This window comes from Cyprinodon tularosa, unplaced genomic scaffold, assembly GCF_016077235.1.
Source record: "Cyprinodon tularosa strain WSP-4 unplaced genomic scaffold, ASM1607723v1 ctg26, whole genome shotgun sequence".
Classification (NCBI taxonomy): domain Eukaryota; kingdom Metazoa; phylum Chordata; class Actinopteri; order Cyprinodontiformes; family Cyprinodontidae; genus Cyprinodon; species Cyprinodon tularosa.
This window is the reverse complement of record NW_024038961.1, coordinates 3886543-4030721: the sequence shown is the minus strand read 5'-3', so window position 1 is coordinate 4030721 and position 144179 is coordinate 3886543. Positions and strand designations below refer to the sequence as shown.

At 38.2% G+C, this 144179-nt stretch overlaps 1 protein-coding gene across 2 annotated transcripts; it reads left to right on the top strand.

The window, feature by feature from the left end:
• The first annotated feature begins 45897 nt into the window (after nucleotides 1-45897).
• runx1t1 (RUNX1 partner transcriptional co-repressor 1) lies at nucleotides 45898-124585 on the top strand. Of its 2 annotated transcripts, none has more exons than XM_038288709.1 (11): nucleotides 45898-46392; nucleotides 95464-95601; nucleotides 98236-98477; nucleotides 101769-101858; nucleotides 105502-105683; nucleotides 111261-111523; nucleotides 113055-113143; nucleotides 114407-114602; nucleotides 115271-115339; nucleotides 120199-120389; nucleotides 122262-124585. In XM_038288709.1, exons 1-11 carry the CDS (start codon nucleotides 46365-46367, stop codon nucleotides 122586-122588), a joined length of 1815 nt encoding a protein of 604 aa, XP_038144637.1. In that variant the 5' UTR covers nucleotides 45898-46364; the 3' UTR covers nucleotides 122589-124585. The 2 variants fall into 2 exon arrangements, with proteins under 2 accessions (XP_038144637.1, XP_038144636.1); XM_038288708.1 differs by having other exon boundaries at nucleotides 113055-113152.
• Nucleotides 124586-144179: the final 19594 nt, after the last annotated feature.

Genomic DNA, 144179 nt, shown 5'->3' with positions numbered 1-144179 from the left:
ATTGGAATATGTATTCTTTGAAGTGCATGATTCATATATTCATGATTCGTGATTTTTTTTTTTTTTACTGTTAAGACTCAATGAAAGCAATATCTGTTGTTTTGGGGGAACAACAGATGAAAGAATAGAAACCACATTTTTATATACTTGTCAAACCTATACCTATCAGTCATTCTAAACTGATAGGGCACCTAAGGACAGGTTTATCCAAGTGCTTCCATGGTCATGTTTATACAGCTTTGCTGCCAAGCCTATGTGAACTAAAACACATCATATATATACTGTTCAGTCCCACTCAGCCAGCTGGCCCATCACCTCTTCAGTAAATCATAAAGTAACTTCTATTACACTACATCCTCATTGTATGTAGAAAAGAAATGTCGAAAAATGGAAGCTTTTCCCATTATAGCAATGTGCTTCTCATCAATGCATATGGAACAGTTTCATGTTCTGCTTTTCATTTTACTTCAGGTCCAGGTTTAAGCTCAGAAAAAGAAGATATGTATAAATAATATTTAAATAAAAGAGAATGTAGAATTCACTTTCTCAGTCTGAACTAATTTGAAACTTACTCTCCCTCGTGACAGCTCTCCACAAAGAAGTCATGGTGGAACATTGAGGGGGTATTCTTGATTATTTATTTGTGTTTGAACAGGGGAAACCGAAGCTCCGTCTCTGCAATGACGCTATGAGTCATAAAAGCCTGTTTATTTTGAAACCTAAACTCTGAGCTCGATACAGCTGGTGGCAATTATAACACTTGGCTCTCTATTCCAAATGCTGAATTAGAGTCATATGTGAGAACCTCTGGTACTGTATGAATGCATGTGTTCCACAGACCTTATTGCATGCTGGATTCATTTGTTTATAGTGAAAGATCAAATCATGAAGTTTGCAAGAATGTTTGAATAAAAAACTAAAATTCTCTGTCTGGCTCTAAGAGATGAGATGAAACCCCAGTAAGGTTTATTTGACAGAGAATGTCAGAGTTCATTTCTTTGGTCATTTGTGTGTCATTCAGCGTTAAAAACTGGATTTCATTTAAATGCCAAATGCTGTATTGTGTCTTCTTTTCTTCTTAGTTTCAGTTGCTGCTCTGCAGAATAAGAGTTTAGTCCTTTGAAGGTAAGACATCTTGATTCATTTTAGACACTATCGTTGAAGAACTTGGAACACTTGCTGTTTCGTCCCTCCAGCTGTCCCTCTTTCTGCCCTCTGTCTTGACCCCCCTTTTCCTCACCTCAGGTTCTGTCAAACCACTCACAGAGAAAGAAAATTGAAGGTTGGAACCATGTAGTGCATTTTTTTGTATTTAAAATGGACGTCCTCATGTTATTTTTTTTTCTATGCATGAATACACCGCTTGGTCCTTTTAAGCATATTTAGCCATGCATGTGCTCTAGCTCAGATTTGACTCAGTGTGTTCTCTGTTTAAGGCCACTGACTCTCAGACCTTACAAGACTCCCCTGTGGATAATTGCTGACCTTTTGCTTTCTTGCAATTGCATTTGACAGTTATGAATTGGTGAGTGCCATGCAGACATCCTGATTAATGGAAACCTCAGTTGGTACCTGGTAATTGCAAAGGATGAGAAGCCAAGCCCTGTAGAGAGGAGCCAGAACAATGTTATATTACAGTCTTTAAACACAGAGAGGAGTATTCTGGGCTACAGAGCTGCAGATCACAATTTAAGGTACTTCCTTCACACCTTAGGAGTGCCACAGGGGGATCACCTCCAAACCTCAGAGCATCAAGGCAGTGATTTATGTAAAGGTAAATCTGAAAAGTGGTTTGGGGAAATCAGAAAATTTTGTCACTGGATTTATTTAACATATTCTATATAATATACCAAATTATCACCAACATTTTCACAATTTTTTTTGGTTTCATTTAACTTTCTATCAATATGCATGTAAACATGTAAACAGCCTACTTAAGTGATCTTTGGTGTCTTACCCTCAATGTACAGGGTGGTACATGCGGCCTGTTTGGATAACTGTCAAAATCATTGGTCTTCACCATGGTTGTTTGGACCATAACCAGTTAAAACATATTTTATATGTATTATTTTCCCTCCATCCATTTTCCGTCAAAACTTATCCCAGATGGGGGGTGCTGGTGTCTATCTCCAGCGAGAGGCAGGGTAAAATCTGGACAGGTCGCCAGTATATCGCAGTGCAACACAGATAATAACTTATCACTTATACTTTAGATAATATTCTAATCTACTATATGTCAGTCAAGCATTTTCAAGTTTTCAAATTTTTCTAACTAAAATATTTCGTAATTTGTTTTTTAATGATCATTATGGGGTGAGGAGTATTTAAGGATGAATGTGGGCTATATCAGTAATGTATGTTATTTACCCCACATCTGGTTATATAGAGTTCAGAAAAAGAAGAGGAGAGATATATAAGCACACAGAGAACACGTTTCAGTAGATTTGCACACCGCTAATTAACCCGGTGCTCCTCACAGCTGCCGACCTCTACTTTGCTCCTGCCAAGATGGGCGTGGGTGGCTCGTCGACCTGAATCAATCTGTACAAATTGCTGGTCTCACCTCCCCTGCGTCTTTACCTTGCTGGTTGTCAGTACCCTTTCTACCTGTCTGATTTGACAAGTGTTTCCCATATTTTTGAGAATGGCAATGGCTTAGGGAACTTGAAAGGTCACTGTGTCTGATTTTGCCACTGTGTCAAGGCAATGTGCAGCAGAACTCTCTGCACACTTATGAAAGATTCCTTGCTACCATGTATCTGAACTAGGAAAGAAAAGTAAAAAAAAAATCCTGCCTTGTTCATATTGTGACAGCTTTGTTTAAAGATAACTTTCACTTTATATATAAAGTTTTTTTTTTTTCGAACAGCTCTTTTTCTAAGCTTTACTTATTCCTTTTGCAGACATAATCAATTTGTCTTCTTCAATCCACCCCTTTGCAGGCCAGAAATGTTCTTGTCACCATCAAACATGTTGCCAGGATCCCAGGCTGAGAACGGAACCAAGAATGGAATGAATTTATACTTACCCACATCTCTCATAGCCACCAGAACCTTAAAAGGAAATATAAGGAGAAGGTAACTGCTCTGTGTCATTTCCTCAAAAGCAGTCATCTGTCTTGTTTTGGCTTTGCTCCCCCCAGACCGACAGAGGTCATGAGTTTATGCTGTGCATAGTATGAGGTTAACAGTGAATGAGAGTCAAAGGTATTATATGAATGTGACAAAAAAGGATAAATAGCATATGGCAAATAATGGAAGAACACCATAGAAGGTGAATCATTCTATACAATAAAATCTTAAACTGACAGATGCTTGATTTAGATACAGCTTTGATCTGAAGTTTATGATCATCATCAGCTTTGATGCTAGATTAATTTGTAATTTTTTTCTTGGAACAGATTGGGGGTTTTTCAAGGTGGAAAACTAAATGCCACCTTTTACGATTTCTCTGTCAAGCTTAATTATCGGCAGACTAGTTGTGTGTTAAATAACCTTGCTAATTAATGCTGATGATTTGGTCATTGTGCCTCTCCTTAGTGGTGGTCCACAGCAGCTACTTAGACTTTGCTCTAGCTATTTTCTCCATCGCAACATTTTGTTTACTCCTAAATAGACTATTTTTGTGACTGCTACAGCTAAGGAGGATCAGAAGTTTTTCGATCTTCTTTATTTAAAAAACCAAGTTAGATATGAGTATTGGGAAAATACATCTAAAGAGGTAATATTTGTAAGTAGCAAAAAACAGCGAGCTGTTGTAAATTGCACATGCCTTTTAACTATGTCGGCTGATAAATACACTATATTGCCAAAAGTATTTGCTCACCTGCCTTGACTCACATATGAGCTTAAGTGACATCCCGTTCCTAATCCATAGGGTTCAATATGACGTCGGTCCACCCTTTGCAGCTAGAACAGCTTCAACTCTTCTGGGAAGGCTGTCCACAAGGTTTAGGAGTGTGTTTATGGGAATTTTTGACCATTCTTCCAGAAGCGCATTTGTGAGGTCGCACACTGATGTTGGACGAGAAGGCCTGGCTCTCAGTCTCCGCTCTAATTCATCCCAAAGGTGTTCTATCGGGTTGAGGTCAGGACTCTGTGCAGGCCAGTCAAGTTCATCCACACCAGACTCTGTCATCCATGTCTTTATGGACCTTGCTTTGTGCACTGGTGCACAGTCATGTTGGAAGAGGAAGGGGCCAGCTCCAAACTGTTCCCACAAAGTTGGGAGCATGGAATTGTCCAAAATGTCTTGGTATGCTGAAGCATTCAGAGTTCCTTTCACTGGAACTAAGGGGCCAAGCCCAGCTCCTGAAAAACAACCCCACACCATAATCCCCCCTCCACCAAACTTTACACTTGGCACAATGCAGTCAGACAAGTACCGTTCTCCTGGCAACCGCCAAACCCAGACCCGTCCATCAGTTTGCCAGATGGAGAAGCGCGATTCGTCACTCCAGAGAACGCGTCTCCACTGCTCTAGAGTCCAGTGGCGGCGTGCTTTACACCACCGCATCCGACGCTTTGCATTGCACTTGGTGATGTATGGCTTGGATGCAGCTGCTCGACCATGGAAACCCATTCCATGAAGCTCTCTGCGCACTGTTCTTGAGCTAATCTGAAGGCCACATGAAGTTTGGAGGTCTGTAGTGATTGACTCTGCAGAAAGTTGGCGACCTCTTCGCACTATGCGCGTCAGCATCCGCTGACCCCGCTCCGTCAGTTTACGTGGCCTACCACTTCGTGGCTGAGTTGCTGTCGTTCCCAAACACTTCCATTTTCTTATAATACAGCTGACAGTTGACTGTGGAATATTTAGGAGCGAGGAAATTTCACGACTGGATTTGTTGCACAGGTGGCATCCTATCACAGTTCCACGCTGGAATTCACTGAGCTCCTGAGAGCGACCCATTCTTTCACAAATGTTTGTAAAAACAGTCTGCATGCCTAGGTGCTTGAATTTATACACCTGTGGCCATGGAAGTGATTGGAACACCTGATTCCAATAATTTGGATGGGTGAGCAAATACTTTTGGCAATATAGTGTATGTAAAGATTATGGTTTCTCAAACTTTTTGTCCTTTTTTTTAAAAAACTTCCTTTTGTAATTAGAGTCAAACAATAGTAATAAAATATACAGGTGAATTTCAAGTAACCTTGTCTGCAAGTTGCATTCTCACTGTATTTGTGCTTTCACAAATACATGTAAGACCAATCACAGGCCAAACTTCTTGGAGTATTACAGTTTAAGGTAGAACATATAGCTATGATGAAAATCAGAGCTGACGAGCCCACTGCCAAACCAAACTAAACTGAAGACTGCAGGAAGGTGTACCCGTAGCTGCTGCTATCGTTTCTATTTTTATCAGACTTCATGATTTAATCTTCAACAGAGGAACAGCTCGGGAGTACAATGTCATGATGTTGGTGCTGATGACTGGCTTGATTGTTCATTCCATTCATCTGCCTTGCTCAGCCCAGTTTCTTATCACCATTTTTGTGTATGTCACCTGCTCCAGTCTCTATTTAACCTGCCTGCTTCCAATCATCAGTGCCAGAATACTTGAGCTTTTGGTGAGAGTTCTTTAGCATACCTACTTGTGTTCTGATTGACCGATCCTGACCCATTCTGCCTTTGGACCTCTGAGCCTGCCCGTTCCGGTTCTGATCTGTTTGCCTGACCTGTCTTCGGAATCCTTTCCTTGGGTACCTGTTGGGATCGCTGATCTTCTGGACTCATGTTAACCTCTTCAAAGTTGGCTTTAGCTTCGTCCTTTGGATTGTCCTGCCTTCCTTCGCCTGTTTGGATCTAATCTCCTGCCAGTTCTGCAGTTTTCAAGACTTAATTATCTGTTCTCTGCATGGTTGCAGCAACCAATCGGTTGGAATCCACCTCCTCCTCTGGTCACGCTGGACTTTATGACCAAGTTAATGACTCACACGTTTGCAATCATCCTCCGTATGAATAATGTGGTCACTGACCTGTTTCCCTCCTTCAGAGGTTCCTGGCTTAGATGCCTTGGCTGCCATCACCAATCCGTTGTTTTTAAATAAACATGTTTTTTTAGTAATCTTACTGTCTTGCCTTGAATACTGAGTCCTCTGTTCTGAGCCTTGACATATAAGCATCTGCTCCTTCTTTGTTACCTAATGGGCTGTAACCAAACTTTGGTAGATGGGCTAGATCTTATCCTGTTTTACACATAACAAAAGTATTTTTTTTTTAGCGTCAAAGTCATTTTGAAACATCCTTGAACCATCTAGGTGTTAATTGATGTTAAAGTTGGAGTATTTTATTGTAATTCTCTGTTTTCATCATTCCAGCAACTCCATGAACAAAACAAACTCATTATGATGCTGCTACTAACATGTCAGGCATCTGGTTTAGTCTTATCAGTTTTAATAGCTTCACCTTGACTTAAAATACTTTGTGTCCTTCATCTTGAAATCTTTATCTAGGCTTTCCCTTCATTTTTTTCTCAAGGCATCTGGCTGCATAAATGGGCAGCTGCAATTTTCAGTTATGTTCAAGGTTTCATTTTGAAAAAGGTGCTTCTTTCTTGATCAGCACGCTTTCAGTACAGGGCGATGTGAAAGTGTCTTCAAAGTAGACAGCTTCCTGGTGTTATAGCAGTAGTGTCTGAATACTATAATCCATTTTCTTCCATCTGTGGGTAACAGTTTGGTTCAGGTTAATAGAAATTTAAAACAACTAGATGCAACTTGAAAACCGTCATATACGGGTTTGAAATGAATATAACAGAAATGAACCACAAACCTACAGAAACTTTTTCGAGCAAACATTAGAGGGGGTTTGTTTATATATTTGCACCTTTATGCACACTTTTGACTGCATTTGGAGTAGTTTTTTAACATATTAAACCTGGATCTTATAAAAGATTTCAGCCTAAAAAAGACCAATATAAAAATGATTCCCATGCCAGTAATGAATGTGTTTAAATTATTATTATTATTGGAAAGTAACAATTTAACTGTTTCTTGGTTAATGGCCTATTAGTACAGGCTTTAAGTATAGACATCTGGTGTGAGAAAGAATGATGATTTAAATGTGTTCAACAAAGGATGTCATTAATGTGGCCCTGTCTGACATGCAGTTGAACAGCTGGTAGAGGGCCACAATGGGAACTGTCCCTTTTCCCATCCATCCATCCATCCATCCATCCATCCATCCATCCATCCATCCATCCATCCATCCATCCATCCTCTCTTCTACAGCAACAATTTGTGCACAAAAAAATCACTCTGTAAAATTTTATCCCAAGTTTTCAAGCTATAACAATGCAGGAAATTATCTGAGATCCAGAGTGAATTAAAATTCAGTTGCATTCTGCATTTAAGTGCAAGCATGGTGGGATGAAAACAAAATCAATAATTGAGAAACAGGCTAAGACATATCTGAAAAATCTTATGATGATCACCATTCATGCAATAGATGGAGGCAGGAGAGAAACTGTGAGAAAGTGAAAGAAGATGTGTGGGGGACCGCTTAGAAGAAGGCCTGGGAGTTTTTACAGTTCATATAGTCGAATCAAAATGAACAAAATCATGTGGTGATGAGCTGAATTATAATACTGAAAGATACAGCATACTCTTCATACTTCATATGTTTAAAGTTAAAATTAAATTTAAAAAAAATTATTGTATAAATACATTATTTTAGCAACATATGTAGTGAAGCAAATCAAAATGCCTAAGATTTAGCTGTTAAAAACATACAGTTTAGCATTAATCATTAAGTTTATTCCATTTCAAACAACTTCACACCCTCTTGAAATTGACCAGACATTTCTAAGAACCAGGCAGACATACACACTAACAATACCTGATTATTATGATTATATTAGAGGAGCCCACACTGAAAGAAACAACTCATAAAATTTACTTAAAAATATATTGTAAGTATTTGCACACAAATGATTTAAGTCAAATTTAATGCTGCAATATCAAGTAACGCTCACTTGCTGGTATCTAGTGAATGTTACTTTCCATAAGACATAACAGTTGTGGGGGGTATGCCAAGTTCAGGGAAGATATGAGTCCCATGAGCAGCGAGCAGGCTCTTGCAGTGCTGTTGCACCCTGCCAAAATGACTGTTCTCCAACTACCTCTTGCTCTGTGTGTGCTCCTGTAACGTCTGGACTCGGAGCACAATCAAGCTGTGATCTACAGTGCGCATGCGCAGTGCATAAAATCTAGACCTACCTCAAACACCATCACAGACTTCACACAGGAGTAGGACAAAAAATACTATGTCTATTGCAATGAATATTGCAAAATTTGAGTCTGATGAGATTAAACTGAGAATAGAAAACTCACAGTTTGCCCTCTCTTGGTTAACGCTAAGATGCTCCATCACAGCAAACGTTAGGATTTAGAATTTTCTTACCTCAGAAGACATGGTGCCTCAAAGTTAAAGGCCTGTACATCCACAAAGGTTGACTGCAATGACTTTCTCTTTTCCCATGTGCATAAACAACACTGGTATTGCTCTTTGTTTTGAGGTGGCAAACATCTGCAAAAACTATGGAACATGAGCTTTACTCCTCTTTAACACGAAACGGTGGCACAGGTTGTAGCACTGTAGTAGGTTGCTGGTTCAATTCCCAGCTCAGGGATCTTTCTGCATGCAGTTTGCATATTTCTCCCCTTGAATGTGTGGAGTTCTCTTCAGGTACTCTGGCTTCCTCCCACTGTCCAAAAACATGACTATTAGGTGAAATGGCATCTCCAAAGTGTCCTTTGTTGTGTGTTTTGATGGTTGGATGCAGTGGCGGCCGGCCCATAGGGGGCGCTGGGGCACCGCCCTCCTTGATAAGAAGAGAGAAACGTAAAACATATTTTTAGAAATTAACTCATAAATGTCAGTTTTACTCTCTAAAGTGTGTGACTATAAGCAAAACAAATTATATAAACTACATTTCCCTACCTACTGTCATTCATTTGTGGATTTCCACAGACAGACTCCACTGTCTTGGGGCTGTGATCAGACTGCGCCACATTTGCAGAGAATCTGCCAATCATGTACTATTGCTAGGTGAATTTAATAATTTAATGGCCAATCAGCGTCTCAAAAATTTATGGTCTTGGGGCTCTGAAAATACTGCACTTTAACAGGCTTCTGCACCCAATGCGCAGTGTTACAGCTGGTGATAATTTGTGTGCAAATGTAAGTGTGCAGGTGCCAGTTGCTGATTGGTTCCAGGATGATGACATCATGACATCCCATTGGTGGCTTCCTGGAAGTGACAACTATAAAAAGGCTGCTGATGTGGACTTCCTGGTTCCGTCCTCCACTCTTCCCAACTGGCCACACTGTTAACACCTGAACATTCTGGAGCTTGTAAGAGTGAGCTGCCATTTCTGTTGCTTAAGTTTTCTCCTGTTTTTCTTAGTTAGGGAGGTAAGGTGACTGTCATTTGTTTACTTATACTGCAGTAGGTAAGTTGGTTCATTTCTTTGTTTTAGACAGTTGCCTTTTGTTTGTTATTTTTGGCATATAGCTCTCTCTGAAGTCATTTGCTCCACTTATGTTGTAACTTTTAGAATTATTTTCCTTTTTGTAAATAAATCACTTTCTAAAGATGTGCAACTTTGTATGTGTGAGCTACTTGGGATGGGAAGAGGATGGATCCACTCTTTGATATGTTATGGTCTGGCAACCCTAGACGGGTCGTAACAGCAGGTGCAGACAATTAGAGGGACAATGGCGATTCTAACGAACGAGATGCAGCTTCCACCAAATTCGGTGAGATCCTTATTTATCTACCCGTTTGCCAGAAGAACATCCCTGTTGTAGGATATGAAAATTTCCTGTCATGGTTATTGTGACTGTGACGAATCCACCTCGTCACTTAAAATAACCTCTTACTTTGCGTGCCACACACACATTCCTGTTATACTGTGTTTGTGAGGACCAATACGCTCGCGCTGAGCCCAGTAGCTCCATTAACTTAAAACACACAAGCTGTTCCTGGTTACCTGCTGGCGTATTGAGGGTGCACACTTAATATTTCAGTGGGGTTAGCCGTGTGTGTGTATGTGTGTGTGTGTGTGTCTGTATGTGTTTATGCTACGGGGACTTGTCATCTTCAGTCTGGCGGCGTCTTTGCTGGGTTCAAACCCAGTTTGGTGTAATTGAATAAGTCAATGAACCTGTGTAAAGGAATTAAGTTGTAAAAATTATTTGTTTTTGTATATCAATTGTTTGTGGAGGTAATATATGGACAAAACTGATTAATGAGAAGAAATCAGAAATAAGAGAGCCTGTAGGGGCTTAAACTATTTAATGAGGGCTGCGGGAAGAAGAGCGGCAATTTCTGTTTTCTATTTCTTTGTTACATTGCTGGTAACTGGAGGGAGGCTGAGGCCCAGAGTAGCTTGTATATGTTTAGTTTCTTTTGCACCCTGTTTTGAGTTTTTGAGCACAATAAATCACCAACACCGGTAACCCGACTGAGCCTGGATTCTTGGAGGCCAAAGAACCCCGTCACAGTGACCAAAATCATCACTGTTACTGTTATTATATAGTAAATTAAATCATTACTGTTAAATTGTATTTCATTTCCAATTGTTTATTTGAATTCTTATTCTGGATTAGTTGGAGACATACACTAGGCTATATCAGCCCCACCAAAAATATTTTTCACCAGCCGCCACTGGTTGGATGTCTTTGTGTGTCTCTGTGTTGCAACCTGTCCAGGGTGTACCCCGTCTTTCACTCATAGACTGCTGTAGATAGGAACCGACCCCACCGCGTCCTTGATCGAGCGGGAGAGGATGGATGGATGAATAGTTTAATGTTAAAATTTCAATATGAATTTGTTTGTATGAAACTGTTTTATGAATAGCTTACTGAAGGGCCTTGTGGCACTTTAACATTTGCTAGCAAAAAATAGCTGCTTACAAAAATATAGATATTTATATATACGTAGATGCCAGTTAAGTCTAGTTATTGTCAGACAATTCAAGTCAGTTAGTACAAACACCAGGTCTTGTTTATATATATATATATATCTTTAAATTATTTTTTTTTGTTCCATTCATTCATTCTTTTCTTTTTGTCTGTACTTGTACTCTCACTGTATTGCTCAAATAGAACCGTTTTTCTACTTCACCAATTTGAGGTAATTTAAAGAAAGTGATGACATTGTCCTGGCTGTTAAGAGGTTAGGTCTAAGGTGGGAAATGAGTTATTAAAAAGTCGTCATAAAGATAATAAATCATGGATGGGTTTGTGTCTAGTGTTATTACCAGTGTTTTACCAGACAGACATAATTGAGGGCTGAGTATTCTACTCTGACCTGTTAAAAAAGTTAAGGACCCACAAAAACTAAATTGTAGGAGTTTGCTTTTTTATGTGTTTATTACAATTTCGGTATGGGAGCAGTCAAAACGATTTGCAACTTGCTTCCTTCCCGGTCAACAATTATTAGATGAGGCTAAGCCTCAGGTAATAGTTTGAAGTCAAATAAATTTAGCCCCAGTTTGATTGTAAAACAAGCTGCATGATAAATGCTAGAAAAGAAGAGTTAAAGGGTAGAAAGAGGTCATAAAAAAAGACATGTCATTTCTCTGCTTCAGTGCAGCTTACTGCTTTTTTGCCCCCTCACTTATTTCCTCTCCAGTGCACTCATATTTTCAGAGGAAGAAAACGTGGGATCCAGATGTTGGACTCTTGCTGCAGATGTGCACGCATACAGGCCAAGAAATCCTAGCCAGCTAGCCATGGACATGATTTCACACACAAGAGCATAAAACCGAGCCTGCACCATTTACATGAACTCACAACTTAGAAATAAAGCACATTTACAGACATAAGGCCAAATCTAGGTTTGTAAATACTCCTTTAACAGACTACTGAGACAACCAGACAATGAGACCTGAAAGCACTGTGTTACTGGTACATTACTGGGTTTTTTTGTACATTTACTCCCCTCTTAACAGGCACTACCTGCAGACTTATTTCAAGCAGGAATAAAACAGGCACAAAAACAGGAGCTCTCTAATGGTTCACAAAATGGCTTAAAATATTAATGTTTCCTCCGCAAACCACTTGTATGGCCTTAAAGCTAATTATTTTGAAAACAAGTTACATTGGAGTGACCTTGGCTGGCTCAAATGAAACATTTAATGTTTATCAAATAAGTGGCACAGAGTTAAAAAACACCAAGCACTTAGAATGTACTTACTGGAATATGAATGTAACAAATAAAGCACTCAGTTTTGCTCTGGTTTGCTTTTTTTTTTTTTTTATTGATATATAAATTGATTATGGAGAATTGACGAAATAATAATGACTCTATGACAACGGAACTGTACTTGCACTGCCATTCATTCAAAATTTGAGCTGTTGCTCTGACAAGCAGAATGTACAAGCACTTTTTTCTAGCACTACTAATCACCAATTAAGATGTGTCCATGCCTGAAAGCACAAATGGTTAGTTTGTGGTTTAAAGAAAGATCTCAAAATAAAATCTTAAGAAATTATTTATGTCTATGTTTTTGTTCAGTATTAAAATTTGAGAATGCACGGTCTGATTATCGTGTTCATTTTGGGTTTGAAATGCTGCATGTTGGCTCGTATCAGCCAGGTTCTGTTTGTTTTCTTGACGGGAGTAGATGAGTCACCTGACTGGCAATCAGTAAGACAACACTGCAGAACCTGCGCTGAGGTTTGCTCTTCAATTATTAAATGAAACAGAGAAAAAAGCTCAGAACTGTGTCTGCGTTTACAGGCTAAGAGAAAACACCTAATAATAACAAGAAAAAAATATATACTTCTTTCTTTTAAAGGTGAAAACATTTTCCGATGCCTTCATCTTGCAGCTCACCGCTGTCATCCACCTCATTATGAAGACACAGAGCACAAGAAAACAGTCTTGTCACCAAATCTACACACTTACACACAAATACACATTCAAAACACGCCAGCCATATGGGTCAGATTTAATCGCTGTAATTTCATTTCCCCCTCATCAGCTCCCAGCCAGATAGACTAAGTCCCATTTGTAACCACTGCAGCGCTACTGGAAGGAAATATGACAGATAAGGGGACTCTTCTAATAAGCTGGCTGTGTAGATCAGATAAATAAAGAGAGCTTTTTTTGCAAGTTAGCAAGAGAAATGTTTTATAGAAGTGTGGAAACCTCGAATCTCCCAGCATAAACTTTCATAAAAAAAATATAAAACTAATTGGAGAAACAAATTAACTTTGTTGATTGTTTGCAAGATTTAGGAAGCTCCCAGGAAATGACTCAAAGACGCCTGGGAAATCTTGTCAGGATAAGATTGCATTGTGATGTCAAATAAAAAAAAAACACAGCACCATATAAATAATTTCCAGATTAAGTTTTTCACCTTATCATCAGCTGATTGTCATCTTAATTGTGGTATGAACATTATTTATTTATTTATTTATTTATTCATGCAAACTTTTTTTTTTAGCAGAGGAATACTCACTGCAGGATGTTTTAAACACAAATTAAAGCCACACCATTAAATATGCTTTGTCATCCATACATATGAACAGCATAAAAACATGTACCTACATTCAAATTGATATGACTACACGTCCTTAAACAATGGTATTAAAGCTATACACCTTTTGTAACAACCAACTATTTCCCGATACAGTTCCAAATGCATGATTGACCATTCTTCCAATCAGCAATGTTTGAGCTCATCGTAAATATATTGGATTCCTTGGACAAATCTGGTCCATATGTTTGTTATTAGGTGTGATGCATTATACTGTCAGAGGGCTTAGTGTATTCAATTTTATTCATCTGAACCAACCACAACTCTAAGATGGGATACATTTTGTCAGGCTGTACAAGCCTAAGCGTCATGCTAAGAGGCTGCTTCACTCTCAATGTTCCTAAAGGTATACATGTGAAATAACGAAGGCAGAGAACAATCACCAAATCACTAATCTAGGCCCAGACTATTGGAACTTAGTCTTCCAACTGGATAGCAAAACATAATAAACAATGTTGTTTTATATAGCTAATCTATCTGAAACGAAGTGAACCCAAGCCTATTGAAACCTTATGGGTTAAAAAGTAGGTCTGTCCCAAGCACTCAAACCTTTAGCATTTAAAACCATAATGGTCAAATATTCTGTGACAAGTTACACCAGAAGCTTATTAATGGCTGCAAAAATGTTTTGTTTATATCCAAGGTCGCTAGGAGACATTTATCCAGATGTAAGCAAGTATTTTTTTTTATATGTTTCAGCCTAAAATTATAATTTAAAAACTTGTTTATTAGGGTTAAAAACACTCAGGACTTTTTCATAGTTTCATAAAATGTGTATTCTGCATTATTATATCATTATTTTTTTAACTATAAAAAAGAAAATTTCAAATAAACCATTAAACAGAAAATAATTCTGACATCTATGCAGTTAAGTGGATCTAAACCAGAATTGTAAATGTTTAAAAATGAAGAAATCCTTGCATAATTTTCTTAAGTAGATTTCACTTTTATCTTTTTAGACCATTCATGCGTGGCAGGGTTTGGAAATAATGATAAAAATCTATCATAAACAGAACCAAGGATTATTCTGTTTATTTAAAGTTTCTAAATTTAGTTGTTACAGTGGCAGGTCAGTCTTTGAAAGACTGTTATTTGTCACTGCCAGAGTCAAGATCATGTTTTACATACTTAAGTGCTTCTGAAAATATGCACAAAACAATTAACATTGAATTTTAACAGTTTAATGTTAATTTTAACACACTAATGATGCACCTCATGAAGAAGAGTTTATGGATGTTTACAAAAGATTGTGTGTAAGGGTATGTAGGTCTTAATAATAGTCAGGGATGGTTTCTTGATTAAATATTTCTCTGCCTCAAAGGATACAAACATCTTATACTGGAAATAGTCATCTTTTCTATCAGTCTGTTATTGACCTACAGTATAAGCCTGTGGGACAGTTCACCATACTACAATCATTACGCCCAGTCATCACTTCATATACTCATTGCTAATTGGTTGACTTAATGGCTAGTTTATTAGCCACACCTAACTAGTATTAGACACCTTTTGATTTTAGAGTGGCAGATATTTCACTGCAGATCTATGGTGAGAAGCTCTAGTTTTACCAAATCATAAAAGGGCTCTACAAAATCCCTTAATTATGGGGTCAGCATCCATCAGAAAAAGGCTACACTGTCATAAAATTATTGACATAGTTAGCAAATATACTAAGGTAGGCTGAATTGTTTAAATAGTCCACAATTTGTTCTAATGAGGCAAAGTGTACCAAGATAACAACCCAGGTAATAATAAACAGCCTGTCCATTGCTATGGGTAGAATGAAGAAATGCTTTCTTGTTTTCATCAAGTTTGAAAAACGAACATTTGATTCTTGCCGCTGAAATCAAGGTTAATCCAAGCAGGCAATTTTTTCCTGATCAGTTGTAGTGTAACCTTTACTTTTCTGTTCTCAGCAGAAAGTAATCATATCTGAATCTTTCCTTAAAACATAGATGAGCTATTCTTTTATGACACGAACAACCCTTGCACATAAATGCCTCATGCTTAATTTATTTTTTACCTGTCTGGCTATTGTAGTGAACCTGTGGTCAATCTGTGTTCACTACAAGCACATTTTCACATTGGAACTTCAGTGACAGCAAAAAATGAGCAACTTGGTGGGATCCTGAGGCCATAAGACAAGTTCAGCGACTCAAAGCAAAAAACAGTTTGCTGTGTCTATGATATAAGAAATTAAGGTTTAAAAAATATTAATTAGAACTGTAATGTATTAGATTAAAAAATATGATAAATTACTTTAAAATGAATCATCCATAGTAAGTAAAGAAAATAAAAATATAATTCATTATACTAGCTGCAGTATCCGGTGGACATGTTCTACGTACTACAAATCATCTATAACATCTATATAACCATCTATATCATTTAAAGCACTTAACCTCGTTGTGTGGTAAAGCAAAACATGTTAGTCTTGTTTGAGACCCTCCTGCACAGAACAACTATAGACACCAAACAGAATAGCTTGTTGACGCAAGTATAGAGTTGATGGTTCAGGGTTTACTGAGTAAGGGAAAGTTTTTAAGGAAGAAAAGTGGGACCAAATAAACGAGGATGGCAGCCAGAAAAGCTGCGAGGAGATTCATAGAGGATCTCTTTAGGTGATTTCTCAATGGAACACTGAGGCACCTCATCTAAGCATGAACCTGTTCCAGAGCCCTTTTCTTTGAGAGAAGACAATAAACGATAAACAGAGAACTTCTAAAAAGTAGCTAAGAAGTTGCAGGCCTGATTACATCTCACAGAGCAAAACAATCTGGCATCTATCTGACAGAATCAGTACCTATTTAAGCTCATCCTGGTTCTAGCTTGACATGCTCCAGCTGTGAGGACACTCTTACAAGCCACACCCTGTAGTCATATATAGGTAGAAACACACAAACCAACCTTCATGCAACCCTGTGTACCTAACAAAAGAGACTGTTTCTGTCTTTTTTTCTGTTCTTCTGAAAGAAAATTAGTGTTCTTGTGAGGCCACTGAATTGGTATAATTACATGGGTTTAAATGCAAATTTACAATGTGCCTATTAATTCTATTCTGTTCATTTCAAATGACTGACTGCACTTAATTAAATCAGATTGATTAGACCTTTTCAAGACTTTCCCTTTACAGCCACATAATTATGACAAATAGAGCCACTTGACACCAAATGTAGAGGACTAGGCTCTCTTTTTCTCTGCCAGTCAGGGTCTTTCAAGTCCTTGCACAGGGCGGGCAAGCAGGATGTCAAAATGGGACACCACATTATTCTCGAGGCAAGATGTTTATTTATACAGTCAGTTAAGGCTTCTGACCTGTTGTTCTAATTTTTACCAAACCTTTCATAAAAACATTACATTAGCAGCCATTACATCTACCCACACTGGGGCTTCATTCAAAACCCTAGGCCTCCAGTTTTAAGTCTCGGTGCAGATTATACTTGTTTCTTTGTTATTATGATGATCCTTGTCATTGCACCCACATGCTCTGCAGAAATGGGTGACCATCTCAGCTAATTAATGCCAGCAGCAAAAATTTGATTAAGCATTTGCCTTAACAAGCAGAAACCAAGAGACGAGAAATGTGAATCATTATAGTCTTTACTTGTCAACATCTTCTAGTCTTTGTGCACCAATTTTATCTTAAAGTCATATTTTGTGCATATAATTTATTTCTATTCAGATATAGTTGCAACTATAGGATTATTTTAACATGTTTTACAATTATCTGTTATATTGGTTGATAGATCTGGTGGGAAAAGTCTAAAAAAAAAAGCTGAAAACTGATAAGGTGTATTTTCTGGACCTGGATAAGTAGGGAAATATATAATACCTCCACAGAGCAATATCAAGTTGTATTAATCTATCAAACCATCTTTCGAGCCATCCTTGGATAAACCCATCCATCTGTGTTACACCAACTATCTTCAGAAACAGCAATAATAAAACAGAAAAGGTTTAGAATTTATAATCAATAATGAATTAATTTTTGATATTTGTAGTGCAAAAAAGAATGAAAAAAAATAAAAGTTTAGTTCTGAAAATGTAAAAGACCATGACATGAAAAATGTATAGGCACCATACAGGGAAAAGATTTTTTAAAAATTGTAAATATATGTCTAAAGAATAAAATAGCGTTTTTATTGATCAAGCTGCCCAGATTTAAAATTACTAAATCCTAAAACAAAGTTGCTTTAAGGCAAAAAAATTTTTATAGTTAAGAGAGTAACAAATAACTTAAAAGCAGCAAGTGCCTAACATAGAATTTAGAAAGGCAGTTCCCCAGGACCTGGCGAGTTAATGGCTAACAGGGCTCCTGCTCCTCAAGTGTTTTTCTGAGCTTTGATTGCAATTTGGAGGGAGAATTATCTCATCGGGGTGTGTGGGTGGAGGGAGGTCGTGTCTGGCTGTGAAGTGCTTGTCATTACCAAGATTTTTCCCTTTCTATTTTCTCTTTTGTCTTTTCCCTTCTTCCTTTTGTTAAAGGTAAAACCAAAATGTCTCGAGAAACAAGTAGCTTTTACAGATGGCACAATGCATGTATAGAATCTGCATAATATCAGAAGAATGTCAGAATCTTCCCTGGCTGCTTAGTGGTCTCTCTAAACAAGGTCTTTAGAAGTAGTTTTTGTGCTTGAATGTTTTACTGGAATTCTCACAAAAATCAGACTGGATAAAAACCTTAACAGATTTTTAACTATAACCTCTTTGTGGATTAAACATGATGTGATTTCACTTCTTAATTTTTAGTAAAAAAGGCACTTAAAAAAATAATAATAAAGTTTCACACTTACAACTCAAGGTGATCTATTGGAACTGTGGCAAATTACTATATCTCATGTAGCAACTTTCAAACTCCTCAAGGTAATCCAAAATGCTTGAAAGGACATCAAAGGAAAAATAGAAATTACCAAATTAACAGCTTTCTCATTGATAGATATCTACCTTTAAAAACAAAAACACACATCAAAAGTGATTCTATCTAAGTTTTGAATATTTTTTTACAGCACAATAAAGAAACTTGTAAATAAGTAGGTATGAAGTCATAATTCTGCCAAAAGGTGTAATAAATATTCCTATGATATTTTTGATTTAAAACACACATATGTAAACTCCTCTCCATGTGCATTTTGAATGTTTTAATTCTGTGTGCTCATGTACATATGTGTCACTTTGACCAGCTACTTTTCATTAAATTCTGCTTATGAATTTACTCCCTAGTTGCGGCAAACGAAGCATTTTTAGGCTAATAGCTGTTTTCTTAAAGCGGCATACACTTTACGATATTTTCAATGATTGTTTCAGTTGCAGCTGAAACTGTGCTACCAAATCACAAGGTTTAAAAGTTCACAGCTCACAAAATTCTGACCTCATATTCCACAGCCATCTCAGCCATCAGCTCACAATCTTGTAAAGGCATCGTTGCAGACACCAAAAAAGCTTAACAGTAGCTGCTAACTGATTAGAAATCTAAATGTTTGTGGTTTGGTATAAACAAGAATTTATTAAAACTTCACTTTCATGAACAGTGAAGCCAATGTTAGGCTAAATCATACACCAAATTGAACATTAATCAGTTTAGAGCATATTGCAATAAGAACACACTAATGTGTTAAACTAAGGAACCTAATGAAGACTTCACTCAACAAATGTTCAGTTCTTTAGCAGAACAGAGATTAGTCTAAAGATGCTTTGCTAATGTCACTAGCTGCAACTAGGAAGAAAACAGTGCAGTTAGATTTTCCTGAAGGAGTAGCCAATCTCAGACAGTTTACTTTAGATTGGTTCCATGATCATAGTTCATCAAAGTTCACATGAGCACAAAGAGCCAGGTCCACATGCACATAGGAGAGGGGCTATAACCATATAAAAAGCAAGCCACATGCACAGAAAAAGAGGCATGCACTCATATATATGATATATTTAAGGGTTAATGATTTTATCTGTATGCATAAAATGTTCAAAAACTGTGTGGAGAGTAGTTTATATGTGTTTGTTTTAAATAAAACTGCGCGTATGCGAGTATGGGTGTGCACTTCAGGCAGAAATCTGAATTCATAAGTTGGATTTACTAAAAGCATTGCAAATAGGAGCTCTGGTATACCGAAACGAAAACAGATAATCTGGTGCCAAATGAAAGCACCACTGGCCTTGCCATAATGGGACTAATCAGTTAAAAGTGGAATACACTTGCAGCCTTACAGGTAATTATCTGCACAGAAGAACAGAAAAGACATTAAAAGAACAGAACATAGAACTTACAATCACCACAGAATTATTAGTATACATAAAGTATGGCTTGAGACTTTTGCACTGAAACACATAATGTGTCCATTTCTCACTGTTCTCCATTCAACAGACCTACTCCCTTTTTTCCCCTTCCAAAAGCCACTGTCATTTATTGATTTCTTTCTCTGAAATGACTCTTTCTTGTTAAATGCCGTTGGACTCAGGTCATGATATTTCCTGTTAATTACTGTACCACATTTTCAGCATAAAGTACCACTGTCACTATTCTAATTATGTGGTTCCGATTGTCCTGACATATAATTTTAGCCGCTGATATACATTACAAGCTTATTTGTGCCAAAGAAACAAAAAGAAGCAATTGTTTTTTTAACTGAACAACAGATTTTGACATTTTACTAACAGTTTTTTTTTTTTTTTTTTTTGTAAGACCACTGACATTTAATGTAGGAGCTAAGTTTCCTCTTTAGCATTTAAGCTGAACATAAAAAAAGATATTTCCCAAAAAAACAAGAGAACACACTAAAAGCTGGGAAACCAATTGGTGAATATTTCTCCCAGCTTTAGTTATTATTTTCCATGAAGCTTTTCGATATTTCATGTCCCATATATAGCTCTCTGCTTCAGCTGTCAGCAGCAACAGCATCTCTTACTGGTAAAAGACATTTGACACATGAGTCTACTGATATATATCGTGAAAAAAATAAAAATAAAAAAAATAAACACAGTAGATTAATGCTGAAAATGTACTGCTGAGGAGACAAAAAGCATTTTAATGTTCCTGACTGTTTTATCATAGCATGGAGAATGACGGGGTACAATTTAGCATTGTAGTAACTTTTGGTTTTTATTATGTTGTTTCTTTGCTATTATTAAACAGACCTCTTAGATCTTCAGAAATTAGACGGATTAAATGTTGATTTTATTTGATAATTAATGCATTTCGAGAAGAATTTGATTTCTATGCGATTCAATTTATCAGAGCAAAGGTGGCTAAAAAAATTAATGTATGTTAAATTGTTTATATTTCTGTTTGAAAATGTTTTCAGCTTCCTCACCAATATTGAATTATCTATGTTTGTCCGTTACTCTGAGTCTTAATAAATAGAAAAGTAACAACTAGAACAATTTTGCGTCTTTTTTATTACTTATGAAATGTAATTCAAAATCCATTGTTGTTATTGTAAGAATACATTTACAACTGTTCATTCTCATGAAATCTTCAGTTTTTTTCTGGAAAGCCAGAGAAGAAAATAAAAGATTGTTATTTACTTCAGTGGTTTTAAAAACATTATGGCGTCCAGAGCACTGCATGAAAAGTGGGATTTTCGTCAATATACGGCACTGTAGATTGTCGTGGAACTTCAGGTTAGCGGCAGTTTACGGCAATTTGCAGGCTTCGTCAAAAACTCCCGTAAATTGTCAGAAATTGACGTGGAATTTCTTAGGCAGTGTTCCCCCCATGCCTCCCCCCCATGGAATTCTAGGGGAGGCTTTAACATGTAAATGAACATGCTGTGAGCTATACAAATGCAAACCAGGGTTGCAGGGGGGGTTTTACCCCAAGTGACATCTTTCTGAGGAAGAAAATCTCTGATACAAAGAGATCAGGCTTAGTATAGCCTCTCAAATTTTAGCTTGAATTGATTTATTTAATTAAAGTATAGAGACCAAAACAGATCTTTAGCCGACAGAGCAATACATTTAGAGCAGTAATTATTTTTAAAAAAATTTGCATTTAAGATAAAAAATAAAATGTTGTCTGTCAATATGCTCAATTCACAATTACTTAAGTGGAAAAGTTTCAAGAAATGAGTCTGAGATGATTCACTTTATAACATGGCGCATTATCCTGTTGGAAGTAGCCATCAGAAGATTGGTACACTGTGGTCATAAGGTCCGGCCAGGTCAAGATCCGCAATTGCAATCGCACCAAACAGGAAAAAGAACATCGACAAATTCCGGTTCGTCAAATTAAAATATAGCAGCAACAGATCGGTGTCTAGAAATTATAGCACAATTCTTATATATATATATATATAAAAAAAAAAAACTAACACCGTTTATTTAAATGATTGGATCCAAACTATTGGTTATTCACCAACGAGGAAGCAGATTTCTCATCTCCATCAAAATATTTATTTTATACCGAGGGACTTAAACTTTAATGAAATCCATTCAAAAGAAACTTCTTATTACAGGAATGAAAACAGATGCTGAGTTTGGAAGTAGTGAACAAGTTCATAAAAAAAAAAAGCAGTTTTGAATTATCCTTATCCCCGTTACAAAAATCTACAAAAATATATATATATATTTGGGCAGAAACTGAACATATGCTGGATGATGGTGGGATTTTTTTAATATGTCATATTAAATTAAGCGCTCACAGGGTTCATACAGGAATGAGTGACTCTAATTTAATGCTATTTAAATGCTATTAGAAATGATTTTAATGCCATCAACAAGAATCATATACACAAGTTATTAGTGTACATGAAATATGAAGGAGCTGTAAGCAGAGCTCCATGACTCCTGCATGTATGTAAACACACACACACACATATATACGTATATATATATCCTCTAGCTTTTTCTCCGCCTGGAGCGATATAATATATCTGACGAAATTGTTTTTATAAGCATTTTTTATTAAAGAATTATAAATACTTCGATAAACATATTTAAATAATTTTAGTGCCAATTAAGGCCTTGATTTAAAAAAAAAAAAAAAAAAAGAATGATTTTTTAATTATTTTTATTGATCCGCGGAAACTCTGGTTCATCTCGCGCATGCTCTGTACGATCTCCAAGAAACTTAGAGCAGCGGGGTCTGGATCCACAGTGGAGGATGCTGCTTTGCTATGTGCAGGCGGTTTGGAGCGTCTGGATTTCGGGGTAAAACTCCTCTTGGACGCGATGGCGACTCTGCATCGAACAAGACGAACTCAAAGAAGAGATGCTAGCGGTAAATATATGTTCGATTACTGCCTGCTAAGCTAAAAGCAGCCTAGCCTAAGCTACCGGCTAATAGCAGCCTAGCTATTAGCCTATCTAGCCTAGCCTTGCAAGAACAACCTTTATTAAAGTGTATTTTTTGTGATTACAGTAAGCAGTATGCCGTCTTAACAACTCGGAGACTAATTGCAGGCGCTATGAACCGGAGCAAGGGTAAGATTTAAAGAATATTCTTTCATTCTGCGGTAAAAGGCAATGGATACGGATAGATACCGATCATAGCTTTTACATTTTGTTTTCACAGACCTCCTATTTGCTTGGAGCCATAATCAGCAAGTCCAGATTTGCACGATGTTGATAAAGACGACATTGTGTGTAAGTGACTTGTTTTAATGTTTTCTCCTTCCTTGTTACTGTGACTTGTGTTTGATTTTTTATTCATACAACTCTCATTTAATTGTTTTCCAGCTGCCTGTAAGACGTATTTTCAGACGGTACGCAGGAGCTTTAGATATAGGCTGCCAGCCAACATGCTGCGTGCAGAGGCTATCTGCTCGGAGTCGGGCTAGAAGAAAGAGGGTAAGACTTTATTTGGTGACTATTTTTCAGGTGCATTAATAGATGTGTTGTGTCCATACGCAGTGCGCTGATTCATTGTTTTTTTTTTCAGCTGCTGAAAGCGAGGCAGAGTGTGCTAGCAGATGAGGAAGTGGAACTCTGGAAGTCCGCCGTCGTCGCGGTGTCTCTGGATGGATTGTACGGTCGCCGCCATTTCGTAGGCCGGATCTCACTGAACTCTGTGTTAAGCTGCAGTCCCGGTTAGAAGCGATGCCGAAGTACAGGGCCACGCACAGTAGGCGTCTGCACATCGGACCTGCCTCGGAAGGAATGCTGCCAGTTACCTCCAACCCCGAGGAAGCAAACGGACCGTTCACGGAGTTTTAATTTTTAGAAACGCATGTGTTTGGATACGCGTTGTATATAGTTGTGTGTGTTTCAATAAAGCTCTTTCTTTGCATAAACAGCTTCCTGCAAATGTTCATTTCCTGTATAAATTCATTCATGTCCTTGATGGTAGCCTAATAATTGTGTAGTAGTGTAGGATAACATAAATACACACCATATGAATGAATAAATATATGAATGAATAAATATATATATATATGAATAAATATATATATGTAAATATATATATATGCCAACCAATCACGAGCGACTTTACTTGTCTAAAAAGAAGTGGTTCCGTCCAATACTCAGTAAGAAAATTAAAGCCTGGCGTGGCCACGTGTGGTTTTGCTGCCAATCACGAGCGATTTCATTTGTTTGAGAATAGTGGTTTCAGCCAATACTGAGTAGGTTATTCAAGCCAGACCTGGAAAGCCGTGCGGGTTTGCTGCATTCATATGCTAATTAGGGCCATTAGTACAGCTGATCGCTCTCCACATACGTCACGGTACGTTTTCGACAATTTGTGGCACGACAAACGCGGACAAGCACGGGTTGCAAATTGTCGGAAATTGACGAAAATCAGGCAGATCTGCGGGAGTTTACGGGGGTTTACGGGGACGAAAATCTCACTTTTCATGCAGTGGAGATGGCAAAAGTACTCACTTTCCGTACTTGAGTAAAAGTACAGATACTTGTGCTAAAAAATACTCTGGTAAAAGTGGAAGTACTGATTAAACTTCTTTACTCAAGTAAAAGTAACAAAGTACAGGCTTGTAAATTTACTTAAAGTATAAAAGTAAAAGTAGAAACCACTTTTTTCATGCCGTTGCCTACATTTTTAATGGATGTCTGCCAATAGGACTAGATCTCCGTTGTGTTCATTTTCAATCATCTCGTCGTCCATGCTACTATGCTAACGCCACCGCCACCAAGCTGCAATGATTTGCCGCCAATGAATACCGCCGAATCTGTCGATTCATCTTGTAGTGGTGCGTCAAATGCAACGTAGATTCCCATCCAATTAGATTGAATTTGGTATTGATGACGTGAAAAATAATAACGGTAACTCCATTGAAATGATTCAAAACTGAAGTTACGAGCCAATTTTTTAAAATGTAAGGAGTAGAAAGTACAGATATTTGTGTAAAAATGTAAGGAGTAGAAGTAAAAAGTCGCCATAAAAATAAGTAGTAAAGTAAAGTAATAATATCAGAAAAATCTACTTGAGTACAGTAACAAAGTATTATGTACTTCGTTACTTCCCATCTCTGATGGCGTCATAGTTGGTTCACTTAGTAATGTGTCTTGACACAGCATTTCACTGTAGGCTTTATCAAAAACCCTTTTATACAATGGGTACAGATCTCATAATTCATAATTTCTTGTGGTGGAATAAGAGTAATAGACTCGTGAGACCATCCTGATCTCGCAGGCTTTCAAGATTTCACTTGCTAATCAGTCTGGAGACTCTCCGTTGAAGAAAATTTGGAGCCGTTCACCAAACGAACGTCCAATCAGCGTTGGCTTTGAGGCGGGTTGAGGTGTGACGCAACGAGAAGCGCGACAGTTCAGTCTAAAGAACATGGCGGCTTGAGCCGATGAAACTAGCGTTAGCGTGGCTATCGAGCAAGTTTTATCAGAATTAGAGAGTATTTCTTCACTGAAAGAAGAGCAAAACACTGCTCTGGAGGCTTTTCTCAGAGGAAAGGGTGTTTTTGCTCTTCTCCCGACTGGTTTCGGCAAGAGTTTGATCTATTAATTGGCTCCTCTTCGTCGTTGCTCTGTTACGTCATATGCTTCGTTGATCTGATTGGTTTTTTTTGGCCCGTCTATCACCAACATAGGCCAATCAGCTAACCAGTATTTTCGCCCCTTCCCAAAATTACTTCTACAGAAGGTTTCCAGATGGATATGCGGAGCAAATCCATCTGGCGGAGTCAGGTTATAAGAGTAATACTCGAATAGAAAATTAGAAATTTAATTCAATGAGTGAAAGCCATAACTTGAGTCCCTCTCTGCTGTAGATGAACCATAAAACTTTGGAGAAATAAGTGTCCAACAGTCAACCTTAGCTGTCCGTTGGACACCTTAGCTTCTCACCCAGTTTGCGAGGCCTTTCCTGTTATCCTTCTTACTGTTTAACCAAGTTCAGTTTGGTTTATGGTTTCATACAAAGAACAGAAGGGTGCTTCTGGGTGTTCCCATTTAGAACAGCCCAACTCCCATCAGCAGCTCATTTTTCTTGTCACTGTGTTCACAAACCATTACAGAGTCCTTTTTCACTTATGTCAGAGTGGGATGGGGTAAGGGGACAGGAAGGCCACATTTACACCATGTTGGTTCTTTGCAGAATGGTGATTGCTCCCTTATATACCCAGTAAAGACGCTGAAGTGGAGATGCTGTTGGACATTTTTCTTTTCTAGCATGAATGCTCTTTCAAACTTTGTATGCTTCCAGCGGGTGTCCTCCATCCTTCCATCCATCCATTGTCTTCTGCATATTTTGTCAGGGTCGCTTTGGAGTTTTTGCCCACCTCTGGCAGTCTATGAGCAAGAGGCAGGGTACACTCTGGACAGGTCACCAGTCTTTCACAGGGTGGGTGTCCTGTTACCTGATATATCAACCCTTTGCATTTTGTTAGGGTCTGTACTGAAGCAATACTGGAGAGCAAACTGTGGTTGATTTACAGTATTATTTTTTTTTATAGCGCAGAGAAATCACAGGAAAACAATTAGAAATGGGACATTGCTTATAATTAGACAAAGTATATCATATAATTTGATGCTCACAATTCAAGTGAATGTGTAAAGCTCTATAACCAAGAAAAAAGAGAAATTAAAATAGAATTTCAGTTTGTTTTCCTGCACGGGAACGTGCAAATAGAGGGTTAGTGCTTAGGATTAGTGTTTAGGGGCGCTCAGCCCTCATGACTAGCTTTAAGTTTTTGATATGTCAGCTAACAAAATAATAAAAGTTATTCTTCCTGCCTCCTGTGGACTTTCCCATTTTGTGATATAGGCCTAAATAAAATCAAATTACTGCCACAATAACATGGTTTTACACTGTATGCAAGAGAGACCAAATGGATACTGAAAGGTAGTAGATTTTCCCATCTACAGTTACAATTCTCTGGTCTTTTTTGTAAGTTGCTGTATTTTGCTTTTATTTTATATAAATATAATATATATAAAAAAACAACTCAGATTAAACCACCTCTTCTTTGACACCCACTGCTCTAACCTACTGTCAATGAAAAAGGTTGACTAAAATAGTTGTATAGTTGTTTAACATAGCCAATACCAGAAGTAACATATGAGCTTGGCTTGTACAGTATCATACATCTAGTTTATGCCATGTTTAATTAAAATGACTTGTCTGCTTTGGGTTATGTGCTCCAGGGTTTACAATTCATCTAAATATGGAGGCAGCCCTGTTTGCTTTGGCAACTATTTATGACGTGGGATAATCAGATTTCAGATTATTTTTGCATGGGTCTATTTTTCTTACTAATGATTTTTTTTTCTCACCGAGCTGACATAAATAATGACTTTGAAATAATGCAATACAGACAAAATGAAGTGTCCACTTTGTTGTCATGTGAGCTCCATCAGAGAATGGGAAAGATTTATTTCCAAATATTTGTGCGTTAAAAGGGTAATGAGAGAATTGATTTTCATTACATTCTCGTTTGAGTAAAGATGTTTCAAAGTGCCATAATATTAACAGAAATATTTAACACTAAGATGTTTAACATTATATAATCACTAATCAATCTAATGTTGCCAAAATAGTAAATTGCAAAGTTAAAATACAAAACAGATTAAAGGAAAGTGAGTTTTTGTCATAGTGTGTGCTGATAGCTATGCCCTTTAAAATCAGTCATCTGTGTTATTTGAAGTGATTTATCCAAACTTCTTTCAAAAAACATATTTTTAAAACTAAGTATTAATACTTAGATCAAGAGATAAAATCTTAAGACAGATTAACCCTAGTAAATTGACTTTTTATTTTTGCCACAAGTGGTAAACAGTTAAAGCTAAATAAATAGCCACCAAATTTAGTAACAGTTTTTATTGCATTTGCATATGGAGCTAAATATGTAAAATCTTTGACAGATTAATGATTCTGCTGTATAAGGTAAAATATAATGGAAAACACTGACATTTTTTTTCATCCTACAGTCAGCAGCTGACTGTAGGATCTGCCCAGTTAGATCCTGCAATCAGTCAGCTTTTTAATAGACATTTCACCCAATGCTTCTTATTTGTACTTATAATCTATTGTTGCTTTAATCTGAGTGATGCCTTTTTTTCCAAACAGCATTTTAGTATACAGCCATGTGCATGTATGTCCAGTTCTTTATAAACTTGCAGTAAAACCCCCACTTAAAAACTCTAACAGTTATCAGCAGTAAAAACAGAGAAACATGCATATTTATCATGAATCATATAGTTAGATTCTGTGACTGTGCTGTAAGTAACATATACAGTAAAAATAAATGCATTATGTTTAATGAAAAAGCTCCATACCAAGGTTGCCATCTTGACACAATTACAGTGACATAAACATGGACTCTTTGTTTTCATAGCAGCAGTAAAATCAAATTACATTCTGTGGTTTGAAAACATTTTAAAAGGCATTTTCAGTGTGATGACATTCAAGCACTGAGATTAATATGCCAGCAACTGTAGTGTACTGAGCTTTACAGTAAACCATGATTACTTTCTAAAGCCATATCCTTTTGTACAGAAACCTTCCATTCATAATTCACCACTTATTATGATACCGTCCTGTTGCCTTCACTGGTGTGGAGATGAGATGACATATATTAAAGGGATGAGAAATAGTGAGATGTGGCTTGAGGTGGCAGTGTATCATACTGTGTGTTTACACCACTTTTTGTAGATATGTGTGCAGAAAAATATGCATATAATGCTCATTTAAAGCAGTAATAGGAAATAAAACAGAGATGTGTGTAGGTGGTAGTGTGTGTTGCTACACTTGTGAGTTTGATATGGGTGTGTGTCGTATACAGCCTTTGATGACCTATTCATGTTGCTGCTGTGAGTAGAATGACCCGACTGTACTCATTAAAACCAATGGGACGGATCATTCTCCACTAATTGTTTTCCACTGACAAATGGCTCCTCCAACTCCCAAAGACTGCTGCAGGGGCCCCCGCGTAGCTTGAACACGCCAACTTCACTAATGAGAACTGGCGATAAGTAAGTGCGTGTCTTTCTCTGTGTGTGCTGTAGTTTAACTGCATGTCTCTATGTACGCACAAGCACACGCATGTGTGTATCTGTGCTGCCTGTTTCTTTCACTGTGCAGCGGAATGAGAAGTCGGAAGCACCGCTACATTAGGCTCAGCGTAAGCTATTAAGGCATTTTTCTGTTGTCAATCACCAGATGCCAAGATTTTGTTAATAATTAAAGTATTGTATAGAACTGCTTAATAAATTAACATTAATATTTCAACCTTTTTTTTTTACAGAAGTGTGGATGGCAATCATCTTGGTAAAATAAAAACTGTTGTTTTATAGCGCTTGCACAGCTACTATTTAAAACTATTTATACACTTAGAATTTTTTCACAGCACACATTTAATGAAGTCAAACTTTAAAGTTGGAGAAAATGAACAATGTTTCAATGTGAAAATCTGAAAAGGGTACCTTTCATTGAAATTAAAACTGTATGTTTTTAGGATAGCAACTGTGTGTCTAGAGGCATGTCTGACACTTGAATCTACTTCAAATCTTCAAATCACCCGTGACTAAATTGTGAATCCTTCTACAGCCCTGAGTGCAGTGCTTATGAGATTTTTTGTTCTGTTTTTTTAGAATTGCCATATGCTAAATGTCCTCCATTCCCCTGTTATTTTTGATCAGCTTCTTTGTCATGACAAAAGAAAATGTGATTTCCAAATGCCAATCCAGCCACCACAGTGCAAGGCCAAGAGAATTATGTCTGATGCTTTGAACTTCCTCACAGCTTTATCCAATCTGCTAACGTCATTGGTCTTCATGCTGTTTATTCATTGATGTTCTTAAACAAAACTCTGAGACTTTCACAGAAGCAGCTGTATTTACACAGGTCTTTTCTTGATAAATATATGACTTCTTCCCCACTTTGAATTATTGGTTAGCTTTACGGGTATCAGAGTAAAGGGGATGGATATTAAGGAGACGATATACTTATGATCTTCATTAAAAGGATTCAGACAATTCATATATCCCTTTCTTTTTACATAAGAAAATCATTCAATCCAGGTTTCAAGGTGTTCTTTGTAATGTGACAGCATTTGACAAAATTTGAGGAGTGAAGACTCCTTGGAAAGATACCTGACATCTACACTTTTCTATAAAGTCATCCTGCAGAATTAGGCTCAGTTACAAAATGTAAAGAGATAAGTTACTATCTTGTTTGGCTAAAAATAATAAACGACACATGCACACCTCTTTCTTTGCCGAGTCCTTCTCTGTGATTCCACCTGTTCCATGGTCCACCGAGTAACTGAAAATCCTATTAGGGGACACCCCTCTGCACCCTCACACCCCCTCCACATCCGCTCGACCTGGCACTAATCCATCAGAGGGGCAGTCAGGCTTTGCACCGTCCTGCCATCACCCATCCCTGATACCCACCAGTGCCCAGTGCTTCAGCAGGGGCCCCAGCTGGGGTACCGCCACAGCTTGGTCATTATCAGATGACAGATAGCTTCATATCAGGTGTGTAACGCGAGCGAACATTGGTGAGGGCCATCTGGCTGATGACTTTGTGGAAGTCGGAAGTAAAGCCTGCAAGTGAGGTATAGCAAGCTGGGTGAAGATGATGGATGGGAGCAGCAGCATGGCTGCCAATCATAGTAATGTTTGGCAGTGACTGTATATACAGTGTAAGTTACTGAAAGCAAGAATTTTGTCGTTTGGCTTTACTGTACACTTGATGTTGGGTATATACCACAGTTGTTGATTTTTTTTTTACCTAAGTACCCAACACTGGTTTTAAAGATAAATCCGAGTTCATTACCTCTATGCCATATAATGATTTGTCAGTTTTTCTCCCACTACTCCTATTCTGTCAGCCATACAACCTAGTTTTGTTTGGATGTCCAGTCGTATATATATTTCATAAGAGTCCACAGCACAGGTGTGTAAGAGCTTAGGCACCTTATTTCTCAAATATGCAGATATATTGTGGAATATTTTTGAGAAAAAATAAGAATTACTACTGACACCTGAGAATTTTACCCCAGGTTGGGCTTCAGCCTTTCGTTGTGGCCTCCCTTGTTATTGTTGACTTGTTCAAGCACCTTTTTAATGTTAAGTACAAACCTGTAGTGTAAAAAATTATACACAGTAGCTGTAAACTGTTGACGTGATTCTGAGCTGTAACATCTGGAAATCTTCTCAGGCTCATGCATTCTGTTCCCTATGGATGGTGCATTAGCAACAGAAAGCCTTTTCCTTCGGTTCATGTCTGCACATAGGATAATGCATTCGATATACTATAAAGAGAAAACCATTTTTAAACGAGTAAACGATTAAGACCTGAGGACCAGAAATCTGGTAAAGTTGAAAAAAAGAGTGTGGGGATAAAATGCACACAGCCACATGATTCTCAGTGAAAATTTGCTTGACTTTAATGGGTTTTTTTTAACAATTTTTGTATATTTTAAACAGTGGAAATAAGCAAATGAAGTCTTTGCATCTGAAGTCAGTAGGCAGAGCTGTCTGTTCTGTGAATATCTTTCTTCTTCATTTGAAAACCTTCAGACCTCAACTAAATTATAGGATTGATTTAGATAGACTTAGAAAACCTTTATTGTAATTTTGTATACACCTAGTGTAAACAAAATGAAATTTTTTTTTGTACAGCTTTCAGAAACTAAATGAACAGCAGCTTAGCAGTAAATGAACATTTCCGTTTCCATAAAGTGCAGCAGTGATCCAATGTAAACAGTGTGGGGGAAAGAAAAAACAGGGTGCAAAACGCAACGATATGGAAATTCAGAGCATTTCAAGACAAATATATATGGTGCAAATATGCAGTATTTTGTTTTGGTGTTATCAGTGCGATGCAGAGTGTGTGACTTGATTTAGAAACTATTTTTTTTGACAGTTCAGCAGTCTGATGGCAGTGGGGAAGAAGCTGTTGCAGAACCTGCTGGTCCTGCAGCAGATGCTGCCAAGCCTCTTCCCAGAGGGCAGCAGGGAGAACAGTCCATGGTGGGGGTGTAAGGGGTCACTGATGTTCTTCCAGTCTGAGGTGCAAAAATGATGCAGACCTCATTATTTTGTTTTTAGACTTAAGGTACCATATGTGCTTATCTTTGTTACTCTTGCTACTCTGACTCTAGGGAGGTCAATTTTTAGTGTGCCACTATAAAAGATGGAGCTTAAATAGCCTTAAAACCTTATGTTTACTCTAGAAGCAGACTCACACGAAACTGACTGGTATAAAAGTAACAATTTTCAGTGAAAAGCCTGTACAGAGGTTTAGATTATATATTAGATAGTGTACAATACTACCCAACTCTTCAGTTATTTCATTTTTTTTATGGGTTGTCCAGCTACTTTTAGAGTGAAAGTGCACTGTAGCTACGGAGACGAGAGGGCAGTCAGTGTTTACTTCAGTGCTATTTTCAAAAGGTCCAGTGGGTGAGTGACACTTGAAAATTTCTTAGTGCTTCTATAAAGGTGCATTGCAAAAGTTTATTTGTTTTTCTTTACTATACATACTTACTATACATACCTTTACAATGTAAATCTACATGTAAAATGAGCGCTTTCCTCTACTTACCACAGTTGCCTCTATCAGCTCCATTTCTCACCTTACCAGAAAGTCATTCAGGCCAATTCTCTGGGTGTGTGAGTAGCTGGGACAAGTCTCTGGTGCACAATGGTGACCATTTCTGAAGATGAAGCCTAAAACATCAGCAACAAGTGCACCTGAAACCCCATCACAGACTTCACACAAGATTAAGAAAATCAAACATTTGAGCATGATTGGCGAAGGATTAAAAAGAGGCGTTCAGACCTGCCCTGGAAATGGTCCGCTTTTGGCTAAAAGGGTAAGATGCTCCTTTTTAAATAACTTCCATATTTATAACTTTTTAACTTAGATAACATTACGCCTCTACACAAAAGACCCATACAGTTGCAGCACCAGACTATGCTGTATTCATTTCAATCTGAAAAACTCACACAAAGATAAAAGACAATTAGGAGAAATTTATTGATACAATTAGCTTGTCTTTGGCGCTTAGACCTCGGCAGGAAACCTAGCACTTAATTTAGATAGATATGCATGAAAAGGAGCAAAGAATAGGGCTGTTTCCCCCCAAGGCCTGAAACTGGTGGTGGAGTGGAGATAGAGGAAGTTGGTCAGTCTGTTGGGATCTGGAAGCTTGTCTACCTTTCTCCACCTGTTTACCATCTCCTCATCTGGAGGCCTACTTAAGGAGGAGGAGGCTGACACTTCCCTGCCAGAGTGTTTGCCAGTAATGGTACCAGCAAACCTGAGCCAGCTAACTCTGATCTGTTTCTCTGAGTTTTTGAGAACCTGTCTGACCCTGTGTTCTTCTGCCTCTCAGATCCTGACTATCTGGTTATCAGTCAAACCCTGGAGAGATCTATCGCTGCCTGGAACCTGCCTGTCTGCCCTCCGCCTCAGCCTCCGTCTCTGCCTCTGCCCTCAGCCCTCAGCCTGCCGATCAGCCTCTGGACCCTCAAGGTTCCCACCTGCCGTTCAGAATACCCTCTGAGCAGGTATTAACTCAAACCAAGTTTCCTGGATCCACTCTAACTAATCTATCCTCCTCTAGTTGCTTCCCTTCCATGACCAGCCTGACGAGCCAAGACCCCGTTCACATTTCACTGTAAACATTGTCAATAAACCTTTTAACCTTTTCCCTGTCTCCTGAGAGTGTTTCTGCATGTGGGTTAGAAGATTAGAGCCCAACATGACACAGTCTGTAGACTGCTGGTTAGCAAGACGGTATGCTGAGCTTTATGGGGAGATCCAGTGAATTGCGTGAGCTGATACTAGAGCTTCACTAAGGGACCTGGAAGATGGAAGTCCAGTTGGATACGACAGGTTGAGAGAACCTGTCCATGATGATCAAGCATGAAGCTACAGTGGAGAGGAAAAACTCCCTGTTGGGAAGAAACCTCTGACAGAACCAGGCTCAACATGGCGGTCTTCTGCTGGACCGGTTGAGATGAGACAGGGAACACAGTAAGAGTCGGGGAGGAATGACACTGTGATGAAGCTTTAGCTACGATGGTGAAGGAGGGGATGGAGGTGGGTTGAAACAGTGTCATCTGAATGAAGTCACAAAGCGCATCTGCCACCTGTGCACAGGAGTACACAAGAAGATCAAAGGCATTTTAAGATGAACTTTGGATGCCAATTGGTTTCATGGAGGCGTGGTTCAAAGCTGATTGGCTGTGTTGATCGGCTGTGGTGGATGTAGGAGATCAATGAGTTTCTTCAGTTGAACTACCGCCTAGGCTCCATTTGTTGCCAGAGGGAGCTAATGTCTGCAAAGACTTTGAAGTTGGCACTATCTTCCTGTAACTAAGCAAAGATGACCAGGCTGCTTTAGTTTGAGATTTAAACCCAAAGTTAAAACTGCAACCTCCTTTGTTTGTGTGTTTGTATGTCGGTCCGTCACGGTGCTGGTGATGATGGTGGCCTACTATCATCGGGTTTTGGGTATTAACTAAGTAAAAACTATTTGCCATTGTTAATTTAGGTTATGATACACACTCACTGGTTTCATCAAGCCATACCCTAATAGGCCTAGTGCAATTCATTGGTAATAATTGATTGGTAAATTTCCAGTAAATCATTCTGCTTGTCTTGTGTCCCATTGTGCCATAATGTATACTTAGATCTTACTTTAAACATTTACTGCAATTAACCACATCCTGCCACAATCGTCCCTGCCTCCATGACCCTTCCCCTGCACAGATCATTTCATGACTGCTGGAAAATTCAAGCTCCAGAGCTAAATGTAAAATGTAGTCATTTGCAGAGGTATCAAGTAACGAAGTACAAATACTTTGTTACTGTACCTAAGTACACTTTTTAGGTATCTATACTTTACGTTACTGGTTAGTAATTTTAAGAAATTACATTTTTGGACATTTTTATCTTTGTAACTGTTTTTACTGTATGTTTTTAATGTGGACCCCAGGAAGACTAGCTGTTTGCCATGGCAACATCTAATGGGGATCCTTAATAAAATTACAAATTACAATTACAAATTACTCCATTACTTATTTTTCTTCCTACTTCTGACTGCTATTCATTACATTTTCACACAAGTATCTGTACTTTCAATTCCTTACATTTGTAAAACAAACGTTACTGGTTACTTTTGGCTTCGGTTTAATGCAGAGGTCATGGATTAGCGGACCGCAGTCCGGTATTATGCTGAAAAGTGCATGCCTGCCCAGCAGAAAATCAAACAAGCATCTACACAGACCACTGTGATGCATTCGCAAGTGTCAGATAGTTATGGTGCATTCAGGAGCATGGGACATTTCATACTTACAAGGAAAGAGACATAAACAGAACAGAACTTATTCTGTTATTTCTGTTATTTTTTCATTATGCACATCTGCTAGCTTTTTATTCTAAAAAATCTATAATATTATCAAAAATTTTCAAAAGCCTGTTTAAAAGCTCCAAATGAGGCTTCAGATCTTACAGCGAAGATTGTGCTGTCATTGTTTTACAGGAAGAATTAGCATTTACTAACCCTTTTTCACTTTTACTTGAGTAAAGAGGTCAAGTTGATACTTAAACTTTTACCAGAGTGTTTTTAAACTGCAGTATCTATACCTCTACTTAAGTAACAAATGTGTGTACTTTTGACACCCCTGGTATTTGTACTAAAACCTTTTTCAACCTTACTTTTTGGTTCCAAGTATTTTCATGCATTTGGGATAGAAGCAAACACTCCATTGACACAAAGACGCTATTTATTTAACTTCCCATTGTGATAAGATCTTTTTTATTTTCATTCAAGACATCATATAACTAATACAAATTCCTTCAAAACGATAAAGAGTGAGACAAACGTATATTTATTATTTACTTACTTAAACTTTGCCCTGCTGAGGCCTACAAATGCAATGGCAGGGATGTTCATTAGGTATATTTAATTCATGTAGTATGTGTTTTCAGCACTTAAGGACAGGAAAAAATACTTTGCATGTGAAAACAAAAATGTTAAGACAAAAAATGATGTAACAATGAGGACTGACTGCCCAGAATCTGTTATCTAAGAGATGTCTGTTTTTTACCAATAGAAGTATAAAGAAAAAAGAGAAATGAAAAACAAATGCATGTATTGGCAGATAATTTTATAGTCTGCATCCAGTCTTTCAAATTTCTTTCACACACAATCAGCTATGTAAGTCTGGCTGATAGAAAGAATCTGTTTGACTTTCTTCCATCAACACTTTTCTTTGTTAGTCCTGCAACCTAGAAGGAGCAGAACTTATAAAATGCAAAACAACAACACAAATATAAAAAATGCCATGATTTCACTTTAATCAAAGTGAAAATGCAGTATGTTCCAGAACGTACATGAAGTTGCTGTACTCGACATTGTGAGGCATTATTTTCTGCATTGCTATCTTTAAGTTACCCCATGCTGTCAAAATGCTTGCAATGCAGTCTGTGCTAGTTCGAAACTCATTTTTATTCTCCTGGAATAAGGTGAGGCTGTCAGTTTTCGCCCACTTACCTCTCCTTTGCAACAAGCCACAGTGTGGGCTGAATTCTGTAATACCTCAGTGAATAAGATATCTCTCCAAACTCTGTACCGGTATATGATGCTGCACTGCAGCTGCTTTCTTATTATGCATGCCAGAATTTTTTTCACTTTCTCTCCTCTATCTAGAAATAATCTGTAAGAGAAAGATTTAAATGACTCAGATATTCAATTTTAATGATAAAATAATATGTGAGATTTTATTCTTTTTATAGAAATCTTTAGTTTTACATATATATATATATATTTTAAATACATATAAATAAAAACGCAACCACATTTTGTTCAAAATTAAATTGCTTCCAGGAAGGGTCAAACTTCAAATCTAAAATGACTCTAAACCAGATGTTGTGGGAGTTAACACATATCTGACCAGTCCAATGAAGCTAACTCTGTGAAGGCATTCAATTTAAAGAGTTTTTTTGTTTCCTTGACAGAACGACTCTTTTTATCATGTGCAATGTCGCATTTTTTCCTTTTTAATTCCATATGAATCACAGTCTTATTCTCTGGACGAGTTAGAAAATCTCAGAAAGCAAAAGTCCTCTTGAACATTACGTTAAAAACTAATCTGCTCATTGGAAAAATCTCATTTTTTTTAATTAGTTTTTTATTTTTCTTACCAGTTCATTGGGTTAAGAAATGTAGCCATCTAAGAGTGTTTTCAAATAAAATGTTTTAACCCCAAAGATCTGATTTTCAAGGTGTTTTTGTTAGATAGAGTAGAACTGCTGGATTATTTTTCTGTAAATCATGATATTTTTCAACATTCCTTTAAACCTTTTTCTGCCATAATCCTAACATCTATTCTTAAATGGTGTTGACCATTTATTTAAGGTCATAGCTTAGAAGATCAACGGCTATTCTTATAATAATATACATTGATACATTCAACACTACTTTTATAGCTAACTGTATAAATCGATAAGGAACATTCATGTAAAATAGTGAGGCAGGAGTAAAAAAATAAAAAATCAGCAGGGTCCGAATAAAGAAAATAAACAACCAGTAAAGGTCCAGAGACATTTTTAATTATAATCTTTTACTTTAAACAGAATTTAGCACAGAAAAAAATTTTGTTGTTTATGCTTCCATGTTATATATTGACTTTTTGAATAAAAAAATATTTTTAAAAAGTAGAACAACACAAAGTGATTTTTAAGTAGAGAACAACAATCGTTCAGTTGGTATATAGACAATTTCCTGATTCTCATATTTTATAAAACACCTGAACTGACAAATTCTTTTGTATGGCTAATGAGAGCAGTGGGCTTTAGGCTGCCCTGCAAGTCTTTAAACCTGGGATTGATAGGCAACAAACCATTCTCAAGCACATATCAAGGTGCTCATTCGTGAGCCTGGATTGATATTTATTTTTGATTATGGTCATGGTTGAGAATCCTGTTTTACAGCAGTAGGTAGAGCCAAACATACTCAAAATGGAGCCTAGGTGGAAGTTCAACTGACGAAACTGATTGCTCGCCTACATCCACCAACGACACAGCCAATCAGCTTTGAACCACACTTCCACAAAAGCCAATTGGCATCCAAAGTTCATCTTAAAAGGCCTCCGATACGCATCTTGTCTGCCACCTAGTGCGCAGGCAGTGGTTGTGCTGTGTGACTTCATTCAGATTACCCCATTTCAACCCTCCTCCAGCCCCTCCTCCAGCATCGTAGCTAAAGCTTCATCAGAGCGCCTTTCCTCCTGAACTCTTACTGCGTTCCCTGTCTCATCTCAACCGGTCCTGCAGAACACCGCCATGTTGAGCCTGGTTCTGCCAGAGGTTTCTTCCCAACGGGGTGTTTTTCCTCTCCGCTGTTGCTTCATGCTTGCTCATCATGGACAGGTTCTCTCAACCTGTGTTATCCAACTGGACTTTCATCTTCCAGGTCGATGAGTGAAGCTCTAGTATCAGCACATGAAATCCACTGGGTCTCCCCATAAAGCTCAGCAAACTGTCTTGCTACCCAGCAGTCTACAGACTAACCAACTTCATCTATCGCTACTCCACCACCAGTTTCAGGCCTGGGGGGAAACAGCCCTGTTCTTTACTCCTGTTCATGCATATCTATCAAAATTCAGCGCTATGTTTCCTGCTGGGGTCTCAGCACCAAAGACAAAGTAATTGTATCAATAATTTCTTCCAATCGTCTTTTCTCTTCGAATGAGTTTTTCATATAAAAATGTGCAGGGACTCCATTAAGCACACCATTTCCCTTTTCTGTCACCAGTTCACCGCAGTTCTTACAGCAGTCTACATTTTCTCTGCTCTCTTTTTCTCATTGTCTCCTTCTTTCCCACCGCCCAGATTGCCACAGGTTTACCTGCCGTGTCTAAAAAAGTGCTGTCTAATAAATATATTAATCAGCAGTTTTCTGTGGTTTTGCATGCCTCTTAAGAAGCAAAGCACTGTATGCTTTACTTTATTACTTCGGAATCTTTTGGAGACTATTACAGCACACACTATTTTGCTCTGTGGGAACATTTTGAATGGTCAGCTGTCTGCACAAGCAATAAGAAAATAACTTGGGACAGTAATTCAGGCCCGTGTTCCACACTGAAAGTGCAGAGACACTCAACACCACCAGGTAAGGTTTGGTTTAATTGTTTCTTTTCCTTTTAACCTTTAGCTTTTGTCGGCATCAGTGTTGATGATGTTGATGGTGGGCTGCTAAGCCTCTAGCAATGCTGACTAAATGACAGATAATTACAGGGATTTGAGTGGCACTTGTTTACTGTCAACTCACAACTTATATTTGTCTTGTGTGTGTTTGCACATGTGTCCATGAATGTGTTACAGGTGGCCGCCCAGTAGGTGGGAAAATGCAGGAAGTCTGCTTGTCTGGTTCTACATGTATCAAACACAGCATGTTTTTCCCTTTCAGAGGCGAGGTATCCTGTATGTGCGTGTGAGTGTGTTTGTGTGTGCGTTTCAGAGCCGCCGATCGCACTGGGCGTCTGACTTCCAGGAACCCCTGTAGCAAAAACAGGCACTGTGTGTTTCCTGCTCTCACACACCATTATCACAGGACATACACACACACATACACAGATCATTGCCCTATTCTTTTTTCCCCTCGCAGGTTTCCTCAACGCCTATCCTTGTGCCTCCGGCTGTCAAGATGTTTCGCAGCGATTGTCATGAGACCTGCTCCCTGGGAGCAAAGCAGAGGACACAAATAGGTGGGGAGTGACGGCATCCTCACAACCACATTGCTTTCTCTGACCACATTAGGTTGCTCGCTTTAAGGGGGCCACATTGTTTCTCTACCCTTTTCAACCTCTCTTGTTTTTAGAAGTGGAATATTCTTCACACATCCAATCACAGCATTTCTTCCTGTGTTGTTTCATTTACTTTCCCTGTCTTGTCATTGAATATTCCCTCTGATTCTACTTCTTTTCAATGACATGAATGAATTCTATCATCCTGTTGCTCTTTTTTTTTAATGCAACCTTTAATGTAATACATCAATATTTTGTGAATCATCAACACAATTTAATGGATTATAGTGAAGTGGAAGTAAAGTGGTATTTGCCTTTATACAGTTTATACATATTTAAGCCCCTTTTATTTTTTTCTTACAGCAAAATAAAATTAAATATAACTATTACCTCTACGGATGTACATAAGATCACTGTATATACCACCTTATGTAAGACAGCTTACTGTATTTTTTTCACCCATTCACTGTATATATATATATATATATATATATATATATATATATATATATATATATATATATATATATATATATATATATATACACTATATTGCCAAAAGTATTTGCTCACCTGCCTTGACTCACATATGAGCTTAAGTGACATCCCGTTCCTAATCCATAGGGTTCAATATGACGTCGGTCCACCCTTTGCAGCTAGAACAGCTTCAACTCTTCTGGGAAGGCTGTCCACAAGGTTTAGGAGTGTGTTTATGGGAATTTTTGACCATTCTTCCAGAAGCGCATTTGTGAGGTCGCACACTGATGTTGGACGAGAAGGCCTGGCTCTCAGTCTCCGCTCTAATTCATCCCAAAGGTGTTCTATCGGGTTGAGGTCAGGACTCTGTGCAGGCCAGTCAAGTTCATCCACACCAGACTCTGTCATCCATGTCTTTATGGACCTTGCTTTGTGCACTGGTGCACAGTCATGTTGGAAGAGGAAGGGGCCAGCTCCAAACTGTTCCCACAAAGTTGGGAGCATGGAATTGTCCAAAATGTCTTGGTATGCTGAAGCATTCAGAGTTCCTTTCACTGGAACTAAGGGGCCAAGCCCAGCTCCTGAAAAACAACCCCACACCATAATCCCCCCTCCACCAAACTTTACACTTGGCACAATGCAGTCAGACAAGTACCGTTCTCCTGGCAACCGCCAAACCCAGACCCGTCCATCAGATTGCCAGATGGAGAAGCGCGATTCGTCACTCCAGAGAACGCGTCTCCACTGCTCTAGAGTCCAGTGGCGGCGTGCTTTACACCACCGCATCCGACGCTTTGCATTGCACTTGGTGATGTATGGCTTGGATGCAGCTGCTCGACCATGGAAACCCATTCCATGAAGCTCTCTGCGCACTGTTCTTGAGCTAATCTGAAGGCCACATGAAGTTTGGAGGTCTGTAGTGATTGACTCTGCAGAAAGTTGGCGACCTCTTCGCACTATGCGCGTCAGCATCCGCTGACCCCGCTCCGTCAGTTTACGTGGCCTACCACTTCGTGGCTGAGTTGCTGTCGTTCCCAAACACTTCCATTTTCTTATAATACAGCTGACAGTTGACTGTGGAATATTTAGGAGCGAGGAAATTTCACGACTGGATTTGTTGCACAGGTGGCATCCTATCACAGTTCCACGCTGGAATTCACTGAGCTCCTGAGAGCGACCCATTCTTTCACAAATGTTTGTAAAAACAGTCTGCATGCCTAGGTGCTTGAATTTATACACCTGTGGCCATGGAAGTTATTGGAACACCTGATTCCAATAATTTGGATGGGTGAGCAAATACTTTTGGCAATATAGTGTATATATATATATATATATATATATATATATATATATATATATATATATATATATATATATATATATATATATATATATATATATATATATATATATATATATATATATATATATATATAAATCTGGCCACAGTGGAAGAGTGGAAACACTGTTACATTTAGTTTCAATTGGAAAATTATGTATTATTCCCAAAGGGAAATTAAATGTTGCAGTCACTCATGAGCAGTGTTTGAACAAGATGTTGTTGGTGTTGCTGTTGGTAGGACACTCTGGGGGTAAGTCATCCAACGTGGAGTTTTTTCTTGCTTTCTCATGGTTGGCTTATACAGGGGAGCTTTGTGATTGGTAGCAAACCATTGTCTGTTTAAGAAAATGCATTTGTGTTTTGAGGCATGTCAGGGGAGTCTCAAAAATCCACACACAAATGCAATGAAGTTTAAAGACCACAGGTGCTTTTTTACTTAATTTATAACTGTTCATGGACCAGAAATACTTTGTTGAATCTTGTTCTGTGCATGTGTGGATCTTGTTCTGTGTGTGTGTGGATCTTGTGTGCTTGCAGGAATCTTTCTATGCATGTGTGGATCTTGTCCTGTTTCTGTGTGGATTTTTTTGTGCTTGAGGGAATCATTCTGTGCATGTGTGGATCTTGTTCTTTTGCGTGGGGATCTTGTGTGCTTGCAGGAATCATTCTATGCATGTGTGGATCTTGTGTGCTTGCAGGAATCATTCTGTGCATGTGTGGATCTTGTTCTGTGTCTGTGTGGATTTTTTGTGTTTGAGGGAATCATTCTGTGCATGTGTGGATCTTGTTCTGAGTCTGTGTGGATTTTTTGTGCTTGCAAGAATCGTTTTATGCATGTGTGGATATTGTTCTGTGTCTTTGTGGATTTTTTGTGCTTGAGGGAATCAATCTGTCCATGTGTGGATCTTGTCCTGTGCGTGTATATATACACGTATGTGTATTTGTGAAAACTGAGACCGATCTAGCTCCATACAAAGGTGCTCAACATGCAGCCTGAATTACGGTAGAATTTAAGATTCAAGTTGACTATTTTCATGTACATAGCAAGCTGAACGATTGCTATAGTACGCAATGAAATTCTAACAATATTTTTACTCGCCTTCTTAAAATGATATAAAAGAGAATTATGCAAAGAAAATTAACAAATAAAAAGAATCACACAACAAATATGCATTTTTTTAATTGTGAACACTGCACGAATAAATGAAAATATTTGTGCCAACAATAAATACCTCGATGAATAAGTTGTTGCATCTTTCATTGATGGTTCTAATCATATGCTGGAATGACCTTAGCTAGATTTCAACTCAAAATATCTAGCACACCTACACCCACTACTTTCCTTCAGAGCTGACCAGGCATAAGCTTTTATAAAAAGAGTCTATTTAAAAGCAACTTGGTGGAGATTTATTCAATATGACCTGCAACTGTAATTGCATTGAAGCTATTAAGTCATGGGAATGACTGTTGCGCATGCCAAAAACACTTAAATTCGAGTCTCATTTTCCTATTGTTTCAGAAGTTTGCACTACTTTATAATAATCAGTTCTATAAAATCCACAGAAAACTCCTTAAAGTTTGTAGCTGTTATGGAACTAAATGAAGAAAAAGCTGAAAGGGGATTAATAATAACACTTTTGCAAGGCAGGGAAAAGCACTGCCTTTGTTAGGAGTTGAAAAAAGGAGCTCGACATGAAAATGAAGTTACAGGTGGAGATTTAGAGACGATATCAATCAAAGCTGCCTTGTAATGTAACCTACCAGTTAAGCTCTTAAAGAATGACAAAGGAGGGATGAAGAAAAGAGAAACTTGAAATAGGAAAGGAAATGTACTATGACACAATTGCAAACAATTACCATTAATGGCATCATCTATCCCCTACAGAGAGAGTGCTGAGTAGACAGTGTGCTCCACATCAGTGAGCTGAAAACAGGTTTTTAAATATTGTACACAAGGAAAAAGATATTTTTATATGGCCTTATAATCCAAAAAAAAACAACTTTGTTCATTACTTAATATATTTTTCTTATGGTTCTATCTTTAGCCTAGAAGATGAGGTATATACTGCAATGTAATGGTCAAATAAAACAAGTACACTGAAAGGTTTGATGACATGTTGTGAACAGACAGTGGTGCATGACTTGTTCAGCCATGCAGTTCAAGAGAAGCGGTTGTTGTCACTGAGTTGTAAACGTAGCTTCTGCTCTGCGCTTTCACGGGCTCTGCAGGCGAGATGACTTCCAGATGGTCTAGGGAAAGTGTTTGCGATGGGTTACAGCAGGCCAGCCTGCCTGGGAGTTTTTCTGCACAGGCAAAGATGTGTGATGGTGTGTGTGTGTGTGTTGGGGGGCGTTCTGGGGTAATCCAGACATGCATCATGCAGTCCAATATTTAATTTTTTTCTCCAAACACTCACACGGCGAGCCCAGACATTCGGCTTTAAGGTTTTGGTCTATAACACCAGTGTTGTGCTTGCAAGTAGCCTACTTCTGAGGAGGATCCAAGGATCACTGAGGGTTCAAATGAGTGGAGAGAGAGAGAGAGAGAGAGAGAGAGAGAGAGAGAGAGAGAGAGAGAGAGAGAGAGAGAGAGAAACACCTTTGAATAATGTCTGGAGTGAAATACAACTTTTACCACTTGTGATAATTTATTCCAAGAAATTAACATTTTAAATATAAGTCAAGAAAAAAGCTAAGTCTGTTTTTTGTCATGATTAACATGGATTATAATTCCATGGCAAGCTAAACTGATGCTTTGTTACAATTACGAAATTACTAAAAAGATCCTGTATTATGAACAATCCACATTTTTTATGTGTCCTGAAGCCTCTGTATGAGGTTCACAATTGAGAAAATACCTTTGCCTGCCTCCACCTCTTAGCTAATGTGTGCTCAAAATGCTCTGTTTGAAAAGCGTGCCCTTTATGATGTCATAAGGGGAAGTAAGCTATCCAGAGGGATCTGTAGCAGGCATCGGTCAAGCTACAGCCTTCATCTACTGTATTATTACACGCTCCTATGCTATCTACGAACTCTGACTGGTTATCATGGTTGTGGGGACTCAGCCTTTGGAGGACAGGGGCATGAAAAACCAAAATAGCTCGTCCTTAAGAGTCCTCTATAGAGGCTTAATAAGGACATTTTTGGAAGAGGCTATCTAATCTAATTTTCCAGCACAAATGGCAAAAACATGCATGGGGTTAATATTTTCATTTATTATATTTTCATTTTAAAATGTAGCATAATATGGAATACTTTCTTATTGGTAATTTTTGAGCATTTATCAGAAAAGCAGCCAAGATGTCTTATGTAAGTATTGGGGAGCTGGAGAGATGTACAGCTCAGGTAGAACATCTGGTGAGAGAAATTATTAGTCATTCTTTCCACATATCTGTACTTTATTGAAGAGTTGCTAGAACCACAAGAAAGTGATTGTTGAAATAACACCATAAGAAGTTGTGTTTGCATTTTTACACACAAAAAACAAACAAACAACACAAGATACCAAAATTAAATTCTGTTAGTTACATACAAAAGTTTGGAGAAAACAAACAATGACCAGTGTGCCTAAAAGCCAAAAGATACAACTGTAAATAATGATGGTGGCAGCAACATGCTGTGGAAATATTCTTCAGAATAGAGACAGGGCAGTTGATCATAATTTATGTGAAAATGGAGGGGACTTTTTTTTGGTAAACAAAAACTCAAGAATTCCCATGGAGAATCAGGAAAAAAGTCTCAGTCTTGTGAAAAGCTGTCAGTGGCATATCTGACAGTGACTTTTATTATGTTGTTCTCACCTAAATGTATTGGATGAGGCATCAAAATAGCTTAATGGTTTCAAAATATATCAGAAAAATGTGTATTGAGTGTACAACTATATTATCACCCTGCAAAAATGATCTAAAAATGAGCCAACATTTCTTACATTAAGCGTATGTACCCTTAATTTGAGCAGGTAAATAAGATTATTTCCCAACGGAATTAGTATTTTCTCTCTTAAAATGTTGAAATAAGACAGTGCAATTGTATTTTTTCCCCCTTATTTTAGATTTAAATTGTCTTGTTCCATTGGCAAAGTGTCTCACCTTCTCAATTCAAGAGAAAAATGCACTTATTTTAACAAAAATTGACCTTTTATTTTTATTTTTTACAATGCTGGACACATTGCCTTGAATCAACTCAAAATGATATCCCTTAGATTAGAAAAGAGCTTCAGGTTTAATTCACATGACAAACACCTTGACTTGCTGTGACCCAGCTTTTTTCCCCAACCTGTTTTAGGACAAACAGAAGCAGGCTGCTGTCTTCTCTCCTCCTCCTTCTCCTCCTCAGCAGCTCCTCAGTCCCACCCCTCTCCACCTGGCTCTGCTGCGCACCGCCGACTGGAGGCAGAGCGCCGCTACTCCTCTCCCCTACGCTGAGGTAGACGCAGTTTCCAACAAACCCGAGTTCATCTCTCATCCGCAAAGCATCTAGACCTACTTTTGGTTGAATTCCAGAATATAGAAGCTTATTGGAATTTGAAAGAAAGTGGGAAGAAAACAGAACAGAGAAAGAAAGCAGCCTTCAGCATCCTCCCCTCGCATCTCGGCTCCTTCATTCCTCCCCGGTGTTTGTCTCCTAGAATCCAGGAGCGCTTCTTTATTTTCTGCCTTTTTTCTGGGACTTTCAATCCCTTTTCTTAGCCGCTGGAAGGAACCCGAGGAAGATCCCGAGAGCTGGCCGGACGTTTCAGTTTTCATCTTCCCGATACAGGCGGCGGATCCCCGCACGATAAAGACTGGAAATTATTAATCCCGCACACACCGCAGTACCGCATGGTGGGAATTTCTGTCTCCTTTCAGTGTAAGTAAGCGCTCCTTTTAGGATGTTGACAGAACAACTGCAAATAAACACAAACTATGCAGGGAAATATTTAGTTAATTCTTTTCTATTTCTGGTGCATTTATTGAGCTTTCTGATCCTGATTAATGAAAACAAATAGGTGTTTTGCTGTGTAGCTGACACATGCATGCGAACAAAGAGTTTCTGCTCACTTGATACATTTTATTTTGTCTCCATAAAATTGATTTCGGCCAGAAGGCTGCAGCGATTAAGCATAACTCTATATTACAGATTATTTAAATTGTGCCCTCTGCTTTCATATGTTTTTTTTTTGCAGCAGGCATGTTCGACATTCAACTGAGGCGTTATCATTTGTATATAATGTTTTTAAACACCATCTAGTTTTGTGGATGTTTTGGTAGAAAAGAAGAAAACGGATGATATATTTTTACTGGTTTCTTTATGATTAATATCTAGAAACTTATTTCTTTCCTTGTTTTTCTTGGAGCGCATCTTCTCCAATAAACCCTTGTGAAGTTTTCCTTCTCACCTTCATAAAGCTTTGTCATTCATAACAGGAATTATTTTTATTCACGTCTCTTTCTCTACCTTCCCTTTAACCAAATTGTCAAGTCTTGAAATTAAAGGCTGGGCTTTATTTATTTTTCCTCCAGTCGGAATCTTTTTTTGCTTCGGCTGGGAAAAGCGCAGAAATGCGGGTTTACAGGGCGTGAAGCTGCTCTGGCTCAACCTGCTGCAGATACAGCAGACTGTTCTCACGGCTCAGACTAGAGAGGGAGGAAATATCTGCTAAGGAACCACACCACTGGTTTTTTTTTTTTTTTCCTAAATATGGGACCAGAAGCCTCCAATAGCATTTAAACGCATCTTTATTGTCCAATGGAGTTACACATATTTTTATTTTTACTGACCTAAATTAAACAAATGATATTCTGCTGCTTACATTCAGCACACTTGATACTCAGGTTTTTATAAGATGCTTCCTGATGCACTTTAGAAAAGTATCGAATTTTATTTAAACATTTTTCTATGTCTGGACAAGAAAAAATATATATGGAGAAAGATACCTATCCATCCATCCATCCATCCATCCATCCATCCATCCATCCATCCATCCATCCATCCATCCATCCATCCATCCATCCATCCATCCATCCATCCATCCATCCATCCATTTTGTCTACACTCAATAACCTTGAGGAGCAAGCTGTCGTTTATTGTGTGTTGGGTACTTATAGACATGTTGCCAGCCCCCTCTGGGCATCACAATGACCCCTCATGCCTAGGGTTAATTTTGAGTAACTTAAAAGCCTTATGGTTATGGGTTTTTTATGAGAGGGATCCATATAAAATGTGTTCATACATTGAGAGAACATGCAAACTCCTGTTTTAGAATAATCAAAATGAGTATTTGTAGAAATTCTGGACCACAATTGGCTGTGACATGAGAGAAGGGGCTGGTGCCTATATTGCGCAGTTGTGTTTGCTTACAGATAGGGAAAAAGAGAGCAAAACATCAGAGAAATAAGCTGCGAATGAAAGGCAAACAGAGATGATGTGGAGAATAAATGAGAAGTGCTGTGATCGCACGTGTGAAAGCGAGTGTGTTTACACCCGGAAGGCTTGCATTAAAGCCATGCTGCTCTGTGGTCCATCCTCTGCAGCATCTTCTAGGGGCCATCTGCCCAGCCACCAGCCTGCCTCACACCTGTTCTCCCCCCCCCCACACACACACACTTTTTCCTCCCTCCTCCTCCAACTCCGAGGCTACAGGGTCAAACGCATCAGACCACTGCTCACACACAAGAAAAAAAAAAAGAAAGAGCGATGGAGGCCATTTTATTCTCGCCTTCGCACACACAGCCAGAGAGCCACACTCATATGCAGAAAAAGACTGTGGCGTCGCCTGCACTCTCACTCAATCTGCTGTGCAGATGACTCCCCAACCCCCGACATCCCCCCCACCCCTTGATAATTCACGTTCCCTCCTCCTTCCTTTATTTGTTTGCCGCTTTCTGATGTTAACCACAGCTAATAGATTTCTAGTGGTTTGTGTTGAATCCAAACAAAGCTTTCAGATCACACCAGCAGACATGAATTACTATTATTCCAAAATGGAAATAAAATGCACACATATTTCCCCCTCCAGCACTGAAGTCGCACTGAAGCTCCAGCTCTGTAATGTAATTACAAAGCGCCTCTTTTAAGTGTGACACACAGACGCTTGGACGTGGTCCAGGTTTGCTGCATGGTGAATAAGGGATGTTGACTCAGTCGATCCTCAAGCTTGTGAGCTTTTCTCCATCAGCTGGGATTGCATCACACGTTCTCCTTCTGGTTGTGCGATTGTCTTTTGTTTTAGGATTTGTTTCTATATTCGAGGATGCAGACTCACAAAGTCCTTCCTTTGTTAAAATACTCGTAAGTGCAACAGCAAATTAGTGTCCTTTAATCCGGTTGCTTGTTTGTCTTCTGCTTCACTATTTCTGGAATTGGTATGCCTGTCTTGCAGGTTAGCATAGGCATATCTTAAAAACCTCAAAATTGTATTTTGAATTTTAGAATCAAACTAACCTAAAGTATTAAAGCAGACAAAGCTTCAACGACTTGAGTTATAGAAGTGCTGTCAGTGGGCCATATGTCACCTGCTGAACTGGCCACTAAAACCACTGTTATCTGCACTCCTTCAAGATGTATAGATCTGTTATTATTCAGAGCCGTCTGTTACCAAGTCCCAGAGTGAATTATAGATGTAATCACAGCGCACGCTCCCATACACACCCCTTCCCATTGTAGATCAATAAGCCGATTGATGGTTATCAGCGAGAGGGCAGTTCTCCTCTCTGCTTATTGAATTTCATCAGCCGTGAAAGCAGTGGTATAAAAAAGGAGTTGCAGGTAAGAATGCGTATATGTGTGTCTGAAAGCAGCATTTGTGAAGTGTGTGAGAGAACGTTGAAGTCTTTGTTCCATTGTAGGTGGCCATTTACTGTGGGTTTTTTTTGCGTTCAGTATGAACAGCAAGCACTACCAACTTGTGTTATTGACCTCATTCAGGTTTTAACTCCAGATTATGTTGGACTTTTATGGCAAAGAAGCTATAAGACAGAGGAGGCAGCGACTGAAGATATCAAAGAACTATTGTTTTCTGTCGTTTTATTGTTTTTAGCTGCAGATAGCCATATTTGTCAAACCTGATTTCTCTTTTTCAATTAAAATATAAGGTATGGGGGCAAAGATCTTAATATTTCTTCAAAGGTAAATCAATAATTTATATAAGGAGTAGGGGTGAAATCACATTGGGTAAGAGAGATGATTGAAAAGAGAAAATGTTTTTTTATGATTTTAAACCTAAATAAAAGACAAGTTGTCATTCATGTCTTATATTTGCATTTAGTGGAGTTATTAACACTGTTAAAACAGCAGTCTCCTTCTATTTTTCCTAAATAGTGTAAACCTTAACCGTGAGATTTCCAAAATACGGTCAGCTTCTCAAGATTGAAGGGTCGAAAGGCGGAGAGTTTCTTAGCCTTCCTGTTATCATTTGATATTTGGGAGGTGTAGTTTTCTGGACAGAGCTCGTGATTGATTACGATCAAGTTTAAACTTATTAAAATGTTTTTCTTGTTTTTGATAGAAATATTTCAACTTATAAAGCTAATACAGTTTTTAATTTAAAAGTCACACATATAGTCGCTAGAATTTCCCCAAAATAATCGTTTACGGGGTGTGAGGTTGTCTTTATTTCTTTATTGTAGGTGGAGTAAAGAGTGTAGACATGTGGGGCGTAAAACAGCTGAGGTTTTTAAAGGATAGGTTAAACATATTGTTTTAAACATAAAGTTGCACAGGATTTCATGAAAGCCAAAAAGGAAAACAAAAAAGGCAAGTTTCCTGAAATGTGTCCATCTCCATCTGTTTTAAATTTTACTCTTTTTCACTGTCTTGCAGGCAGAGAAAACAAACTTATACCTCGTTTTACTTAACTTTCAGTGTCGGTGCGATTATTTGTTCAAAAATATTGACATTTCTATGTAACCTCAATAGGGGCACTAGTGCTCTATTTAAGGCATGGTTTATGACTGCACATTCGGCACATCCTGACTTTTGGCACCATGATTTTAGGAAAATTTGTCATGTTCAAGTGACACCTTTTACTTGTGATTGTTGGCAAAATATAAGCATCTACTGACATCTTATGATTTGGCCCATAAATATCACTATGATTAACTGATTTTGAAAATCTGGAAAGAAATGATTGTGACTACTTCTACATATTGTGTCGTGTTTCAAGCTTGCAGTCTTGTGCTGTACACACTCCTCTAGAGCCGGCCAATAAAATAGGTACGGGGGAAAAAGCTGCATGAGTATAAAAGCTGTAGAGTTGTCCACTTTCACATGGAATGTGTGAGCGTCAAACATAACTGAGCCATAAACCCCTGTTGGTCTGAAGGCCCTATAACAACTGCTTAGTTTGCTAATAATTTAGGCCGGCCACCTCTTTTATTTTAAGCTCCGAAACTACCTGTATATAGGTAGAGGATATAAGCATGAATATAATCTCACATTTACTCTACAGTCTGGCCACTGAATGTTGACTGGAGTTGAGGTGCTAATTAACTTTACTTTCTCCCACTGTATCCCCCCCCAACCCCCCCCCCCCATACACACACACACACACACACACACACACACACACACACACACATATCCTGAATCTCTCTCTTAGCCTCCTTCGCACAATGTCTGTCCCTTAGCTCACTTGCACTCTCAACCACTGTTTATTTTCTTGCCTCCATCTGGAATTGGCTGATATTGTAATCGCCCTAATGCACATTGCCTTTCACACTAACACACATTCACACACATACACTCGCCCATACAATGTGCCATCCTGACAAGCCCCTTTTCTCTTTCCAGGAGATAAGCCACTGAATGTGATTGTGTTTGTGTGTGATTTAAGTACACACTTAGGTGTGTATGCAATATGTCTCTGGAATACAAAGGGACACATAGACACACGAGTGTGTCCCTCCCCACACTCTGCCAAAGGTGATGATATTGAATTGGAGCTTCATAGCGATGTGAAGCAGTGATAATGTGGCCAAGTGAAGATGTTACCCGTTATCTCTAGGCTGCTCAATATTCCCCTGTCATATGATTTACGTTTAAAGATTAGCCATGGGTAAATGGTAGGGGATCCAGGGGTGGTAGCGCAGGGGAAAACTGTCTTTTTGCATTATTTGAAAGAGATTTGTTTGAAAAGAAAAAGATGTTAGAACTTAGGGAAGTAAATTGCCCTACTGCATTCTGTAATGGCTTTTGTTTTCTGATTCAGCAGACGTTTAAGAGCCCAGACAGAGGGTGAAGGCTCACACAAATGCCAACGATGCACAGATAGCTGTGATTGATGGGAAGCCTGAGTGAGCTGTGAAACTGGGCGATTAAGAACCCTTTTTTATTTAAGTTGTTCATAGGGGAACAATTGTTATACAATGGACAGGGTTGCCTTGATATCACTCCATAAAACACGACTTCATAAGATCTCTTTGTTCTCTCCGTTTGTGAGCTTGTGTGAGAATTGGAAGAGTGGTTACTGTCAGGGAGCTGTTGAACAAAGGGAGAGAAAAACACTGAAAAGGAAGAAAGGGAGATTAGAAAGGTTTGAACACACTAATTTAGGCTCATTTTACTATAATAGAGATTTTCAAACAAGGTTTGTGGTTATTAAAATTGGCTGATTTTCAGCTTAATCAACCCTTAATGCCAAATGTCTGAAACTCAGTACAAGAGATGCATCGATCCAATTCTCAGATCGGATATTGACTAATTACCTGTATTGGGAGTCGGATGAACAATGCTGATCAACCATTCCAATCCAGTCATTTCTGTTTTTATTGATATCATGCACAGCGATACATTTACAGTGATCTAATGACTCAAATTTCATGATTGCAACGCCAGTTACGTCATTGCTCAGAGCACACATGGCAGTTAGTGATTATTTATACCTATGTTCATTTGTTACCTTTTTTAACAATGTTTATATCATGCATGATGCCTTCATTCACATGGCAAGGTTAACTTATTCATCAGTAGGACCTGATTGGTATCAGAAACCAGTATGCTGTGTCCATGTATTGGTATCAGATAGGATTGGGAAGAAAAAGTGGATTGATGCATCTCTACTCAGAATGCCAATATTTTGTTGCAACGGTCAATACATCATTCTAAGTGAAACCTGTTTGGACTAACACTCTTCAGAATGGAAGATGCTATCAAGAAAAGAAAAAATATTTATTTTCACTTTTAAGTTGTGTTGAAACACTGTCTACACTTCACTAAGTATGCAAAGGTCTAGGAGAGAGCAAAAGTGTTAGAGGATAACAGGAAGGTTGTACATATTAAGACTGAAATTAGCATTTTTTAGTCTTAAGCTCTCAACCACTGTTTGTTATGAAACATTCCCAATGCCGAATTGTTGAAAGGTTTTTTGAAATCTCAAAATTAAGCTACATTACTTAAAGAGTCACTGCTGTTTTACTAATGTTAGCTATGCTAACCACACTGAACTCTATTATGGCATTATTAAGATGTCAACTCTTGCTCTTAATCTCAAGAAAGCTTAATCTGGAACGAATGACTGATCCCTGCATCTCTACAGCTGACAGTCTATCCATTTAGCTGCTCATACGCATAATATTCACATTATCATTCCCTTTTTGTCTTTGATCAAATATGTCGTACAGTTGCTACCCACTATTTGCTGTTTGTTTTGCAGCTCAGATTTCTCTTATTAATTTTGACATACACGCACAGATAAATGGTAAGCTTTATGAAAAGGGCAGCTTTCCTAGCCAGCCTGGTAAAAAGAAGTGTAATTAAGACCAGAAGACAGGGAGAGAGAGAAAGAGAGAAGTGTGGATCAATAGATGCAGACAGTGGAGGCTCTGTTTTTATCCCTCCAAGTATTGACATGTTCAGTCAATTATGTCGAGAGAGAAGAAGAAGGATGTGAGTGGCTTTGCATTCACAAATCTGTGCCTGCATCTGCAGCAAGTAGTGTAGTTTACATTTTTCAGCTTTAACAAACACATTCGAATCCAGATCAGACTGCTAAACCTTTCATCCAACCTCAGCAGACACAATTAAATCCTTGTTTCCTCTTCTTGCCGGTTAAAATCACACCACTATAGCCACTATAATGCAGCCCCGTTTTGTGCCTGCATTTGACTTGCATGATGGGTGTTGTCGCAAGAGAGAGGGCTTCCAGCTGTTGTCACTTAGTGTCACAGACAAACCAGGGGCTGGGACAATGGAACGATGGTCACCAGCTCCATCTGATTGTCTTGTTGTCAAACCGACAGCAGGTGCCTTGAACGATAAACGGCGAGCGTCAATTATGTCAAGGAAGAGCCATTTTGGAAATTGGCTCTAAGATAAAGAGGGAGCACGGGAAAAGAGGACAGTGGGGGTGAAATAAAGATATGAAAAGAGCTGCTCCATTTTCTCAAAATGGGGCCAAGTAACAGCCCCATTTTGGTTAACTTATAGCGTGTGCTGTCCTCTCACAGACCCTGCTATTCCTATCCACCCTTCACCAGTCTGAATCATTACCATCCACCCTACTAAGTATTTGTTCGCTGGCACTCAGTGTAGTCTGAAAATGCTGCAAAATTACAGTCCATTTTACTCACAACAAAATTGATGTTTAAAGGCATTTTCACTGTGGAAACAACAACAGTCTATGCTATTGGTTTATTTATTTATTTTTTCCTGCTTTTTACCTCATAGTATGTAAAAAGACCAAAATTGTTTTATTAAGAATTCAAAAGATGTTGAAATTCAACTTGACAAGAGATAAGGTGGTAAGCTGTTGTTTTGTATTGATGAATCAATACATGTCTTAAGAGCTGCCTCTGAGCCGATGTGTGGATGTGTGCATGTGAAAAAGACACCCAGGCCATCTATTTACTGGTCTCTCTGTCAGTCTGCAATATACACTCACCGGCCACTTTATTAGGTACACCTGTCCAACTGCTCGTTAACACTTAATTTCTAAGCAGCCAATTACATGGCGGCAACTCAGTGCATTTAGGCATGTAGACATGGTCAAGACAATCTCCTGCAGTTCAAAACGAGCATCAGTATGGGGAAGAAAGGTGATTTGAGTGACTTTGAACGTGGCATGATTGTTGGTGCCAGAAGGGCTGGTCTGAGTATTTCAGAAACTGCTGATCTACTGGGATTTTCACACACAACCATCTCTAGGGTTTACAGAGAATGGTCCGAAAAAGAAAAAACATCCAGTGAGCGGCAGTTCTGTGGGCGGAAATGCCTTGTTGATGCCAGAGGTCAGAGTAGAATGGCCAGACTGGTTTGAGCTGATAGAAGGACAACAGTGACTCAAATAACCACCCGCTACAACCAAGGTGGGCAGAAGAGCATCTCTGAACGCACAGTACGTCGAACTTTGAGGCAGATGGGCTACAGCAGCAGAAGACCACACCGGGTGCCACTCCTTTCAGCTAAGAACAGGAAACTGAGGCTACAATTTGCACAAGCTCATCGAAATTGGACAATAGAAGATTGGAAAAACGTTGCCTGGTCTGATGAGTGTCGATTTCTGCTGCGACATTCGGATGGTAGGGTCAGAATTTGGCGTCTACAACATGAAAGCATGGATCCATCCTGCCTTGTATCAACGGTTCAGGCTGGTGGTGGTGGTGTCATGGTGTGGGGAATATTTTCTTGGCACTCTTTGGGGCCCTTGGTACCAATTGAGCATCGCTGCAACACCACAGCCTACCTGAGTATTGTTGCTGACCATGTCCATCCCTTTATGACCACAATGTACCCAACTTCTGATGGCTACTTTCAGCAGGATAATGCGCCATGTCATAAAGCTGGAATCATCTCAGACTGGTTTCTTGAACATGACATCGAGTTCACTGTACTCAAATGGTCTCCACAGTCACCAGATCTCAATCCAATAGAGCATCTTTGGGATGTGGTGGAACGGGAGATTCGCATCATGGATGTGCAGCCGACAAATCTGCGGCAACTGTGTGATGCCATCATGTCAATATGGACCAAACTCCCTGAGGAATGCTTCCAGCACCTTGTTGAATCTATGCCACGAAGAATTGAGGCAGTTCTGAAGGCAAAAGGGGGTCCAACCCGTTACTAGCATGGGGTACCTAATAAAGTGGCCGGTGAGTGTATCTGCATATAGCTTTATATATTGATATGTAGAAAAATATATGATATATAACCTAACGTATACTTTGGTAGGGTAGAATCTGTAGCATTATCTGATATATCTTCATAACCCCAGCTGCTCTTATAGGCACCCTTTAATCAAAGCATCTGTTCCTTCTCTCAGTGGAATTTTAAACATATGGACATGTCTTTCACAGTAGATCCACTTTCATAGGAAGCATGTAGGTATTTGTTAACGTACAGTGCCTTGCAAATACACCTAGTATTGGTTCTGGTACATAGCTTATGTTTAAGCTGCAAACTTGTATCTATATGATAGATAAATATAAATGATGGAATGGAAAGTATTACCCACCCCATCAGTGTCTGGTATCCGTACCATAACTTGAGGACCTGAGGATGGGTAAAAAGTTCAGTTTTGGTTTAGTCTGACTAAATCTGACCTACGTGCCTTGTCACATACAAACTTTATCAGGACATCTTATAGTTTTAGTGTAAACATGTTTTTGTTTTGTTTTTTCATACAGTTTTTTAAATGCAAATTAAAGTTTGTTCTGTCAACAGATTATCCCACTTGGTTTTTATGAAACTGTTTGTTGCGCTGCGAGGTGAAGTGTGAAATGAAAAATTCAGCAAAGTTGGTTGGAGCAAAAACAAAAGGTGATTTATTAGGTCTCCTTCATCTTCATTCTAGTTATACTTAGATCCAAATGGCAGCTTTCACATCAGATCCCTTACTACAGCCAGCAGTCCACATATATACTGTTATCCCCGCCTTCTCAATTTACCCTCAGCCAATCAAAGTTCAGCCATCATGGCTCCCTCTATTTAGAGAGCTGGGTTTGAGGCGGGCCTCCTCCTTGGCAAGGTTCCAAGATGGCTTCTAAAAAGGAAACACCCAAAAAGTTAACAAATAATTCAAAAACAAAAGGATCATATACACACACATTCTAGAACCCGAACATTACAGAAAATTGTATTGCTTCTTAAAACTGTTGTTTACTGATGTTCCCAAATTATCTGTAATAACTAATGAGGTGTCTTCTGAAAGGAATTAGCAGCTCTAGTTTATTTGGAGTGGCAGAATAAAGGGGAGCTAAACAAGTACACTGATTTTCCTGAAGTATCACTTTTTTAAGGTTTTAATTGAGGTGTGTCTAAAAAGGAACAAGAGGCATAAATCATATTGCAAGGCACTGTAGCTGTTTACTTCTATATTAACTGTGTTTTATTCTGACTTCATTGGCACTATAAGGATTTGTATTGAGTCGATCGAGCAATTGTCTGATGTTTCCCGACTCCTACAGTTCACAGCCATGTTTGGTCTTGTCTGCTGCAATGAAGCCATTTGTGGAAGAATCCGTCTTTTTTCCAAGAGCTAAACAGCTCCAGATTTTAACATAGGTTTCTGAGGCTTGTTAACACAGAGAGCAAGAACGGCAAATATGACTAAAAGGACTTTCATGGATCAGTAAAAGTTTATGCCAAAAAAACAAACAAAAAAAACAAAACAGAGAACATAAATCCATCTTCCCCGGCAAGGTTCTGGATTCCTTGGCAGATGTTTTAAGATGTTTGGCTCAGGAGATAATAATTTTTTGTCCATCTGTCCTCTCTTCTCCTCGTGTCTCTTTATCAACATCTGGTTTTCGGTGTGACAAGGAAACAAGTATCCTTTTATAAGCCGCGGGTTCCCAGTTTCTCCTCTGCTTGTGTTATTAGCTTAACCTCAACTACTGCACTCTCTCTGTGTGCACATACTCACATATGCTAACCATTAGAAAGTCATACCATTCAGAAAATGTAATAACTTTCAGTTCGAAAGAGATAAAGTATTTTGGCCTTTTTTCATCCTTCGCTTTTTCCAAAACTGCTAAGAGTTTAGAGTTCTGCTTTTTATGCCTCCCCTGTGAGAGAACAAATTACTGCCTAGATGTTAGTTTGAGGATTGTTCTGGGAAAGGAAAAAAACCCACCCTCAAAGCATTTTTTTGTATTGCTCATTTTTTCTGCTGCAAATTCAGTAAAAGAGTTAGAAAATCAGATTTCAATACAGCAATAAAATTATTAACAGTTTTCTTTAAGAAATGGATGCATTGAACATTATATTGCTTGTCTGACATCATCACTGGACGTTGCTCAGAGCAGCCCACCAAAAGGCGACTATGACATGTTTATCTGTATTTTAGTTGTGTCACTCTTTAGATTAATGATTTTTACCATATTGTTCTGACTGCTTTAAAGTACTAAATTAGAAGAATTAAGCTATTTAAGAGGAGAGAACCAGGTCAGTTATCTGCATTTGGTCCATGGAAAGATTTGAATTGATATTTTATTTTGAGTTTTGTAAAAAGTATTTTTTCACAATCTTGGTTTATAAACCCCATGCTAACTGGACAACACTGGTCAAATGCCCTTCAAACTTTTCTTGGGCAAAATATTTTATTTCTAAAATACAGTTCTGCCATTCTGAAATAAACAAGGAGACTAACTAGCTAGTTAAAAAAAACAAGCTTCTTTACCGCTGACCTCCGCAGTCAGAAAAGCAGGTACACACCATAAGCCAAATGCATTTCTAAAATGAATTCATATTTTTTTTCTTACTTTCCTGAAACATAAAAAGTAATTGGGGTGCTTGGTGCAAATCTCATGCTGTTCACCTTTATGTCAATGTACAGTAGCCCTAAAGTGCGCAGTAGAGTCAACAAATGTTTGCATGCATTTTAACTAAAAGGTTCTATGACATCTTAACAGTGTTTCAAGAATCTCTGTTTAATGTAGAGCAATTGACTTTTAGGTTTGACCGGTTTAAGAAGTCTGGATTAAAGCAAGAGATTGTCTGGAATCAGTCTAGAATTAGTGAACAAGCCCACCAGTGAGTTTATTTCTTTTCAGTGTTTACAGATTCTAAAATACTCAAGGGTTTTTCTCCTCATTGACTTGAAATACACCAAAGCAGCAGACATGTCCTTTAGAAAGAAACTGTTTTGTTGTTGTTTGATCTAAGGCTAATTGCAACAAGGCTCTGTTGCCCTCAGCAGAGAGCCTTTTGCTTATTTTATAAACCAACCCTGCTGTCAAAAAAACTGATGTTACAGCTCCCGGAAAGCCACCAAATTAGTAATAATGTAGACCAAATCAGCATATTGATGAAGGTCATGTAATAGTGATGAAATGCAGTGTTTTAGGCATTTTATTTTAGTGAACAACGCGATTCGTTAGATTTGGCTTGCACTATAATATGTTTAAAATTGTATCCATATAAACTTTTGTGCAACTTCATCACCGAGCTGATGTCTATTTCATAACATGATTCCTAGCTGTTGTGCCTCCGCAACTTGATTTCTCATTCATACCGATTTATAGCTCATGTTCACACACATACACACACACTATAGATGCAGAGACTCACAAACTGGCCTCTCGCATGCTCACAAACAGGAGTTGGATATGCAAACAAAGCTTAGCAGCCCAGCGCCATATGGCAGAGCTGTCAATCAAGAATGAAGGCATGCCGCGTGTGCTTTGAGTGCTGCCGTGAAGGTGGTGTACAATGCTGTGTTTGATGGGGTGAACAATATTATCAGAATTGCTTGGAATGTCATATTAACAGACAGGGTGTACCCACACGCGTGTGGAAACACACATGCTCACTCTCACTGGCATGAGTCACCAGCTGCATTTGCTGCTGTGTCTTGTATGCATGAATGTACACTCCTACTCCACCACATACCCATATCCTTCTTTTTTTGTAATTTGGTTGCTTAACAAAAGCATGCTGAGCTGGTTGCTGCTGCCAATTATGTTCTGTTAAATCAGTGTTGTTCCTGTAACAGAACACAGTCCTTCACAACAGTCAAATGCATTTTAACAACAATAAAATGCAATATTTTTAAACAGGTGTCATAGGATTAGCAACACTTTAGCAACACCATACGCAAACAGATTTAGATCAGACAGTACTAAAATAAAGGATTCCAGTTTATAAAAAGCTGTTTTATATTCAGCTGCATCCAATGAGAAACTGCACCAAAGCCTCTGTGTCTGGGATAGAGCCTTGTGTGTTTGGCTGAAATAAAAGTCTTTGTTTTTGCCTCTTTGCCCAAGGCTACGAGATGCACTCACACAAAAACATGTACCGAGTCATGACAGATGCCTCTAATTGCAAAAGAGGCTAATGCATTAGTCGTGCACCGCCCTGAGCATTTGCCTTGTAGGACAACAACTAAACCGAGTCATCAGCTGATTGAGGTTGGAAGACACATACATTTACAACCAGTTACATGCCTTTTTTTTATCCTAATCCCACGTTTGTTTGTCATTATCCTGCAAGAAGGATTAAATCTATATTTAGCCATGTTCTGTTGAGAATACCCCCTCCCAAATATTACCTGCTACCTTCCTGCTCTGGTGTATTTCCTGTTTGAATACACAACTCATTTAGGTGGTTTAAGTTGAAGCGAATGAGCAGAGGTTTGCTACTTATCTGATCCAGCCACTTAGATGATTATCCCTGCATGGTGTTTTTGATGTTTTGCAGACCTCTGTTTGCTTGAATGGGTGTGTATGTGTATGTTGTTGATGTTGTTGTTGAAAGCGGGTGGTATCTTCATGGGGAACTGATTGCAGAGGATTAGATCGTGATTACACCGGGGGTGGGAGCAGAAGTAGAGATTGAAGAGTGGGGAAAAAAGTGACAAAGTGTCGAAAGGGGAATTGGGAAGAGGAGATCGGGAAATAAGATTACTGTAGCATACCCTCCGAAAGATTGTAGACTCGACTGATGGTTTTCAGTATTTATTTCCAGGCTCCATTAAAGTAACTTGTTGAAACCAACGTGAGAACTGACAGACAGAAAATGCATTTAATTACAATGATGTTCTTCATCTCTGTATGCGACACAGCACAGCTTTATCAAACATGTAAGAAACATTTAGCATAGCATTAGCTTTCTAAACAAATCTCTGAGGTGAGTACAGCCGTAATTTCTGCACATTACTACTAACCTTGTGCCTCCTCGGGGGGTTACTCTTTATCTTGCAGATGTCTATTATTCATACTGTTACTTATCTCCCTTTTGTTTTCCTTAAACGTCTTACATTTACCAGTAGCTTGTTCCGTTTTTCCCTCCGTTTTTCCACAGTGTAATACTGACAGGAAGTAGTTAGCGGTTTTTCAAAATAAAGCTCATTATAACCAAAAACTCAAAACCTAGCAATTTGCATATCAGAACATTTCTTATGGTAAAAACAAATCATGAACTGTATTTTATACACTTAAATCATGAAAATAAATGCATTAAAAAATAGCTCCACTATATGGTAAAGGAATATTTTAATATTTTTAATAACCAAACAGGTGGTTTGCTACACTCCCACCAAAATTATTTGAGTCCCACACTAAATGCTCTGAGTGTGAACAAGAATAATTTTCTCAATAATGTCATTGTCCTTGTGTAGTCACAGCTTAAGAAGCTTCAAATAGCAGAACCAACTTCTGCACTGGGCGTTCTAATATTGAAGGTTTGCCAAGACGGACACCCTGCTTGCTCAGATTCTTATCTCCGACTGAGATTTTCACTCTCCTTACAAGTCCATCTTTGCTGCTGACAGTCTCAACGACTCTTGCGAGTCTCCACTCACCTCTAGGTAACAGTTCATCTTTGTCCATCACTACATCACCCACCCTTAGATTTCTCTTTGGTGTGTGCCAACGCTGCCTTGTGGTAATATTGTGTAGATATTCTCGTTTCCATCTGCTCCAAAATTGTTCCAATAAAAACTGTACACGACGCCATCTCTTTGCGCCATACAGATCCTCTCTGGAGAATGTGCCTGGTGGAGGGAGAGCTGTACTGGACTTCATGTTCAGGAGATGATTGGGGGTGAGTGGTTCAAGGCTGTCAGGGCTGTTCAAGTTTTCAACAGTAAGAGGCCGACTGTTGACTATGGCCATAGCTTCATACAGTACAGTTCTGAGTGAAGCATCGTTGATTCTGGCTTGAGAAAGAGACAGAGTAGAGCTCAGAACACTTTTTACAGTCTTTATCTGGCGTTCCCACACGCCCCCTGCGTGACTGGAGTGAGGTGCGTTCATGATGAAATCACACTGTTTTTGTGACAGGAATGTACTCAGTCTCTGGGTGTCAAGTTCTTGTAGAGCTGTTTTGAATTCATTTTTGGCACCAACAAAATTGGTGCCCTGGTCACACTGAATTTGACGGACTGCACCACGGACTGCAATGAAACATCGCAGGGAGTTGATGAAGGAGTCGGTGGACATGTCCTCTAGCATCTCGATGTGAATGGCTCGTGAGCAATAGCAGGTAAAGAGCAGGCCGTATCGTTTATATTGTTTTCTTCCGTGTGTAGTTGTGAAAGGGCCAAAACAATCCATGCCACAGTAGGTGAACGGAGGAGAGGGCTCAACGCGCTCTACAGGTAAGTCACTCATTCTTTGACCCTCTACAGCTCCCCTGAGTTTACGACATATGACACACTGATGAATGAATGATGTTAGTGCCCTGCTCATTCCTGGAATCCAATATCCACTGGCTCTGATTTCATTTATCGTGAATCCTTTTCCTTGATGTTTTGTCTTTTCATGGCTGTGAGCTATTATTAACTTTGTCACATGGTGCTCTTTTGGAATGACAGTTGGATGTTTAAAGCATTCCGAGAGTGATGAGTGGCGGAGTCGTCCTCCCACCTTGAGGAGACCGTCTGTGTCGAGGAAAGCATCAAGGTGTTGTAGTTTGTTGCAACGCTGCAGTAGACTACCTTTGCTTAATAATTTGATTTCCTCGCCATATGCTTGTCTTTGCAGATCCCGAATGATGACACGCTCGGCACTTTCTCTTTCGCTCACTGTTGAAAGAGCGTGGGATTTGATCCTTTTAGCTCGTCGAAGCAGACGGGCTACAGCTCTGATAGCACGGGACCATGACGAAAACTTGGACAGGCGGTCGACAAGACTGATTATTTCTGTGGTTTTCGTTTGCAGGACTTGTGCCTTTTTGACTTCCGGATCCCCTATGGACAGGTCTGGCACTGCATAATTTTCCATGGGTAACTCCCTTTTCCAGAGAAATGAGGGGCCGGTGAACCAGTCAGAGGTAAGTAGTTCATTTACAGTTTTACCTCGAGACGCTCCATCTGCTGGATTCTCATTCGTAGGTACAAAGTGCCATTGCTGTGGGTTTGTACAGTTGCGTATTTTCTGGACCCGATTGGCTACAAAGGTGTGAAATCTCCTTGCATCATTGTTTATGTAGCCTAACACCACCTTTGAATCAGTCCAAAAATATTCTTTACCATTAACAACTCTCAATTCTTCTCTGAGCATGTTACTGATGGAGACTGAAACCACTGCTGCAGTTAATTCGAGTCGTGGTATCGTTGTCAGTTTTGTTGGAGAAACACGGGCCTTTCCTATCACCAGTGAGCAGTGAATCGCTCCCTTCTTGTTCTTGACTCTGAGATAAGAGCATTGCCCATATCCACACGTGCTCGCATCTGAGAAGTGGTGTAATTCAGTCTCCACAACTTCTCCAAAATCAGCAGGTAAGTAACAGCGTGTGACGGTTATTTTCTGTAGGTTGCCGATATCACGTTGCCAACTCTCCCACCGTGGTTTTAGCCTCTCTGGCAGGGGTTCATCCCATCCAATGCCCTGATTGCACATCTCTTGGAGGATTCTCTTTCCATTGAGGACGTATGGCGCTAGAAAGCCGAGAGGGTCATATATGGAAGCGACTGTAGATAGTATGCCTCTACGTGTGGCAGGTTGGTCTTTTACAGTGCTGTTGAATTTAAAGCTGTCCTCTTTTACACTCCATTGAATTCCTAAAGCTCGTTCCAGTGTGTCTTTGAATGGTAAGTCCTTTGTTTTTGTCTCTGTTGCACACTCTGATGGGGGAAGGCTCTGTAACACAGCATGGTTATTTGACACAAATTTGTGGAGACGGAGGCCACCTTTGTGCATATCTCCCTTGCTTCCTGTGCCAACTGAATGGCTCCTTCTACACTGTCTGCACTCGTAACCCCATCGTCTACATAAAAGTCCATTGCAATAAATTGTGCTCCTACAGGGTGTGAGAAACTGTGTTCTTTGGCCAAATATTTGAGTCCGTAGTTTGCACACCCCGGTGATGACACAGCACCAAAAAGGTGTACTTTCATGCGGTATTCTTGAGGTTGTGTGGTTGTGTCTCCGTCCTTCCACCAGAGGAACCGGAGATAGTTGCGGTCTTCCTCTTGGACATGAAACTGGTGGAACATTTTCTCTATGTCACATAAAACAGCAATGGGATGCCTTCTGAACCTTATGAGAATACCTGTTAGATTGTTTATCATGTCTGGCCCTGGGAGCAGGTGCTCATTTAAGCTTGTGCCACAGTATTTTGCCGAGCAGTCAAATACGATGCGTAGTTTGCCAGGTTTTAGAGGGTGATAAATGCCATGATGTGGAATGTACCATCGCTCACCTTTAATTCCATCTGTAGGCGCCTCTTCCACATCTCTCTCTATGATTTCCTTCATGTATGTAGTGTAGTCCCTTTTGTAGTTTTCATCCTTGCTGAGCTTCCTTTGAAGATGACTGAGCCTGATTTCAGCAAGCCTTTTGTTGTCAGGCAGGGTGGGCCTTTTTCGGAATGGCAGAGGCATCTCGTAGTGTCCTTGGTTATTTTTCTTTATACCATCCTTGAGCATGCTCAAGAACATAAGGTCCTCTTGTGAGACGGTTTTGTCGTCAGCCTTTGTGTCTTTAAAGTCGGACTCCAAGGCGCTTATTACATCCATGGGCGTTACTGGCGGAAGTTCCTTTACCGTGATTCTGTGACACATGCTGAGTTGTCTTTCATTTTGGCCAGGTGCAGAGCAGCCCACAATGCTCCATCCCAAGTCTGTGAGGACGGCGTAGGGGTCATTGTCTGCTCCCTCAATCAGTTGTCTGGGTTTTATGGCTCTCGGACAGTTGTACCCAATGAGGAGTCCCACGTCACAGTTCAGGAGAGGTGGTATATGATCTGTGATCGCTGCAAGGTGAGGCCATTGTTTTGCTGTTTGATAGGTAGGTATGTTATCACGGTTCATGGGGATGCAGTCTTTTGTGTAAGTAGGAGGTAGATCAATGTAACTGCCTGAATTATAGCCTCTAACACGAAGTCCTTCTACTCTTTCACTTTTCATTGTCATGCTCTCTCCCAACATAGTAGTAAGTTTCAGTTGTACAGGTACAGCATTTGGTCTTAATTTATCGCTTACTTCTCTCTCTATGAAGGTGCTGTCACTCTGGGTGTCCAACAGAGCATAGACGAGCTGTTCTCTGGATGGTTGAGTGACAGATGAGACCCACACAGGGACAATCATGGAGGTGCTGTAAGACTGACCCTCTTTGGTAACACAAAGCGGGCTAGCTGTCACAATTTCTTTTGAACAGTTTAATGCTGTGCTTGCATTTGTTATGCATTTCCTTGGTTCCATGCTTACAGGTCTGTCTTTCTCCTCATGCCCTTTGTAGTTCTCGTCATGTAGACAGGTAGGATGCCTTCCTTTACACAGCTCACAACTGTGACGGTGACGACATTCTTTGACGCTGTGACCTGGTTTGACACATCCGTAGCACAGCTTACTGTCCCTTATGAATGTTCGTCGTTCTTCTATGGATTTTTCTTTGAATTTTGAACACCTGAACAGTTGATGCTGGTCATCTTTACACCACATACAGGGAGGTTTTTCTTTCCCATAGTTTGACCTTGTGTTTTCAATGTTTGTATTTGCTTGAGTGCTGAAGACACTTACTTTGCTTCCTCTTGTTTCATTTGTGCTTCTTTTGCTGTAGGAGGAGCTAGATGAGTGTACAGCATGCAGGGAGGTGATTGGATTACATGCTATCTCCGCTTCTACTGACACAAATCTGGAGAACTCTTCAAAGTTAGGGAAGTCTTTTCCTTCCATAAGAGCTATTGAGACTTGACGATTCCAGCGTGCTGCTAACCAATCTGGGACTTTCTGAATCAACTTTTGATTTTCTTCACAGTCATTCAAAATTTCTAAGCCCTTCACATGAGGCATGGCTTGGAGACAGGCATTGAGGAAATCAGAAAAGGCTCTCAATCCTTCAGCGTCTTTGGTTTGTACTTTTGGCCATTTTGACAGCTTGTCCCTGAAGGCTCTTTGAATGGCAAATGGCTGCCCATAGCGTTGGTGGAGCTTACTCCATGCATCTCTGTATGCTTCGTCATCATCTCGATAAAAGGTGCCTTCAATACATTTGTGAGCAGGGCCGCTGATATATTTTTTCAAATAATAAAGTTTGTCAGCTGCTGAGATGCTCTTCCTGTCTATTAGTGACATAAATGAAGCTCTCCATTCAATGTAGTGGATGGGGTCTCCTCCAAATACTGTAGGCATTGGCATGGGGAGTCTGTTAATTGTTATGCTGTCTTGTATCGCTTGGGCTAAAGAAGAAATGTCAGTGTGGGAATTTGGTGGGACTATGGAAGGATTTTGGGGATGCATGGAAAGGATGGTAGGGTTCTGCCTGTAGTTTGTGCCTTCTCTTCGCTGTGTATGCGTACTATGAAGTCGCTGTAGGGGGTGGCTGTCAGTTTCCTGTCTTATCTCTCTGTCATAGCTTTCCAGTCTGACACGTGCTACTTCTCTGTCTCTCTCTGCTTGCAAACGCTCTAATTCTGATTCCATCATCCTTATTTTTTCCTTCTGTTTTCTTTCTTCCTCCAATAATTTGCATTGAGCTTCTTTTGCAGCGAGCTCTGCAACTGCTTCGGCCCTTTTGGCAGCCAGGATCGATGTTTCAGAAAGATAACTATTAGCGGACTGAGAAGCAGTCCCGTATATGGAATGAGCGTAGTTATGAGCATGGAGTTCCCTAAGTTTGTGCTTTTCACGCTCTGCATCAAAGACATCATCTATTCCAGATAAGCGTTCATTAATTATTTTCATAATGTCTTTAGTGACTGCTTCACAAGCATCTATTTTTCGTCTTAAGTCAGCAGTTGGGGTGGCGCCTCGTCTTATTTCGTAATACATTTTCATGATGTCATCCTTTCCATTTTCAACAGTGTCTGCCATTTTAGCCAGTTCCATATCTGATGTGTTTTGTTTCAGATTTTCTTTGATTGCTCTAATTTGGATTTTCCACTGTTCATAGAGATGAAGAAGTCTCCTTTCCCTTTTACTTTGTTCCTCTCTTTGATAGGCAAGAAACTTCTCTGTGGGTACACTTTTGCGTTCTGAGTGACGTGGTACTTTTATTTCCTCAGTTTCAGCTATTTTGTTTTGAAGCTCAACGACTTCACTTCTGGTGTTAGTTAGCTCCTTTAATTCTGTGTGCTCTGACAAGCCTTCTTCTTTCCTTTGATTTAGCAGTTCTCTATTTTGTTCTATTTCTCCTTGTAGCTCATTTATCTGTTCCTTTAAGCTATCCATTTTTACTGCATCTGTGGTCTGTGCCGTACCTTGAGCCATCGATGACCATATGATGCTGTGGCGTAGCTCTGTGCTGTGCTGTTTGACCGTGGAGTTCACAGACGGAGCAGTGATGCATGTGGTGAAGTTTAAACTGGTTGCTTGCTGGGTGAAGTTCTCACTGTAGCATACCCTCCGAAAGATTGTAGACTCGACTGATGGTTTTCAGTATTTATTTCCAGGCTCCATTAAAGTAACTTGTTGAAACCAACGTGAGAACTGACAGACAGAAAATGCATTTAATTACAATGATGTTCTTCATCTCTGTATGCGACACAGCACAGCTTTATCAAACATGTAAGAAACATTTAGCATAGCATTAGCTTTCTAAACAAATCTCTGAGGTGAGTACAGCCGTAATTTCTGCACATTACTACTAACCTTGTGCCTCCTCGGGGGGTTACTCTTTATCTTGCAGATGTCTATTATTCATACTGTTACTTATCTCCCTTTTGTTTTCCTTAAACGTCTTACATTTACCAGTAGCTTGTTCCGTTTTTCCCTCCGTTTTTCCACAGTGTAATACTGACAGGAAGTAGTTAGCGGTTTTTCAAAATAAAGCTCATTATAACCAAAAACTCAAAACCTAGCAATTTGCATATCAGAACATTTCTTATGGTAAAAACAAATCATGAACTGTATTTTATACACTTAAATCATGAAAATAAATGCATTAAAAAATAGCTCCACTATATGGTAAAGGAATATTTTAATATTTTTAATAACCAAACAGGTGGTTTGCTACAATTACCATTATGTGGGAAACATTCAAGCCAGCAACAGTGCCTTTTAAAAGCATTCATACCTATTGAACTTTCTCACACTTTGCCAAAAGAGGGCTGTGGTAGCTTTGGAAGAACTGTAGAGATCTGTTTGTCCTGCAGGCTATATATCCAACTTTAATAGATACATTTTTAATTTAATACAATGTATTTTTTCCCATATTAAAGGAACATAATTGAAAGGAAGTCATGGGAAGTCCTGTTCTGTATAAGCTAAGTAAGGAGCACAGTAAACACGTGGAAGAAGGCAACTCTTAAGTAACAAAATGCAATGTTTGAAAAAAAAAACAACCAATACATCATCTCCACTTTCAAACAAAGCGGTGGCAGCATCATGGTTTTGGTCTGCTTTTCTACAGCATGGAGAAATAAAATGGTCAATAAAATGGTCAGAACTATTAGGAAAAAGAAAACAGGGTTATCAACAAGAAAAAATGGTGGTTAACCATCATGTACACAAAGCCAGTTTAAAAGTCTTGGATGAAAACATTGTTTTTTCTTTAAGTTCTACAGTTCAAGTCACGACTTAAATTCAACTGTTTGAAGCAAGAATCCTCCATTTAATCTGAACTTTAGGTATTTTGCAAAGATAAAATGTCAGTATTATGCACTGCTTTGTGTTGCTCTACAACATAAACAATAAATAAATAAATTCCAGGGGACAAATTAAATTCCACAGGACTGCAATAAAATCCACCGGGGAAAATTTTTACGTTTGTAGTAAGGTCACAAAATAAAAATGTTTTATGAGCTATGAATTCTTCTGTGAAGGTTTGCATGTAAATTCATCTGTAATTCAGCTCTGCTTTTCATTGCCCATAGCTGTTGTGGACTACAAACCTCTGCATGAGGGACTTTATGTAGCAGTGCCCAGACAGGCCTGTGGGAGCTATCCAAAGTGGAATTGTTGTGTTTCAGTTGAAAACCACATTATTACATGGGGTGAGCGAGGTCTGTGTGATTGCGCGGCTCTGATGTCAGCCTGTTTGTCGGTGCCAGCTGGAGAACCCTGGAAATGGAGAGCCCGGGAATAAAGCTTGTACATTTGTGAGTGACTCTAAACTGCTGCAGACTGACGCCAGAAGCCACAAAGTCGAGCAGCCAAGGGAGAAGTCACAGACACCAAAAAGAGAAGCAGACGGAAATCCCCGGAATACAGCATTACCTTAAAAAATTATGATCTCAGATGCTGATTTAGCTTCTGTCTTTTTAGGATTCTGTTTTTAGACAGGCTATACTGCTAAGTTGTGTCTTTGAAGGAAGTATTTTTGGTGTTTGGAAAAATATATGAGATCAGTCTAGTCCCTGCCATGGAGTTCCCACTGCTAAAGGTCCTGTATAGGTCATATTAAAGCCATAGTATACATTATAAATATAGCTGCTCTAATATGAAGCAATTATACTACAACTGGGGATTAGTACGCATCTATACTGACACTATCTTGAGCAAACGGTTGCAAAATATTAGATAATCTGTAACCTTTTCTGCTTTTTCTATAATGAAAACAGCTCCTACATGTGCATGAACATTTTTTTTCTTCGCATATCAAATGTCTGTTGCAGCAGTGTAATAGCCTTAATCTCATCCCTCTGCCTCCTTCAGTACCTTGGATTTGAATTTAAGGTCAAACAACAGTGCAGGTAAGCTATTGCACTTTAAAATGAGGTAATCCTTCTAGAAGGGGAAATGTCATCTGTAAAATCTTTTTGATGTATTTCTTGCATGTTGCGTCTGCTTGCGATTATTGTATCTGGTTTGTTGGATCGACTTTTAGTGCTGCCAGTGTCAACACTAGATGCGTACTTTCAGAGGAGGTGCTACAGCTGACGGCGAGTGAACATCAACCGTTATTGATACATGATCACAACATTTAGCAGTGGTTTCAAAATGGCATATTTTTGTGTTATTGCGTAGCCACACTTGGAAAGAACAATAAACACAAGACTTAAAAATATGTTTTTATTTGATTTTCCCTTTTTTGATTGGCCATTTATGGAACAGAGCATTGCAACCTTAGGTTAGTGGAGAAGAGACAAGATTTTTTCATTGTTTTATTGTAAAGGTTAAAGCACAAATCTTCATATTCAGAGCTCATAAAAACAGATTACACTTATTTAAATGGATAAAGACACAAAGGTGACTGTAACAGCACTTACAGAATTAACTTAAACCAGAAAAAGGGCTTTTACTGTGAGATCTCATGTGATGAAACATCAAGAATTGCTTGTACCGATTGTAATATACTTTTAGTGGGGAAATCAAAAGGCATATTAGGTTACTTTTTATTTTTGATTAAGTTATTTCATAATTACATCAAATGCAATCCATCAAAAAGATATCCCTTTGGCAGAGACAGTGTTCCTTTTAAAAGAGCAGCTCATAACCTTTCTTTTCAAGTCTTTTCATTTCATCCGCTAACTACCATTATCAAATGCTTTGGGAAGATCCCAACTTTCTGTAATGTCTGAGTGCCTTTCTCTGCCTTAGAAAAAGGTTTACAGAAGGTGGACCTTGTGAGATGTGATTCAACCATTTTTTTTTTGTCTGCGTTTGGAAAGAGGCATTATTTTTTTGTAAACTGGGCGCACTTTTGTGCAAGATCCTAGTAAAATAATAGTAATCAAAAATAATATATTTCAAATCCCAGTTGGTTTTGGGACTTGAGTGAGTTATTCTAATAATTCTTTAAAGAAAACAAAGAATAAATGCTGTGGTTCTTGTATTTTTGCCATGCATGTGTGCCTCAGTTGAACATGTATAGTATAGGGAAACATACTGTGTTTTATTACTATGGCCAACGCTCGTTGTCATGGAAACAACAAATCACCCGTGAATGCTACTGTTTTAACAAAGACCATTAAAACAGATCCTTACGCAGGAGTGATCAGGACCAGATTTCTCTTTTGTCTCTTTTGAGTGATTCACTTTTTTTTTTCATTTTCTTTTGACAAGTTTTAATCTAGCGCTCAAGGCAGAGAAAAAAAAAGTCACATAGGAGGTATGGAAGCCAAGTAAAATGGTTTAAGGTCCAAGGGGACTGGTCCCAGCAACTTTATGTCCTACTTGCCTCCTCTGTCAGCTACAGTAGCTATCCATTTGCCTTTTAGATACAAACTCAAAAAAAAATGTCAACCTTAATGCCCAAAAGCAAGGAAAACATTCCGACTCTGTAGGGATTATTTCTGCAAGGTTTTATAATATATGTCTGTTTGGATTTTTGGCTGTGAGAACAAGTCGAAACATGTTCCTGTTTGGGAATAAGACAATTATCAGATCAGCTCAGTCTGCTTTTCTACGCAGACACAAGCACTGTCCCCTCCACACATCCTGACCCCGAGGAGCCAACCATCCAACCCCACCCATCTGGGCTCCCATCCTCTCTGGCCTTTCCTCCTAACCCCCAACCCCCCCTTCCCAGGTTCCTTCTGGTTCCCTTTCTGGTTCCTGACTAGTAGGGCTATCTCTGAACGGCCAGTGGTTCCTCTCATTCTCCCAGCCCATTGTGTGCTCATTTGGGCAGGGCCCTTGGCCCCGGGGGCCGGGAGGGGAGCCAGGAATGACCTGGTTCCTGTTGCTGTGTTAGTTAAAGTAGCTGTGGCATCAGTTCCATTAGTCAGTGTTGTAACACCGATTGTAACGAAAGCAGCCTTCGATAAGAACTGTGTTCTTTAATGAAATGCCCTGACTGTTTAAATAACTGAATAAATTGTACAGTTTGTTCCACAACTATTTCAGGGAAAATGTGTGTTTAGCAAAACATATTTTTTTCTAATTTTGAATTATATCGAGTAAAATCAATTAGCCACAACTTTTAGAATAAAAAAATTGAGGTATATATTATTCATACTTTACCCAGGGTTATAAAACAGAATATTGTGATGTTCTGCCTCCTAAAGTAAAGCTCACAGACAGCTTCTGCAGGTTACTGCTTAACACGCACACAACTCAGTTTTCACCTTCAGGTATAAATACCTTACCTTATTAGGAGTGAATGACTGAGCACCTTTGTTTTATTTTACTGTAAACTGTAACTATACATAGAAAAAGTTTAGGTGCTTTTAATGTCTATTTGTCTTGGTAAATGCCAATGCCTGGTTGCAATATTATATTTCAAGGTTTTGTAAAGAAAATTAAAGGAAGCTTCTTCACATGGTTGTAGGAAAAACAGATCTCAACATAAATATTGATCAGTAACTCAAAGGAGAAAAAGATTTTCAAAGATATTTAAAGCAAAGCCAGTTTGCATTATATTTTTTTTAATAAAGGACTGATGAATGCATGATTCATCGTGGGTTCAGAGCAACTGCATGCAGTTTCTGATATTGAAGGAACACACACGACCGTTCAGACGTGCACGAAAGGGACTGTGGTGCCTGGTGGCCTCTCTCCCCGTGAGCAGACCACTCTGAGCTGGGCTCACTGCAGAGCGTTACACTAGCTGGTGCTCTCAGTTAATTATGACTGCCAAGCCAGCCTGTCACAATGATTCACTATGGAAGGAGGAAGAGTGGGGGGGGGAGGAAGGAGCGAGCTGGCAGGGCTACAGATGTATAGCTAGCGCCACCTACTGACATATAAAATAGCTGGCCCTTCCAAGGATAGGGCTTAATTTTGAGAAACTGTCTATATTGCAGCACATCTCTCTTTTCTATGCCCTCTTTGCTTTTAGTTGTTCTGTATCGTGCATTGCATGAAGCACGATATTCATATACTGTGATGTCATGTTGGTTTCAGATGCACACTCGTTTCTCCTCCCTGTCATGTCTCTGGTCCACCTTAGAATCAAATTGTCAACATCTCCTGAGCTTTTTTCTTTTTATTTCAGTGAACGTGTCTGATCACAAAACTGCAGTTCTGAAAAATAAAATCTGGCATCTATTTAGTCGCCTAACAATTCACTTGCTGGTAAAGTCCTGCCAGTCATTCTTTCTGAGTAAAAGACACTTTACACAAACATTAACAGTTCGTACAACATTCAAGTCAATGCCGATGAAGCAGAGATCGGGGAAACATTTCAGCAGCCACTCCTCCCACTCACACACACATGCTGAAAGCCCATCACACATGCACCCGCAGCAGAAAACTCATTTGTTCTACCTCATTAGCATGTATTGTGGCAAGAGGGTGTAACATGCTGAAAGGTGAAATGGGTCCGCCATGAATAGCGCACCAGTCGGCCGAAAGGAGGAGAGGGAAGAGGAGTATGAGGGGGGAGGGAGAATGGTCCAGATGGCTGGGGACCTGCAGCACACACAGGGAGTCTCTTGCCTTGGTTTTTTTTTCTCTGCTCATTGCATCTTTCGACTTGCACCCCCTCTTGCTTGTCTCTCTCTTCTCTAGCTTCGTCTTCTTTCTGTTGTTCACTTGCAGCCACACATATGTACTTACAGAGGTGATGTGTGGCCAGGGAGGAAATTAAAGTGTAGGTGAGTGCACCCTAAAAGAGCATCTACCACAGGTCCACTAGAGGACATCCTTATCACCTACTTCCTGTCTCTTTCAGACACCAATGGCTTCTTGCTTTGTACCTGCCACTCCACCCATCCGCGTAAACGTTTTAATTAGATGGTACTCTCCAGATCTTCTCCTTCTTTGCCCTGAGCCAATACACTGGAGCTCTGGCTGAATGTTAAAGCCCTGTGTTCTGAGCATTGACCTGCACCACATTTTTAATTCTTTTGCTGCTCCTCTCATTAATGTTGATGAGTACTTTAGGACACTTTTCCCAATACTGTACTGTAGCACTTCTCCTTAAGGTTTTCATAAAGTCAATCACTTCTGTCTGTTTTGACTCATTTAAAGGTCTATTCTCTACTGGCTTTATTCCAGAATTGTTATTGATAAAAACTACTACAAATATACCACTAGTTTATAACGAAGCTAGTAGTATATTTGTTTCACAGCATGGAAGCAGTTCCTGGCAGGTTGCGTCAGATCGTACCAAAGTCGAGGCCAATCTCTGGTCAGTCGAAAAGGAAGGAAGAGTACTGACGTTTGCCCTGATTTTCCCTTTCCTTTCTCTCAATGTGATATAGCTCTGCCAGAATATTTCTCATTTATCTTCCCATCTGTGTGTGAGTTGGTTGCAGTCTGTCACTGACTGTCTCTTTCTTTTATCCATCTTCCCTGATTCTGTCCTCCCTTGAAGGCTCACCCCATCCTTCCCCTCCACTCCTCCTCTCCAGACTTCTGCCTCTTTGCCTGTATTTTCCCCAAACTATAGCTTCCCAGCATGACGGGTAGGGAATTACTAATGGTCTCCACTGGGGCGTAAACTCTGTGAGGTTGTATTTTGAGCTTCTTGTGTACACACAAATACACATATAAAGACTTAGATGGTCTATCTTGCAGGATAAAGCAGACATGTCTTGGTGTATTGCCTTGGAAAAGTATTCACACAGCACAAGTAGAGTATAGTTGCAAAGAATAAGAAAAGAGATACTTAGAATTCTCTGGGTTTTATTTGCCCCTTTACTCCACTGAAATAGAAATTGATTGCATGCACTTAAAGCTTAGAGCTAAAACTCTCTATCTACACCATCACCATGAATATATATATATTTTTTAGCAGGAAGAAAGAACATATTTAAGGTCATAGCTAAAATATAATGATAATAAATAAAGAAAAATCAGGAAAGAAACTTCTTAGAGACTGAAAGACTTCAGACTTGCAAGACAGGAATCCTAAATGTACACCAAGGCTATTGTAATGCTTTAGATTGAATACTATCAATGTACTGCAATAGCCCAGTCAAATGCCCGACCTTTATGTGGCAGGAATTATTTTCTCAATTGCTTTCCATCAAATCTGGCTGATTTTAGGCTGTTCTTTGAAGAAACTTAAAAAAAAACATCAGTCACTGTTTGACTGCTTACTGAGAAAGAGAGTTTACTAAAGAACTGGTGGTTCCACAACTTTAAGGGTACTGAATAAAAATACAGATACCTTTTTTGCCCCCCCACTTAATAATTCAGCACTATTTTGTTTGTCTTTTACAAAATAAATCCCTAAGTTAGACGCGAAACAATGTCTCTGGGGAATGGATGTCTTTACCGTGTGATGTGGGAATAATGCATAAGTCTTTCTTATGTATTAAAATCCTTTTGCTGTCTTATATCAAACATAACTACTCTGTATCATTTCATGTGCACATGCAGAGAAGCCGGAGGACATCCTTTGGGACCCCAGTGTCGGTGTGTGTGTTTGTATGTTACACTCCATCACCCCTGCTATTCAAAATCACCTCATTGACTCTTCATTGAGTTGACCCTCTTAATCCCCTTTGAGCTTACCAAGCCTTCCATAAAAACCTTCCTCCCATTCTCTCTCATAAAGCCCCCCCAAACACACACACACTCTGATAACTTGAGATATCCCCTCCTTACCAAGAACATTTTTGACCTCTTAAGCATTGCAAACTGATAGTTTTTTTTCAAAGGGATCCTTTTTATTTGTCTGTTTAATTCAGAGCACAAGCATGTTTGTTGGGAGCTTTCAAAGAAACTGTCTTCTTGAAATGCTGACTTGTTTAATTCTTGAATAAAGTAAGCCCCTTGGTGCTCGCTCACACACTGAGAGACTTCGTCTTTTAACTCAGCATGACTTGTGTTCCATACAGTTGCAAATGTGGCATTTTCAAATATGCTGCCTGCAATGTAGTTCCTGTTTTTTGTGTTTTATTTTATTTTTTTTATATACAAATTGTTCAAATAGCAGAGAATGTCTGTCTAACCAACTGGCAAAATTACAGGTATTACAAAATGTCAACCAACGCAAACAATCATCCACTATTTGGAGTTTTTTTTTTTTTTTTTTTGCTAAGCTTTTGTCATTGCTGGGCTGGATTATGTGTTTTGGCAAGCCTCTTTGTCAAGTATTTGTATGGTTACCTGCAGCTGTTGCCATTACTGAACATTGTTCCTTTGGATGTGACGGGGAAAACTGGATAGATTCCAGGAATTCAGTTGAGGACAATGGATGCGAAGATCCTGCGAGATGAATGAGACATGAGTTCAAACGGTGTTGCTATGCTCACACCTCATGTAACCAGGCTGATTTTAAGGTTTTAGGGTTCCTGGTCCATAACAGATACTTTATTATAATTACCAAAAACTGGGATAGGGTTAAGCTGCAAGCTGTTCATTTCATGAATAAAAATCGTATCAGTGGGTACCCATAAAAGCTTTCTTGTGTAGTCTACATTTGTATGAACATAAGTAATTTTGGAGTAGCTATTCTCAGAGGAACTGATGGAGTCTCCCTGTAATCGTTCTTCTATGCCATCTAGTTCTTCTCCATCCTTCATTACTTGCATCTTAAGAAGCACATCAGGGAATAGCAGCCATATTGCAATAAGGTTAAGATGCTTTTCCTCTCAAACATGCTTTGGTGGAAGCACAGTCACCCAGAGAAAAGGGAATATAAACGCAGTTAAAAGGACGATCAGGGGAATTTTTGGTGCCCTTTTTTGTCTTCTATCTGCGTTCCAGAACCTGAGAAATCAGATTGTGCGAATGTGTGCGCCTGTGTGCAGATGCCTGCGAGCTGACAGGGAGTGAAAGCTCAGACATATGTTAATCAGATGTTGTGATGATGGCAGAGCAGAAGGAGCGAGGGGGTTGGTGGGGGTGAGATAGAGCACTGGAGGGAGGAACGAAGGGTGAAAGAAAAGATTTTAGCAGACAGGGTGAGAGAAGGAGATAAGTGAGAAAGCATGGAAGGAGAGCGATGTGGATTTGTGAAACAAGGAGCTGAACAGAGTGGCTGGAAGTGGTGAAGGATTCATTTTATATATGAAACCCATATCAAGAATCAGTTTGTTTCGGAGGTTAATCTTGGCAGTCTAAGAGGTTTTTCTTGAGTTATTTTCTCATTCTTCTTGAATATTTCATATTTTCATCTTCCTCCTCAATTCTGTTCATAAACACAATGTTCCCACCAATCGCTCCTAAACTATAACATATTTCTACCCAAGTAAAAAGTAGCTATCCATATTAGGACTAAAACAATTAATCGGATTAATCGTGTTTAATCGATTATTGAAATAATAGTTAACAAGTTAGTAATTGATTAATCGTTAACTTTTGTATAGAGACTGTAAAACATGCCGTTAGCTGACAGAGCAACCCTGTTAGAGCAGAATTGCAAAAAAATATATATATAAATATTTTGCATTTAAGATTTTAAAAAAAGTTTTTGTCAGTCAATATGCTATATCCAAAACTCCTCGATTGGAAAAGTTTTAGTTTCTTTAATAAAACTTTGGCTATCAGATTATTAATTGATTATTCAAAAAAAAAAATCAACACATTAATCAGTTTGCAAAATAAACGTTAGTTAAAGCCCTAATCCCTATATTACTTGAGTAAAAGTAAAATAAACTTTTTGGCATTAAGCTACTTATGTATTGAGTAACTGAAATAATAAATCAGAATATCACATTGAATATAAAAAGAATTATACAATCAGGCAAACAAGAAACAAGACTGAAATAAAAAAGTACACAACTACATCACATAAAAAATACATCACAAGATACCGAATTTAAGCAGAGAAAGTACTTTTTTATCTAACATCATTCATATTGCTTTTTCTTCCCCTCTGTACATGGTGAAAATGGCACAATGATAGCAAATGTTAAGTTCTAATTTACAAAAAAAAAATTATTAACTTGAATAAAACAACCATGGAAAGCAGATGGAGGGGGCAGCAATGCATGAGCTTCTTCTAATCTCAAGGCATGGCTGTTAAATGAACTAAAGAATCAGCAAAGGCATTCACATATTGGCCAACAACAGAATAAAATATCTGCCAAATATGTCGGTTTGTCCATCTCTAGTCGTATTTGCTTTTTTGAGTAGTGCAATTTGCACGATTTTTATTGGACCTTTGGATGAGTCAATATTCTAAACGGATAAAGACACCATAAGAACAAGAGACGGACTGACACATCGGTCATTCATTGGTGGATTAGAAATTAGATATTGCCGTCAATGTTTATATTTTAATCATGTAAACGGAGGAAGGAAATTGGCTTCAAAGATTCGGCCCCAAAATATTGGCAACACATTTTGGGATGGGTTAGACTGATGTAAAAATGTATTAACCGTTCAAAATGTTTTATTTTATAGACTGAAAAACCTTTGTTTTGTAATGTCAAGACCAAGCCTGATGTGTACAAACATGGATGGCTATTATGAAGGTTACACATGTAGAAAATGTAGTGGCTCTGAAGAGGGATAACACAGGGAAAGCAACGAGTAGAGAAAAGTGAAAACAGTGAGGAGTAATCCAGGAGGCAGAGAAGAAGAGGTATGCGGGCCATTTCCACTCAAGAGAGTTCAGCAGGGTCGCAAAAGCAGAAGAGAGCTGCTCCAAATGGATTTTCCTTGTTTGCAATGAGGCGCCTTCTTGCAAAACATGTGGCGTGTTTGAATGGAGAGAGAAAGACCGACAGAGAGTCGAACAGAGATAGAGGTGGAAATGGTCAGAGGGTTTTAGTACAACAGGAGCACCATGAACAGGGAGGCAAACAAGTAGACCCTGGATGATGAGAATAAGAGGAATGGGAGTGGGAAAGTGTTCAGTCATAGATCTTCTGGATGTTATTGTGCAGTTTCCAAAGGGATGAGAGGGACTAGGAGAGGATGGATGGCAGGAGGGAACATTAGTTCTTGTAGGTAAAGGTAGTTGTAGAGGAAATGAAAAAGACTAAAAACAGATTTTAAGGTAAAGAGGTTTTAGATTCAATATATTGCATTTTATGTTCAGGAAGTAAAAATGAGCTTTGTCAGATTCAAAAAGGTAAAATCAAAGACATATGTAATTTTTAGCTTTATCTTTCAAACTAGTTGCTTCAGGCACATGGGAAAGCTCTCCAGCATAATGAAAGCAGTGGAGTTGTGGTTTTTTGTAGCCTTTGCCTCCAGCTCAGAGTCAAGAAATGAGAAACACATGATGGAGACCTTCATCCTAAGAAGAATCTGTAAAGACAGTGACCCAATTAAGCCTCTTAATGTCCTCTCCTGTCCCTTCAACTGACATATTGTCAAGGTTTTATTCTTATCCAATCTCTTACTGTATTGGCTTTGACTCCTGCCTGTGTTTAATCGCTTTGTTAAGAAGTGCAGCACAACTTAATAATCTGAAATGATTCCTGTTTGTTTTTTAATGTACTGTAGTACTGCATCAGAGGTATGGCATTTTTAAAGTTTGAAGAGCTTGGGTAAAATAGCAGAGCGTTGATCTAAAACAGACATTATCCATGTTGTTAAACAGTTTCAGAGTAACACACGTACAATGTGTTGATCTTAATTGATTGATTAGTCAGACTCTGCTCTTTGGTTGCCAGCCAGTAGTAGGTAGCAAAAGCATATATCAGCTGAAACTTGCCAACCGAGATTTTGAAAAAAATATCTCCAATTAATTAGGAGTGATGTTTGTCGTTATTCCGCCTGGATTTATTCAGATTGAGGCAGTTTTAATATTGTAAAACTAAAGAATAGAAAACTTGAAGTTGAAATTCAAGAAAACTACCGAGGTAAGAATAAATTCTTCCAAAATTCTGTCAATCAGCCCCTAGACTAGCATTCCCTCAATTACTTATAGAGCTGGGAATATATAGTGGACTTTATAGTGAACTCAGTTAACTTACCGCTCAGACAGATGGTCACTACTTTTCGCTCCCCATTGGTCACATGACTCCGCCTCCCCTGCATGGTGCCTGCGCCATCTTTGTTATTTGTTGCCACTGTTGGGCAGCCTATGACAAATCCCATAATGCTTTGCAAGGGAGAGCTCTCCTCGCAAAGACTTCCGAATATATCCACTTGTCTGGTGACCATGGATGATCGCTACTTTTAAAGGTACATTATGGGAAATTTTGAGTCCACTGCTTTTTGACCCACTAGATGTTCGAACCCTCATTTAAAGTGGCATAACCACTATATAGTGCCCTATATATGGATTAGGGTGGACATTCGGACTGAGCCCGAGTTAATCCAGCATCAATCTTTAGTAAGAGGAACCATTTGTTGTTTGATAAAAAAGTTTCCTTGTAGCAAGAAGGTTCAAATCTATGATCAAAGACTATCTGCATGGAGTACACTTTCTAATGCCGTGCCATGTGCATGGGCTCACTCCAGGGAATCCAGCTTTCTCCCACACTCCAGAGATGTGCATGTTTGAATTGGTAGCTGTTCCCCCTAAGAGTGTTTTGTGTGTCTGTGTTTTTGCATGCTTCTTTTAGCCGTGTATCTGTATTTACTTCTGATTGGCTGGAAAGCTGTCCAGAAAAGATGGATGAAGGACTGCAGAACATAGAAATTGAACCAAGGGTTGAGATATGTTGACGTTAAACATGTTATTAATGTTATTCTTTTAAGAAAAGAAGAGAATATTGAAGAATTAAGTTTTTATTTTCAGCCTGTAGACACTTTAAAAAGGACATCTAAAGTTTGCAGCAACAGTTGAAAAAAGGTAACTCTGCATCATCTACTTCCCATACATTACTTAGTAGTAGTCTTTATCAGATGCCTCTGTCAGATGCCTCTGTCAATACAACAGTGCAGCCCAACAGCGTGTGAAGCTTAAAAAATACATTCAAATTAAGTTTAAGTAATATCTTATCTGGTCTGAGTGCACAGGTGGTAATAACAAAATGATGGGATCTGCTTCGTTGTTATTCCTTCCAATAAGACGCGATCTAACAGGGTGACGTGAAGAAAGGAGGAAAAGGAAGGAGCATTTATGAGAGCAAAAACGAGGGCAGAGAATGAAGCAAAGGGACAAGGCAGAGGCAGCGCACAGATGGCAAGCTGTCAGCGGCCGTATGTGCGCTTGTCTGCGTGTTCGTGAGTGTAGTGCGCATACTCTTCATATTGTGGATGCAATATGAATTCGGAGTGCACGTCTGCCCTTGCTTTCTTGTGCGCATCCATGCATGTGTGTGTGTCTGTGCCCTCTGTGCTGAGGAGAGGTACTGTACGTGCGCAGAGCTGTTCTACCCAGATGGCACTGGCAAACAGACACTGCAAGGCTGGCAGAGTTGGCACAGCTATGTGGTGCACAGTTGGCACTACCAGCCACCATGCTTTTCCCTATGCACTGGAGCGAGAGTACCTGCTGCCAGCCTCCTGAGCCCTGACTGTCTGGAAACTGATTTGCTCCTCCAATAAACCTTCTCTTTAACCCTGTATGAGAAAAAAATCACTCTCTATATTCAGAAAATCTTTGTTTTTGAGATGTTATTTGTAGTTTTGGTCCAAACTAGCTTGTATGATATTGTTTTGGTTAATTTAATGGTGTTTGCAAAATAATTAAAGGTTTAATTGCATATGCTCGAGATAATGTAATTGCTTTCATTAAAAAGGGCCTACTATTTATATATATATATATATATATATATATATATATATATATATATATATATATATATATATATATATATATATATATATATATATATATATATATATATATATATATATATATATTATTGAAAATGTTTCCACACTGAATTTTTCTTTATTTGAAGCTGTCTATAGAAAATTGACCTGCAGCATGTAGCAGTACATATGGGACTAACAACACTGAATAAGTTTATGCCTCGTGGACCCAATATAGCACGTGTTTTTGTATCACATACAGTAAAAGGTCTTTAAAATAGAACAATTATCTAATTTTTTATTTTTTATTTTCTGTGTGTGATAGAACTATTAAAACTTCTGGATCCATTGATAGCTGCCAATGCCTTCAGTCAGCAGATGCAATACAAGACTCAAAGCATTACGCAGTTGCTTGTCACATCATAGCCTGATCCTTTTAAACAGTCTCAGCTGTGCACAGCTGCTTTGTAATTAATTGTGTTCATTCTATTGTCCCATCAAGCGCTGTTCTGTCTTTATATCATTGTCAAAAAACAACATGTAGCTATGATCAGGCTGATCTACAGGCCTCTGCTGGCAGGATACCAACACCAGAGGCTTTCCATCTGAACGCCTTGATGTTTTTGCTTTATATGCGTGTGCTTCTGTGTAAAGTGAACAAGCAGAAACAAACGATTCTGTGCAATTAGGAATGCTTCCTCGCGCAGATGCTCAGGAATCGGTGTGGCTGCCTGTGTGTGGGCTTTGGTGGACTTTAGATTTCATATGCCATAATCAGGAAGTGTAAACTAACCACAGCAAGTCACACAGTCTATAAGTGTGCAACCTTCTGAGGAAGCAGCTGTGCGAGCTGGAGCAGATTGCGCCAGGTCGGCAACACTTCAGCAGAAGTAAGACACTGCGCAATTGTGTGCAGGCATTTGTGTGTGTCTATATTCTGGAGCATATGTGAGGGTGTGTGTCAAAGCTTGCATGTGTTTGTGTTCTTATATATATGGAAGAAGGAGGGAGGCTGAGGGTTCTGGGAGTGGGGAATTTGGTCACCCATCTGTGCTCGGCTATTTCGCTACTGTTTCTGCAGACACACACACACACAGCACAATGTTCATATGCTCACACACGCTTAGCGCTGTGCCAGGCAAGCTGTTCACTAGCTGGCACTGGCAGCGCTCCAGAGAGAGTGGTGGCATCCATTTGTAGAGCTGGAGAGCGATTAGGATGTGTGTGTGAGAGTCTGTGGGAGTGTATTTGTGTTTATGCCACAGGAAAACAAAACAGCAGATCTGTGATGATGCTATTAGCCATCTCACCATTCAGAGTGGAGTTCTCTGAAAAATAGCTGCTGGTGTTTGATGGACAGTTGGGAGGTCGGGCCGACAGGGACAACGATCTGAAACCTTTGCTGCAGGACAAAGACCTTGAGGCATGATGAATTTTACCAGCAGATTACACATATGTTATTGGGCTAACAAAGACACACAGTGTACAAGTTGTTTATTAAAAGGAACGGAACGGGTCATTTTTTAATTTTTTCTTTTTTACCTCTATTATTCACATCGGATAATAAGGATGTTTACATTCTAATGACCCAAGGTTTTAGGTAATGAAGTGTGGTTATTTAAAAACTTCTTTAATAGAGCATTATTCTACTTACACAAAAAAGCTGATCAATTGCTTCTCCAACCTCAAAAGATTCTTATTTAGACATTTTACTAAGACATAAATACTGTTAAAAAATAATTCAAATTATTCTTAAATACGTTATGTTTTATATTTTCTACCTACAGATTTTTATGTCTTTATTTGGTGTTTAAGTACAATTGTTGAGTTTATTTGAAGAAACAGGTTAATCTAGCTTTCTAGCTTGATAAGCTAAAGCTTTTAATTTCAGATATAATAAGCAAAATATAAACAGCCATAACTATAACACTTGCGGGTAGTCTTCAGCTCACACAAGCTGCCTGTGCAGCGCATATTTCTTATAGAAATATCACTTAAGTTTGTCTCAGTTGTCTAAACTTTTTGTGTGAGACAAGGAGAACGCAGCAGCTTGTTGATGCACTTTTGTGTGTTTTAGTCCCTTAAAAATGTCCAGAAGGGCTAATGCTGTCAAGATTTAGCACATCAGTCTGGTGTTCTTTTCCTACCCAGGATGGTGTTCTTTCTGCTGAAGGGTGAAGCAATAAGAGGTAAAAGGTACAATTTGCCCAATTCGAAATCAGCCACTAACTATCAGTTCCTATAATAACCCCAAAACAAAGCTTTTTGTGGTCATTTCTGCATCTGTCTTTTCTTTTCTAAAGCTATTTTCCAGTAATGCTCAACATACTCTATTTGTAGCCTTGGATTCCTTTAGCAAAGAAGATTGGAACACCTAAAGATTATAGAATTTTATTTAGCCAATGAACAAAAAAAAATGTTGTTATAAAATCAAAATTTATATATATTTTGCAATGTTAAAGTAACACTTTAAATGTTAAATATAACACAAATCCGGTGCATTTGGTCCCACTCTGAATTAGTGTTAAATTAACTCTCTAAATAGTGTATATCTTACTCCAGATATTGTCATACCTCTAAAAGAGTCGGTATACTTTGACACTACATATCTAACACTGTGTAGTTGACTATATATGGATTGATTGAACTTTGTCCCAATTTGGACCCATCAATAATCACTCCCTTATCTTTGTGACTTCCACCATAGCTACATACTGCAATCTACAGAATGAAACAGAGTTTTCTTCGTCTTCTTTATTCTTGTTTGTAAATGGATTCAAGTGAGTGGTGATAACAAAAAGAGGAACTAAAAGGAAAGTGTTCTGACTTTAGATACAAGGAATCAAAGAAACATCCGTGACCTGTGATGGGCTGTGGTAGTACGTACTGTACTATCCCCTGCTGCCTTTGCCTCTAGCTGTTCTCCCCCCTCAGCCACTCAGACCCATTAGCAAACCACTGTCACAGTGTTACACATACAGGTATGCACACACACACACACACACACACACACACACATACACATTCTGTTAGCCTGGAAATGCCCTGATTCAAGGTCTCACCAACCATCACTCTGTGGCTTTCTGCTCACCAGATGTGACTCGGGCCCTGTTGTTTTTTTAAACACCTCCTCCTGCGGGGCAGAAGGAGGATGGCGACGATAGAGAAGAACACAGTTTAAAGCGAATAGGGAGTAACATTTTACTGAGACCGGGGGTGAGGGGCTAAGTCCGTTTTTATGTTCCGCAAATCTGGTTCTACTTAGCAGGGCCCTGGAACACATTTCATAAATTGTTGACATATTTTTTCAAAGCGGTTTTTCGGGGGGGAAGATAGTTAACTAGCGGTAATTTCTAACACATGGCAGCGGTTATATGATATTCTGAAAACTTCAGGCGGACAGACTGGCCTAGGAACCCTCACCCCATTACAGTTAGACTCTTTGTTTTCTTTTCTGTTCCCATCATCTGTGGCTCACATTTGATCTCCACATCTGTTTCTCATTGTCACTTAGTGATATCTCCTATTTTCCAACCGTTGCTGCAGCATCCTTGTTTCCTTTTATCTAAACTCTTCTTTTGCTTAAAGAACTCATTCCCATATCAGTATATCTAGTCTCAAGTTTCTCACGAATCAAAAACAGATCAAATGCACCCTTATTTAACCAGCATGCAGTGATTCTGGCCTTCAACAGAGTTGCATATGAGGGAACCACCGATGCAAAACCATAGGTGAATGCTGCAATAATTGTGTGATTTGAGATGTTAAATAACTAATTTAAGTTGCTTCAAAATGATAAAACTTTTCATTCCATAAATAAGTTTGCATTCAATAAGTTTCCTCAGGCTTATATGTGCTGTTTTTATATTGAAAAAGCTCCCTTGCACCTTCTAACTGAGGTCAGATCATCGGTGTAGAAATCACTGCTGGGATTCCAGTATCACTTTTGTAAATGGTTTAGCTGTGGCGCACAGGTTCCCAATAGAGCTGCGGTACTCATGCTGCAGAATTCTTTAAAAAATCCGATTACAGTTATCCAATACTGGATAATTATTTACCTAATCTAAATGTGCTTCAATAGACCTGAAACACAACACAGACGATAGTTAGACAAGTATATAATATTTAGTGGATCTATAAGGGATTTAACATATAGTCTTGCTTCAAAGTGAAGGCTGAGTTTATTCTATTTGTAAATAAGATTGAAAGGTACCGCACTTGTAAATTGTAGGAATATTGCTTAATATTACAGAAATAAGGAATTAAATCTAATTATACTTTGTTTTATATTTGATATAGTAGATGATTTTTCCTTGAAGTTTTACTATTAGTGCTGGTTTATGTTCTGTTTCATTTAGAATAACTCAACAAAAATATTTCCATTTCTCCATCTTGTTCTTTCCATCAGTTTTCTTGATCTTTCTGAAACTTTTCTCTTTTATTTTATTTACTTTATTTCTGTACCTCGGTTCTTTGTTTTTCATTTCCTCCGCAACACATCACAGTTCAAGTCGGCATTGCAGAAAGATGTGGTAGGAGTGTGCTCCAATGGAGAGGATGCATGAATCATTTTATTGTTTTTAAATTCTTATCTCCTCTCTTTTTGCTACTGAGACTTTATTTCAACAGATGGGTGAAACAGATTTTACTATAAATCTGTTGTTTACCAGTTTTTGGTTGTTGTTTTTTTTTTTCAATAAAGGAGGTGTTACGGTGTTATTCACCACATGTTTTACTGTCCAGCATGTTTGTGGGAATGTGTTGCCTATTTTGCAGGAAATGCATGTGTGCAGCCATGTGTGTGTCATTGTTTGTGGGCTTGAACAGAAGGTGTTCAGACCTCTGAGTATGGTTTGAAAAATCTCCTTATGTTCCTCTTAAGCAACATTCAGATAAGTCGGGTGCCTTAGAGGAGAGTCAGCACTAATAAGCAGAAGATCTATTGTCCCCTTAGACCATTAGCATGTGATTCAAGTCACCTTTACTCCTGGTATAAGAAGTTTTATGAAAAATCTGAAAAAAAGTGTTTTTATTTTTTTATTCCTTGCAAAGCAAATCATGAGGTTTTTTGGTTTTACTTTATTTTATTCTATACATAGAAATGTCAGTGTATGTTTTTCAAATATGTTTAAATACAACATGAAATTTGTATTGAATCCTTTTTACTCTGACACTAAATGAAATCAACCCTACCAGATAAATAGAGTTCAGCTGTTTGTAATTGAATCACCAAATAATTTCAGCCAGTATGTGAAGATCTCAGAAAGTTTTTTCTTTTTTTTTTTCGGTAAACACACAGCATCTTAGAGACAGAGGAGCAGACGCCAGGAATGGAATACTGATGAAGTTTAAACAAGTTTTAAAAAAGAATGTAATATTTGGAGATCTCCCAGAAAAATTTAAATTCCATCATCTACAAATGTAAAAACCTGGGAACTGTTGTAAAACTGCAAAGACGTGGACAAGGACAACATTAATAAGAAAAGCAGCCCAAAAGCACTGGGAACCCTAGAGGAGCAACCAACATGCACAGCTCATAGGAAGGAACGTTTGACAGGATAGCTATAAGTCTTATTTCCTAAAAAACAGGAGTGGCGAGAAGAAATCAACTGTTGAAAGAAAGCCATAATAAGCCACCATTTTAGTTTGATATTTATGTAGAAATTGCAAACATGGGAGAGGAATATCCGGTCACATTAAACCATAATTGAATTTTCTTTGCCTATATGCAAATAAACAAAGCTCCATGACAAAACATGGGGGTCAAAGTATCATGTAAAGAGGATGCTTGTAGTGACATGAGTGACAATGTTTCTGTAAATGGCAAGATTGGAGGAGCAGATCTGAAAAATATAGCATTAATCAAATGCTACGTTTTACATATGTTATTGATCTAATTGGCCGTAGCTTAACTCAATTGGTAAAGAAGAAGATGCAAAAACTTCTGTGTCTACACATGTAAAGCTGATAGAATCGTAGGCTAAAAGACTGGCACCATACATTATATATAATTGACCCTTCTGTATTACAGTTTTATTATCACACTGGTATCGAATTCTCATTATGCAGAAGAGAACAAATATCAAAATCTGTTTTTTTGTTTGTTTTTTGTCTTTGCTCATTGTGCACAGAAAGTGAACATCTTAAAGGAATGTTTCTATTAGGAGGCTTCAAAGGAGTATCTAGAGCAAATATATAATAAAACTTAAACTAATTCAAGTACAAAAGGAAACTGTATTGTGGCCCATATACCAGTATCAATTAGTGTAAGTTTGCTGGGAGGCACCCCAGCAGCAGTGGATGATTTCCAACTCTGCATAATTTTCATTTCACAAATTTGGAAAGTAAGGAAAACATAGATAAAAGGTACAAAAAGGATTAAAGGAAGGAAAAAGCACTCAGGCTTATGTTTCTCTCTAAACCCTGAATCCGCTAGGGAGACAAAATAAAAAATATGATGGCAATTACATCTATGTGTGGGTTTATGAGAGGGGGGGTGCAGAAGGTTTTGCTGTTTTTTTTAGTACTGTGCGTGCTTGCAGCTGTGTGTTTGTGTGTTGTTTTGTGGGGTTGCAGTAAGGCGTTGCATCCATATATCTTCTTGACAAGCGGGTGGAGTTTGATGGGACATGCTCTGCATACTGCTCCATCTGGCTGGGTGTTTGTGTGAGTGACTGTGTATGTCTGGTATTACTCTTGCATGCAGATAGATCGCTCCCGTTTCTATGCATACTCAGTCTGAATCTCAATTAGTGTACCTTTCCCCCTGTGATGCTTCTTTAATACACCTGGCCTTTCGTTCTCCCCACTGTCTCTTGTGTCTGGCACCCCTTCTCTCTAAATCTGCAAGCAGCCAGCACACAGCGTAATCACAAGCCTCTATCACACCATCTCACTATCGCTTCATCGTTCCATTACCTGTTGTGTCTCTTCACACATTATGGCGCACTGTGAGTGTGTGTGTGTGTTTTTTGGGTTTGGTGGTGGTAGGGGGGTTGTGTTGATTTTGCAGATTCTTAGGCTTCATTCTGTACAACACTGCCATGTTATAAACATTAGTGAAGGATTTATTCTGCTTTGGGGGATCTGTCACTAACACATCAGTGTGAGCATAACTGACACATAAGGATTGCATGACAGGACCAAGCGAGGCAGAATTTAATTTGGGACCCCTTTTTTTCATTTGAATGCTGTATTTAATATAGTATATTCAGCATCTAATGACTGGTTTAATCTTTTCAATAATTTATCTTTAATATTATTTAAATGCCTTCATAATGAAAGCATTAGTATTTTGATATTTCACTTTACTTCATTACAAATGTAGGTTTTTGAGTTACTAGGAAAGTGATATATAAACATTTTCTTCATAAATAAAGCTTTAACTTTTGGATTGCGCATTAAAAAAATGTGAACCTAGATGAGACTGTATCTGGTTTCTTCAAAACAAAAAAGTTGCAGAAACTTTTTAAACAAATTTTAATTTGTCATGCTTTTAGAAAGTTTTTTTTAAGCGTGCTGATGGACTGATAATGAAAAGTTCCACTGGGATTTTCTTTTTATATTGACAGATCTTAAATTAGAGTTTTTAAACTTAGTATTGATAATCTATTTATACATTTTCATGGTAGATACATATAATGTTTTAATTAAGAAAGCAAGAGAAATTCATGAACAACTTTTAAGTGATATTTGAGTTAACATGTTACTGTAGGATGTGTGCAACTGCTACATCTGTAAATTAGTCCTGGATGAAATTCAAGCAAAAATGCTAACTTATGTATAACTGACTCATTCATACTGTATGCCCACACACTGACCAGAACACTATTAATGTTGCCACCACCAACAAAATATTTCCCAAAAATTTTATTTTCTGTGCTACAGTGTCAATTTCTCTCTCTGTCTGGTTTGTCAGGTTAAGTAATCTCAAGTGGCAGATTATCATCTTAGTCTTTAATCACAGTTTACATGTACATGTTGTTTCATAAACAGGCAAAGGCAATTACCACTGTTGAAGTCTTTTTTTTTTTCTTTTAAAACGTAATCTTTTACGTAAAACGTAAAAGAGTTACGCAATGTTGTCTCTTATCACAAACTGATTTAAATATAAAATGACCTCTGGCTTGAGAAGGATGATGAAACCTATACAAGTTTGATATAATATTGTTTTTTCCCCCTTCAGAAATGGGTTAGTATAGTCCTATCTATACCACTGTGAACTGTTTCTCAGGGACCACGCTCTTCTAGATATCGTTCGTTGCAACAACCTTGTTTTAGGCAAGTGATGTAACTTGCATGTAATGTTGGAAAAGGCATGAATCTCAAGTCAGCGGGGGGATAAAAATCTTTTTCTTTGAGCTTGGCTAAAAGAGAAGCACAGGCAACAGGGAGGGGAAAAAAGGAGCAGGGAAAAGAAAGCGGGCGAGATTTTGCAAACAGCGAGGATCACGTAATCGTGGACAACGGGAACTGGGTGATGTAAGTGTAAAGACATATTTGTGATTGGCAGGTAGTTGTCTGGGGCTCTGCCTTATTTCCAGGATTGATTAAAGACCTTGAATACCCAAACAACCTGAAATTTACTTCAATTTTTATATTTTATATATTGGTCGAGGTGATTTCAGGCAGGTTAGCATTTTGCTCTGTGGACCTAACTATAGTTGCTGGGGATTTCTCAAGGACAGAGGTTCCCAAACCTGTCACTGCAGAAAGCAAATCCAACTTTTAGTATCTCAGAACCAAGTCTGTATTTTAACTCTGTTAAAAGGCAAAAGAAAAAACTCCCTCTCCTACATGTTCCAGGCAACTTTCATTAAATCAAAAACAACATGACCTGATTTCTTTAAGGAGTTACTGCAGGTCGAACTGCCCTACTACCAGTTTTGTCCACTATTTCATACCTATTTGGTCTGCACCCAATTTAATTTTGTAGCTGTAGACAACTTTATACCCATCTATAATTCTATATTCTTTGTTAGTTAATGTTATATAATTCAAAATGATATATTATTGTGTAATTTGAATTATTATATTTGTTTTTTTGAAGACTTCTTATAAAAAAAATCTTTTCAATTTGATATCTGGCCAGATTATGATCCCATTTTTAAACCTCTGTTAATAGATAAGATATTTTGTGGTCGAAAAACATTTGCTTAGATGGAATGGGGACTTTTATTTTGTGGTATTTACTTTTGTGACCTGGAAATTGCTGATAAGAAGTAGTATCGAAAATACACCTCCATTGCTAAAGTTTTACCTTCATTCATACCTAGAAATGGAAGTTGATGCTAAAAACAAACAAGTAAAAAAAAGGTAGTAATGCAGAATCAATGAAATGCTCTATTTAATCTTTTATGGTTTGTAAAGCTTCACTCATAAGAAATAATGGTTATGATCACAGGTTAACTAGTTAAGTCAAATCTAGTCAAAACATGTCAAAACTAGTCTGTCAAAATGGGACAAAACAGGCAGATAAAAATATACTATATGGTTTGTATAAAATGTAATTTAAAAGATGCCTTTTTTTGTTCTTAATAGGATGATTGTAAAGCCTTGGGAAGTTAGCGATTCAATTTGAACATCATATCTCTGCCAAATTATGATAGACAGGAAACAATATGCAATGAGACACAAACACAGCACTTAAAATCTCCTGAGTACCATTCAAACCACCTTGTCTAACAATATTTGTGCTAAAAGCTTTTTTAACCCCCAATAAAAAAAATAAATTAAAAAAGTGAAAGAAGGGGCTAATGTGAGACATTTATCTCTGTCATCCCGAGGCGTGATCGATAGCTTTAGCACCTCAGTCTACACAAGTGAATCAACACATTGAGGACTATTCTGTTCTCTTATATCTAATTGCTGCCTCTTCAACAACTGTTCTCATCCTCTTCAATCCATTAACTGCTAGACAAAAGCACTTCTGAGAAGTCGTAATGTGAGTTAGGAAAAGTCAAAGCATCTCCCCCCATTAAGGCTCCACACATCGATACTTGTCTGTCCTGGACTGCCATCGATTAGCCACAGATCTATAGCTTGCTTTCTTTATGATTTTATGCAGGCAGGACAGTAACAGGACTAATAAATGCCCAATAGATGTGCAGTTGGCCATTAACTTTTAACTGATGCATTAGACTGGACAAGATGCTCCACATTTCAAGGTTGTTTAAGGTTGCTTTTTGCTTCTGAATTATGCATGCAGAAGCAAGTACTTCATGCGGTTTAGACATCCCCTATTGTTATAATAAAATGAGTGCCTGTCTGATTGTTTGTCTGCTCATGTCCTGAAATATGCATTTCGTATTTATGGATAAAAGAATTGCTGCAAACATACAGAGCGTGAGCTGGTTTCAATCATGCGTTTTAGTTGTGTGATATATTTTTTCTCCAAATGATTTTGTAGATGGAGAATTGCTATTGATTCAAGAAGCATGGCAATTGGATGGCGAATGGACGCCACAGGCCTTGTTGGTTAGTATGAAGGCATTGATTTTATTCCACTTACATGCCGTGTAGTGCGCCCGATCAAATCAGTCCCGGAGACGGTGCTGTTTGTAAGCTACGTGGTTCATGTGTGTGAGAATGTGTTATTGTTTGAAGGAGGGTGTGCTCGATTTTTCACACTAACTCGTTGCTTATCCTTGATCTTCTACACCTGGGGGTATGCCGATGAGTTTCAATTGAAAGGCTGAACTGCAGCTCTATGCAGCAGTTCAACTGAATTTCAGAGCTCAAGCATTCTGCTTAAAGTATTCTTCAAGTTTCGTTATATATTTTGCACAGAGTAACATAAACAGGCGGTGTTTTTATATTGAGGACATTAGTTTCTCTGTTGTTATCTGTATTTTTCACATTTATGAACAGGAAAATATAAAAATTCAGATAATTTAAATTATAATTGGTGTTAGTGTGTGTGTAAATGGTTGCTTGTCTTGTGTGTCTCGCGTTGCCCTGTGATGTACTGGCGACCTGTCCAGGGGATAGGCACCAGCACCCCTCACAATCCCCCCTTGGCATAAAGCGTGAAAAAATGGATGGATGGATAAATTGTTTTGAAAATTGGTTGCATTTTTTTTTTTCACTAAAGTCAAAAATACTTAGTCATACCATACATAAGCATTGACACCACAGAGGATAGCCTAAGGCAGAATTAAAAGGGCAGAGTAGGAAGTAAATATTATTTTTCTTTCTCGCAAGACTACATAAGTCCAGATTAAATCATATGCTTACTCATTTTGGACCACAAAAGCAATAAGAGCTTCTTACCTTTTATTTTTGAATCTTGTATTGATTGTATTGATTTTCTTTACTGCTTCTCGTGAAAAATCCAGTTCCTTATTCCTGGACGGACCCAAAATGGTATATTTAAAACATTTTTCAAACATGATCAGCATTCTACTCGATTGTGTCACAGGTTTTTCCTTACTTTGGAGACATTAAGGGTTCATTTAAATTGTACCGCAATGTTTGAAACCAATTTGTCAGTCAATTTTTAGATTATCCGATAAAGGTTAAATTAAATAAATGCTGATTTTCAACTCCTCTTTTTGAGAGGCACAGATGAACTGGCACAAGATGATAACCACACAATCAGAAAAAGCAATACACAGAACAATTAGCAGCATGAGCTCAACCGTATATTGAAACTGAATAAGCAAAACCATGTGTGAAACAGTGGCTACGCAGTTTAATTGGCCCGTTAAGCACATACAGCATGAGGTCGTACTTGTTTGACGGGGAAATGATGAATTACCTTGGGGCCTGACTCCCAAACATCTTTTTTTAATGACCTTGTATTTTTACAGATCAAGTTGTAGGCGGCGTTAGTAGGCTACCAGAGGCTAGATTTATTTCTTCTAGCTTTCTGCTGAAATTAGATAAATAAATACCCAAGGAATGTTTACCATGGAGCAATTAGAAAGGTAAAGCTTCACTGCTGGCCTGGTTGGTTGGTGAATATTAAGGAGATAGACTGTGTCCCTTCATGACCTTTTTTTCTTTATTCCCCCCTTTTGTTGCCACCACTTGTTCTTTCGCTTCACCGCTTATTATATTATTATATTAGGTAGTGTTGATAGAAATTCTGTACCTAGTTTTGACAGCATAGCGTATTAAATTATGAACATTAAGGTGTTTATAGGTTTGAGGTTGACTATGCATTGATTGTGCATCATTCTAAATTAGGCTGAAGCAATTAAAGGGATTAATCGTGATTAATCAATTATTGAAATATTCGTCAATTAATTTATTAATCAATTAATCATTAACTGGAGTATAGAGACTGTAAAACATGCCTGTAGGTGATGGGAAACCCACTTAGAGCAGTAATTATACCAAAATTGTAAAAAATTATATAAACATTTTACTTTTAAGAAAATAATCTGTTTCATCTGTCAATATGCTCTATTCAGAAATCCCCAAGTGGAAAAGATTTAGTTTCACCTTGTTTAATTTCGTAAAAAGTCGGAAAATCAGAAAGCAGATGAATCAATTTGCAAAATATTCGTTAGTTGCAACCCTACTCTAAATATTATCTAGTCCACTGTAAGTTACAGTGGGCAGAACTCATTTTGGAAAGGGACCGTGGTGCTTTTTATGCTTTGCTAATAATATTGTTTCAGATTTATTAAATCTAGGCTGCATTTGATCATCTCAGGGTCTTAATTAAAAAAAAGCTCAAACTGATTAAATTTGAACTGTATGCTGGAGAGTTTTCAAACCAGTTTGCCTTCAACAGTCATATAACTCTGATATTAGGGAAAATTATATGCCCAGCTGCAAAAAATACAACTCTTTTCGCATTTTTTAAATGTCTTAAAGAGATTTATGTTCAGACACATGACAATTTTTTTATTGTTTTCTGATTGTCCAGCTGGATGTAACCCTTCACTCTTGACTAGTATTCACATATCATGCAAATTGCTTGACATTCTCGATTCGTTCAACACAGTTGCATCATTCTTTTCCCCCCTCTACTTGCAGCAGGTCGATATGCACTTTAGGATAAACAAATATTCTCTAAAAGGTTGGGTGGAAAACAGAGCTGCAGTTCGTTTTTAAAAGTGACATCTCTACCACTTGCCTGGCTGCATGCTGAAAGCCAAGTAAGTGTGACTAAAATATTTAGTCATGGCGTACCTTGGCTGCCTGCATCAAGGTATGAAGCTAATAGGCTCAGACTATACAGCCTTTTTCATTTCACCTAAGCTCGACAGAATGACACTATGGAGCCAAACAAGGAAATTCAGCAGAGGAAAAAACATACATTTCTAAACATTGAGAGCCTATTGACAAAAAAACCCAACAAAATTCAACCCTTTTTGTAAATAATATGTCATTTGATTTCAGAGACTATTTGTTTGACTTTTTTTACTCCAGGGCTACAGAAATGTTCTTATTGTAACAAAATTGTACTTTTGGTTAACTTTGCAACTCACCCTCTCCTCCTTTTCTTTTCTCCCTCACCTTCCTTTTCATTGGTCCTTTTTATTATTTCTTTCCAAAATGTGCCACACAGACATGGTTTGATAATAGTCTTTTGACTCAGTGACAAGCTTGTTACAGCTTTTTGCAGAAAGAAGTTTAGTATCAGCTTGCACAATGCGCGATCTGTCCTTGTGCCCACTGCAGGACTCTGATAAGGTCTTGTTGTTGTTCCCATATATTCAATATGTTATGTTATCGGCTGAAGAGCCAGCAGCTGAATTAAGTGAAAACAGGCGTACCAGCAAAAATGTTTTGGTTGTGATAATGAATTCTATCTGTGAACTGTCCTTTTTTTCTGAGCAGATGTGAATATAATTTACAGAGATACAGAAATTAAACTGTGGAAAAAGCATTCTAGATTTTAATAGGCAATGTTGTCTTTGGGTAGAGGTAGTTGGTGGTTCTGTGAAAGTGGGTGCCTGTTTGGAACAGTGTGATTGGTTTGGGTGGTACAGATGATGTTCGACTGAGACCTGTGTTAGGTTGTGGATCAAATTCATCATTTAACTTTAAAGGAAAATGTATTAAAGCTAATAGAGCGCTTCATATGCTGTATGCACAGGGTAAGGCCAAGATTCCTTGTGTCTAGCATTCCCTGCAGCCTTTATCGTGAATTCAACTCTTTGACTTACATTAAGATGGATTTATTTAACCAAGCAGTGTTTTTATTTCTAAATCTGCTTTTTGTCTTTCATCAGATCGCACTGGGAAGCGTTCCACCATGCCCGACTCACCTGCGGATGTCAAGGCACAGTCCAGGTTGACGCCCCCTACCATGCCACCTCCACCCAGTACACAAGGGGCCCCCCGAAACAGCTCGTACACGCCCACTACATGTGAGTGATGCAGAATATTTTTATAACCTATAACCTCTAAACTTTTTCTTTCTCTAATGCAAATGAGTGTAATAAAAGGTTAAAACTCTTTGACAGGGGCTGAAGTTAAAGAACTTCAGTTATAATATAAAAAATATTGTTTAGCTCTTTCTTTCTTATTTTAGCGATTTTGTTACCGTAATCTCACCGTGCTTTTCCGAACAACATTGATTTAAAGTCATTTTGATCATCTTCCTAAAATTTACTACCGGTATATGAATTATACAACTCCAATTCCTTAATATTGACCTAAAGGATGGGATAAAGATTGATTTTATTGTATGTTAAATTTATTGTATATAAAGATTGAATTTTTTGAAAAAAATCTGGATTGTTTTCATCAATGTTGTCTATGCTCTTCTATTGTCCAGAGCTATGCCAGTCCATCAATCTTTTTCTTAGATATGAACTCAAAATCTTGCAATTCGTCATTATTTAGCATCAGAAGCTTTTATATTTTCATTGCTTAGGGTGTCAGGATCTGTAATGTTATGCAACCATAATTTCACAGCTTTTATTTAGTTCCTCTTTTAATCAAGGTCAATTCCCAGAAAAGATTATATAAAATAAAAACTGTAGTTTTTAAACTGTATTTCTTATAGTTTTTTTTTTTTGTAAAACAAAAGGGAAATGAAAATTTAAACAATAATAGTGTGAAAGAGTAGAGTTTTTTAAAGTCTTTGCTTATCCCTACCTTAACATTTAACTTAGAATATTCTATAAGATCAGGGATCATAATCCCTAATATTTTATAAGCAGCTGGATCAAAATGAAATTAATTTGACGGAGTGTTTATTTAATTTATTATATAAGCTTCAGAATACAATATACTGTATGGTGATTTTTAATTAACAAATATTATTAAAAACGTACTTTATTTCAAAACTCTGTTATCTAAATAAAGAATATTATATAGATTAATGGCACTCAGAAAATAGTTTTTTTAATTATAAGGATATTAAGGTCTGGAAGAATAAAAAAAATATAAAAAGGTACAGGGTTGTAAATATGGGTTTAGGAAAGAAATATGATTTAAACCTGTATAATGGTTTTTACTGTCAAAAAGCACTTTCAATCTGACAAATGAGCCTCATTATAATGTTTATTGAGCATGACTCTAGAATTATATTAAACCATATGTATGAGACGTGAGCAGTTGTATGACTCTCTCTCTCTCTACAGTAGATTTAGTTAAAAACAACTGCCCAGAAGGATGATCTGAAATGTAGTTTAAACAAATAAATACAAAATAGACTGTTTATGAGGACAAAATTGAAACACTGGGAAATGAAATGTGAGCATGACGTTAAAACTGTATTAAGGCCTTATTTCTTTCTGCCATCTCACCATCTAACTTTCTGGAATTTTGAAGCAATAATTTTTAATTAAGCCTTAAATAACAGCACAACTTTAAGCCAGCTCTAAGGTAAAACCACCTTTAAGCTGAACAGCGCTTTTAATTTGACCTCATTTTCAAGAACGTGTACAGATGAACTCACTCTAGCACAGAACAGCTCCACAGTTGCCCTCTCTTGAGTAGGTACCTAAAGTATGTAAATAACAAAAAGGGGTTAACAGCATCTTAAGATCTACTTATCAAGTTGAATTGAGTCTTTTTTTCCGAAAGGCAAAGAGCTCCCTCAGCTAGTTCATTAACACCCACGCTTACAAGTTGTTGGAGCTTTGCCACGATGCTCACATTGCTGGTGATGAGCAAATTACACCCTTGTATTGTCTCAGAAGTAGATACTTAACCACTTTTCCTGAAGAGTACTAGAATCAAGGAATCTGAAGCCGTGTGGCTCAGAAAGCTCTCAAGTCTGTCTTAGCTGTGCTCCTTCTAATCTGTGACAGAGGCTCTGTTTTGTTCTTTTCCAGCTTCAGACCTTTCTTGTCCCTTGAACTAAATTTATTCGTCTTTCTGTCTCTTTCTGCTGCGCACATTTGCTCCCCACAATTAACGTTGATGCTTTCGTGCAACCAGGGAGGAAAGGCCTGGCTCTCTCATTACCGATGCCAAAGGTTTTAACAAAGCTGTGCGCTTTGATTTTCATCCGCCATAATTGTCACCAGATGCAGTTTGAGTATCTCGTCTTTTTACAGTGGCGACCTTGGATGGCGGCCAGAGGGGGAGTGAGTGTATCGCTAGCCAGGAACTAATCTCATTAAAGAGAGAGCTTTATGTTGCCCTGTACGTCTTTGTACATCAACTCCCCCAACATCAACAATGACACACAACTCCCATAGCCTCACGCTACTGGGGGTCCAACTGTCCCAGCTAGTTTAGACTGGAGAGGAGAGGGAAAAGGGAGAAGGAGGTGAAATGTCTACATATGCTTTTCTTTGGGAATAAATAAAGGGATCAAAAAAGCACAAATGATTAAAAAGTGGAAACAAAACTGGAAAGTGAAGAGGGAAAAATAGATCTTAATGAATTGGAGTACCTATTATCCAGTACTGACTGGTATTCACACTAAAAAGTGCCTTAAGCACAGTTTTATTCATGGAATCAAATAAGTTATTTCAAAGACTAATTTCAAAAAATGTATTTATTAGAACTGTTAAAAATAACTTTATGTCCCTTTTTTAATGTAGTGACGAATGGCAGTAGTCACTCCCCAACAGCGCTCAACGGTGCGCCATCTCCTCCTAATGGCTACAGCAACGGCCCCAGCTCGTCCTCCTCATCTTCGCTTGCGAACCAGCAGCTGCCACCGGCTTGTGGGGCCCGGCAGCTCAGCAAGCTCAAGCGTTTCCTCACCACTCTTCAGCAGTTTGGGAACGACATCTCACCAGAAATTGGGGAGCGAGTCCGCACACTAGTACTGGGACTAGTGGTAAGAAGCTTCCTGATATGTAAACAGTCGAAATTTTAGAAGACTTCCAGAATAACTGAATTTGGAGAACAGTAATGACATGTTTTGATTATCTCAAAGAACAAAGTATATAAAGATGTGCTACTCTTCATAAGTCAGGACTAGCTTTAATTACAGATGTAAAGCAATCTAGAAATGTCTTCTGTGGTTTTTTTTTTGACGGTTGTAAAGCAGCAATATAAATTAACTGTTACATATTTTTACTTCAACCTTATTTGAACTTCTCTCATATTAAAGATCTGGGGATCACTTACTTCTCCTATTCAATACATTACATGACAAATCTATTTTAATACACATTTTTTGTTTAATGTTCTAGTTGGTCTGATTTCATACATGACTGGTGTGGCATAGCTTCCATATTCAGTTCAGTGAAAAAAGTGAATATAGACTTTCTATACAGTTATTTGAAAGTATTTTTGATGGATTATTAAATAATGATGGTTCCTTTTTCTTGATATACAATGAATTGGTAAATTCAACATTTAAAGTGGCAAATGAGGTAAAAAAAAATCACCTTTATTAAGCTGCTTATATAACAGTGTGTAAATTCAGTGAAAAGCTTGGTACAGTTGAATCTACTTAGCAAGAAAACAGTGTTCCAGCTAACTAGACCCCCAGTGTTGCACAAATAAAGCCCCCAAACATAAAAACACTTTCATCCAAATGAGATGAAATAAAAACAGATGTGTTTTGTAGCTTAGCTGACATGGATATATCAAGGCTGCGATCAGAGAAGATTTGAGCTTAATGAGCGGGGGGGATACAGAAATAGTGATTGAATGTTGTGCAAAAAAGAGGAGGAGGCAGAGGAGATAGGGTGGTGAGGGGGGGTATTTTCTTAATTAGCCACACAGAGTATAACCTGTTTTTGGCTTTTCTGTTTATTTTTCTCAACGTCTCCATATGCACATGCCTCTCCTGTGTCCTTTTGGCTGGTACACCTCCCTGCCGTATCTCTCTGTTTTCCCCCTGTTTTATCTCTCCTATCACCATCTCCGTGTCCCTCCTCCTGCCTTATTGAAAAGAGTGACACTGTTAATTAGCCGGTTGCGTGCAGGGAAGAGGGAAAGACGGAGGCTCAGGAGGTTTCACTAGCTGTCAAGAACAGCCCCGACGCAATCTGGGCAAACAGATGTAAGGCTTAATGTAACAAAACTCAGGTCTGGGAAATAATTCAGAGTGTGAAGAGACAAAAATAATGGCGTCTGCTTTTTTTTTTTTTCCTACATTTTCTGTCTCACTTGATTCTTCTTTTCTCTCACTGGTTTGGATGTTATTTTTCACTCTCAAGCGTGCATGTTCAGTCCCTCTGTTTACTTCTGTTTTTGATGCTGAAATGGAAAGTACTGTCATCAGTCATTAACTTGGAAACAATAGAAGATAGATTTAAGTCTTTTGAAGATGTCGATTTGGAAGGGATTACATGAGGGCTCATGTAACAGCACAATAACAATACAGGTATAAACACATAAAGGGATATTTTTGCAACAATAAACAAAACAAAAACAATAAGCTGAAGCAAGAAAAAGAAATTAGCATTTGTGATGAAACCGAAGGACAGGCTTAATGAAGTAAGCTTAGTTTCACTGCAAGCTTCTCTTTTGTTTTTTCAGACATACTCCGTCTGCTCTGAAGTAGGACCCTGCAGGGGCTCTATTCAGTCTTGCAATATAAAAACTAAGTACAATAACTTTAAACTTAAAAAAGAAAGCAGAACGGCAGCAAATAATACTGTTTTTTACCGACTGAGAGACTAACTGAAAACATTTAACTCAAAAGTCTCTAGGACTCATTAAATGTTTTCATGACATTTTACAGAACATGAAAGCCAGACAAAACCTGGGAGGTGAAACCAAATGTTAAACATTTCATAAAAAATTTGGAAATTATGAACTCATATTGGCTTAATGGATGGATGGATGGATGGATGGATGGATGGATGGATGGATGGATGGATGGATGGATGGATGGATGGATGGATGGATGGATGGATGGATGGATGGATGGATGGATGGATGGATGGATGGATGGATGGATGGATGGATGGATGGATGGAAAAATAAATTTTTTTTACAATTAATTAGGACAAGAAATTGAATTGAATGCGAGGGTTTTTGTGTAGAAGAGAAACATATGGATTTTTTTTGTTTGTTTATTGTTGTTTTGCAAACAAAAGTACACAAAGGTTTATTCAGAAAGTGTTCATATATTTCCTAAAGAAATAAGAAAGAAAACATCACTAGTAAAGAGCTTTTTAGCATAAAAAAAAATTCCAGATCACTTTCTTTACTGTTATGTTTTCAATGCAGGCATGTCTGTACTTATTTATGTCACTGTTTAGTTAATTTTTGTAAAATACCATTATTAGTATTGGTCATACATAACATCTCTAAAGACCATCCATAAGCTGATGGACCTTTGTTAGCAACTCTTTAAAGTAGCCTCCTAATCACATCGTTAGGAGTTTATTTGAGGTTTTAAACCTGTTGTATGTTATGGGACACTACTAGCAGGATAAATAGTTGTTTTTTTATTGATTTTATAACAGAACATGTGGTATGGTAAGGGCATTTTGCTAGTATTAGGAGTTAAGCTGTTATTTTACAGTAGATGAGAGGTGAAGTCGGAGGAGTTTGTGTGCACTGGAAAATAAAAATTATATGTGTCCCAGTGTGATCTAGAGGTCTGTCAAAAAACGAAAACAATACCGGTATAACTTGTCAGTTAAAATCTTTACAATCATATTTTTTGTAAATTCTTCATGCTAATCTCCATTGTCCTCCAATGGTAAAGCTGGGCACTTTCCACTTATTTTATTTAATATGTAGTACATGTATTATTTTGACAGGCTGATGATAAAATAAAATATTAATGTAAAATCAACATGTAAATAGATAAAGTTCAGCAATGCATTAAAATGTTGTGATTACAGATATAGTGTAGTCTACCAACAAAATGAATCAGTGCACAGGATGATATAAACAGACTAAGAGTTTTAAGAAAGATAAAAAAAACACACTTTTAAAATTTCTCCCGTTTATATATCTAAAAACATATATAAAGTTCTTGTGTCTTTGTTTTGTGTGCCTCTGTTCACTGTGGTCCGCCACATTTGCTTCCTATTAGAAAAACCAAAACACTCACTTCAGCCCAGGATACAGCTTAGCCTCCAATAAGTAATATTATCACCTAATGCCTTCCACATGGAGTCATGTGTTTTCTCTTTGTTTCTCTGTTCTCCTCCCACAGAATTCCACGCTAACCATCGAGGAATTCCACTCCAAGCTCCAAGAAGCCACCAACTTCCCCCTGCGACCTTTTGTCGTACCCTTTCTGAAGGTAGGTATTCAAATATGCAATCACTACAAAGGGGCTGCTTTCCTGTATGTCCCACAGACCAGAATCTGGAAAGCATTTAGGCATCTGAGATCCAGATGGGCCCACTTAAGTTTAGATATTCATTCTCATTTTATACCTATATGTTATCCTTTATTTTTCAGCAGATTTATTCCCTTCTTTTTTGGATCTCTTGGTTTTTCTTTTGTTTTAGACAAATCGTCTTTCAGGTGTCATTTTCCAGTCTTTTCCATGTCCCAGAAGCTAAATCTTCCACTTAGTCCAAATGGGGCACACACCAAAACGGATATCACACTTTTAAAGTTTCTAAGTTGTTTCAAAACAGTCTTTTTGTGCTTTGGCCCTTTGCTAGGACTAGCCATTAGATTCACCCTCTGTGACCAATTCATCTAAATTCATCCTGAAAAAAAGATCCTACTGATGTTGTAAGCTGCCGGTAATGTAAAAGATCAAATGCTCATAAACCTGCAGCATGCCCCCCATTTCTGTCCCAACTTAACACATAAAAATGAAAAGTGATGTTTTTTTTTTGTGTTTGTATCTACAAGAGGACTTGTGGTCATTTAGGTGCATTCAGTGTGATATACCTGCATATGTTGGCGGTCTGCAGTTTGCAGAGATGGAGGAAAGGCCTGTGCTAGAGGTTGTATGATTAGTTAGGATAGTCAGGCATGATAAATGTGCCTGGGGTTTACACTGAGGGTTTAAACTGTGCAGTCACAGTCCAGCTCATGTTCTGGTTTCTGTGTGGAGATGAGATCAATATCAGCTTGGTACTGATTGATGGGGAGCAGGAATAAGCGAAACATTCAATATAATGCTTGCTCGTTTCTGTCACAGTCTTTGGCACTTTTTACTCTCTTTTAAACTGAAATTTTTCTATATTTGTCGTTTTCCTCTTCACCTCTCCTTCTTTTTCGACCTCACGCTGCTGTTCTCCATCCATTCATCCATCCATCCATCTTCCCAATTCCCTTTCCTCTCCTTGCCAGATGGTGAGTGTATCACAGGGATGGCTGAGGAATCAAAGATGCAACTTTCTTCTATTTTTTTACTATCTCTCCTTCTCTATCTCTCCCCAGTCTAATTTTAGTGTCTTCCCACCGCAGGGCCTTTAATGTTAGCTACCATATGGTATCAGGGAGCAATATTCGAGGGGGGGGCGGGGTTATAGTTGTAAGAATGTACGTCAGGTTTATGGCTTATGCTTATGGTTTTTCATTACACTAATGCCATACTCCAAGTTACAGCCTCCATCTCAGATCCACTGAACCCCTTGTCCCTTTTTCTTAATGCTAAAGCCACAAATTGGTTTGGAGCCCTTACTGGAAGGAGGCTGTCATAAACCACACAATGCCTGTGACGTGATGCACTAGCTAGGTGCCTGCCATACATTCGCCACAGTGTTTCTCAGTTCTAGTGAGTTGTTATTGTGCTCTTGTAGGCAAACTTGAAGGCTGTGTCAGCACTGTAAAACAGAGGAACAAACACATTTGCTAGAGAGAATAAGCTGCAACAAGAAATATTAGAAATGGGAAAGAAAAGTTTCATAGTCTTGCAAAGGTATTTATTGTAGAACTGAAAAATGAGTGGTCGCAGCATCTTTATGTTGGAGAACTTCTCTTTAACAGGGTAGGAGGACGAGCCAGTGTTTAAGGGAAGAGCAAAATCAGGAAAATTATGGAATAAAATAACTTGCTAGAGGCTTCAGATTAAGGAGTGTTTGTTGAGGTTCACTCACCAGCAGTAAAACAACAATTTTTATACAACTAAGGAAAAAGAATGCTTCGGCCAATGCAAATATATCTGTAGAAATTGACCTAGATCTAAATATAATGTGAATTTTGGGAATTACTTAAAAAAAATTATTGTAGACTATTTCTTCCATGTTGGCCAGACTTCAACAATCTTTCTAAGACGAATGGGGGAAAAAATAATCATCTCTCAACATGCAAAACTAGCGACAACTGAAGGAGTTGCAGCTGTAATTACGGCAAAAGATAGTTTTTAAGAAAATTAACAAAAGGGGGGAAAATGAATAAGAAAACTAAACTCTTTAGCTTCAACCTCAAATTTAATCACAAATTTACAATCATATTAAATCTATAATCATATAAAATCCCTATAATGCATTCATTTTGTGTGTTTCAGGAGTATAAATAGTAGTACTGTAAGGCATTTACCTTTTATTTCCAGTTGAAAATTGCACTAAAAAGAGAATTAATTGAAGTGCATCTTAATCTGATTTTTTGAGGAACCATGCTGTCATTTTGAAATATAAATAATTGCCAACACATTTCAATATTTTCCAGCAGCATACCCCTTGAAAATAATTGAATTTCTTTTATTTGTCGGAAAACCTGAGGCAGCTTTACAGAAAGCCTTCTCAATCATATAAAAAATGATCCTGTCTCTTTACTGCTTGACTCAGTCTCCTTGTTATTGCCTCCCACATCTCACTGCCAATTAAGATGACCTCTAATTAATAAAAGATCAGTTCACCGGGGTGAAAGCCATTTATTTTAGCCTCATTTTTTATTTGAGAATAATTATGATCATAAACTATTACTCAACCGTTAACTTTGGAAGATAAAAATAATTTTGGCTCCTGGCATTTTGTTTTATTACTGCATAAAGACGATTTTTATAGATCTAAATATAAATGATTTCAAACAAATCAGGGCTGTTGCATTTCCTATCAAAGATTAGATTAAAAGCTCAGAGGAGTAGAAGTAGGTTATAAAATGAAAATCTTAACTCAAGTAAAGCTAGACATGAGACACTACATTATTAAAAAAAAAAATCTGAAAGCTTAGAATAATTTTGTTTTTAGGAAAAAACAAAGACTAACTCACCTAAGGCACGATGCACCCCGGTTAATATAGCAGCCACTCTTGTTCAGAGCCTTTCTGATGCAATGCTTTCATCTTCTTGCCTCGAAACACATGCCATCAGATGTCTTTGAAGTGGATGCTCACATACCTGCATGTCTCTGGAACTTCACAAGAGAGCACAGTCGCTCTGTTACAGCGTGTCGAAGGCAGATTTAAAAAGACGTGTTCTTAAAAATGAATGTGTCACAGAGGGTGCCGATGCGCTCGATGTCACAGAGAGGAGCGATAGATCGCTGGTATTGTAAAGCTGTGAGGGTTTGATCATCAGTGAACTTGAGGTTGTCTTCAGGTAATCTGAATCAATGGTTATTCATATGGAGATTGAATTGGCTTCATACAGCTTTCTGTTTGATTGTGTTGTTTAGCCTGCTAATAAAATGAAATATTGGAGATATAATGTAATTTTAAGAACACTCTTGAGCACTAATTTGTGTATTTTAAAGTTTTTATGTTATGAAGCTTGTGATGTGCAGGAATTCTTAAAAATGTTTTAATTCTTTACTTCTGTTTTGTCCCTTTTGTAATGAGTTCTTGATCAGTTCGGTTTTATTTTGCAAATTAGTACTTTTAAGATAACGATCAGGGACAAAATATAACAAGAAAGAGTTTATCCAAAGATAACAACCAGTTCAGCACAGAACTGGCTCTGGCAGTAGCAATGGACTAACTAAGGTAAAATCATTCCTGCTTTAAGGATATTAATTTTTTATACATGATTGTCTTGCCTGTAGGCTAACCTGCCATTGCTTCAGAGAGAGCTGTTGCACTGTGCCAGGCTTGCCAAGCAGAATCCAGCTCAATATCTGGCCCAACATGAGCAGCTACTCCTGGATACCAGCACCACATCACCGGTGGATTCCTCCGAACTCCTGCTTGACGTCAATGAAAACGGCAAGAGAAGGACTCCTGACAGGTAGGCTTATTCAAAAATGAGAACATTGCTCTGGGTTTTGTTGGGATTTTTCTACACTGACAGTGTAACTGAGAGTCCAAAGAGTGCTATTAGAAAACGATCAGGAACAATCCTTGTCTAATTTGTGAGAGTTAACTTTTTTCCGAAATTTAAAGGCTGAGTTCCTCTCTTACGTCACCAATACTGTCTCTTCATCTCTCTGTTATTTTACCTCATGTTTAAATCCCTTTGAGGCTTTCTGCATACAAATGAGCCATTACATTATTCCCCAAACACAGGCTGAGCCAACATTAGGCAATAGTCTGATGTTTAAATGTACATACAGGAAGGGCAACACTGGGTTCCTTGATGTGCTCGGTTAGATGTCTTTGCTCATCGCTGCGTTTCATAGGTGGGAGCTGTAGAGGGAAAGTCAAAGTACAGTTCTCCCTAACAAGACACTTGTACATGATGAAGAGACGGAGAAAGATGGATGAGTTCTTTACAAATGTATATTTTTAATAACTTAAATGTCATTTATTTCTTAGTAACGAGGAGAGAGTGGATACACCATACTGGGTTCAAGAGACTATATTATTCCTTGCCGATGGGGGTGGGGGGTTCGGGAGGTGCGTAGTAGGGACAACCAATTGACATTGTTCTGAGATTTATATTGTATTCTTAATTATAAATTACCTTAATTAACTGTGGGTCAATTTAAATTATTGTTCAATTCATTTTTTTATATGTCATGCCAAACTCCGTTCTCTCAAAATTACTAAGATGCATCCTATCTCCAGCACATCTAAAACGAATGAATGGCTTGTTATTATCTCTTCTCCAAACCTATTTGGTTTGGAAAAGGATTGACAGTTGACATTCAAGATTCTATTAGACCTCCTTTTAGTTTTATACGATTTAATTAACTCTCTATATAAATGCATGTATTCATAAATATGAAATGTGTGTATCCCATTTTATAATCATTTCAACTCTTGTTATTGCTTATGAAAGGGAATCAATAATTCCTTCACTTTTTCTGAAAACGATTGGGAAAAACTAGAAAAGTACTGAATCCATGAAGGTGAAGCTTTATAAAGCTGATGTCTTAGTGGTGAAACAAAGAAGTTTGTTAGAATAAACATGTAATAAAAGCCTACAGTCTCATTTGAGGTATGGCATTTATCATTCCATATTTTTTAACATTTCTCGATATGAGCTTGAATACACTTGTGTGTCATTGTGCATTTTTGCTTGGCTACAAGTACAATGCAAGCATTGTACTTTAAAATGAGGTCCAAGTGGCCAAAAAAAAAAAAAAAAAAAGAACAGGCTAGGTGAAGGGAAAATGTGCATATTATATCTGCTGAGGTCCAAAATTGCTGAATGTGTTATTAAGAATTCACCTCCCTATCCCACTTCACCCCAACCCCCTTTAACACCAGAATAGTTGGATATTTTAGTTTTTTTCTACGGTAATACCTGCATATTTGCAAGGCCGTCTGGCACACAGGGGAATGGGGCTTGGAAAAAAGGTGCGTTTGTAAATGCAAGAGGTGAAAATATGAGAGGAGTGAAAAATCAAGGCGGCATCTGTATTTAGTGAGAAAAAAAAAAAAAACAGTGTCTATGTGTGAATGTGAGTGCGTGTGACAGAGTGTATGTATCCAGTGTAAAAGTGTGAGTTCAGTGTGTGAGAGCCTGGGGAGATGGGCTGATAACACATACAGATGAGGCTCCAGCACCATTATGGCTGGCTAAGCACCTCTAGTTTCTGCTTACCTATACTCTGCCTTTGCAGAAGCCAGAATTTGAATATTGGGATTTCAGCTCACAGGGTTCATTTTTAGCAATGCTCCTTTAATGCACAGTGATCAATAGAGTCATATTAATATTGCTGTGGGATAAATTACTTAAATCTTGTTTTTGTTTTATTTATATTTATGAATATAAATATCCATCTATGTAAGTAACCATGTAAACACCCTGTGCAATAACCCTGTATATTCTTCCTATGGCACATTCTTCTACTTTGACTCTTTGCACTGATGTAATTAGTAAATTTCTCCACTGTGAGATTAATAAAGTCAATTAATCAATTTGGTTTTTCTTTCTTTAGATTTGAATTTCTTTTTGCTATGCCAATCTCTATTAATCATTCCCCTACATTTTTCTGTTTTTTTGTAGATAATTATCCATAAAAAAATATCAAAAACAGCATGTGACTTTGACTGAATTAAATAGATTTATATTTAGATAAAAGTCGTAGGTGAACTGTATTTAAATGTCAAATCATTCTGGCTTAAACATGTATATAAATGTACTCTTTATCAGATGATATTGTCCCAAAATTTAGAAAATTTCTATTTAAAAAAATCTTGCCTTAAAATCTTTTTTTTTTTTTTATTATCTTATGCAGGCCAGTTAATTATACGTCAGCCACTCCCCTTCCTTTGGTCATTTAAAATTTTTGGTCATCTTCCAGTGTGCTCTTTGGACTTCTTTTGGATTCTTTCTGCCTTTAAATCTTTTTGCTAAACTTCTGTCCAGTCTTGAGCACGGCTCTTGTGTCATATCATGTTTTAAAGTTAGAAAAAGTGACTTAGTGAAGAGTACAAGGCCTAAAACAGCTGCATGTGGCGCACAGAAAATATCTAAAAAACATGCCTATAAGATCTAGAAAAATGGAGAAAGCTCATGAAACTTCCAGACATTGACAGAAATGTGACCTACAGCAAACTTTTACCAACATCTTTGACTTGCTGGTTACTTTTTTATTAGGGTTGATTTATATGGATGTGAAACAATATTACATTTCTGTAAAAACTCAATTATTGCTTAAAGGAAATTGCATTCAGTAATGCAGGTGCAGCGCTTAACATTACTCAGTTACCATTTTGATTTACATTTTTAAACACATCGAAGCAATTCTTGATGTTTTCAGGGAACTTCCAATAAAAATATTGTTTAAAGAGCAAAAGTAACAATTCTAATTAGGCCATCAGCTTTTGAGGCTATTTGTGTTTTTTATGTTTTAAAATTTTCTAATCATCTTTTTCTTACCCTTGATGAAGTAAAAATGAGGAGACATTAATCTGGACATAAGAGCAGGTGAAACAAAAAAAAAGTCAGTTTCTTACTGTTCAAGATTCTGGATGAACGGATGACGCTTTGATTTAGTATTTTATCCAATGATACAGTTAACAGATTATCTGCTAGTAGCAAAAGTGAACGAATAGAAGTTTCGAAGCACAAATCCCACTGTTGGCACAAGCTTTTGGCTGCAGATATAACAAGGATTACTGTTACAACAAGATACCGACCTGGACAAGATCGTCATGTAAGGTGGACGTTGTACCCATGCCTCTTTAAGGCTTTTAATCTAAGTATCCTTAGAAATCTTTGGAAACAGAACATGCAGCTGGTAGAGAAATATTACAGAGGCTCAAAGGCTTTTTGTGTTTTTTCCGGAAGAACAAGTGAAAATCCCCAAAACGAGAACCGAGGGACTTTTAGCTGATAGAAAAAAGCTGTGATTCTTGCCAAATGCAGTGTGGCTGCATACTGTCCATTGAGAGAGCTGCATATTATCTTATTTTTAAACATTATAAAGATAGTTACAAGAAAATACCTTAAATAAAATATCAATGAGTTGTATATGTCTATGCAAATTCAATGAATCTTTTTACAATTTTACTAAATTGTAAAATCATCAAAATAAGTGGTCCGCCTAATCATTCTGATAATATGTTTACTAAAGGCCGTCCTGCATGCACGTCCCCATTTTCACATACCGGTGGTGAGTCTAACAAAGTGGAAAAATTGCAAATCTTCTTTTGGAAAGTAAGCTTGTGTGAGCGTTGCAAACTGCATTTTTTTTCAACAGAGCGTGCATGAGAAGAAATGGCCTCATGAATGCTCCTGCACACGTTTAATAGGCGTTCCCTCTCGGGAGCGGGTACACGGTTGTTCATGTGCATTTTTTTTAAAGCGGAGAGGGCGGGTCTTTCAAAAACTTGTGAAAACCCTCCACTTCAATTGTTTTGAACATCTGAACATGTAGAAGGGCACCACATCAAATGGTAATAGATGTTTTACAAAAAGATGGTTAAAAAATAAATTACAGAGGTTTAAAACTTTATTTTATTTATAACTTTTTGCTACCATGTCCAAAGTGTCCCGAAACAATGGTGTAGTGCTGTGATGGCAGGGAAACAGCACTATATTTTGCAGTTAGATGGTCTCTCAAGTTTTTCTCAAGGACAAATGATTAGCAGGGGAGGATCAAATATGTATTTAGAAGTTGGAGGGAGAAAAAAAATTGGGAAAGCTATGCAATCATGAGTCTAAATAACTTCCAATATTTACAAATCCGATGATAAAGCCTTAAAAAGCATCGAAACACATTTGCTGCAGAGGTTTCTGCCTTACTTGTATCTGCTAATGTTTCACTATTAGATTAAAAGGAGATTGAATAAACATTCAATATAGTTCCAAGTAAAGTACACTTTATATGCACATTTTGCTCTTCCTGTATTTTTATTTTTTAAATCTCACTAATTCAGAAGACACTGATGCAGTTAATATATAAGAATCCTGCTCTTACTGATAAAAAAAAAATTGATTAGATTTGTATTTTCTCATCAGCAGTTAGGGATGGTAAACTATAAAATATTAGACTCTAGTGACCAGCCCATTTGTCTTGGCGTTTCAAGCCAAAATGTCTCATTTGCAGTTATAAGCAAGAATGTGCCTGCTTGCATTAGCAAGCTGTGCATCCTTGTAACTGGGTGTGCATGTATCTGCTCTGGTGTTTGTAAGTTACCAACGTTGTTGCAGCAAATAAGCTGGGGAGATGCGTGTGGGAGGAGGTGGATGGATGAGTCGAGGGAGACAGAGAGATGGACGGATGGAAGAAAAGAGCATATGGAGAGCTGTGGATGAGCATTAGGAGCCCATAAAAACAGCTCATTAAGAAGTTCAATCTGTTCATCGGAGAGAGGGATGGAAGGGAAGAGAAGCGAGACAGAGGGGGAGAGAGGAAACCAGGGGACCGTTGATAGCAGGGGAGGTTGGCAGGTTTTAACTGTGAACTGACAAAGCTGAGAACGCACACAACAACATACTGCAGGCACATATGTGCAGGCATATATACACACACAAACACACCTGGTCACATTAATCTTCTGAAGCAGGCAAACAAAAATCCACCTGATCCCTTTGAAACTACTTGTGTGAGTAGGCATGTGTAACTTTTTTTTTTGTGAGCAGGGTTTAATTGTTTGTGTATAAATTGACTTGTTTTCAGGATATAATCCCTTGATAAATCCCGGAAACGCAACCTTTCAAAGCAATTACTTCATCTGGTGGGGGTCTGTTATTCTGGAGCCACAGCTCATGTCTCTGCATCCATTGGTAGACTACTTTATAGAAGAAATTTAGCAAACAGGTGTTGCTCCTTATATTTTTACAAATGAGGTTGGATATTAAAATCATCTGTTTGTTTATCATCATGTCTCTTCTTGACGAGAGGTTAAAGACAAATTGAATTTTATGTTTTGTTTTTTAAAATAAAAATGTTTTTGTGTTTGTGTTCAGAACCAAAGAGAACGGCTTCGAGCGAGATGGAGCCATCCATCCAGATGTCCACCCAAGCAAACGGCCTTGCACCATGAGCCCCGCCCAGCGTTTCAGTCCGTCCAATGGGCTCTCCTACCAGCCCAATGGGCTGCCCCACCCAGGTCCCCTCCCTCCGCAGCACTACAGGCTGGATGACATGGCCATCGCCCATCATTACCGTGACACATACAGACACCCAGCCTCCAATCACAGGGAAATCCGAGAGCGAGCCAGGCCTATTGGTAGGGATATTATTTTTACCAAAATATTTCATTTCAAGTCACCTCCCACCGGAAACAAAGTATAGAGAGTGACATGTAATACATTTCCACCTATCATAGGGGGATTCAAACATTGTTTACAAACCTGCATAATGGAGAGTTTATCATGTTGTGCAACAGTTTTTCTCCTTTCAGTACAGGGGGTGAAAGAAATGATTATCAGGACAGTGATAATCATTCAGCAGCAATGCCTTGAGATCACTTGAAGGAGATCAATGCTATCTATTGCTAATGTTTTGTTAATATATTTTTGTTTTTAGTTAGAACTGAATTGTGTAGTAGTTGTTACTATTCGTCGCTATTTGCTAAGCTCAAGTGGCAACAAGTCACCTGACTTGCACACAGGAGGCCCCGATTCAGACCCCTGCTGGGGGGATGAGCTGCCTGTGTGGGTCCTTAGGCAAGATCCTTCACGCTAATGTCTACCTCATTGTAACATTGTGTCAACTTTGTAAGTCGTTTTGGATAAAGCATCTACTAAATGCGTAAACATAAAAAAACAAACATGTTATTAATGCGTCATTTTTATCGTGTAAATCGAGGAAGAAAAATCAATAGCGGCTCTTTGAATCAGCCCAGGAATATCGGCTGCAGATATTTGGGATTGGTCAGCCTACTAAAATCTCTAAGGGTCAGTCTCCATTATTATTATTTTGGCATCATTTAGATTTCTCTATCAGAATCACATGCTTTACACTGCAAAAACTATCTAAAAATGAGTAAAAATGTCTTAAATTAAGTGTATCAACCCTTAATTTGAGCAGGTAAATAAGATGATTTGCCAATGGAGTGAGTATCTTTACTCCTAAAATAAGGTAATTAGATATTATGCACTTGATATAAGACAATGCAATTGTTTTTTTCTTATTTTAAATGTAAATTGTCTTGTTCCAAAGGGTCTCACTTACATCCGTAATTCAAGAAAAAATGCACTTATTTTAAGAAAAAATTACTTATTTAGATTTTATTTTTTGTAGTGTAGTTGTGTGCCTTAATATATCATTTTATGTGTAATATGACTATGCTCAGTGTTAATTTTATCTCAAATGAAAGATTTTTAATCCACTGTCTCCATGGAAAATCTAGGTTTATTTCTACTGGTCTACAAAAACTGGTGCTGCAGCCACTGATATGCCATTTGGGTGAAGTGTTTTTAAATGGGAGATATTTTACTACATATGCCAAGTTGTGATGAAGCTGTAAGGGCTCTTTTCTAAATTTAGAAAAGACATTTACCATGTCTCACCCTGTGATGGATGTTAACTGGACGAGAAGTTCAGTCATTTGCCCTCAGGGTGCAAGAGAGATATGGAGACCACAAAGAAAAGAGGGCAGAGAGGGAAAATGGATTGAGCGGGGGGACATAAAAGAGGGAGAAAAATGAAAAATACAGATAGGATATAGGACGAAAATGATAAAGTGATGTTATATCAGTCGGTCCTCCTTATCATAACCACTTTTTCTCTTTATGTTTCTATCTTTTTTACCGCAGGTATGCATGCAGGAAGCAGGCAGGAGGAGGTGATTGACCACAGACTGACAGACAGGGAATGGGCCGAGGAGTGGAAGCACCTTGACCATGTAAGAAAAGTAATAACATTTTTATTACTATTTTTTCTCTGTAAGTAACATTTGATAGTCTTTGTCATGTCCTAGAAAAATATTTATCCCACCTTGCTGCAGCTTTAGTAGCTAGATTATCTCTAAGCTACAATTTTATCATGATATAGAAGGTTACATTTCATTTCATTTAAAAGTACAAGATTTGGTTAGACATGTCTAGCAGGTATTTTGCTTTTGCTTTTAACCTTTTTAAATTTGCCTCTTCTGAGGAGTGGATACTTACTATATAGTGCATGTATTAGATTATAAAATTATTTCTAAAGCTTTGATATGTCACAATGCACTGTGCAGTACATCATTGAAACCTGCCAAAATACCAAGATATGGCTGTCCGCCAAAACTGACAGGCCCCTTGAGGTGAAGATTAATCAAGGTGGAAGCGGAGAGGTCCGTCATAATTCTGTTGGAGCTGCAGAAATCCCCTGCTCACATGGGAGGAGTCTGACAACAGGACAACTGCTGTAGTGGCTGTGCACTCCACAAATCTGACCTTCATAGGAGCGTAGCTTGTGAAAGGCCATTAATAAAAAAAGAGGCATTTGTAGTTTGCAGTTTGCTGCAAGCCATGTAGGGGGCACAGCAAATGGAAAAGATGGTGCTCTTGTTAAATGAGACAAAAAACTGAACTTTTAGTCTACATTTAAAAGGTTAAGGTTGAAAAGTACAAGTGAACCTAATCCACATAAATACTCACAGCAGAGAAATGTGGTGATGGCAGTATCATATGATGGGGTTGCTGTTTTGTTCCCCAGGAACAGGGATGCAATTAGAGGTAAAAGGAAGATAAATATAGCTAATTTCAGTAAATGTCAGAAAACGAACCTTGAAACCTGAAAGCTCTACATTCTGTTTTTTTATCATTTAAGATTCAAAATATAAGATGGCAAAATATGAAACATTTCAAAGTATTAGAAGTTTTGGAAGACACTGTTTTTCTTTAAAAGTAAAAAGCTTTAAACATGATACTATTTGTTGACACCTTGATTTCTTTACTGATGGTTTATCAGCAGGTAAATAAAGTTAATATAAATACTTCCCTTGCTAGCTGACATGAAAATAAATAATGTGTTGAAGTAGAGATGTGACCTGACATGGAATGGAAGTCAGCTTCGGAAATATTTACCTTAAATTCTCCCAATCCTTCATCATAATAATACTCCAAAAGTACCTTTGTTTCTATGTGTAAACCCAGCGCTGTGTTTTGCCTTTTCTGTTGTCTAGCTGCTGAATTGTATCATGGACATGGTGGAGAAAACAAGACGTTCTCTGACTGTGCTGCGGAGGTGCCAGGAGGCCGACCGAGAGGAGCTCAACTACTGGATAAGGCGTTACAGCGATGCAGAGGAGCTGAAGAAGGGGGCTTCTAGTGGGCAGTCAAGGCAGCAGAGCCCTGCAGCACAGGAAAACACAACATCAGGTACAAAACAGTGTGGGCTTTTAAAACTTTGAGGAATTCATATTGCATGCTTTCAGGTCAGAAACATTATGTATGATCTTAGTTTCTGCTATGGAAATATTCACAAAATGGTACACTGCTCCATGTTAAACGTATTATATTCATCAATAAAATGAAAATAACATCTTATTCCATTAAACCATAGTTATTTCTTTGCGTTTTTGTAGATGTGATACTTTCAAGGCAATGTTAAAGTAGGGAAATAATCAAGTTCTATTTAACAAAACAATTCCAAACCATCTTAGATAACCTACTTTAGTTCTCTTTGTGGTGAAGATGTGTGAAACTCCCAAAATAAATGTATTTTCTATTGCAGTGGCATAATCTCAAACACAAAAGAAACTAAAAAGCCTCACATTAAATCCTGTATTATGACATATGAATGTGGCATTTTAGAAGCAAAAAAGTGGCTGAGCAAAAACTGAAACTCACCTTGTTTATGCATAGTGTGCATGATGATAAGGTGTTATATATTTATATCTTTACCAAACTACAGATTAAATTCTTTGGTTTCTGTGATAACAAATGATAATAGATGGCAAACATTTTTCACATTATGGTTGGCTGAACAATCTTTTTACAATATGTAATTTTAATAAACCTACTGATCTGGTGTGTTTTCTCTGCAGACATTCCCAGAGAGCTGTTGCACCGGCCTGTTTCGGGTTACGTCCCTGAAGAGATCTGGAAAAAAGCTGGTGAGCTTTTATCCTGCATCAACACTCCCGATTATCTCTTCACAGTTTACAAGACCTGTTGCTCTGAACAATATCAAGGCTTTTTTTTAGGGTTTTCTTTACACTTTGATGGCTCGTGGATATATGTTGCTAAAATGTGTTGTTTTAAATGTCTACATAGTTCTGGAAATACCATAAAAGAAATGTTGTGTACCCTTTGGGTGTCAGTTTAGCAAAACTCTGGAGGGGATTTCTGATATGTGCATTATGACCATTACTGTACATTCTTTGCATTTGTTATTTAACCATTTTTTTACACAATGTTTTTTAAATGAATCTAGCACCCATGGGTAATACTCAACCAATTTTTCACAGAGAATGTGTCTATAGAGATGCTGGCATTTCCATATATTGCATCTTACCTTTTTATCAAGAGCTTGCAATGTCTAACTTTAGTACTTTTAGGGCCGGATTTATCAAGATCCAATTTTGCGTGCAGTAATTTGCGCTCGCAAATTGGAATTTTGCGCGAGGGGCTGAACCATGGTTTGCGGGTGATTTAACAAGAGCGATTTGGTAACTGGTGGCAGGTGCAAAACTGTTGGAGACGCCCTATTTAAATTATGGTTTTGCGCGTTTTGTGGTTTGCGGCATCGCGAGTTTGGACAGCAGAAAGCGCAAAAGGAAATTCGACCCCATGGAAATGGAGGTGTTGGTGGATGAAGCCAACAAAACAGGAGGGGGCACAGTAGATGAGTTGCCTCTGACCAGCATTGAGGAACAAGTACAGCTGACGCTCTGTGAGGAGCAAATCACTGGAATTGCAGCTCCAAAATGGCAATGCTGGATAAACGATATATTTTGATGATCGTTTCCTCGTTCATTTCAAAAATATTCACACGGAGTGAAAAAATGCGTTCTCTGCGTCTCCTTGCTTCATTTCCATGTCTCCTTCTTGCGACAATAACCGCTGCCATGTGTGCGCAATTACGCATACAGACCATTTGCACCTTCTTTTGAAACGTGTTAAATATAGAGTCAGATACCGTTAGCAAAATTGCTTTCAGGTTTGATAAATCACTTTGCGAGTGCTAAATTAATATATTTACATGTTCTCCTCCCACAAGACGCACTTTTGCGTGTAAACGCCCCATATTGCATATTCATTGCAGAAAAAGTACTAAATGGATAACAGGCGCTATTTATCACATTTTAAAGACCAAATCCTTTTAGCACGCTTTTGATAGATCAGTTTGTACATTTTTTAGCGTGCGCAATGAAATAGCTCACGTTTTTATACACGCAAACCTTTGATAGATCCGGCCCTTAGTGTACACAGCTCTCAAAACTGGAAAAACTTGTTGGAGTTTGGCTGTTTAATCAAACTTAGTATTCACTAAGGTGTTTCAGCAAACATTTCAGTATACCAAAGTTTTCCATTCTTACTTACAGCTGCAGTATTGTTGCCTTCCCTCCATCTGGAGATGGTCTGCTAATACTCATTTGAACTCTGACCCTTTTTTCAATTGGATGTTGTTGTTTTTTTTTTAGACTGTTCTATCTAAACCTAACAGCAGCAGTTTGTGAAAAACTCAGCTCAATACTGTCTGGCACCAATAACACTGATACATCCAGATTAGGATTGGGAAATTAAATACATTTGCAACATAATCACAATTTAGCAAAACACAAGTTTAAAATCATAGAGGTGCTACATTTTAGTGGCATTACATTTAACAAGAGTAAGATAAGTAAGTACATGTTTCCCTCCAGCCCATTAGATGGAGGTTATATATTTAAAGGTATTGTGGAGGATTTTCACAATTTTTTTAAAAGACCCACCCTCTCCACTTACTGTAATTGAAAATGCACATGCACAACCCTGTACCCGCTTCTGACATGGAATGCCTATTTAACACGTGCAAGAGCATGCACAAGACCATTTCTCCTCATGCACACTATGTTTAAAATGTGCTGTTTACATTACTCATACAAGCTTTGTCATGGTTTGGTTGTGGTTAGTGGACCCAACTATAGAGGCTGAGGGTCGGGGGTGAGTTCTTGCTGTTTCGTTAATGAATAAACACAGGTAACAGAGGCAGGAATCCAAAAATCCCAAAATCTAAATTAAAAATGTAAAACAAACCAGAAGCATGGAGACATCAGGGGGAAACAATCACGAGGAGCCAGGGTAAGACGAGGTGAAGCGAGGCGAGGTAAAGTGAAGTAAGATGAGAAACCAGCACTGAGGAACTGTACAAGGAGTGTATTTATGGGAGACTGAACAAAGAGAGGACTAACGATCAGATTGGGAGCAGGTGTGAACAGAGCAGCAGAGGAAAGAGCTAGGGAAAAGGAGACTAACACAAGGGGGCAACAGAGGGAAACAAATAAAAACCTTAGAACCAAAATATATCCAGAAAATATAACAAAATAGGAATTAAACCATAAAACTAGAAAATATGGAGCAAATAAAACATAACAGAATCAAGACCGTGACAAGCTTACTGTGTCCTAACGTCCGCCCTAACCCCTAAATCCCTCATCACTATATAGAGCGGGGACTATATAGTGAACTTCACAGGAAACTTTTTGCTTCCCGTTGGTCATGTAACTCTGCCTCCACCATGAGATCCCTGCACCATCTTTGTTATTAGTTGCCGCTGTCAGGTAGCGACAGCCTATGGCGACAAGGGGCCGCTGGGACAGCAAATCCCATAATGCTTTGCAAAGAGAACACTTACGTTGAAAAAGATAGCTAACATTACGAGCACGTAGGACAGCCTTACGTAAACATATCACCAGAATGATTGACAGTTAGGAAGACCACCTATTTAGATGATCCACCCGGAAATAAAAAGATTGTGACAGACACAGCGCACAAACCTCTTTTAAACAAAGGTTCAGTCCAGCAGTATTGGACATTCGACAAGTAAGCTTCTAAGGCCATGGTAAAAACTAAAACCCTGGAATGAAACATTTACATACTTGTGCTTGGTGCAAAGTAAAATCACAATGAAATTACAATACTGGGTGAAATTATTTGCAGTTTTTAGTTTTGGCATAATTCCGCCCTAATTCAGATTCCCTTTAATCCGTCTCTACCCCATTTTGGTGTTCATTTTGAATTTTAGCAGTTGTTTTCATCACATCTAGATCCCTAAATAATTCTAGGGTCCTGAATATAGAATAAACAGCTGGAGCAAAGAAATGGGCTCTAATAATCTGTTAAAATAGTATTTTCCTTATTCTAACTAAGATATGTTGTATAGATGAGCTGATCTAAATAAACCGGAAAAATTGCTCAACTTATGCATCATGAGTGCATTTACACTTACAGATATAGCTGCCCTGAACACTGGAATGTGTCCAGTCCTTCAAGAATCCACTTGGTATTCAGAGCTAGGGCTAGATTATATGTGCCTTTTAAAGTTGTCGGAGAAAAGAAATTGCCCCCTTGCTAGACCATGCATGATGTGTGTGATACTCTGAACAAGTAATATGCATTTAAATTGAATTGAGTAACACCATAGGAGCTCTGACTGCTTTCTGGTACTCTCCCTTTCCCTCTGCAGCTTTGATCGATCTTCTATCTCAGACATTTGGTGTGTAATCACGATTGAGTGCAAAGACCTTATATCTCAAGGCAACCAGAGCAATTTCCATAACTTCACTCAGCACAGTAGGTTAAAGGCAAAAGCACCCTGGTTTAAATAATTTGCTCAATCACAATGGAGAGAAAAATGTATTTGGAAAAATGCCATTTTTTCCCCCTAGGACTTGTTTTAAAGTCTACAAAAAGAGTAGTCAACCAGTTTATTACAAATAAAGCTGTTTGTATTTGTGGTCTGTATAAAAGAAATAAGGCCTGCTGTTTTCTGTCGTTTTTCTGAGGAGAATGTGATGAAAATGTAACCCAGGGAGGATTGCAAAACTTGTTTTTTTTTTTATACAATAGAAAGCAGCCGTGAATACATCTGTTTGAAACAGGCAAAATGTTTACAGTTGGTGATAAATATTCAAGCACCTTGCACGGTTTACCACCGCTTCTCCCACTTCCCCTCACCGCGTGGGCCTGTGGGATCACAATAGAAATGCATAATTTAAATGCAAATTGGCCGATTTGCATACACAATTAGTCAAGTTACAGGCATGACTGCAGCAAACACAAAAAAGCCCTCCTTTTGCTTTGACTTGATTTTGCAGTTTAATATCCACACACAAGGTCATTCTTTGCTCCAAACAAGAGTAAAATAACACAGTAAGAAAGCCTGAAAGCACATTGTTATTTTCTGGAAAAAAAAATTTCTTTCTTCTATCTTTTGTATGGATTTTTCACCTTTCTGTAAAGGATGTATGTTTAGTTTGACTCTTGGGTTATATCATTAACGCTTAAAATCAGTTTTTACCTGTGGAATAAAATCTTCTGGGTCAAATTACAGTTTTAGAGGCTTTTTTTGGTGGTGGGCGAGTGTTAATGTTGAGAATCTCTGCATCATTGGTTTTGATATTTAGCTGAGTTGGGTTAGATCAACGTAATAAAACAAATGTGTACTACAGGAAAATTTAATGAAGACTCTTTAGGCATGTAAGTCTTATATTGTTTTAGAACAATACACTGTGTCTGCTTCAGTAAACAACCGCATCTGCACTTATATTCTCTAAAGATGTATAATAAGCCTTAAAGACTATTTCAAGACTGTTTAACACTTCTACCAAGGTTTAAAATACACATTATGTCTTTAAGGTATTTTAAGGATTGAGAAGAAGAAACATTTAGTAGAATTTTACAGAAAACATAAATGATGTGACATGATCAAGAAAAACTGGGAAGTAACATGTGTGTAGAATAACATTCCTTGTTCCTAAACTCCTTCCAGAAGAGGCGGTGAATGAGGTGAAGCGTCAGGCCATGTCTGAACTGCAGAAAGCCGTGTCAGAGGCAGAGCGAAAAGCTCACGAGATGATCAGCACTGAGCGGGCAAAGATGGAGCGTACTGTAGCTGAGGCCAAACGTCAGGCAGCTGAGGACGCACTCTCCATCATCAACCAGCAGGAGGACTCCAGCGAGGTAAGATCAGGGAAACCTTTCTGAACCCAAGAGGTGTTACGATTCAGAACATAGGACTCAGTATTTAAGGCAAGACAGGCAGTGGGATTACTCAAAAGCATTTATTTAAAACACGGATCTGTGGTTCTGTAGTAGCAGCAGCTAGGGCGTCTAAGGCAGGAATATCTGGTTTCGAGTTTAGTCTATGCCCAGAGATTGAGAAAGGATCCAGTTGGTGAGCTACCAACAAGATGCGGCGGTTGCCGCCCAGAGTGTCCCAGATAATGCAGTCCCAGAGAACATGCAGGATTCCAAAGCCAGGTCAGGCAAACAGATCAGAACAAGAACAGGCAAGGCTCAAAGATTCAGGAGTCCGGAGCCAGTTCAGGCAAACCGTTCAGACAGGAACAGGCAGGTTCAATGGTTGAGAGGCAGAACAGGTCAGGATCAGGAAATCAGAAACACCAAGGAACTCCAAAAACACTCTCACCACTGGCTAGAGAGAACAAGATAATCTTGCACTGATGACTGGGAGCAAGCACCTTAAATAGAGCCAGGAGCAGATGGATCAGATGAGCAGTGATTAGAAACCAGGCAGAGTTAGACAGCTGAATGAAACAAACAATTAAGCTAGTCATCAGCTCCAAGATCATGACAAGAGGAGTTACTACCAGCTACTCTTGAGGCTTTCTATGTGAGGATGATTTAAATGGGCTTATAGATAAATGATTTTTCATGTGCTCTTTTGTGACTGTCTTGTTGGAGGATTTAGCTAAATCTGTTTTTAAAAATAATATGCCCAACTTAGACATTTTCCAATCAGAGGAAAATACAGCGAGGACACTCAAGTATCTACTGCTTTTTATTCTATCTCTCTTCCCGGTTTCAAGCGCAGTAACCGGAGTGTACAGGAGGGTGTTTCTAATTCAGCTGAGAGGAAAGAAGAGAAAACCACTCACTCATTTGCTAATGTCCACTGGAGACCTTGAGGTTTTAATCAGTTAAGTAGTCGGAAAATATGGCTCCTATCTGACATTAAATGGAGGAGTGATGCTTGTGAAAGAGAAGCGTCATAGGGGAGAACTTGTAGAGGTTGCTTATAACTTTGTCCTCTAGTTTTCTGTAGTAAAGAACAATCCTAAAAAGCTATTCTCAATATTCAATGATTTAAGATCTACCTGTGATGTGTTCTATGTAAATAAACCCATAAACATGTTCATTGGATATATTTGCACAAACCCTTTAGCTCTATTCTAAGAGTGTTCTGCTTTAACAAATTTGAAAGTTTATGTAAAGTAAAAAACAAGACCTTGTATTCAAAATGTTTGTGACATTGTTGCTCTGGCTCAGTGTTTTGTGTTGATCATATTGGAAGTTCAAACTTTCATCCCATTTTATATAATTATGATTAATTTGAAATCAACCCATTTTTTTTCTTTTGCACTAATCTCCTGCTTTTTGTTAGTATATCCCAAATAAATTCCTTTAAAAGGTTGCGGTTGCAATGTGACAAGTTTTGAACCAGTTTATGAATATTCAGACATTCTACACAGAAAAATGATCTTAAAATTTGTTTTTAAAAAATTTCAAATTAAGTGTATCAACCCTTAATTTGAGTAGGTAAATAGGATGATCTGCCAATGGAATAAGTTTAGCCTTAAACTAATACAAGTAGATTTTATACACTAGAAATAAGAGACTGCAGTTGTTTTTTTCTTATTTTAGATGTAAATTGTCTCATTCGGTAAAGTACCTTACTTACCTACTCAATTCAAGAAAAAATACACTGAATTAAAGAAAAATGAATGACTAAGATTTAAATCTTTGCAGTGTAATCGTAAACCTAGCTTTTAAAAATGACTTTTGTATTTTTCTCTTCTAAATGTCCTTCAGAGCTGCTGGAACTGTGGTCGTAAAGCCAGCGAGACGTGCAGCGGCTGTAACACAGCGCGCTACTGCGGCTCCTTCTGCCAGCATAAGGACTGGGAGAAGCACCACCATGTCTGCGGTCAGACCCTCCAGGCCCAGCAGCAGCAGCAGCAGTCCAGCCAGCCGCAAGGAGGAGTTCCAGGCTCAGAGACTCCCGCCCCCATCAGCTCTTCAGCCTGCACTCCAAGCAGCGGCACCGGGAGTCCTGCTGCGACCCCCCCTGCCGCTACTCCACGCTCGTCCACCCCCAGCACCCCATCCTCTTCTGCTCTTGACAGTACACCTCGCTAGGAAAGCTTCCCATGTGCAACAAACAGTGCTAAAACCCACAAAGAGCATGACTGTCTACATCATGACATTGTCTTTGCAAAGAAAACAACAGATAGGGACGGCAAAGCATGTGTCTGTCTTACAATGTGGTCGAAAAAGGAGGAAAAACGAGGTCAATAATCAGGTCATATTGACTTGCCATGACTTTAAAGAAACGCAAAGATATTCTTTGTGTTGAATGAACAAATTGAAAAATTACATCCTTTTATCATTACACTTCTTTGCTCTTGTGCGTTGGTTGTTGTACCTGTTGTCGTTACTGTTGTCAGTGTAGCTTCTCTTACTTTACTTTGTAAATATAAAAAGACTGATCTGAGGAGTCAAGACCTCACCTTTATAAATGTTTTATTTTTCGTCTCTCATTTAAGCTTTATTTCCTCTCTGTTCCAGACATTGCACCTAAGTTAACTTTTCATACAAAGCCGAATGACTGAAGTGGTCAATATTCACTGCAAATGAGGAGATTAGATTTTAATACAGGCTGATGAATAAATAAGGGACAGACTGAACCTCTGGCTTGCAGACCCAGCCGCCAAGAAGCAGGCAGATGTGCAGCAGATTGCTAGCCGAGCCAGCTGTTCAGCCGGCATTATTTCCCTCTCACTTGTCGTAATATCCAGGTCAGTGGGCTGTGAAATCCAAATCCAAGTTCCCCAAAGGATGGAAAAGGAAGACTTCTTGGACAGAATGCAAAACAACTTTGCCCACAGCGCACAAACGCACGCAGGATGCACTGAGAAACATTTCACGTGCATGCTCGCCGGGTTACAAAAGCTCTTTAACGACCAGAAAATGAGGTTATCAGCTTGCCGGCGAGACTGTCAGACATCTTCAGTGGCTGCTGCTTGGTGGCTCAGACCTGGAAACTAATATTGTGTTGACATGCTCCTCCTCTCTCAACATTTCCTCCCACCTTTCATTTATTTTGTGTAAACGTCACGCTTTCTGTCATGTGGTGTTACCAATGGTTATTTATTGAATATGTTTTGGACACTTGTGACAATTGATAGTACCTGGAAAAAAGTCATGGTTCAAACTCTTCATATTTCCATCTCTAGCTGGAGGAAGAAAAGATTAAAAAAAAGGAAGTGTTACTTTTTTCAAGCTGCTTTTCTATTCTGTGTGTATGTAGTAGAATCTTTGTAGCTTCATGAGTTTTATCCCCTCACCCCAAGAAAAGACACAATATTATATCTCAGAGCTGCTACTTCATTTCGACCGAGATCTCTTCTGAGAACTAGCATGTTGCGTGGAATGCTAAGCTAAATGTTTTGTACAAGGGACATACAATGCTGGGACAAAGGATCTGCCCCCCACAGATTACACCTAAATGTTCACAATGATTGTTGGCCTGCTTCATGCTGTTTGACAGGTACTATTTTGTGATTCCTTGTCCGGTAGTTATTATGCCGGGAAATGGCTCATGAGAGGAATTCAGATTTCCAAAACACCATTTTATATTTACTCAGGATATCTTTGATATCAGTGTTTGATTAAATAAATATTTAAAAGAGACAAAGAAAGTGAGAACATGAGAAATCTGTGTGGGGACAAATACCTTTTCACAGCACTGTACATATATGTATTTGCACTGTCATGGAATTTATTTCGGCATGCTTCTTTTCAACATTGTTGGAGCCATAATTCATCAGCAATTTTGTATGTTGTATCATGTTTTTGTTTTTTTATAAATATTGTTTTGAAATGACGCAGCTGTAAAACATGAACACATCAAAATCTTTTTTTCCTAATCTTCATTATAAGAATAGCACCCGAAATGTTTTTATTTAAATAGCTACACGCTGTGCATGTACATTACTGAAAATTTGTTAAATATTTGTTTTTTAGAAAAAAAAAAAGCAAAACAACCAAAAAAAATAACAAAATACAAAAAAAGTACTCTAACAAAGTGATTTTCCAAATGCAGAGGTGTAGACTTCGATTGACAGCTTTAACATTGCAGAGCACCAGGTCACACACACGTACACACAGTATTACTACACAAGTACAATATGAAACACCAAAACAGCCAAAGACTGACACCAAGGACCAAAACCCTGATGTAAACATGTTTTAAGAGGTTTGTTCACTTTGACATTTGGTCACTTTTCCCCAGGTTTCATTCATATTCCCTAGACCAAAACTTGTTTCTGTGTCACAAACTTAATTTATTTCAGGCCATTTATGGATCTCACCTCTACTGATTATGACAGAGAAAAGAGTGGAAATACAAGAAAATAAAACTGCAGTATTACATTTTATCCGGAGCAATAATAAAGCCAGTGATATGGTAAACATTTAGTTGAAGAACAGAGAGGCTTTTTGGTTTGTTTATTTCTCTTTTTACAGATTCTAAATGTCAGTTTTAGTAGGAGATGCACTGATGAAAAATTTTCCCTTGTCCCATTCCTCCAGTCTTTGTCAAGTGTTGCTGTACCAACACAAAATATATTTTTGCTTTCCCACTTTAACCATCTATTCATAGCAGGACGTAGAGACATAACCCACTATCTGTTTTAGAGTAATGGTAAAACAAGATGCAGCTTTAAGCTGTATTTAGCAACTTAAATTAGCGATTAGCATGGTTAGGAATTAATCCAAACTATCATTTCCAAAAGTCTTTCCAAATCCAGTATGTTCCATTGTAGGATTAAATGAAAGCTGAATATTCTGTTGAACCTTCCTGTTAGTTGTTGAATATCTTACTCTCTGCCTTTATCTGGAAGCCTGGATGAACGGCAGAGATGTCTTGAACAGATTTAGAAAACATACCTTCTGTTTAAATACCTGTGCTTCGCAGATTTTACTGTTATCCTCACTGTCTTTTTTTTTTTTTTTTTTGACTTCACCGTGGAGGAAATTTTTCCAGTCCAATATGGTAGTTCTTCGATCCAGTGCATTGAGTTATATAGAAAGAAATTAGATTTTTTACATTTGCCAGTCGAGGCCGATCAAGTTGAATGTCAGACGATCCCCCAGTGCATCTCTTATTTTGGTTTTCATGTCAGCTTTACGTCGTTTATAATTCTCTCGGTGTGAACTTGAAACTTGGCTTTTGGACCAATATACAGTAATTAGCTTTTTTTCCAAGCAGTTTTTAATAAATATAGGATTCATAGACAGATGCTTTGTTATTAATCTACAACATTAATAACAAAAACCTGTCATCTGCAGTTAGAGAGCACTTCCCCTGACATACCTAAAGGCTCCTCACCCCAAACACCTCGGTGCTATACAGAAGCGTGTAACGAACATAAATTCTGACCTCAAGAAACAAGTGGAAGTGTTTGGGGCAATCTGCTCCATCTAGGCTTCCTTGTTTCTTTCCTCAAATCAAATTTAAATATCACACCTGCACTCTTGGATTTGAAGGGTCCTAATAACTTTGTCCATCGCCTGACTCCTGACTTCTCTGTAGTTCTAACAAGAAAGACAAGCTGTTGGAACCCAACTGTATGTGAAATAATATAACAGATGACAAATGTGTACATTTCTCTATCAGGGAGAAATCTGTGTTTAAAAAAGAAGAAAAAAATCTCAGTCAACAATTCTTGAAGAATTTCTATTTTACCTTTATTCCCTTCTCTAGCTGTGCTTTGCTACAAATGTCTAGGTGGCAAACAAGTTTGTCTCACTCTACCTCTTGGAGCATGATAAGAGCATCAGTTGTGGCGCTGATACTGGTCTAGTCTAAACCAAATGGGCACAAGAGAACAGGAAAAATGAAACCCAAAGTCAAAGCTCATACAGCTGCAAAACCATATCACTACTTGGTAACAATGCAGACCTCATAAATAAAAGAAAAATAAGTAGAAAAAAAATCTTTGTTATGTTCTTGTAAGCCTTTGAGTACACCAAGAGTTTGAAACGTTTAAAGAAATCTAAAAGTGTGTGCAAATTTTAAAGAAAAGTGTTGTTTCTTTTGTTAATAATACAAATTAAGATCAGAAATGAGAAATGTCTTGATTTTTTTTCTCTCCCTCTTTTCTCCTTCTGTCTGTTGTGAAGACATGCAAATTTGCTTGTTGGACTGTCAGCTAGGGAATCCATACAAAAAGGCAAATCTTTTAAGGAATTAATCAAAATTAACATTATAAAATTTAGATCATTAATTCAGATTTGACTATTATTTAAATTTGGAAACAGGAAAGATGCAGGGGCTTATAGCAAACTGCTTAGCATAAACCAGAGACAATGAGTCAAACTTAAGGAGGGGGGAAGGAGTTCTGGTCTTATGGTAAAATGTAAAAAAGAAAAAAAAATCAAATAATTTCAAGTTGTTGTGCAATACTTTATTGAGATATAAAAACCACAGGTTAGTGGTAGGCTGACACAGAGTGGTCTTTACATCACTTAGAGTCAGTGTCTTCTAGAGAGCTTTCCAGTCTACTATGTCAGAATTGTGGTTTCTTGTTGATTTATTTCTTTTGTGTTTTGTTTTCTTTAACTATTATGTTAATTTTTTTGTTATTCTTTTTGGGGGGCTGTAAATTATGGTCTGTCAGTCTGTGAAACTTTGCAGTATAATTCTGGTATTGTTGTTCTATTTACAGTGAAATAAATATGTTAATTCTTGCCCATTGACATGAGTCTTCTTTGTATTATTTGATTAACTAGTTTACTTTGATGACAGTAACACTATTGATAGGATTAGAAAGGTTGATTTTGTAATGTCAAATTATGTGTTATTTCTAGCCCTTTTATTTTTTCTTATTGTGAGTCATACACATTTTAAATGTAGCATTTATATATTGTAAGGGTATTTTCATTGACTGAGGGCTTATTCAGAAACAGCCCTTTACTTGCTAATGTTTAGCTATAGGATGTCGCAAAAGGGTTAAAAATCTGAAAGTGAATTATGTAAAAAGAGCAACTACCTAATAATGAGGGCATATACTGTACAGTACATTGCCCCATGGTTAAGGTCTGCATGCGTACTATAAATGCATTGAGCCTCAGTATGTATTAAAAGTACAGAGAAATGAGGTCTGCCAACTGAGACCACATATGTAAACGAAAAGTCATGAAAAATTAAAATGCTGCGATCACAGATATAAAAAAAAATATAAAAACCAGCTGCAAATATTTCAATGATGCTAAGAAATTAAAGACATGCAAGGGAAAATGCTCCAAGTAGTAAAATTGACTGCAGGTTAAGATAGTTGCAAATAGTGGTAGTGTTCCAGACCACTAGGCCGAGATTAATTCATATGAGACCAGAACATTGACATTCCTACAAATTAAAGCAAGAGTCTGTAATAATTTCTGACCAAAATATTAACTCAGGTTGAGATATATTAAATAATTTGATCAGGTCAATATACAGCCCTTAACGATGCTCACTGCTGGTTGGCCTTGAAAACTTTCCATTGACTGAACGCTCTGAGTCACGTGACTCAGAGCGTTGTTTTACAGCAGTCTGAGCTCCCTTAATCACAAACGCTAACTAATCTAAAAGTTGTTGTTAGGAAACAAAACAATATGGCACTTACCTGATCAGACGCCAGAGGATGTTTCAGAAAAGAAAGACAAAACCCTTCGAATCGTTTTCAGTTAGTCAGTTTCTCTGAGCATCCAATTTGTTTCTAACAAAGGGTCTGGTCTCATATAAGTTGGTGATCGTGTTCCTCTGGTGGGCTGGATAACTTACAGTTACAGTAAGATTGTTTGCAGCTTTTATTAACTTGCAGTTATCTTTTATTACTTGGAGCAATTTCCTTTTGGATATGTTTTGTGTATTATTATCATATGTTCATTTGCAGAAGGCTTTGTTGCATTTTTCTTTAGCAGTGTTTTTAGTTAGTCTCATTATTGTGATTCTCTTTTTCATTTTCTCTAGTTATCTTTTTTTCTGTTTGCGGTAGTTTTTTGTCTTTGTTCATGTATTTGCAGTTTGTTTGTACCTCTCAAAATTTGAAGCTTTTATTTTTATTTTCATTAACCATAATCTATCATTGTTTGCATCAACAATTCTCTTATTGTTTCAGTTGAATTACTGACCTATATTTCTTACATTTTTTATTTTAATTTTAATTTATGACGATGCAACTGTATTAAAGTGTAAAACAAAGGTGAGGTGAGGTTATTTTATTAGCTGTTATTAGATATATTTATGCTTATAATGCATTCCAAGAATTAATTTAAGGAATTACATTTGAAATGAACCAGTGACCAGAACAATTAACCCTTCTACCTTCTTTTGCCTGACAAGATTGTAATGGAGCTGAAAGAGCTGGAATCAGCAGCTCCCTTTTCAGAAAGAGCAACAGCGAGGCCACAAAGCAGCTCATCGGCTCTGGAATTGCAGCCCCTGATGTGACCTCCTTCCCCTAATACTTATCATTGTGTTGAGCCACTTTGGAGCTGATAAAGCTCGGGGATGAGTTGGACTGCTGTAATATTGCTGCCACATTCTTCTACATAAAGTTCATTGTGACCAAGGCTCTTCTTCTTCTCAGCCTCATCTTCTTTTTGCTCTACCTTTCTTTCCCTCTCTCTTTTTCTTATCAAGCCAGGCAGAAGAAGACACAGACTTGAATTAAGCGCTAGTTTGAAGAGAGGGTGGGCGAGCTGTATGAAGCTGATAACAATACAAAATGGATTTTCTCAAACAGAGAAAAACAGCTGTCTCCATTATTTGAATGCTTCACCTTTCCCCGCTCCATTAATTGGCTCTTTGATCACAGGCAGAGGTGCACAGCGGCTGATAAGGAGCAGGTTATTAGTAAAGTAGCCTGGAGGACCCAGAGGCGGCTGTCCATGGCAGGCTGCGGGAGATGAGATAAAGGCGTGGTAATGGCGATGTGAGTGGGTGCTGTTGAGTGATAGGGGCTGTGCCGCCTGGCCCTCACGTCACCACCGCCTGGCTCACACCATTCAGAGGAAACGGCTGCAGCAGCAGAATGGAGTGCGATACAGTGGCTAATTCAGGATTGTGACTCATCTTGTAAGGAATAGAGAGCAGGATTTGATTTTCTTACTGCTTACTCCTTGAAGAAGATGATCATTTGTCCTTGCTTCTCCAATCCTCTAATAATCAAACAGTGTGACAGGATCTTTTTTTTTCCTTTGCTGTGATACCCTGCAAGGAGAGAAAGAAGCATGACATTAACTCATCTTAAGTAAAACAGGTTGGTTCCTCAGATTTTATGCTGAAAGAAAATGTACATTCAGTTCTAGTAAATCCTAACAAGAAGCCTGTTTACAGTATATATTTATTACATCCAATGGCATCGAGCAGTTCACAACCGGAAAGAAATCTTCAAGAAATCTTTATCCTGTAATTCCCCTCCAGTCGTCTTACAGCCTGCCCTTTCCTAACTTCCCACTTTAAGACATTTCGGGCCAGAGGGGACAAGAAGGGTATTTGTGTGTTGTAAAGCATGGCAAAAATGAGGGAAAGTGTTGATATTAAATTAAAGAACACAAGGTTATCTAGTTCCTGCACATGGTTGGGTTGCCAGGGGCCAAGGGTAATCTCCTAATAGCGTTCACAACGGATGACATTATTAAGGAACAGGGTCCATGTGTCAGGGCTTTTTTCCCTCTCTCTCTTTCTCATTCTTTCTACCTCCTTTTTAGAAGCACATATAGAAATGGAGAAGAGCAATAAAAAAGTAGATAAAACAGGGACAGAGGTTTATAAACTTTAGTAGGTGATTGAATGTAAGGAATAAGTGAAGCTATATTTTTTTTCTTGGATAATTGTTTCAACAGAACCTCTGCAGTTTTTAAGACTGTCATCCATCCATCCATCCATCCATCCATCCATCCATCCATCCATCCATCCATCCAGAGATCTATTTGTATTAAAAGGTGCCTGCAAAACCTCTATGGGAACTTATCGAAGAGGAATCCTTATCAGTCGTCTGACCTGACCTTTACATGAGACTCTAATTCAAGCTACTCCTGCCGCTCCTCACCTTTTTCTTTTATAACCCACCCATATTGATAGCACTATACATGCATTTAAAAATACACTTTACTCTTTAGTTTTCTATTAAACAAGCCAAGCTTGCATTGTTCAGCCAGCGCTCAACACTTCAAGGCATGGTGCTAATAATCTCTCTCAAGCTTCTTCTATTTAAATTGATAAAATAGTCGCCAGCTGAAGTCCTGTTATCTCTTCTGTCTTGCCCACCTTAAAAGCAATTAGTCTCCGGGGATGGAAGTAGCATCCCTTTAAAAAAATCTGCCCTCTCCATCAAAAACGTAAATTTTTTCTCCCGTCAAACCTAGAGGTAAATTGCAGAACTACTTTGGTACCTACTTTCTGAGACAATCGTATGAGAGTTGCGAATAAAGAGCAAAGAATATGGTATTTTATGTTATCAAATGAGCAGCAGTCTGTCAAACATGGAAGCTAGGAAGAGAAGTGGACCAGGTCCCGACAATAATTAAGGAGATTCTTTAAAGGTTTTTACATCTGGACTTAAATCAGAGCTGTGGTCTATAAGTTTATTTAAGTGTTTACATGAATCAAAAAATGCTTAAATATGACTATTTGACTGTAAGCCTCTACAGCTACACAGACCTGAAACACCCCCCCCTCAAATGGAAAACCTGACCAACCTGCAGAGAAAGGAATTTCAGCCACTTGTATTTAGTATTAAATTCTTTTGCTCATGACCCAACTTTCTGTCTGATGCATGAGGGCTTTAAAAATAAACCATTCAGGAAATTTGAGCAGTTTACTTTTTGGCTTTCCTGTCTCTTTACTACAACAAGCCAGCACTTCATCTTCAGAAATGGATCATTTTGATATTACAGGTTTCCATATTTTGGTTGTTTGGGCCTTAGATTCCCAAACCTGAAACTTAGAAACTGCTTAACTGTCACTGCCTGGTTCAAAACTTGCCTTTCTACACAATTGCTGATTGCTAGCCCTACCTATCTGGTTATCTGAGCTTTATTAATCTGTCTCACAGCCTTAGATTGCAATGATCCCATACAAAACAGCTAATGTGCAAAGAAAACGATGAAATTAATAGATAATCCACCTGTCCTCCATCAGGTTCACACATACACTTGTACCTGCAGCATTCTTGTCATGTAACAGTCAAGACAAGGTGCCCATGCTGAGCAGTGTCCACTGCAGAAAGCGATAACAGACAAGAACGCACCAGAACTGCACCAAGGATTGGAAGGTCAAGTGAATCATATTGTTAAACATCTTATATAGAAAGATAATTTACCTGGGAATATATACCTCAGGAAAACTTAGCACCAGGGATTCATATAAGGAATAGGCAAGCTTATAAAAGCAGAGGAGTTTTTGGAGACATTTGCTACAGAAAAACTTTGGGTCTTGCCCTATATACATATATGGTTGCTTTGACACATCCCTCCAACTTAAGTACTGGTGTAGAAGATGCACACTCTTTTATGAGAGCTACCTGAAGGCTTTGGCCCTTTTTCAGAAGAATAATGCAATCTACCACAAAAATACATTAATGCAAAAATGTATCTCAAGTGGGACATTTTCTACCTGATTTGACAACTAATGATTTAAAGTAGTTCTGCATTATCTACCAAATGTCTTTAGCAAGAAAAAAGTGTTTTATTATTTCAACAAAATAAAGTCTACCTGCAGCAAGAGAGAGTGTTGTTGATGACAATTTTTATGTTACTCTTAACAGGTCCAAATAAAGATTAAAAAAGTGTAATACAACATTTAAGGATAACAGCATACAATTGATTCAGGTTATGTGAGATCTAAGCCTTTTTTAGGTGATAAATCCTAATAATGAGGAAAATATCAATGTGCATCTAATATTAAACTGATTCTGAACAGTTTAAGTTAAAGGATATGATATAGTTTGCCTGAAGCAACTAAACAGAGGTATAAAGTGATGCAATAGCAATGCATGAAAACAAAAAAGGGTTATGAGTTAAAGTGAGAAAACACTTAGCTTTTGTCCATGTTTCTACAGCCACTACTGGTAATATTTCACTCTGCATTGTGACAATTGTAAGTGTAACATAAATGGGGTAAGAGGCACACACAAAAACAAGAGCAACTATCCAAATCAAGCAATGGCCTCCATTCACTGCCCAGCAGGTACATTGGTAAAGAGGAAAAAAGTCGCTTTAAGCCACCAAACAGCTAAAACTCTGAAAAAGAATTAATTGGGGAGGAAGACTTATTCATTTTCTTTATACTTAGGTCCACTTCTTCGCTTTAACAGCAGCAGTATTTTTTTAACCCGTTTATTGAAGTTCAAACTAGAAACTTCCAATTATAGACAGGGACATAAACTCACTCAAAAAACACAGAATCAGATATCACTCTACAGCTCTCTTTATCTAAAGTGGCTCAAAATCATTTTTAAATGGAAACTGCTGCCTTTTAGCATTGCTTATAGCTTTGACTAAGAACTCTTTGACATCTCCAAATCCTTATTGAGCGGTTATGAATAAATTAGTCGATTTCTAACTTTTAGAACTGTCAGACCTCTCTTTAGCAGCTTCCCAATCTGCACAGCAACTTAGACTGTAAGCATGTCTCAGAGGCTCCACTTTTGACATTGACGTCATGGGATGCACAGGTTCTCTTTATTACGTCTCTCCATCTGAGAGAGTGCATTTGTGTGTAGGTGGGAATGTTGTGCCAAAGTGCACATCTTCGAAGTCACTAGGTCTCTTCCCAAGCAGGCGGGCAGGAAGAAGGAAGTGATTGATGTCTAATGAGAGCCAGGCGAGGAGCTGAGGCCAGATACGCAGCCTTCTGCCTACTGTGGCTTTACTGTATGATGGATGACGAGCTGAGAAAAACTGCCCACACACATATACACCATACTATTTAGAGTGTGTGTGTGTTCCTTCTGTAGCTTGACTGGAAGTATCACTGTAGAACATTTCTACTCTTATTAAGCTAAATCACTTCCAAAAAAAGGCTATGGTAAAACACACAGCAGGACATCATAGTCCATCAGTCACCTTGAACCCCTCAGCCTTTTTGCTGGTTGGGTTGATCCCACCCCACTCCGATATCCCACTAACTTTTCCTAAAGTCGCAGCATGAAGCCTCATTTAAATTTCTCAGCATATGGATCGTATGGAAGCTGGGCTTTACCCTCCAGGTGGATAATTTGATCAGTGATGACTAGGCCTTAATGGAGCATGATAACCTTGAATAATTGGTTAAGGTATTCAGCAATTCTGAAAGGGAAAAGTGAAGAAGGATGAGACATTTTCTTTTGTAAACACAGTAGAAGCTGATTCAGAAGGTGCAAAGCAAATATTTTTGGAGAAGAGTTAAGGGGCACATGTTTTTCCATTAGGGGAAGATACTTAAAACTGTATAATATTTATCAGTAAATCCCTCAGTAAACTCAGCACTACCCTGCTGTTAAGATGAATAAAAAAACATAAACCTAAGCTTTTTCAATTAGAGTTTAATTTTGGTGTCAGTGTCTTAAAATATATTAATATTGGTTGATAATTTTACAATTAGTTTGTTTTTTTGGTATTATTTTTTTGTTTAAATTCAATGAATTATGTTAAACTGCAGATGGCACAGAGTTTTAAATAAAAACTTACATATAAACGCATTCCCATTGCCTGATACTGACACCATTTAGACGTATTAGTGGACAGCAATGACTTTCCTTTGCATGCATAATATTTGTCCACTCCGAATAAAGAGGAGTGCCAAAGAAAGTTGTGTGCAGCGTGATGAAACGCCCTTGATAAGTACAGTAGAGACGGAGAAGCCAAGACGTATCAAACAAAGGATAAGAGCTAAAGCACTTAATGCCACCTGATGCTAAAACTACCTAACTGTAGCTTGGTATATTACTGCTCATACAAACTACACCCAAAGTAAAATGATTTAAGAGTTAACGATATAAATTATTCAAATGTGCTTGGACACCGTCATCTAACATCAATAGAGTCATGTTTTTAGCAGGACTCAAAATGATGATGAAACTGCAAGCAAGCAGTCAGTAAAATTATCAATGGTTTCATGTAACCCTTACTAATAAAAAATCCTCCCAAAAAAGAATCAACACATAGGGAATCACTCGGAGTTGGTACTTTTGGAATAAAGGAGCACAGATATGATCATCTATTGCCCCAATTAACCATAAAGGAACCAACATGTTAGTTGTATGGACTGATCTAATTCCCACGATTCAGGTCACTCAAAAGAACTGCTTTTGCCATCACTACTACCTTAAGGTACTTTGTCTCATTAAAAAATTATATTTACAGAACATTTGTCATTTTAAAAGGCAAAATGTTCCAAAGGTACATGAAAATGTTTGCTAAGCACAATTGTCCCTTTCAAAGTCTCTCTGTCACAGTTTATAAGTGTTGCAACATAATCAGATATAGCCTCTGCATAGACTATAGGAAGCCATAAACATCCAGAGAGCATCTAACAAAATTTATTGCTAGTTTTTGGCCATCCTTTACATCATCTGGCCCTACTTCCATCCACTCATCTCTGGTCCTTTGTCTCCCTGGCCCCCTGTCTCTCCAGCTGTTATGCACCTGGACTCTGGCCTAGGAAAGAGACAGAGACAGAGACCATCAATCTCCTTGAGCAAGTACATGTGGATTAAAGGTGTGTGCTGGGGGTTCCTGGAGCTTCAACTAAAGACATGGCAAGAGTTAGGAGGTGGAAAAAAACTGGCAGGGTTTTAGTTTGATGTTGTTTGATGATCACATTACGTTTATTAGCGGCCCTTAATCCACACTACTCACTATGATACTCCTGTATAAGAGATCTGGCAAAGTGTAAGCAAAATTCTAAAAGACGGAGATAATCCAACTTTTAGTCTAAAAGGTAAAGTACAACCCTGAACAACAGATAAAAAGAGGTAAGATGACTAAAATAACCAAGTATTGCAAAGGCTGTATACTAATGGATGTATCTATACTGTCAAATGTGCCTAATTTCAATCTTAAATCAAAAGATCATGATGCATCCAAGTTCTAAAGGTTTTTGAAGCTTCATAAATGTAGAACATAATAAGTTGCATAAACTGAACAGCACCACAAATTCTGACTTTGAGAAACCACAGTGTTTATCTTGTTTGCTCTCTCTTAGCTGGACATCAAAACAATGTTTAAACATGTTTTTATCACCAGTTCTTTTAACAGTCAGGGTCTGAGGGAACAAACTGCTGTAACAAACAGCAGGGCTATTGGTGCAGCACCCCACAAATCTGTCTTGTATGGAAGAAAGACAAGAAAAAAGACATTGTTAATAGTAAGCCATAATAAATACCTTTTGATTTTTGCCACAAGCCATGCTAATATGAATGAAGGGGCCCATTTTTCCTCGTGCACTCCCTGTTTAAAATGTGCTGTTCTCATAGCTCATACAAGCTTACTGTGTCACCATACAGCGGGACAATATAGTAGATTTTATAGCAAACTCATTTAACTGACCGTTTGGACAGATCACTGCTTTTTTCTCCGTTAGTCATGTAACTCCTCTTCCACTGCAGTGCCATCTTTGTTATTAGTCGCCGTTGTCGGGGCAGCGACTGCCTATGGCAACAGCGGGCTGCTGTGACAGCAAATCCTATAATGTTTTGCGAGGAAAGCTCTCCATGCAAAGCATTAAGGGATATATTTGCCTCTTCTGAGGCCTTTTTGTCTTCTCTAACACTTTTTAGACACTTTTTCTCTTATGACCCTCTGCAATTTTCAAAGAACCATGGTGAGAAAGGTGAGCTTCAATGACTGTCTGAAACCATAGCTCACCACACATAGCTCACCACACATAGCTCACCACACATAGCCTGAAAGTGCGCATGCGCAGAAAAAGATAACTAATGGGGCAAGCACGTAGAACGGCCTTACATAAACATACCACCAGAATGATTGACAATTAGGAGGACCACTTATTTAGATGATCCACCCAGAAATAAAAGATCCAGTTCTTTCTGATCCAATCTGATACTACCGAATACATAAGCTGAGTGCATTGCCATTGCCGTTTTCAGAAAGGCAATCCAAAACCAGAGTTAGAAAGCAAAGAGAATCTTCCCGGGTCAAAGGTCACAATGTGTTTCAAAATGAAAATAGTCACACTTCTTTGTCAGGAATACATAAAGCCAATTATTTCTAAAATGAATATATGTATGGCATATGTTTACATTTGTTGCATTTCGTTTAATAAAGCCATTAACGTAAAGTCTTAAAGCATTATATTTAAAAACAATTTTATTTGTGTAATCATATTGTGTTTTGTATAAACAAGGAAGATAAACCTTTTTAAAACTTAAAACTGTTATTACTTGATGAAAAGGAAGATAACTAATCCTGATATCCTTTAAGGGTGCTTTGAACCAAACTTTGAAAATTTCGCAAAGAAAAAGCCGTAATACTGTGTATCTGCAGGGTGCAGATACACAGTATGCACATGATCTATGGATCTATGGATCTAAATTGAAAATATAGGTTCCCATATCTCATCTCACTTAAAATTTGACTGAGACAAGCTCAAGCTTCATCAGGTTACTCTTAAGGGAGTCTTTAACAAAGACAAAGCCGGAGTTATAACCTCCTCTCCCACCAGGTAGTACAGAGTTTTACCTGCATCCATTTATATACTGTATACACTGTACTTTACTGCCTGCATCTATGTCTCACAGTGATTATATGCAGTTAAATGAAACCTGTGAGAGCTTGTTCTCTTAAAAATTGTTAAAAAATCTCCAAAGCATTAAAAGGATATACACCTAAAGAATGTAAAGGTGCCTTAGCTGACAGCAAATAAATAAGTCAGAGTGATACAATTTGTTAATAAATGTGAAAAAGTGTGCAGATAAGGTCAGCAAACTTATTAAAAGTTATTTATTTATTTAAATGTTACTCTCATCAATGCCTTGCAGTGGTTGGCAGGCAAGAAATACTATCTCCCTTGGTACAAAACTTGGATTATTTTGAGAGTGAAGGAGGATGGATAAAGATTTTCTGGGGGTAGCTATCAGGGGAATGGGAAAGATTGCAACATTCTCCTATATCTGCATGAAACCTCCCAGAACAGAAATGGCAGCTCCCTGGTGGATTTGAATGGAGACAAAAGCAGCATACTAAACAAATAGCAGACAGAAGGAAGGCTATAGGAGGAATACATCCAGGGAAACAACACGGTTGATGCAATAAGATCTGGGTTTTGGTGTAACCCATAGGTGCTATTTATTTAATGAAGCTTTTGCATCATACAACAAGTAGTTAAGATATTTAGAATTTGGGCATAAATCAAAACTATCTGCGATAAGCTCACTGCGACACACTGCTGCCGGAGTATAACCAGCCGCTAAGCCTATGTTTGACATATTTTAAAGAATAAGAAAGAAGATAATTGTTTATCTTCTGTGAAAAAAATGACTCAAAACCTCAGAGACAACTAATCCTACTTCAAAAGCCCATTTGTTGGAGATACACTCTTCAATATAAACAGATTAATCATCGTATCTGATCATATCAGTCCACTTTGACTTCTCTACAAATGCTGTGTCTCCATTTAACCTTTTAAGTCCTTTCCTTCTTTCTCCTAATGCATTTATGATCTCCACTGATCAATTGAAGTCTTGCATTTATAAATATAACATACATTTTTTTCTGCCATTCTTTACCTCACTTTACAGCAAATATTTGACTTGACTTTTCCTCACTTTATTACTCAGCTCCTTGAGTGAGGCAATATCACCACTAGAGACGTTCAGCTTACATCAGGCATTGACTCTGTTTAATTATATAGATGCTGAATAAATATTTGCAGATGGCAGATGAGTCTTGTCCATGCTGCACGTGTAAGGTTGATTTATGAATCATCGGTTAAAGCAGAAGATATAGCAACCAGCGTTTGCTTAAGGGGCCTTGATACTATACACCTCATATGGTACAACTCCTCAGGCTTCGCTGGATGGAATCAGATGGCGATTGAATAAAAAATCTTCGGAGTGTTTGGATTTTTTTAGGGCAAAGAACGTACAGAAAATATGCAAAGCTGTTAGCTTTAAAAAAAACTCAGTTATTGCGTATCCCTAAAGCAGAAGAAGGCATTCAGTTTTAAACTGAACTGAACCCTCTTTGGGTAATATTGAGGATTTCAGTCAAATAAAAAGAGATTTTATGAAAACTATAGAAGAGAAATGATAGATCAATCTCAGCCTGGTACTATAGTTAGGCAATTATTAATACAGAAAAAGTATTATTAAAGTATCCTCAGTCAGATAAAGATAATAAACCCTTTCACAGATCTTACACAGTTCATTATGTTTCTTGCTCTTGTTTAAACCATGTTACTTTAAAGCTTAAAATTCACTAAACATATAGGGGAGTAAAGGAAAGATGCTCACTGTAATATTGCAGAATTAATACTAAGGAAATAATAATAATGTATCTATATTTGGTTATTTTGTTTATGTGAAGAAATGTAGAGAGAGAAATTGGTCAGTGGCTTTCCTGAAACGGTGCAGCAATTAGTGGATTTCATAAGATGCTAAGATGCATGTGAAATTAGGATTGCTTGTTACCTGCAGTTGCAGAATCAAATCCCTGTAGATTCAGGAGTAGTTGAGTTTGGTGGAGGACAAAGAATTCTTACTCAGTTTGAAAAAGATGCAAAACTGGGTTTTTATTTTTGTATCTTCCAGTGAAAATATGAGTAAATTAAATTATTACACAATGTTCTACAATATACCATAGTACTGTTTATATAGATCCTTCCTTCCTTCCTTCCTTCCTTCCTTCCTTCCTTCCTTCCTTCCTTCCTTCCTTGATCATACTAAAACTACTGAAGAGTTTCATTGATAGATGTGAATGAAGTGTTCATTAAAGCTGATACCAGGCAGATTTCATTTTCATCACATTGATATATTCACTCAGTTTTAACCGTCAAACTTTTAAGTGGCAAAGGTCTAATGAGCAGTTTGATCCATACAGACATTTGCAAATTGCTTGGGCTTTTTCACATTTTCCTAAAAACCAAAAATTGTAAGTTGGATTTAGAAACTTTGCTTGAATATTTGTTCTTCTGCTGGAAGGTGAACATCTGGCTAAGCACCATGTCTAAGCATTCTGCAACAGTTGGTCTCTCAGAATCGTCATGCATGTATCTATGTTCCACACTTCACACTTAACCAGTTTCCCTGCCGCTGCTCAGGGTAATTTGAGCATCCAAATTGCCTTATGCTGCTACCACCATGGCTCTCAGTACGGATGCTTTATACAGGGTGATATGCAGTCTAAGTTCTCTACCATATGTAGGTATCAATGACATTTCAATTTCATACAAACAGTAGAGTTTGTGGATTGCCGAAGAAGATGTTCAAAGTTTAAGAATATACTTCGAAGTGTCCTTCAGCTATACATAAGAGAGACCTGTAAAATAAGAAAATCCAACATTTCAGTTGCAGCATATTTTTAACATTTATGCGAGCTCTGATGTGAAGCATGTTCTATACTGGTGCTGTGCATGTTTATATGGAGAGAAATACAGTAAAAGCGCAGTAAGTACTTCAGTTTTTAACTCGTGTACTTACTATGCATAACCTTGCTTGTGGGAATTTGTGCATAAGATATTTTAGTGAAACTCTCTGGTACTATGAATACATGTGGCTGTTTTCTCAGGTGTGGACATTCGCCTGAACGCTTTGCTCCAATGACATATGGTGTGCGGTCAGTCGAGGGAGCTCCAGAGGGCACCTGGCCAGCAGCTTGCTCACCTGGCTGTGGAAGCCCCTGCCAACAAGCACCTGGCCATGCTGGCACACAAGGAAAGGGAATGAATTGTGCAGCAGACTGAAAGGCAGTCCTGCTTGGAATGGAGAAAGACAACTTTCCTGTTGTCCTTTATGTTTATATTTGGGATATATTTACTACAATGGGAACCAAGCCCCACAAAAAAATTTTTTATCATCTTTAAACTAAATCTTCCTTTCTCGAAGCTTTGAAAATATAGTTCTCAAAACACTCCATAATGAGCAAAGTTTGTCTCTTCCTGCATCTGTTCCTCTTCTTTGTGCCAGACTGTGCCAGCCCATCAATTTACCATATGATGGCACTTCTTTCCTGCAGGTTGTCCTCTGCTATCAATTACACACTCCTCTCCCTGCAAGGAAGATGCTCTTTGTCCCCCTACTATCATACACAGAGAGACACACAAACACACACAGTGGACACAGAGGGGACAGACACCTGCAGAGTGTTTGTCACCTCTTCTGTTGACATCTGTGGCGGTGTAGCATTGTGGGAGAGGCGGCCATCTGGTACTGGCTAGGCTGAATTAGAAGGGGGCAAGTGGGCGCGATGCATCATGCTGCTCTTTTCTGCTGGTTTGAGATGTGTGAGGTGGTTTTTTTGTTCAACTGATTTTGTCCTAGTTTGCTCAGTAAGTATTGAACTACACATAAAATAAAGAATTGCGCATCTATGCAGTAAATAGACTGCATAGGTGTTACTACGAAGAAGGTTTCATACATACTGATGAATTAAACAAGATAATCAAACACAGGAAAAATCTGTTTTTTTCAATATCATCAGTCCTCAGACTGAATTCTTTTTTTCCACTGATCTTGGGCCTAGTTAGGCTTTATTCTTATAGGTAGAAAGCGCTGAGACTAAAAAATCTATGTAAATTTTTCTTCTATGTTGGTTCATAGTGCAGCTTCCTGTCAAAGAGCACATTAAAGGTTTCTAGCCGAAACCTGAAACTTTAATCTTCTGAACATATATAAATAATTAAATGATATTCATTATAAAAGGCAATTCCTACAAGTATTCATATATGAATATATGAATACTCTGGTGAATATGATCTCAACACTTTTTGAATTATTTTTTCATTTTAGAGAAATAGTTAATTTATGATGACTCTGTCTAAGGACGGTTAGCAATAAACTGCCATTAATATAAGTTTTAATTGTCTTATTATCTACCACATACATATTCTATCATTTTGTAGTGACCTACAGTCCTGTCTGTTACTAATATATGTGACTTGTGTGGCTAAATGGACAACTACCTTGGGTCAGTATAACTACTGAAATTTTGTTTTAACTTATGATATATATAACGTAATGTAAATATATGTAAATCTAATGTGGGCTGCAAGAAGATTCCAGGTTCGATTCCCAGCCATGGGTCTTTCTGCATGGAGTTTGCATGTTCTCCCTGAGCATGCTTGTGTTCTCTGCGGGTACTCTGGCTTCCTCCCACAGTCCAAAAACATTACTGTTAGGTTCATTGGTTTCTCTAAATTGTCCTTAGGTGTGTGTGTGTGTGTGAATAGTTATTTTTCACTCTGTGAGTCTCTGTGTTGCCCTGCAATGGACTGGCGACCTGTCCAGGGTGGACCCCGCCTCTCGCCTGCAGACAGCTGGAGATAGGCACCAGCAGCCCTCGCGACCCCGCTTGAGATAAGTGTCACAGAAAATGGATGGATAAATATGTGACACAGAAGATTGATTCACTTGGGTTAGGATAATCTATCATCTGTGTCCTAGCTTATATTCAAATAGAAAAAGGAAAATATAACATACAGTTCAAATAAGGCATATGAATTCTGCTCTTTATAAACCTGAAAACCACTACTTTCTTAAAGATACCATGTTTTAAATGGTAAATGGTCTGTATTTATATAGGGCTTTACATTCAGTCATTCACCCATTCATGCACACACTGATGATGGCAAACTACACTGTAGCCACAGCTGCCCTGGGGCTCACTGAGAGAAGCAAGTCTGCCGTACACTGGCACCACCAGTTCCTCTGACCACCATCAGTAGGCAACACAGGTGAAGAGTCTTGCCCAAGGACACAAAGACACTGAAAGCCGGAGCTTGAACCATCAACCATTAGGTTTCAGGGCAATCTACTACATCTAACGCCATTGTCTAAAGCTAACAAGCTAAAATTATCCTCCCTGAGTAGGAAGGTAAGGGTGGGGAAAAAGGTTAAAATTTCAATTTTTTTAGAGTTAGAGGGAAGAAGAAGCGAATCAGAAGGGCTCCTGGATTCCTACATCTAAAAGAATTACATTGCAAACATCAGCAGTGTTTCTGATAGATAAATAAATATTGTTTTTTATATATTTATAAGTTTATGATAAAAAACTGAGTTGGGAATTTTTTTTTCAGAGAAGTTTTGTTATTTGAAAAAAATTTGCATATAACTGTATGCCTCATTACACTATTTTAAAAAAATAAATCAGATGTGCGTATTCACAGTCATTTAGGTTCTGGCAACCACAGGCTGAGAATAGAGGCAACTGGACTTTCACTATATTTTTCTAAATGTGTTTCAAAACCTCTAGTGCAAGCCAGAATTGATAAAGAAAAAAAGAATTAGCCACTGATTAATGATAAATGTACTTGGGCAGCCTTTTCGTAAAGCTAACTGGAGAATCACTTTTACTTGAGTGGAAAAAGTAGCGAGAGTTGACTTTTCTCACTATTGAGGATAGCTACATTGGTAAAATATCCTCCTTAAAATCAGCTCAGGAGCCTCCTTTAATAATGTGTATCATTGCAAGAATGTGATCACTACCTTGATTGATTTAAAGCTTAACAACTGAAAAACATGCAGGCGGATTTGCAAAGAATTAATCTGATCAGCCTTTATCTGCGCAAGAAATTGTTTAATTGAACTTGAACTAAAATCTTAGAATCTTTCTTGAAACTGAAATTTATCCACTAAGATTGCTAGAGCAGGAAATCATATAATAACCATCAGGCTCCAAAGTCTGATTTTTTTTTAAATCCCTCAAGAATCTTTTTCAATAAAAAAACAAAGGGCTCCATCCTGTGACAATGAAAAATTACCTAAACAATAAAATACAGGCAGGTTAACCAGAATGATACTTTTGACAGTTAGGTAGGAAGAATAACATTTTCTCCTATGAAAAGAAACATGAACAAACATTGAAATTTAAAGAACAAGCTCTTTATCTTAAGGGACTAATACTGACAGCAGCTTTGTAGGAGAACTCAGTTGCAGACAGGAGTGAGTAAAGTCTGCCAGTGATAACAGAGACATTAACCCATATATTCCTGAAGGACATCCATGTGTGCAGGACTTTCACTCGGCTGGTTGGCTGGGTTGCAGGTCTGCTCATCCAGCCGGCCTGCATGCTGCAGACAGATGTTCTCCAGCGCCACAGGCAGCATGTGTTCTAGAAAAACCCAGGCCAGATGCTGCTACCTGGTGTCCCACCCGCCTGCCGAGCGCAGCCAAAGCCAGCATGCCTCAGTGGCCATCACCTGACCTCAAAACAGGGTTACAGGATGGTGTGCTATCATTCATGAATGGCAGGGTTTTTGTGGAAGTGAAACTGGAAGGCTTCATATATTAAATCCATCTTATTTATTGCAAAGCTGATTGTAACTGTAATAATCTGAAAAGAAAAAAATATATATATATATTTATATAGATTACATCATCAAATTTTTTGTAATTAATGAAATGTTACTCATAATGATACTCATACATAAAGCTATATATTTCAATTGTTAACTTCTATTACTATAAGGATTATGTCACACGCCATCTTATAAAATTTGAATGCGTAATAATCTTTTAATGCAGA

Coding starts and splice junctions, on each gene's coding strand:
- runx1t1 (XM_038288708.1), top strand. CDS start 46,365: ATGGTGGGAATTTCTGTCTCCTTTCAGT. Junction 114,603..115,270: donor ACAGGAAAACACAACATCAG/GTACAAAACAGT, acceptor TTTTCTCTGCAG/ACATTCCCAGAGAGCTGTTG. Junction 115,340..120,198: donor AGAGATCTGGAAAAAAGCTG/GTGAGCTTTTAT, acceptor AACTCCTTCCAG/AAGAGGCGGTGAATGAGGTG.